Source organism: Heloderma suspectum, chromosome 4 (assembly GCF_057233095.1).
Source record: "Heloderma suspectum isolate Gila_16-S chromosome 4, 16-S_ref, whole genome shotgun sequence".
Taxonomy (NCBI): domain Eukaryota; kingdom Metazoa; phylum Chordata; class Lepidosauria; order Squamata; family Helodermatidae; genus Heloderma; species Heloderma suspectum.
Window position 1 is genome coordinate 279,456,123 of NC_139461.1, and position 128,664 is coordinate 279,584,786.

General features: G+C 42.8%; 1 protein-coding gene and 1 long non-coding RNA gene across 2 annotated transcripts; both read left to right on the plus strand.

The window, feature by feature from the left end:
* Nucleotides 1-11,487: 11,487 nt before the first annotated feature.
* LOC146348748 (uncharacterized) lies at nt 11,488-14,518 on the plus strand. The gene is made up of 3 exons (XR_014790710.1): nt 11,488-11,807; nt 13,427-13,518; nt 13,668-14,518. It is a non-coding gene; the product is annotated as an uncharacterized LOC146348748 (long non-coding RNA).
* A 5,008-nt stretch (nt 14,519-19,526) lies between these two features.
* TOP1 (DNA topoisomerase I) lies at nt 19,527-121,595 on the plus strand. Its single transcript, XM_084853972.1, has 21 exons — nt 19,527-19,697; nt 20,677-20,701; nt 61,956-62,058; nt 80,370-80,505; nt 81,239-81,297; nt 83,979-84,065; nt 85,470-85,545; nt 86,970-87,070; nt 91,547-91,662; nt 96,083-96,204; nt 98,215-98,337; nt 100,433-100,620; nt 102,788-102,932; nt 103,242-103,385; nt 104,034-104,219; nt 105,035-105,103; nt 106,427-106,541; nt 111,694-111,821; nt 115,776-115,870; nt 119,341-119,490; nt 120,871-121,595. Exons 1-21 carry the CDS (start codon nt 19,665-19,667, stop codon nt 120,971-120,973), a joined length of 2,304 nt encoding a protein of 767 aa, XP_084710098.1. The 5' UTR covers nt 19,527-19,664; the 3' UTR covers nt 120,974-121,595.
* Nucleotides 121,596-128,664: the final 7,069 nt, after the last annotated feature.

Consider the following 128,664-nt stretch of genomic DNA (forward strand, 5'->3'; position numbering starts at 1 on the left):
ATGCTCAGTCTTCATTAGGCTGCTTTGGGGTGATGTCTTCTCCTTAGGTTCCTCCCCCACGAGGCTATTTATACTTTTGCAGACCTTGGGGTTGCTTGAGTAAGCCAATACCTCCCACTTGTGCATGGGTGGTGCTGTATTGGCTACATGAGGGCCAGCACTAAGGGAATTGAGATTGCTATTAGTTAGGGCCGTGCATGGACCTCCTAATCTACCTTGGAGGCTGTGTCGGGGCTTCCAAGGTGGACCCTATTCGCTTTGGGCTGATTCAGAAGCCCCCCAGCTTACTTTGCCCTGATTTGCTTTACCCTCCCCCCCCCCAATGCACCGCCCAGCCCCAGCTATTTACCTGTGCCCTCTGGATGTGCTCTGCCAGCCGTTTTGTTCAGGGGGGGCGGAGTCGCTGCCCCCATCACCGGGGGAGCTGCTGCCGCTGGCAACTCCTGGGCCTTCTGGATGCCTGCCAGCAGCCATCTTGTTGTTCCAGGGAAGGGGGGCATTTTTAAAACAACATGACAGAACAACAAGATGGCTGCCAGCGCACATCCAGAGAATCCAGGTAATGGGCTGGGGGCTGGGGTGTGTGGCATGGCTGGGCTTCCGGATAGCACTGAATTGCTTTGGAGCAACCCGACCCACTTTGTGGCCCCAGATTCGCCTTGAAGGCAGCCTGAGGTGGCCTGAACGGCCCTGCTTTGACTTGGAGCTCAGGCTTCAGGCCGAAGCAGTGCACAGCCCTACTATTAGTATATATGAAAATGATAATCATCATCATGATGATTTATACCTCCATACTTCATAAAAGATTTGGGTCTGCTCAACCATGGAGGAAGAGCAATAACCCTCTTTATCTGACATATCCATGCTCATTGAACATTTGCATGTGGGGAAGGGAATTGAGTTACCCTCAGCCTCCACACATTCATTTGAATTTGTGCAGAGTCTATGGGCACGTAAGTAGTATGCATGTGGCCTCTGAGCTTTTCTACACAAGATTGTTAATCTGCTTACCTACTTTCAGTTTTGTTGCAGAATTGAGATCGGAACACTACACAAGGACCATTTCCTTTCCTGCTTTTCCACTACATAACATCTAGTTGGAACTGTGGTATAGTAGAATAGCGCAAATACAGAAGGGAAAAAAGTATTTTCATTCACTTTTTCAAATAAATACCACATTTTCTCTGCTCTAAAAAAACTTGTCAAAGGTGCTGGTTAGACACAGAAGCAAAACTGGAGGCTTGCGAGGTCATTTAAAGAACCTGTAAACAACTATGAGTAGAGAATGATGAGCTCAAGATAAATGCCTTGCGTAGAACAGCCCTCTGTGGACAAGGTCAGATGAATGCATGGAGGTTGGGGAAACAGGGCCAGTGTATATGATCCCACTGCCTTTCTCCACATATTCAAGGCACATGCCATGTGGGGCTAATGTAGAACTGAAACACTGGGAGAAATACATGCAATCATGGGTTGTCGTTTTCCTGACAACAGCATTGTACATAAGAAATTATTGCATACATAATAAATCAGCAGAGTGTATGACCCTTAGCTGTCACTAAAGGTGTGTTAACATTAGGGATAGCTAGCATTAATGTGAGGCATTATATTTTGAAAAACCACATGCTTTCTTCAGCAGCATGTTTATGGTATTTTTTTTCTACAGTTCATGATTGACCTGTGGCTCACAGTAACAGCCAGTCAGCGGGTACCACCCACTGATCTTTGTACATGTTGATACTACCTACAATTAGTCGCCTTGTGACGTTATATCACATAAAACTCATATATCACAGATCTGTAACGTAGGATCTACAGGCCCCTAATTCACTAGATATCTTAAAGCAAGAAATTCTGAGCATCAGACCCCACATTCGTAGCATGAGGATGATACTATTGGCCCACCTTAAAGGACTGTTGTAAGGATTACTGGGATAAAATATGTGTGCTATATATACCTAAGAGCCCACTGTCTGCCTGCACATGGAGGGATTCTCATGTCGCAGCCTTTCCCAGCCATGCTGGCTGGGAATGATGGGGGTTGTAGACCAGCACATCTGGAGGGCACCAGGTTGAGGAAAGCTGCCATATTGTTTCTCTCTCTCTCTCTCTCTCTCTCAAACACACACACACTCACGCACTCTTTCTCTCACACACACTGTACCAGATGAAACTCATTATGGAGGAACATGCAGACACAGAGCATAGCATAAGGGTGGTGGTGGTTGTTAGTAGAAACACTCTGATGCAGAATGACTGCACAAGGAGAAAAGGGACTCATCAGACTTTTTTCTAAAGATGGAAAGTAGCGGAGTTTACCATTACACACAAGCATAACTATTAAACAAAAGCATCTTCGGTCTCCTATGCCTCTTGGCATGGCATAGTAACATAGTAAATGCCATTATCAACGGTCCAGAAGTGCCGTGTCAAAGGTGTGCTCCATGCAGCAACAAGAGATGAAAATTCTAAGGAGGCAGAATAGAGGCATTCCCCTAAGTGTACCATCTTTGGCTGCATACTAAACTATCTGTTTAGCAAGCCAGAGAGAAATCACTTTTGGTTGAAGATGTGAATTGTTGCAGAATTGAAACAGATGGCTTCAGAATTTAGGAAGGAAGGAAGGACATGTGGTACCTGAAACAAGCACCAGATTAAGCCAGAGCTCTTTGCCAAGGCTGAGTCCCACAAAGTGGATCTATAAGGAAGCTAGCTGGGCTCAAATAGGGCTCACCCAAGACATTTTGCCTTGGAAGCTGGTTGGACTGGCAGCTGAATCTTACTTCAATACTGGCAATGGGACAACATCCTCCAAAGCATGTTGAGGGCAGCAGGCTAGCTTAGGGCACTTAGGGAAGGCTACGTGGCACACACATCTCTGTCCTCCAACGTCTCCCCACCTCTCCCTACCCCCTAACATCTAGGAAATGGATCCTCAAAAAAGTGGACACTGATTTGCATACACTTTGCTTGTGCTAATTTATATGTACAGATGCAAATTTAGAAACAGTTACAAGGAACTGCAACTGAAAATGTCCTCTCCCCGGACCAGTCACAACCCACCATTGGTGCCAATGGATTTCCTCCCAATGCAAATATCACAGAGCCCCCTTCTATTGTGACCTCTGGCTTGACTCACCCTTGGCTCCGCCTATTGTGAACTCTAGCTCTGCCTGCCCTTAGCTGCCCTGCACTACGCCCCATCAGCCCACATGGGCACCAGCTACCCCTGCTGGCATTTGCATTGGGAAGAAATCCATCGGCACCGAAGGCAGGTTGTGACTGGTGTGGAGAGAGGCACCTGTCCATGGAACACCCTCCTTCAGCGGAGGCTGGTAGCTTCAATGTCAGTGGGGCGGTGAATCTAGTTCCTTTGGAGTTCTGACTTGCTCTGACTGAAACCCGGCACAGATTCACCGCCCCACGGACACCAACCTGCCTTCCTTGTCCAGTACTGAGCCTGATGTCTATTTTTAAAAAAATTGGGCCAGACATTCTAGCAGAGCTTTCGCCAGCTTGGTGGCCTCCATCATCACAAGCCAGCCATGCATCAGGTTGGGGAAGGCTGTTCTAGCATATTACCTAGCTAGTTTTAATCTCTCTGGTCTTTCAATCTGCTGTGGGTTTGGTTTTTTGGGGGGGTTGCTGCTGTCTTGTTTTATTTTATTATGCTTTCGTTGTGGTTATTTAGATGCGCTTTTTTTCTTTCTACTGTTTTACAACCATTGCAAGCCACTCTGGGAGTTTTTAAGCTGAAGGGCAGCACAGAAATGCTTTAAATAAATAAAGTAAAAGAAAATAAATGTTCACAGTTGTGAATAATATTTGAAACACTGACAGATGGCTGTACATGAGGAGCAAATGGTTCTGCATACCAAATTGCAATGTGGAATTACAGGGAGAAGGATGCCTCTCTGTTTGACTGTGGCCATTGTGATTTTTTTGTCCACCTGAATGGTGCTTTCTCCTGATCGTATAAACCAGGGGTGGGGAACCTGTGGTCCTTCAGATGTACTTGGACTGCAAATCCTATCAGCCCTAGCCAGCACCCCTGATATATATTAATAGTGAACACATTCTCTGAGTGCTGACTCTTATGTAGCCAAATGGCACCCTCCATGCACAAGAGGGGCTATCAGCAGGCTACGAGGGAATCCCAAGGTGAAGCAGTCTATGCTGCAACATTTTGTTGCAGTTCCCACTTGTTGTCTTGCCAGCCCCAGCCATTGTAGTAGTGCAGCCAGAATGGACACGTTTCTGCAGCAGCTTTTGCAGTCTGCCTCCCTGTTTTCTCCTGAAGGTCTACCAGCTCTCTTAAATCACAGTTAAATCTACCGATCAGGTAGGCACCAAAAATGCTCCATTCTTTGCCACAGTCGGTCTCAGCCCTGAATACCTATAGCGGATGTACACTTCCGTACAGCCCCTACTCTACAGTTCCCTTTCATAACCATTACATACCTACACATCTGCATTTGTGCAGTTTACATTGATTAGATTTTCATCCTGCTTCCTATTTGATGTGAAATGCAAAACAAAACAAAACAAGAGAACGTAAGAAGAGCTGTGCTGGATCAGACCAAAGGCCTATCAAGTCAAGCATCCTGTTTCTCATAGGGCCAAGCATTAAGTGCCTTGGAGAAGTCCACAACCAAGACATGAGGGCAATAGCTCTCTGCTGCTGCTGTTCCCCAGAAACTGGTTTTCAGAGGCATGGGGCCTGTGATCTTGGATGAGAACACAGAGGTACTCCCAAACTCATGCTCATGATTTAATTAAAATGTCGTAGCATCTGTTATAAAAGGCCAAAAAAACCTAAAACTGTACTGAAGAAAGTATTTTTGTTGTTGTTTCTAAAGTGTGGTGTGCAGACTGATGGTCTGCTCACCAAGTAGTTGGACCTTCTGAATTGGGAGCAGGTAGAGCCTTAAGGATTGTGTAGCCAAATTGGAAATACCTTCTGTTGCAACTGATCATTACAGATGTATTTTGTTGCTATCCTGCCCTTCCTCTGAAGAGTTCAGGGTACTTGGGATAGAGCTTTCTCAGTGGTAGCCCCACACCTTTGGAACTCCCTCTGCAGGGAGAAATGTATGGCCTCATCACTGCTGGCTTAAAAAAAAAATATTCTAAAGACACATTTATTCCAGTCTCTATTTGATGCTTAAAAATCATTATCTGCTGCTGCTGTGTGTGTGTATTTAATAGCAATTTGTATATTCATGATATTGTTTTTATAATATTGTAAGTTGCCTTCTAAGGGCAGTGCATCCTGAAAGGCAGGTTAGAAATCTTTGAAATAAATAGGAACATAGGAAGCTGCCTTATACTGGATCAGACCCTTGGTCCAGCTAGCCTGGTAATGTCGACACTGACTGGCAGTGGCTCAGGATTGCCCTCAATTCAGACAGGATTCTTGCCTATCCTTACCTGGAGATGTCAGGGATCAAACCTGAGACCTTCTGCATGCAAAGCATGTGCCCTACCACTAAGACATGGCCCCTCAAAATATATAATAAATGTTGTCCCGTTTTATCTTCATAGGATAATTATGTATTTGTTATGTTATGTGTAATATATACATAATATATATTGGGCTCTTTCACACTGAGCTTTTATCCTGCGATTGAGATTGCTCCTTCACAGAAGTTTGTGGGCTTTTTACATGACACCATGATCATTCAAGGAGTCTCCTGCACTAAATGCCCTTTGTTCCATTTTTAAATAGATCCACTAAATGACCATAGTTCCATTTTTAAATAGATCGCAGATAATGAGCTATCAAATTACCCCGTTGTGTTCTGCTTCAGTTTCCTCCATGAAAAGAGTAAAAGAGGCAAGAAGAGGAACAAGATCAATGAAAGATAATGGAAGACTCAGATACAAGGAGGAGGGGGAGGAAGGGGTGGGGGAAGGGGAAGCACGTGAAAAAGGGAGTTGTGGTGATCCTGCATTTAAAACAGAAGCAGAAAGCTCCGCTTTAAATGCAGGATTTTAGGCTGGTGTAGAGATGTCAAATTTTGCATATGTGTTATATTATCGTTAATTTAACTTAACAGGCTTTTCTTTCTCTTTGTGCCCTGTATTAATTCAGGGAGAAAAAAGAAGCATGGCATATGGGTCAGAGCAATGCAGAATGTCAGAATATGGGTAACCATAGGGCTCCCATATTCCTTCCTTCCATGCTGGTAGGCCATATGCTACAGAGGGTGATTCCGGCCATTTTGAAGCATGCTCCACCTTTTTATGAACAAATGCTTTATTGCGATGAGCCTCTGTTGTAAACATTAAGAATTTGAAAACCGAATTACCAGAAATCGGAGTAGTGTGTCCTCTGCTGTGTTACAATGCTTTTGCATTAACACTGCACAGTTGACTTCAGTGATGCTGTTCTGGCATAAAATCGGGGAAATGGAGTGGGGGACACACACACCCCAGCTCAGATTATGTGTCACATTTTGGAGAAAGAGTTGTGAAAATAACACCGTACGAAGCAAGCAGTTTACAGTAGATATCGCTATTACTTATACAATGCTGTAACTGCGCCTGGGCTTTATACAAATAGAAGGGGAAGTCTATAACCCAAAGTGTTTAGAATCTGAAAAAGTCAAAGAGCAAGTTGAATGAATCCTGATACTGTTACTAACTAGACTTTTCATGAACCAGTGATCTTAGGCATATCTACATAAAAGTACGTTCACTTGAAGTCCGTAAGACTTTCCTCTGTGCATCACATTCTGCACGAAGGTGCAATCCTTACCCACTTACCTGGGAGTAAGCCCAACTGAACTCAGGAAGACTTCTCAGTAAATACATATTGGATTGCAGTGCAAATGTTTTATTTTTCCTTATGGAATTTATTCTCAGAGTTTTAACTATCCTATGGACAATTATCTTATGGACCCTGGCCAAGTCACATCTCAGAAAAGCCTCCTATCTTTTTAATATCCATTTAATATCACCCCAACTAGGGATGCTGGAGAAATTCGAGACAGACTAAAATAAGCTCGGATTTCTAAGAATCTGACCTGCAGAACCTGCTGCGGAGCACGCCCCCTGCCTCAGACCACGTGGAGTCTGTGGACTTTCGGATGATTTTTTTTACCTTCTCGAAATGTACGCATATAAATCCATAGAAAAATACATAAGTTTCTGCTGAGGAAATGTTCGGGGACAATACACTAAATGTTCCGTACTGAGGTAAATTATGTAAATACTTATATAAATATTTATGTAATTATTTGCGTATTTTTCCACATGACAAAAAAAATATTTGCATCCATCTGTGGGCAGATGACAGAACAGAAGGCGCCCGACAGTCCGCGAAACAGAGAAGGAGCAGATTTTACAGTCTGTACATCTCTAATCCCAACAGCACAAAGAATACAACTGCAAGTCCTCTTAGCTTGCTACTTCCCCAGTCCCTTGCTTACCCTGCATCCCTGCCTGCAGTAGGACAAAATGAGAGCCCCACTTGCCTTGTAACTTGGCAATGGAGGGTGGGTGTGGGATGAGAGAAGGAGAGGGGCTTGCAAAATCACAGTTACATCCCTCTTCGCGGTTCCAGGGCTATTCAAGAGGAGGCTTCCCCAGATGGCCATTTTGCATCCTAGGCCATGGAGGAAGAAACCTGTCTCTGCCTTGACAACAAAAATCCAACTGCCAATCACCACCCATTTAAAGTTCAAGCAGGCAACTTGGTAAATATAGTTTTTAAATGAGTGTTCTCTCACTTCATGGGATAGTATAGTTCTCTAGGCTTTACAACAGGAGTGGGCCACTTGTGGCCTTACAAATGTTTTGGCCTCCAACTTCCCATCATCCTTCACCATTGACTATGCTGGTTAGACAGCTTTGGTTATTGGGCAGTTTAGAAGTACGCTCAATAAATAGGGTTGATGGGAGTTGTAGGCCAAAACACTGGGTGAACCCATCCCTGCTTTATGTTTCTAAAATTTGATCTTGCCACTGGTTTGACAGCTTCTCTCACATACACATATCACATTGACTTAAATGTGATTTGAATTGATTTGAATGGTTGTGACTGTCACAGCTGGCACAGAATAGTGGTTAAGGACACAATTCTATGTATGTTTAGACAGAAAAAGTCATACAACTACCAGCATTCCCCAGCCAATATGGCTGGCTGGGGAGTACTGGGAATTGTAGGACTTTTTCAGTCTAAACATATATAGGATTGTGCCTTAAGTGCCTGAGCTGGAAATCACTGGCTCACTTTTTAGATCAGACAAGAACTCACTGGATGGCCTAAGGAAGCTAGGATTCCTCAGCCCTTATCAGTGATATGGGACAATAATACTGGGTAACCTTACAGGGCTGTTGTAAAGATTTTGTATGCAGAGCTCCAACACTTGAAATGTGCTATATAAATACAATATATCATAATCATTGGCATTAAATGTACATTTACTAGTAGAAGCATAGAATTTTAGAGTTGGAAAAGACCTTGGAGGCCATCAAGTCCAACAAAGACCCTGCTCAATGCAAGATCTGCAATGCAGGATATGACTACAATATCTCTGACAGATGGCCATAGATCCTCTGTTTAAATACCTTCAGTAAAAGAGAACCCACCACCTCCCAAGGGTGGATTCTGTTCCACTATCAAACACCATTAGGAAGTTTCCATTAATATTTAGCTGACATATTTCCCCTTCATCTTCTGTTCTCCATGCTGAACATGCCCAGCTGTTTCAACTATTTCTCATTGCACTTGGTTTCCAGAGTCTGATAGCTGCATTTTGGCATGTCTGCTCACCCTTGGCTTATGGCCTGAGCATCCCTTGCCTGAGTGAATATGTTCCATACTTGAAGGCTTTAGTTGTCCCAAAATACAGAAGAGTCTTTTTTCCAGGCAAGGTTTAATGTTTTATCTTCCATGGTATTGGAAGGTCGATTCTTAGGAATCCCCTAAGATTATTCCCCTGCAACTCTGGTGAGCCCAAAACAATGTGTTGTTGTGTTGTTTTACTGTAGTTGCTATAAAAGAGCTAGCCAATGATTGCTGTATCCGCTTCCTGGACACTCTGTTTCCTGGACACTCTGATGTATTTCTGCTTGCTTTCTATTTGGATATTTTTAATGCCAAGGTAACATTAATGGTTGCCAAGTTTTTGAACATTGCTCTTAACACCAGATCTCTAATGGTGGCAAACTAAGCAGTACTCACACTCTGAACATGGCTCTTTCTGTTCTTTTTTTTTTGTACTATAGTCGATTGACTAATAGATTTTGATGACGACTTGGTTTCCAGACCATCTTGGTCACCTTGTTCAGGACAGTTTAAGACAGTTCTTCTTAAAATGTGGTGCCCAGAACTGACCAGAGTACTCCAGATTCACAGTAAAATGATTCTTGTGTGTGGTTAAAATACTAAATACCAGAAATACTAATAAAATATATGTAGAGGGTTGAATCCAGGATCTGCCTTCTGTGGGTGGGAGGGTTCAGCTCATGGAAGGTCCTGCCACCCAGTTTTGGGGGATCCCTGTCCTCTGCAGCCCACCACATTCAGCAGGGTCCCCCCAAATGCTCTATGTAGCATTTTCAGGGGGCTGGAGGGGCTGCTGTGGAGAGGAGGGGACAGGGAAGTCTGCTTCCATCAGCCCTTTGGACACACCTAAATCTGGATCCAAGCCCAAGCTTGCAATCCTATGCATACTTACCTAGGAATACGCCATATTGCACATAATAGGAATTAACTTTCAAATAAATACACACAAGATCACACTGAATAGTAGTATGTTTTTAACACGTCTGAGTGTTCACACTTGGAATTGACAAAGCAATACACACTCCCTAATGTTACTTTTCCTGGATATGTTATGTGCCCAAATTGCTGAGAAATTTCTTTAAAAGCCTTGAACCATAAGCCATCATTTTTAATTGCCACTGTTGTTTGAATGAGAGTATAATAATAATGAAGTCTGAACTGTGAATAATAAATCAGTATAAATTTATGTTACCTTTATTTCTTGAACTACTTATGAGTCCAGGGCACTGGTATTTGGCAGGGGGGATGGCAAAAAGCAGTGTGCTCCTTGTGCATGTGATCCAATGCATGTTTCTGTGGAAGTGTGCATAAAAATTACAGCTTTTGTCTGCAAATGTTAGAAGTGTTGCTTGCTTCCTAGGCACATTTCTCTGCGAGTAAGACCTATTGAACAGAGGGAAGCTTACTTCCAGTGGAACATACATAGGATGTGACATTTCTGCTGTTTCATCCTAACATCTACACGCACACACACACACACTATATATATATATATATATATATAATCAATCAGGTACCAGCCACAGTTTTGTGGGTAAAGGCTCTGGTTAAATTGACAGGCCACAGCTCAGAGGAAGAGCCCATGCTTTGCAAGCAGAAGGCCCAGATGTTGAACCTGGCATCTCCAGTTAAAAGAATGAGGTAGCAGTGAATGGGAAAGGCCCCTGCCCAAGACCCAGGAGACCTCATGCCAGTCCAAATTGATGAGAGTGGACTGGATAGACCAATAATCGGACTCAGTATCAGCCAGCTTCATATGCTGAATTAGTTTTGCAACTTATAAAGCTTCATAACCTCTTTGGTATTGAAGCTTCATAACTGCTTCACAAGTTTATACCGATCCATAAAACAAGCAGTAAACCTGCTCCAAACATCTTAGAAGGGCTTGAGCATCTTTATACTTTCTGAGGTTACTACATTTTAGCTAACTCCCTAAGCTCTCATTGTATCCACACACCAACCCTGTGAGGTAGATTAGTCTGAGAGATAGTGACTAGCCCAAGGTTACCCATGGCTGAGCCATGGATCCAAATCCAGCTTTCTATCCAATATCAGCCTTCCCCACCTGGAACCTTCCAGATATTTTGGACTACAACTCCCAGCATCCTTGACCATCAGCCACGCTAGCTTGGGTGATAGGAGTTGGTAGAAAACATCCGGAAGGCATGAGGTTGGGGAAGGCTGTACTAGACACTAATTGAGGATGATACCCATGTCATTACATCAGTCTTTGACACAGATACCTAGATACTCGCAATTTTAAGCTATTCCCATTTTTTGGCATTAATTAAGAACTAAAACAGGAACTGACCATGGCTAAAAGAAGAAAAAATGAAACAAACCCACGTTCACAGCCTCAGAAGAAATAGGCCACCTTCACACGTTGGTTTTTTTTAGTGAAAACATTCTTCTTTACTCACAGGTTTTCCCATGTGCTTTAAACGACTGCGCTGCTCTCCTGCCGCTGTCTGACATCTTCCCCTTCTTCTTTCCATGTCATCTACGAACGGGAAAATCCAGCATTTTCTGTGCCTTCACTCGAAACCGCAATCCCCCCCCCCCCATATATTTTTCCGCCTTAGCGCTTTGTCCGGCTTTGTGTGGGTGTGTGCTGGGGGTGTTGCTGGGGGCTGTTGCATTGCATTGTCATGACAACAAATCAGTGGGAGGGCGGGGGCAGGTCACTGACCGCTTCCGGGGACCGTTTCCGCCTCTCTGGCACTTCACTTGCTGCGCTTGCATCACTGTTTCCCGCTGAAGAGCGCTCTGTCGGTACTTCGGTCTACGGGACTTGTGCTCTCCGCTCCCCTTGGCTTCGCCAATGGTGGAAACGGTGGCTGCTGCTCCTCGAAACAGCGGCAAGGGCCCTGACCTGCTGGAAATCTGGGGCGAAAGCGAAATGCAGGAGCAGCTGTGAAGGAGCCACGTGTGACCATCTCACCACCATATTGCGGGTGAGATGGTCGCACGTGGTCACAACTGCACTGCCCTGGAGTGCAGGTCCAAGACAAAGGTGATGCAGCTTGAGCACAAGGGTGTTGTAGCACACAGCGCGAGGTCTGGAAATAACAGGGCAACTTGCCCTTGCTCTGATGTGCTCCATAGGATCCTCCGAGGAGATGCTAGCGTCACCCCTAAGCGCATGGCGCAGAGTGCAAACATGATCCGCCTCCCTGCGGAAGAGCTGCAACCGCTCTCCCCGAGTCAATCCAGGCTGGTCTAGGAACCATCAATGCAGTGGGGTACCTGGACAATCGAGCGGGAGATGTGCTAGTTGGGCATTCCAGTAATTTCCATTCCCAGGATTACTTTAGCTTCTCCAAGGGTTGGCATCATTGAATGGGTATATGTATATGGGGGGTTGCACACATTTACCTGAGAGTAAGTCTCATTGAAATCAGTAGGGCTTACTTTTGAGTAGACATACACAGGCATGAGCTGTAAACTGTTAATCATCCCAAATGCTTCTCCGAGATCCACCTGAACACAGCCATGCTTACTTCTGAGTAAACTCCCTGGCTGTAAGGCTGTACTTGATTTTTAAAGGGCACAGGGATGTCTTCTGTTTCTCCACAAACCTTGTGCTTTACTGCTACAATCCTCAAACTGTTTAGAGGCCAGTGTCAGTTCTAACTGCAAGAGAAAGAAAATCTACATTGAAAGATGGAGTTTTGCTGGACTGACTTGTAGATTGCATTGTGAAGTGGAACAGAGTGTGGTTTCATAAATACACCTGAGCCTTTCCTTTCCTGGGAGTAAGTGCCATTGAAATCTGTGTGGCTTGCTTCTGAGTAGGCTTGCATAGGAGTACACTGTAAGTCTACTTAAGGTAGAACTCTTAAGGTCTCCAATCCCTTTCAGTGCATTTACTTGGGACCTCCCGCTCCCATTGACTTCACTGGAGATTTTATTTATGAGAGGAAAACCATCCTCCTTAGCCCTTGACTGCTTCTTCTCCCTTTTGCTCACCAGTTTGATGGGCTTTTTTCCTCCCAGAGTGGATGGGCGAGTCTCCCTCCTCAGCCATGCAGGAGAAAGGCTTGACAGTTAGGATTTCAATGGGTATTAAAGGTGCCTTTTCTCCTGCCCTGAATAAATTCATCATGCAGAGCTTGGAATGGTCATTTTTAATTTTTTTTTTAATGGATAATTGTTTTAGATAATGCAGTAATGCTGGGGTGGGCAAGGTGGTCTCCATTGCCTCCACATCAGAAAGAAACCTTAAAGTCAATTTACTTCCAAGAGGCTTTCCCTCCCTCCCTGAAAAGATGCAGGCACAGGCAAAGTAGAGCTCCTGGCTTTGCGAATAGAAGGGTGAATCTGAAAATGCAGACCAGATTAAACACAGTCCAAATATTCCTACAGACCACAAAACCAATGATGCCAGACAAGGCACAGAAAAGAGAAGGGCAAGAGAAGGGGCTTGGGGTGGTTAATGCCTTGCCACTGTGCAGGGGATGGGGGGATGGGATTGGCTGTAGCATAGCAAATACACTACACTGAAGGCCCATCATGGCCCGACTTTATGGCCGTGGGATGGGATCACAAGGCAGGCTCTCGGGTGGTCAAAGGGACCTGCGCATCTGCCATGCGCGAAACTCTCGCTCAGTGTCTTCTCTTTTTGTTCCACAGGATACAGCAGGGAACTCATTCCTTCCAATGATCCAGCTGTGGAGCAGTTGCTACCTCCTGATGAAAACAGCAGGAGCCTCGCCCATCAGCCAGTGAGTCCCGGCTTGTCTGCCCTGTCCCACTTCTTTTTCCAGAAGCCTGACACCAGGCTCAGAACCAGGCGGTCCACGTGATGGTGCTACAGCGATTATTCTCCAACAGAATAATCTTGGTAATGGTTGGACTTCTTCTGATTCCGCAGGTGCCGCACAAGCTGTGGAAGAATCTACTGACCCAAGTGACCCTTGCGAAAATGTCAGTAAGCATGCTCTTACTGCAGAGGAAAGACCACCAGCTGTACCCCCACCACCAAAAGGCCCTGTACCATCGCCTGGTCTGGGAGTTCTGGTTACGGCATGTGCACTGGGGCAGGGGCAGACATGCTGGGGGGGGGGGTCTAAAGCAGTCTACCAACTCCATGCAATGCTGTTAAGTCCTCTGACAATAACAGCAGCAGGATTCTTCCCTGAGCTCTTCTGCAACTGTGAATTCCTCTTGAATCGCTTATTACTGTAGTCTTTGTGCAAGGGCTACCGCAAACAGTGATACTGTCCTTCCCCCTCTATCCTCCAATCATAGGTGTGATTGTATGTGTCAGGGTGGAAACTGAGCCGATAGAACCCCAGAGCAGTTCTCATTCTGAGGAGGATCAGCAATCCGTGGGAGAGGAGCCAGCTCATCCCTCACAGGCACAGCAGCTGGCAGAGATTCCTCCTGCCAGCATTCCTGAGATAGATAGTGACCCAGGCAGTGAGAGAGTGCGCGAGGGGGGCTTGTTAGACGCTCGACGCAGATGCAGGGAGCGTCGAGTGATGGAAGGTGCGGAAAGGAGGCATAGCACCCATTTGGCGCACAAGCAACGGCCGCGTTCCGTAGACCCAAGGGAAAGAGGAAGGATCTCTCCCTAGCCCATAAGTTCAGGGTCTTCAAGTGATTCTCCTTCAAATGGGGACCAACTGCCTACCCGGAGCATAGGCTACTCCACTGTTCATTGCTTAGTCGCTGGTGATAGCATCTGAAAGAGTCATTAAGTTGTAAAAGGATTAAAGCCTTAAAAAGAATCCTTTCGTCTGTGTCTTGAGTTGGCTATTGGAGTGTACTGAAAGAGGCCACTAGGGCGCTCCTGACAGTATGGTTGTCAGATTATGGAATGGGATTAACAATTTCTGACTATACCTTGTTGGTACACAACCATTTATGGAGGTGATGACACGATGTGAAACCAACGCAGTGTGAAATTGATGTACTGACTTGAGACAGAACTGTGCACTGTCTTATTTACCATTGGTTTCCATTCCATGTTTGCCCAAAACCTGATGTGGAGGCAGTACTTCTAAGGGAAAATCAGTCGATGGAACAGTCTGTAGAATAATGCTTCCTCTCCCTCCACCGCTGTCTCTTGCTCACCTGGGTTCACTTCCAGTGCTGTTGTGCCCAACCTGTGGAAATGCACTAGTAAAACAAGGCAGGGATGGACAATGTAGGAGAAAATCATTGCTTAGGAGATGGGTTATGTGCCTTCTGCTAGTTCCACCCAGGAAATGCACGCTTGTGCAGTAGGATAGCACCATGGGTTTCCGATCCCCATGTTTTTTTCCTCATGTGTGCTTCCTCTCAACTTAGTACTGCTGCCTATCTTGCAATACGGTGCAGTCCTATACATGTCTACTCATAAGTAAGCTGCACTATAGGAGTTGCTCCCAGAGGAGCAGGGATTTGATGCAGCCTCACTCTCATAACTCCGTCATCCCACTCCATTTCTCCCTATAGAAGGGGGGGTCTACCACCTCTTAACACTGCAGCTTCCCTAATGCTCAGTCTAGTCCCATCATTCTGTCCCTATCTCCATGTAGATCCTGCCATTGAGAATCCTACAGCTACCCTGTCACCAGCAACACGACTGGGCTGACACAAGACTGGAAGTGGGGGGGGGGATGGAGCAAGGCCATACTGCAGCAAGTCCTTGAGCAGACAAAGTTCAGGAACACATAGCCAAGGAGAGGGAGGTGGCACAAAGTCTTCACTGATGGACAGAGCACAGCTCGACCACCAAGAGAGGGAAGGGGCAAGAGAAGAGGAACACGAGCGGTGGGAGGACCGGAAGCGGTTCATGGCGAACATGGAGGCCAACACACACGTGCTCCAAGGGATTCTGGCAGGGACTGGCTCTTTGGCTGAGGCGCTCCTCGCATGGCACAGTGCTGGGGTCACCACATCTGCTCCAAAAGGTGGCAAATCTATCTCTGGCAAGGCCACGTGTAGCACCAACACACAGCACTCACCATTGTTGTTGTTGTTGCTGTTATTATTAGTATTACTATTTATATCCCGCCTTTTTCCTCTTTAAGGAACCAAGGCCATACATAATCCTCCTCCTCTCCATTTTACCCTCACAATAACAACCCTGTGAGGTAGGTTGGGCTGAGAGTTTGTGACTGGCCCAAAGTCACCCAGTGAGCTTCCATGGATGAGTGGGGACTAGAACCAGGATCTCCTGGCTCCCAGTCCAACACTTTAGCCACTACACCACACTGGCTGTCCATTGTTAGTCATGTTCCACCATTGAGGAACACGACTAACATCTCTATTGGCCTGCCTTGGGGCAGTGGGAAGCACCACGCCAATCTGTTCTTCACCTGCCGAGGTGGGCTCCAACAGCGTATGCTTAGCAGCCAGCATGGAATAAGGGGCCATATGTCAAGCGGAGAATGAGAACAACCTCTGGAGTAGGAGGCACCATGGGCCACTGCTCAGCGGGAGGAAGAGTTCTGTTTGACCCTGCTCATGCCCCATGACCTCTATCCACCGCCAGTCCTTGATGCAGTCATGGCCTCCCCCATATCCAGAAACCCATCCATCATACACGACAGCAACAACTCAGAGACATTCATAGACTGGCCCATGGCGGGTCCCAGGCAATGTCAACAGAGACTGGGAGCCTTCAATTTCAGGTCTTGTGCCTTTAACACTGACTATTCCATCACTGTATCCTGCCAAGGATTACCACTGGTGTAAGGGACAGATTCAGCTTCATCCCGTGGCTCCACAGATGAAGACGTTCCACTGCCATGCTGCTGGCCGTGCCGTGGTTGGCCTGGGTAATGGTGGAGGCGTAGTCATGGCCCACAGCCAGAGACAACCAAGCACAGCGGCCGCACCGTGCGGCCCAGGGTGCGCCACAGCTTGCAGCAGTAGGCAGGTCAGTGCAAAGGTGTCTGGGTGACTTGGCTGGTCCAAGTGTTTTGAGAATGAATCCTGTTAAATAAAAGAACCTCTCCAGTGATGCTGAGCAGCGCAGTTCTTGCCCGACAGAGACTGCACCAAGCTTGTGGTGCATGCTCATGCATTTATTAGGGGTTATGGTGTGTGTATCTGTGTGTCTGTCCGTCTGTCCGTCCATCTGCCTCTTTTCTGCCTTGGTCCAGCCTTCCAATAACGGTTGGGTGCATTCAGATAAGAGTGGGTTTCCAACCCTGGCCTAGTGCTGTACAGCCCATTCGCAACTTGTCTTCTGTCACTCTTCCTAGGATTGCACTTCAGGAGCTGAAGTGCCTGGGGGGGGGGGGGCATGATTGCAGTGCTACAGCCTGTGTGTTCACCAGCTAATACCACCTTCTTCTTTGTCAGTGGTGCCAGTATGGTTACATAGCCCTACTCAGTTCATGAGTTCAATATTTCAGTACTGGTACAGTAGGATCTAGCAGAAACATTTGTGGCATGGACTGATCCCTCTGCAGGATTCAAGCCACTTCAATGTCCTTCCCCCAACTTTTCCATAGTGCTTCCTCCCACCTACAGCAAACCGCTGTAATCACTGCCAAAAGGTCTTCTGAGCAGCAACCATCCAGGAGAGAATGGAAGAAGGTGAGGCAGACAACTGCTGGGGGGAGGGGGGATATGTGCATACAGCCATTGAATGGACTTGCACTCATCTCTGTGAAAAGATCGGTAGGATTGGGAAGCCAGCCAGCCACTCTCTCTTCTCCTAGCCAACTTTACACAGTTGGGAAGACAGAAAAAGGGGGAAGAGCAACAACAGTGGTGGGGGGTGGGGAGCCAGCCACAAGTTCTTCTCCTAGCCCACCTTACAGGGTTGTTGGAAAGCCAGAATAAGGGGGGAAAGAAACAACAATGTGGTGGAGGGGAGAAAGCTGTCCACTATCTCTCCTCCTAGCCCACCTTATAGGGTCGCTGGGAAGCAGGAATAACGGGGAAGTGCAGCAACAGCGTGGGGGCAGGGAAGCCACCCACTAGCCCCCCTTACGTGGTCATTGGGAAGCCAGAATAAGGGGGAAGAGCAACAAAAATGCTGCAGGGGGAGTGGGAAGCCAGCCACTATGTCTTCTCCTAGCCCACCTTCCAGGGTCATTGTGAAGCAGGAATAAGGCGGGAAGAACAACAACAGAGCAGGCGGGGCGGTGGGGAAGCCATCCACTATCTCTTCTCCTAGCCCACCTTACAGGGCTGTTGGAAAGCCAGAATGAGGGGGAAGAGCAACAACACCGCAGGTGGAGCGGGAATCCATCCACTATCTCTTCTCTTAGCCCACCTTACAAGGCTGTTGGGAAGCCACAATTAGGGGAAAGAGCAGCAACAGCACAGGGAAGGGGTGGGGGGAAGCCAGCCACTATCTCTTCTCCTAGCTCACCATACAGGGATGCTGGAAAGCCAGAATAAGGGGGGAAAGTCATCTACTATCTGTTCTCCTAGCCCACCTTATAGGGTCGCTTGAAAGCCAGAATAAAGGGGAAGAGCAACAACAGCATGAGGGCAGGGGCCGGGGAGAGAAAGCCAGTCACTATCTGTTCTCCTAGCCCACCTTACACGGTCGTTGGGAAGATAGAATTAGAGGGAAGAAAGTGGACTGGTGGGAAAGCAAGCTGGTTGATGGTTATTCTTCCCAGAATAAGGGGAAGAGCAGGAACAGCACGGGGAGGGGGGAAGAAAGCCAGCCACCACCTCTTAGCCCACCTTCCAAGATCGTTGGTAAGCCAAAATAAGGGGGAAGAGTAGGAACAGCACAGGTGGTGGGAAGCAAGCAATGAAGAGGCTGTCCCCTTGAAGCGGTCGCCTTGGGGCGGTGGGCTGCTAGGGTTGGCTTGGTGCACTGACTGTATACAATTCCATTCATGGACTTCTGAGGGTGCAGTCCTATGCAAGTTTAGATAGAAAAAGTCCTACAACTCCAAGCATGCCCCAACCAACACGCCGGGAGTTGTAGGACTTTTTTCTGTCTGAAGTTGCATAGGATTGCACCCTTCGTTCTGTAGTTGGGAACCCGCAAATCGATATTCCGTTTCGACTCCGTAGCGCAAGCAACGTACTACATTTAATTCCATCACGCATGGACATTTTCAGCTGAGGACCACCAGCGCCAGCAACCGAGTCAGCGGCTATTGCAGCAGTCGGGATAAACCACCGAGAAGACGTAGCCTTGCTGAGAAAGACTGCAAATGCAGGCAGCGCTGAAGCGTCTGATAAGCAGACTGGCTCCAACACCAAGCCTACCTACCTGTTGACAGATATCCAGAACATTGCAGGGGGCGGGCGTGTGAATTTCTATACAGAGCCCCAAAGTGGAGGGGGGGTATGTCTGCGCATGCGTCTTGCGCCCATGCTAGTTCTTGCTGAACGTGCTGCGGGAAGTATCTTCTGGGGACAGTAGAGCGAACGCGTCCGTGTATGCAAATTTAGCAAGCCTGCCTCTTGCTGCTCATTGGTGGTGAAGGAAGGGCGTTACCGGATACGTAAGTAGAAGCCGGCGATTTGAAGCCGGGGGGGCGGGGGGCGACCGGCATTTTTCGTAAACGGCGGAGAAGGAAGAGGCGTGGCTAAACAGACACAAGTGTAGCCGGGCAGGGGAGGCGGGTCCAACCAAGGGCTGGTGGGCGTGGTGCAAATGCAAATCCTAGCCCTTGGTGGCTATTGATTGAAGGAGAGGAAGCGGATGGGTTGGGCGATGCAAATGAAGGCGTTCGCTCACCCGAATCTCTCACCCTGCCCCTGCCTCTTCGCTCAGCCCCGCCCCGCGGCTTAAAAGTCGCGGCGCCTGCGCGGTGAAGGGAAATGAGGACTTAGTCTGTTACACAACTGACTGTTGTGCTGTGTGAGGGGGCTGCGTTCTCCCTTCGGCCTCGAGACTTCCCTACACCCCCGGCTTCTCGCTAGGCTTCCCCTCCCTACACACTGCTTTATAGGCATGAGTGGGGATCAGCTGCACAGCGACTCCCAGGTAAGGGGGCCTCCCACACGCAAGGTAGTTATGGGATAGTAGAGGAAGGTCTAGGGATATCAAGGCCTACAGTTCCCTTTGAGAAACGAAACAGGGGCGTGGGAGCAGGGACCCCTTACCCTCGTAACTTAGCACCTCTCCAGGAATAGTGGGGAGATGATTCTGCCTCAGTTTCCTAAAGACCAGGTACAATTCTGTCAGGTGATATTGGGGTGGGGGTGGGTCTGCTCCCACTTTGTGTTCAGAGTTTTGGGGTGAGGGGTTCCTTGGGCTCAGAGAGAGAGAGAGAGAGAGAGGGAGACCCATTCTTTCCAGAGTTATATGATCATGGGCCTTTAGTAATATTTAGGCCCCGCGACCCATTCTTGCTTCCTCCCGCCTCTCTCAGGACCACCTCTCATCCTGCAGACCCTCACACCTTGCGTGTCTCCTAGGGCTCCCTTCAAGTTGCCTATTATGCCTATAGACACGGTCTGTAATAACCGCCGCTCCCCTTCCCCTCAGTCTCTCTAACCTGCTTAACATCTTCCCTTCTCCTTCTAGCAAAAAGGGCCCTTGCGGTGGGGGTGGACAAGTTATCCCCTCCTTTCTCGATTTCCTCCCACCTCTTAGAGGGCATGTAGGGTACATAAAAGGAAGTGGGATGGGGGGTTGAGGGAATTTCCTGGGAACATAGCAATCACGCAAGAGGAAGAAGGCAATTAAAACATGAGGGCAAAAACTTAGGTGGGGGTGGGGAAATTATATATATATATATATATATATATATGTATGTATGACAGATCAGTTTGGCCCCTCTCTTTTGATTTAGGGCTATCCCTTAGTCGTTTTAGGGCCACCGGGTTTCTTTCTCTCCTCATCTTTGCTAGTGTTTTCATTAAAATCCCCTCAACAGCCATATTTTTTGTGTGAAAACATTCCTAGATTATGGGTTTATTTTATTTTTAATGTATTTCCCCCCGTTTCCTTTCCCCCATAGATCGATCCAGATTTCCGAGCGAACGGTGAGTGTCTTATCCCTAACCCTCTGAAGTGGGGAGGATTTGCCCTGCATTCTCTCCTTTTCCTCCTTCTCTTCTATTACTGAAGATGGTAAAGGACAGACATGGCGTCCCAGAGACTAAGTCCCGTCTCCTCGCTCACCGGCCCCATTGTTCCCATCGAGCTTCCTAATACTCCGAAATCTTAGGGGGCACGGCCCATCCAACCCCATTTCTCGGCAGTGAGGACAGTGGAGACCCCAGATCTGGCCTCCCTTGGCTTTTTTGAGGCTTTCTTGGGCCCCGATTACCCCCTGGAAAGTCGCCTTGTCGACGGTCGGGACTTAGTCTCTGCGCCATTTTCTTTTTCTCTCTCTTCCCTGTGTGTGTCTCTTTCTCCTTCTCCTCCCTCGAGCTGCCCACAAGGAGCCTCCTGCAGTGAAAACATGCGAATTAACCACCTTCCGTGTTCCAAATATCGTCTCCGAAAAGGGGAAACCATAATTTGTATTCTCTTTTGCTTTTTTTAAAGGCTTGACTTAGTCGCCTACCTGCCTTTTTATTCTTACCTCGTCCTCTTTTTTTTTCCTCCCCCAGTTCTGCTTCTCTCAATCAAGCCCCTTCCCCTGTATGAAAGGTGGTTGCAACATGTTGCTCTTGAACAGATTCTCCATCCCTTTGAATACAAGCATACTTAAGATCTAGATGCAGAAACTTTAGCTGGTTGGGTGGGGTTTTATTCCCATATTTTAAAAAAGAAACACAAATAAAATAGTGTGGGCAGTTCCAGAATAAGATCAAGCATCACTTTGCTAAAGTTTGATAGTTGGGGTGCGTGTGTATGTGCAGTTTATAAAGGCAATGGGGGATGAATATCTTGTATGTATTTTTTTTTTAAAATGTGTTCTGTTATGTATGCCATCGTGTTGTATAGGGAGCTTTCCCTGGCCTTTTAAAAACATTAAATAGGATATGGGAGAAGGGGGAGGCAGAGTTGGAATATATCTGTTAAAAATAAAAAGGGGGTCAAGATTGCTTCCTCCACTTTTTAAAATGGTGATTTCACCTTAGCTTTCAACTTCCAGGGGCTTTATGATACTAGCTCTTTTGCTTTCATAAAACATTTTGGTGTTCTGTGTAACATGTTTGCATGTGACGTAACAGTGGATTCTGTATGGTTTGAATTTCTGCTCCTGTATAAGAAACTTTAAGTTATCTATGATAAAGAAGAATATGCTGATGTAATCTGTATGCTGAAATATTTCTGCTTAGTGATTTAGATTTAAAACCCTTTATAGGAATTTTAAAAAGATGTTTTAGAACCTCTGAAACCCCAAAATGAAATTCATAGAACTGCTTAAATATGAACATGGTGATTTTATTTACCACCCTCTTAAGGAAAAGGTCATCCATTGACTAATATGTATGAAATATGAATATATAATCTTTTTTGACTTCCAGGTTCAGTGCTAAGGCTATGCTTAAGATTGGTTTTGGACTTGAGTCCTAATGCACTTTCAACTATGTTAACTCTTTCAGCTTCTTTGTCGCCTTGCAACTTAAAAAAAAAAAAAAGTGTTCTGAGTTGATCCAACTCTGGTTTCTGGTTACCTAAAACGTAGTGCTGGAACTTCATCTCAGCGCTGAACTGGTACCTAAAAATCTGAATCTTGCACTTTGGAATTAGCAATATTTTCTAGCACTTCATTGGGTACTTCATTCACAAATACTATATACCAGTGAGTAAATAAACTAGGGTAATGGGTGTAGAGAGCTTTTTTCCTCCTGTTACTGAGCTGCAGGCTCTTTAATATTGTTCAAGGAGTAACAGTGCCAATAGTCACGTCCTGTTTGACCTTGCCACTAAGGCTTAACTTGCTTTCATGTCTCTGTCTTCCACCTTACTATACTATACAATAGTGCCCCTGACTTCTGAGTGGGAGTCATTGCATGCTGAGGCTAGTGTCTTAAATACCTATTTGTATTCTAGGTAAAGCAATAGGGGACCTAGAACTATTTTGATATTTTTATTTGATTGTTTAACGTTACTTATGTGCTGCTGTTATTTTAGTTTAATATTTTTGTGTACTCTTTTAATGTTTTACTGATTATTGTAAATTGCCTTAGGAGGATAACTTATTTTACAGTCCATTATTGTTATTACTACAGTAAACATTATTCTTAGTACAAAATAGCTGTGTATACTATATTTATGGAATTTGCCACTTCCCTCTCCCGATTTCCTCCCTCACATGTCTTAATACCTCATGAAATTAATTCTTTAGTTTTAAGAAAGGTGGAAAGTGTTTAAATAGAAAAGTATCGTGCTGTTTTTGTCCAGTCACGTTTTTTCAAAGGTACTGATGAAAAATAGCAGCTACTTTTTAGTTACTGATTATGTAATGCAGGGATAGGCAACCTGATACCCTTCAGATGTTTTGGACTACAACATCAGCATCCCTGACAATTGGGCATGGTGGTTGGGGCTGATGGGGGTTATAGTCCAAAACATCTGGCAGTTGCCTACCTCTGAAATGAATTAGTTATTGAGTATGTAATGACAATTTCTATACACATTTGATGAAGACAGTCAATTTAAAGTAATATACAGTTAACGTCACCTTGTATGAACTGTTTCATATTTCAAAAGCTAAGGGAAGTATAACTAGGGGTTTTCAAGTTGATTGAAGGCACCCAGTGAACACCACTGATCTACTGCATAGTATTGTTGCCTGTGAATAGAAATTCATACATTGGTATGGGCTGAGAAACAAAGTGATGTTAAAGATGTTGTCAGGCGCAAATTTGGCCTGCCATGGGCTATTAAGTATCAATACCTATCCTAACTGTATTGTCCAGGCCAGTATCTGTATGGTAGTTTGGAAGAATGTAACTGCTCTGTACTTCCATTTGGGTGCTTTATTTCATTTAAATGAAGATGCTTTATTCTCTCTGTGCTCTTAAACACTGTCTAATATTTATGCTTAGAAGGATCTCTCTCAGTGGTTTATAAAATGATTCTTTTCCACTACATAAATCATTTGAATAGGCCATATGTAAGAGCCAATTCACACATTTGGGTAAAGTACATAGGAAAGTCCTCCTATGTCTGTACTATTTCAGGATGCAGGTCAAGACTTGCATATTTGTATGGTCTCTCCACATCAAAGCAACCACCACTCTGCACATAGAAAGCTAGCACCTGAAAGGTAAGGTTAGGCTGCATCGGCTTTCTCCAACCTGGCACCCTCTAGATGTGTTGAACTATAACTCCCATCATCCCCAGCCAGCAAGGTAATTGGGCATAGCTGGGAATGATGGGACTTGTAGTCTAACACACCAGGAAGGCTGGTCTGTATGTTTCTTCTCCTTAGCACCCTAACTTTCTGTGTGCGGGGGCCACATTCAGACTGTGTCCTCGCATGGTACTGTTTAGAGAAGGCTGTCACCACATCTTTTATTCAAAATTTGAATCCACTCTAAGATGTTGGAAAATAATTTTCTTGGGCACTTACACTTTAATCATAACCAGCAATCCTATACTGTTTTATCTCTGCTTTTATGAGGATATGTTTAGTTCTTTTCTCTAAAAGTTTGCGGTCCCAATATGCACTTAAAAATCCAGTTCTTGTGGAAGGCAAACTGGCCCCAGAAGCGGCTGTTTCTCCCAGAACATGATTGTTTGAAAGACAGAGCTCACATACTGTTGTTCAGGTATTGAAATGATCGTATGGCATACAAAAACAAGCCACCCCTGGATTAATGGGAAGGAACTGTGATATGTGTTCTAACAGTTCACTGGATATGATTCAGTATGAATTTGTATGTCAGGCAGAGGAAAATTATGTATACAGTGTTTTATCTAAACTGGAGACTTAAAATCTATTTCACTGAGGCAGGTTTCCCCCAGACTAACAGCATATCTGTTAAAATCCAGGTCATCTTTCAATTCCTGTGTTGTTTGCAAAGCATGGCTGTTTTCTCATTCTACAAGTAAACTTAGTTTTCAGCAATGATGTAGAGCTGCTAAAAGGCAGTAACCCTGATGCCTTACATTAACTTTTTTGTAGTGTTAAGGACATAGGAAAAAAACACTGGCAGGCTTGCATAAAATTCCCCAGTGAATTGTTGCTTTGAGTGAGTTTTCTCTTTGGCTGATTTGACTACCTATATTGGTAATGAGAAAGATTAGAGGCCAGCATCTGTGAAACGACAGTGAAATATATTCTGTTAGCTTGAACAGATCATTTGAGCCCTCTGGCTTTTTGGAGGCTCATATTTGAGAACTTCTCCCTGAAGCACATCGCCACCATGATCCAAAACATGTTTACTTACTTGGAAGTAAGTCTCGTTGAGCTCAGCAGGATCTGGTCCATGGTAAATGTGTTTAGGATTAGCCAATTCATGGAGGATAAGGCTATCAGTGGCTATTAGTCATGATGGCTATATATTGCCTCAGATATTAGAAGCAGTGTTCCTCTGAATAACAGCTGCTGGGGAACACGAGTGGGAGGATGGCATTGCATTCATATCCTGGTGAGGGCTTCTCAAAGGCATCTGGTTGGCCACTGTGGCAAATATGATGCTGGACTAGATCAGCCTTTGGTCTGATCCGGTATGGCTCTTCTTATGTTCCTAAAGCCCACTAGCATATTTTAAAAAATTAAGATATGTGAATGAAGACCTATCCAAATCAGGCAGTTCTCTGGTAATACTACAAGAACATTTTTATGGCAGTTGTAGTACAACCCTGTATTGCCTAGTTTGCGAAAGGGGCTGACCAGAGTCGAAGAATGACTTTTTAGATATAGCTGGTATTAGACCTGAATAAATGTTAAGGTCTACTTAAGTGCATGAAATGCCCCTTTAGCTTTTAAGCTGGTTGAGGTAGGCATTATTAAAGAATAACTAAATAGAAAGGAGGAGAGTTTAAATGCTGGAAGACCATGTGGGTAATTTTAATTTATTATCCTCCAAGGTCTATGGTTCTCATAGCAAGTGTCTATCTCTGATATTCCCAGAAAACAAATGACGTTGGGAAATTCACTTTGCTCTAATTTTCCTATATTAGCCACTTATTTGGAAACCCATTCCTTTTTAACAAGACCTGTGAATTCCAGATATGTCAAACCAAATAAAGTCCATGATAATAGGGGTTGCAGTTCTGGTATCTTCAGGCGTGGCCTCCTTAGTTTACTTTTATCAGGCTTTGCAGCTGAATTAGCTTGTGACCTTTGACAAGCCGCTTAAATTCTTTGCCTCAGTTCTTCACATTTAAATTGTGGATAAGTTTAATCTGCTGTCTAAGTGAGAGTCAATTTTGAAGATCCTTCATTGTCACTGTTGGTCTCATTGGCTGAATGTCTAGCAATAATCTAAATTAGGCTGCTTGATTATTAATTCTGTCTAGTGAAGTGATTTCATCTTAAAAAATATCAGGATGATTTACAAAGGCGAGATGGAAGTTTACAGTGCTTCCTGTTGTTTGGTAGCTTTGATATAGCTCACTTGGTCTGATTTCAAGTTGTATATACTTGTCTTTTTAGCTTGTCACAATTCAGTGATGCATTGTCCACAGACTTCCTTTCATTTTCTGGAGAAAATATCTGTGTACCATGTCCAAAGAAAACCTAACCTCGCAGCTCCAGCAGCCTTTTTTGCGTAGTAACGTCACTTTCAAAATACACCATTTTGAGAATATTGGCACTTAACAGGACCACACAGAACTCGCATGTCAGACAGGAGCTTATGCAGCTGTAAGTGTTGGTTTTGAAACTGTATATCAGATATTCCTCCTTTTCTGTTTCTTAAAAGAACACTTAAAAAACCCCACCACGCTATTGATCATATGTGATTGCTTACAATAGCCTTACTGCAGTCGTTGTAATTACTACTGTGCAACGGTGATGTGGTTTTCTGGAAGATTTTCCAATTTCCATAGGAACATTTTCAGTTTGCATCAGAAAATGTTCTGATGCCCTAGAGGAAAGGTGGGCAACTTGTGCCCCATTAGATGTTTTGGCCTCCAACTCCCATCATCCCTCACCATTGACAATGCTGGCTAGTGCTGATAGGCCAAAACATCTGGAATGCCAGACATTGCCCATCTCTGCCCTAGACAGATTTAATTTAGTATGTTTATTTTACTTGTATTTCGTAAACAACAAAGCTCAAAAAGTACCCCTTGTTAATTTTGTGTCTCCCCCACACTGCGAAAGGGGAAATTAAGGGATACTGAACGTGATTTAAATGTTATATTATTTAGATTTTTTATTGGAATACTTGTAAAACTGTAAATACATTAGGTAGTATCTTTCACTGCTGCCCCACTTATGCTGCAGAGGTGGCGCTAGCTTAAGTGACTTCTAGTGCAATGCCAATAGTGTATGCTACTCTATTAGGATTGCACTAGCAGTCACTTACACTAGCACTACATCAGAGGCCTAAGTGGAGTGCCAGCATTGGATACTGCTCAATAGTATGTACTTCCGTTAACATTGTTTAAATTTAAGAAAAAAACCTAAAGGTACTGAAAACTGTTAACATACTAATTAACTTTAGCAGCCAAAAGAACAGTACATAATACTTGTCTGTTTCAACAGAATTCAACTCTCTTCCACGAAGGTTTTTGGGGCACCTTCATTTCACTCTGAGACATATATGTATTTCAATGGCATATATGTATTCTGTCACATACTTGATAGGGATAATTACCTAAAAAACATTAATTACCACTTTCAAACTGCCAAGTTTGCCTAATATTGTATTTGGCATATGTTCATTATGAAATGGAAGATTTTCTGCAGAAAAATAAAGCACTAGAAAGTATTCTTTTTTAGAAAATTTTCCTTCCCACATCACTGCTGTGCATTAGTATAGAACAGTTTTGCACCCTATGTTGCAAACAATGGCATTTCTTTAGTGAACTGGTTACACTCAAGTGTGGGTCGGAAATGTGTTCCTCATGGTCAATAAATCATTCTACTGGGTAATAGGGCTACAGCTTGCTTTCAAGGGCTTCATATGAGCTGAGTAACTGTTGGTTTGTCATATTAGCTTTGGCCAAGCAAATATCAAATTCATTTTTAAGGTATAATTTGATGCTTCTGCTGAGGGGAATATTTCTCTTCCTGGTTAACATTATGTCTGCTATGTACCAGGCAAACTATTCGGTCATCAAAGCTTCTCCCAGCCCACATTTGTAGGAACAAAGAAAATTTATAGCCATGCATAGGCAAACTTCATATAATCATTCTGCATAGGACAGCAGGATCATGCATACCCACTTTCAGGCCCATCTGGCCTTCATATACCACATGTTAATGCAGGTGTACAGAAATTATCTCACCAGCATCACCATGGTGAGATTTCTTCCCCTTCTCTGAGTGTTACATGAACAAATTCCTGCCTTTCTCACCACTGGGCAAGACCTCTTTCCAACAGGTCTTCTGGACTTGGGAGTTACTACAAACCCAGCATGTATTTCAGACCACTACTCCACCTTTGGGGGAGAGGCAGGGGCTGAGGTGAACACATTTGATTATCTGCCAAATATAAGCCAGAATTTGTGGACACACAACATACCAAAGATGTATGCACATAATCTCTCGTGTGTAGATCCCATTTCTTGCTCTCTTACCTATATCAGCAACTCTGCTTAAAACAGGGGTGAACAGTATATGGATTATGTGCAGCTTCCATGGCCATTTTTCCACTCCCCCTTGCTGCTGCCGAACCTGTGGTGATGATGGCCAAAATTGTAATGATTTTGCAAGGAAACAAGGTGTACTCACAGGGTCAATTCTATTTGCAAACCTGGCACTCTTTCAACATGGCTTGCTTCCTAGGAAAATCACTATGATTTTTACTGCATAGTGGCAAATTTGACAGTGCTGGGGGATGCCCCTGACTGGTTTCTGTCAGGGGCAGTACAGCCCCCCAACCCCCAGATGTTGATCATCTTTGGCTTAAGTTATGCTCCAGTGTTTGGTCCATTGTGGCCAGTGGTCCATTAAAATGCTAATATGCCTGCTTATCATACCTCTCAAAATCCGAGTGAATCTTAAGTACTTTGTGGAGCTTAGTAAGGAACAAATGTATTTTGCAGTGCTTGCATATACAGGTTCATGTATGCTTATATATGTCCATAATTACATTCCCACTTCTTCCTCAAAAGGAGAAAGTGTCTGTAGAGTCACATGAACAGTTCTCTGCCATTTTTTTCTGGTTCTCTTTATAAAGAGGAAGTAGCACTTCCCTTTGTGGTGGACTGAGATTATCCAAAGAGGGAAGGGAGCAAATCCTTTTAGGACAATGTTGACATGAACCAACAGTTCAAGAGTGAGGGAGATGTAATCCTAAATGGAGGTCCTGATTGAGTATATTCATATTGCATGAAACAAACTCCTTCTGGTGGCTTCCACCCCCTCCCCCCCTTTTTCCAGAGGTATGTGAAACTTCACAAAGGTGGTTGTTGGGTAAGGAAATGTATCCCAAGCAGGCTGACAGTCTCTTGCCCCAATGGAGTCATACGTAGTTGACTAATTGGGCCAGTATATAGGTAGAGATGCTCATCGCCATCCACATCCTGCTCCATATAGCAATGTGTAACTTATATGAGGCCAGGCTTGATCTTGTTATGCTGTACAATGAAACCACCAGTGAAACCACCAGCACAGCATGGCAATAAAGGATGCACCAGCCTGGTTACCGGGGCAATCTGAATGTGTTCTCCCTTTCTCTCCCACACCCTGTTTAGAGTAAATGCAATGGGATGCTTGGTTTTTCCCTCATTGAAACTGCCATGTAGCCAAATGGTTACAGCACCAAATAGTCAATGTCATGTTCACTACATGATCCCTGCTTGGCTGGTATCACAGAGTGAAAAAGCCCTTTCATTTAAAAAAAATGCCATAGGAGATCAGGGAAATAATGGACAGTATCCAATTCGATGCTACCTACCACTAAGGTAAATTACATTATGCTAGCATAAGCGACCTCTATTGCAACAGGGATAGCATTTGCTGACATAACAGATTTTCCAGGTTGCTTATGCTAGCGCAAGATAATTTGCATCAGTGTCAAATTTTGTACTGCCCATAGGTTGTAAAAAGTTATGTTTTTCCCCCCTCCGCAGACCATAAAGAAGTTTGGCACTAGTGATAATATCCTCACTTGCACGCTTTCTTTCCACTAATGACTAGTGTTTTTAGAAGATGTAAATACTGTCTCACAGTGACTCATGATTTGATGGAAACGTCAAATGACCAGCTAGTGATGTGAACAATATGCCACCTGAATCCACATTCTGTGATATCAGAACACCTAAGTATTTCTTGAACTCAAGCGTTCACTCAATAAACTCTTTGAAATGCAATAATGTAATGGGTTAATAAGGAACTAAATGAACATAAATAGCTCAGTGGCTTGAATCCCACTTATTTCACAAGTGATATGGCCTCTGAGACTGTTCAATCAGAATTTACATTGTGACTCCATTTACAAGGGCTTCCTTCAGCTCAAAGACACATACAAGTGCAAGTATTTGCATAAGAGTATACTTGTATCTTAAGGCATTTGTTGGGTAACCCACTGGATTTTATTCATTTTCTTAGTTGCATTGTCAGCAAAAAGTGTGGAAGTGTATATCAGATACTTATTGCAAAAAGTGTGGAAGTTACAGTACAGTAAGTACTTGATATGTAATTTTTCTATTTCGTTTTGGAATAATTGTGCAAGTAAGACGTGGTGAATTGTGGTATTTCTGCCATCTGGACCGCTCTCCTGCTTGTTGTTTTAATGAGAGCGTAAGCTTGGCCTAAGAGAAGGCTTATTTGTATTTCTAAAAAGGAAGTCTTACCAAAATCATTGGAGGCCTTTCACGTTACTTTTACAACTTTGGCCTGAAACTGATTTCCAGAAAAGCTTGTAGGCTTAACAGCCTTTAAAATTGCTGCCTTAGTAGGGTATCACACAGCTTGTGTCATGAGAAATGAATCTCTTAGGTTTATAGCTATATATGCCTGCCCCATTTATTCATTTATTTATTTACAATATTTGTATACTGCTCCATGTCTGAAACCGATTTTTGAGTGGTGAACATAAAAAGTAAAATAGTAAAAGGATAAAAAGATTAAAACACCATATTAAAATTATGTTTTTTAAAAACAGATGCTATACTTCTATAAAACAGAGCTTTAATTCCATGTTCAACATATACTTTGATTCTACTTGACAGGAAGAACAGCATACCTATCTTTGGGTATAATGATCAGATATCTAACTAAATAAGTGTTGCAATGTGTCTTGTCCCCATTAAGACACACACAGCCCAGTTCTACGCATGTTTATTTGGAAACAAGTCTCAGTGGACTCTGGAATAAGTGTGCGTAGCATCGCTGCCTTTGGGTGGGGTGGAGGCAGCTTTGTTTCTCCTTTTCAATGAATTTTCCGAGGACAATGAGGGACTCATACACTCTGTCAAAATCAATGATGATTAGGTTTTCCTGATATCCTTAAAAAATGTTTTGTGTTTTGTGTTAGGTGGCTAGGTGTATGTAATTATATATAAATTCTGACCAGCAAATTTCTAGATACATGGAAGGATCTGGTAGGTTCCAGTGGTGACCAAACTGCTCGAAACCATACGTAACTGATATCTGCCTAATGTATTACATTATAATGGTATTGTTGCACTATTGTGACTCATGCCTGCAAAACAGGCAATACTCTAGAAATGGCACCTCTTAGAGTTGCTATAATGTATGTGGCCTGATAGAGGGATTAAAAATATCCTGATTTCTGGTTTTGCTTATATCCTAATGTTGAAATTGCCCCCTCTTGCCTACTGGCAGCTTCTAAGTATGGCAAGATCAGAAGGCTGTGTCAGGTTTGCACTTACAACATAACAGCCTGGTTTTCACATAACGCTTAGCCTTGGTGTGGTATGTTGCAATCTGGCTTGTCGTTGTGTCCAAACCCATCCCTGCAAACAAATCATGGTTTATTAACCAACTGCAAACCACAGACAGAAGCCATTGTTTTTTTTTTGGCTTATAAAGTCTGGCTTGTTTAAACCATGGCTTGTCATTATGTCTGAACTCAGAACTGTGGCTTATCCCTGGTTTGTTTGTACTGCTGTTTGCCCTGAAAGAGCAGCCTGAAAATGAAACTGCTCTGACGGCTGCCAAAATGTACAGGAGAGAAACAAACCAGAAATAGGGAAAACAAGCCAAGGTTTCTTTGCTTGTCTGTGAGATGATTCATGACTAAGGCAACAAACCATGGTTACTATATACCATGGCTTAGTGTTATGGACAAACACAGCCATAGTCATAGCAGCAAATTGGGGCCTGATCAGAGTTTGTGAGTAAGATATGCAAACTTTCACTGCTGATTTTGTTTAGGGTCTAAACAACCAGAAATTAACTCATGGTTTGTTGTTGGAAGCATCTCACATGCAATGTGCATCCTTCTGTGACATGCAAACTTGTGTACACGCTTCAAAACATTATCATTTTAGTGGGTACACGAAGCGAGCCAGCATGCCACAGTTGGACAAAATGAGCAAGATGCCAAAGATACTTGACCAGGAAACGTTAAAAAGAATATTTACTTTCAGTATTTTTTTTTAAATAAAGTATCTACCTTCTTTGTTTCTATGGATCTTTTAGAGTGGGATAAAGGGGACGGTCTTTTCTGACTTTGATAGTCCAGAAGAAGCAAGCAAAAATTTGTGGTTTTGATAAAATGTTAGTGTCGGGTTTCCCACCAGTTCCTGATGATGAAAATGAAAGAATAAAGATAAGGTAAGGGAGGTGCACAAGAGGGGAACAGCAAAGAGGCAATGAGCAGGCTATCTGAAACTTCTAAGCGCTTTATCACAAACACACAGTGAAAATACTTTCTGTCTTCTCATAATGTACCTCAGATAAAGGCCAGGTTATTTTCTGCTGAGGAACATATACTCTGGCAGCCACCTACTTCTGTGAGTTCTTAGGCTGTAGTCTTACAGTAGCTTCACATCCCACCCCCGCACCCTTTCCTAACATAGGAATAGGTTCAGTGTTGGAAACAGTGTGTATTTCAGAATACGTGTGTGATGTTGCAAATGTCTTTTTTTTTAATTTGACCACAGATATTTGGGTTGTGAAGCCTTTATGTACATCTGCATCCCATTCTTGTATATACAGCTAAAAAGAAACTTGAGCCACATGTACAAAATTTGTATAGTAGCCAAAAGAATGTGTCAAGAGTCCCTTATTTAGCACTACTTTTGTTGCAGTTGTTTTCATGAGTCTTGATAGCCTTAAATGGAAAATTAATACATTTTTGCATAGTTTGATGAGAGGTGAATTAATTTTGTCCTGTCTGTTGCTGGCCAGCAACTTCCACCTTTTGAAAGATATGACGGTGCTGTTTACTTGTATATGTATGTGTGTGTGTATATACGTGTGTGTGTGTGTGTGTGTATTGATAGCAATGATCTCTTAACTGGAGACATGTGTGAATTGCCTATCTTAGCAATAAAGTGTTGCAGTTACCCAAAGAAAGGTCTTTCTATCCTCAAAACATTGGCTGTAATAATACTCTAAGACAGTTATCTAAATACGTAGAAATAGTTCGCTGAAAAAACCCCTGCAGTTGATTGTCAGCTCTGTTTGGAGAGAAAACAAATCTGCCTGAAATTACATGTTCTCATGAGTTCTGGGTGTTGAGAAAGGAAGCACAAGCTCAGATACAGGCAAAGAGGCCACTATTACTGATCGGTATGGCACCTGTTAAAGGAAAACCTGTTCACCTAGCTCAACTTATATAAATCCTCTTTGAGAAGTCACTGTTGCAAGTTTTTGTTAAAGCTGTGAGCCTGTCGGTCTCTGCAATATTATGGAACAGCAAGTTGTCAAGTCTTGATCAGTTGCTGTCATAAGGGTTCTGCCTCACATTCCTAGGTGTATATCCACTGCTCTCACTTTTAGCACATGGTTTTCAAGAGGGGACAAGTCGGTTCATTTCTGTAATCTGTGCCCTTGAAAACATAATCAACCTTTCCCCCCGTTTAAATAGCAATCCCTTAAGAGAGAAGTTGTTAATGGTGCCTTATTGAGGTGGGCGTATGTTTCTGTCATCATGACATTGAATGCTTGTTAAGGGTACAAAGCTGTTAAAAATTATTTGTCAGATTTGCTGTGTTGTGCAGATTTGAGCTACTAGATTACTAAATATAAACCAGTTCCTGCCTCAAGGAAAAGAGAGTGTACTTGCAGCCTCACTCAGAGCTTCTCACTTAGGTGTATCACATGGCTTTATAGATCACACCTGATCTCTCTTTCAGAGAGGTGCCTGTGTACTTGAATTGCCTTAGCTTTAAAAAATGTGTGGGTTTTTTTCTTGTGAATTGTAGGGTTAGAACACTAGTCTTCAGTCTTTTCAGATTCAGGATCCAACTTTAATCCAAGCGTGTGCCCTTAATTTTTTACCATACATTTGTATGGTGGTAGTGCTACTGTTACGACCTTCGATGAGGCTACTGCCCAGTAGTGGGTATCAATGAACCAGCTGAATACCAGTGAATTAGAGCATTTTAACTATTGGAGAATGAGCAAGCTCTTATGAAAAGTGTAGCTTTATACCAAATTTGGTTATTCCCAGCTGAATGTGCATTCCCTATATTTCTCTCCTTTTTATTAAGAGTGCATCCCTATGCCCCCTAGGCAACATTTGGGGGGCCATAGGATTTTCCAGATTCCTAGATCCAAGGCAGGAGACAGCACTCCGATCTCCAGCGCATTTAAAATCAAAGAGCTTTTACTTTTGACAGTGGTGGGTGATAGCTTTGCATTCTCCACCTCTTCTTGCTGTGTTATATTCCTCTTCTAAAGTTCTGATTCATGATGTACAGCACCTTAACTAATTTCACAGGAGCAGTTTGGGATCTTGCCTGCAGAAGAATCTGCAGGTTGAAATAATAGGTAAGAAGAAGGAGATTTTATTGTGGATGAAATAACTTAAAGCAGTTTTTCCAATACTGCTTGAAAGCTGTTCGAACTGTTACTGTTAAGTTGACTGCTACATACAAGGCCAATCAGTAAAATCTAGCTGCACTTCATGAACTCTGTGTCAACCTTTACATCTTTGAAAATGATTTGGAAACTTCAGCTAGCACAGAGTAGGGCTGCAAGATTACTGTACTACTTGAACATATGCCAGTGCTTTGTCACCTGCACTGGTTCCCAGTCTGTTTCCGGGCCCAGTTCAAAATGTTGGTCTCAATCTATGAAGGCTGTAACAGTTTGCGATCAGATCACTTGAATGATCGCCACCTCTGCAGATCCTGAGATCATCTTCAGAGGCCCTTCAGTGAGTGCCCCCTGCAAAATGAGATACTATGAGTGGCTGCTGGAGAAACAGCATTGTTGCTGGTGGTGCTTTGATTCGGGAAAAGCCTCCCCCGAGAGACTCACCTGGCACCTTCCTTATATTCTTTTGAGTGCCACATGAATGCTTTTTATTTTCCCAGGCTTTAAGAAAAGTCTGTGGATCAGAGCTGTGTATTTTTAGAAATGCTGTGTATTATTATTTTGCTTTTGGTTGCTGCCACTGACATTTTTATGTTGCTTTGTTACTGTATCGATTGCTGATTGAGAATGTATTTTAATGTTTATTGATTTAAGCCACCCAGAGAACACCATTGATATACAAATACTCCAATAAGTAATGAAGTCAAGCCCTGCTTTTTTACAAGCACTTTATTAATATGGGTACCAGGAAGGTACAACAGGAATAATCCTAAATTTTAGTAATGGATATGACTTGATGAAAATGTAGCACCAAAACCAGCATTGTAGTAGGTATGGAAGCTCCTGTGTACACAGAGCTAGAGATCATAGAATCATAGGGTTGGAAGGGGCCTACAAGACCAACGATTCCAGTCCCCTGCTCAGTGCAGGAAGCCTGATTCCCAGGCAGTCTCCCATCCAAGTACTAACCAGGGCTGATGTGAAGGCCTGGAAAAAAAACCTGTAAAAATGAATTTAAAAAACCTGTCTTTAACCTTTTTTTCAGAGGACTGTTTTTGTTTTTTCTGAAAAATTGAACAACTTTGGATTATGAAACATTTTATTTTAGAATTTAAGGCAAAGTATTTATATATTGTTACCCAGCCTTTGCTCCCCACAAAATGATTTCTAAAAACTATGTAATAAGAATACTTCTACAGAAAGACTAGAGATGTAAAATGTCTGGGAGTAATGAAGCCATGGGGGAAAATGTTTTTCTAATCCTCTTTGTAAGATTCCCAGCATAGTTATTTCTTATTAAAAATATTGATCTAAAATATATTTTACTGATAGACCTTTATGCTTATTTTTCCAACATGTGAGTAGAGTCATGATTGTGCACTCTTGACAGTTTGGGTTTTGTTCTATAGAGTCTTGTGTTTCTGATGCTGTAGCAGTCATTTAATGTAGTTCTAATCTATTCAGACAATAACACACATTTGCTAACTGAGTTTTAAAAGTTTTAAAATATAATAACTGTGAGCAAACTAAGTTATACGTAAAATAACTTTAGGATCAGAAAGGCTACTTTATGTTCCTAAAGCAGCCCTCCCCAACCTGGTGCCCTCTGGATGTTTTTGACTACAGTGCCCAGCATTCCTGACCATTGGCCATACTGCATGAAACTAGTGGGAGCTGAAGTCTAGAGGGCACCAGGTTGGGGAAGGCTGTCTTGAAGCAACAGAGTGACTTTAGATCTGTAAAGAGTGCTAAAATAAACAAGTATTGCTTATTTTTCAGTTTTGCCCAAACTTTCCATTTTTTTCCATGGCCTCAAAATTTCCAAAAATTTTACATCTCTACACAGATCTTCTGCAATTGCTTTCCTTTCCTTTCAGTAGAGTGAAATTATCCACATGCACAGTCCTTTGCAATGGCAGTAAATGTGCACATTAGAACACATGAAGAACTCATGCATGTGAAAATAAGTCAGTCATTTTGGAGCAAGTATACAAACCCTTAATACAGCCATGTTGCTAAGCCTCCAACAGTTATCACCCCCCATAAACAACTTTACTTGCCTGGTTTCTACTCATAAGAGGGTAAATGCATTTTATCTTGTATGGGTGAAATGCAAGCTAATAAAAAAGTAGGCTAGAGGTGCAGCACTCTGTTTCTCCTTTGCCAGTCTGCTGCATTGCTGTACTGGCTTTGGAAGAAGTGAAGTCCAGTTACTCCCTTGCGTGGCATTCCTAATCGCCAGTGGTCACCAGGTGAGTGATTAAATACAAGACTGCCTTAACAGTCCTTATAACATTGAATTTATCCCTGTGTTTGCCATTTACTGTTTGTGATTTTCTAACATAGAAGGAATTGCAGAGTTGAGAATGCTTCCAAGCCAGATTCCAACCATCCATGTATCTTTTGGTGGCTACTCATGTTAGGATATTACGTTGTGGGAGTGCTCCCAGTGCTCATTCTTGAGTCTAAAACACTAGCATGGAAATTTTGTGCATTGACTCCTCCAGAGGGAACAATGAAAAACAGCATCGCCAGAAAAGGGGTGGGGGATTTGTAGATCAGCCTTCCTAAACCTGGTACCCTCCACATGTTTTGGGAGTCAACTCCCATCAGCCCCAGAAAGCATGGCCAATGATTGGGAGTTCTAGTCCAAAATGTCTGGAGGGTAGCATGTTGGGGAAGGCTGCTGTAGAGAGTATTGCCCTGTTATTAGTTGGATGTTACGCAAATAGAGTGTGCAGTGTGATGTACGATGAAAATTAAAACCTATAACATTATAAAGTTAACAATTTAAAATGGCATAATGTGAATTCAGTTTGATGAACCCTTGTCAGTTTTTGATCTGCTCTGCCTAAGTGGCACCAGTTCCTGAAAGTTGTCCCTCGTTGTGTGTAAAGTTCCCTGTAGCATATCTCCCCCCCTCCCACATGGAGGAGGCACAACAACCCTCCTCAGAAATTGCTTTTCAGGTGTTCAGTGAATGTGGAAGCAGTGCCTGCTGACGTTGCCGCATGCAGCTGTGCTTTCCATCTCCACCCCTGACCTCCCTGTGTTGTGCAAATGTGTATGACCATAGGATCCACCTTCAGAACTGCTGCTGGTTATGCGGAGCTCATAACATGATCCCAAAAGTGGGATCATGTTAGGAGTGGAGCCAACAGGCATGGCCCCTCTCCATGATTGCTGACTTACTGCATGAGGGAAGAGGGCTATGAACAGCAAGCCAATCAGACATGTTATGTATATGTCATAGATGCAAGCAGACATATAATCCTGCTTATATATCCTCTGCCCTGAAAGGCAGTCAAGAATTTTAAAAAATAAATTATGTCAGGACTTTAGAGATAAAAATGGCTTGTTGGAATGCTCTCGTTGCTTTAAAACATAATGTGAGAAGTTGTCTCTTTGCTTTTATATCGCTCTACTACCTAACACTGTTTCTTTTATGGAACTCAGTATGTCCCTTTAAGCTCGCTTCTTTCTCTGACCCCTGCAAGTAATTGGCATGACTTAAACTGGGCTCTTCATTAATGGATCTCCATTCCTGGTCGGGCTTTTGTTTCAGTATTTGAACAAGAGCCAAAGCTTGTTGAAACAGCTGTTTGATTTCCTCTGAGGTCGCAGTTCCTTGTTCCAGAGAGATGCTGTTCAGAAGTGATGTACAAACCTACATTGGCTTCGAGGTTCATTTGTCCAGTAAATGTGGCTTGCATAATTCCAGTGATATTTTCCCTTGTATAGTTCGTGGGATTTTTTCATTTTGAAGTGACAGCTAAAGAAATAGGTGACTATTGCTTGTATCATTGGAGTGTTTTACTACTTGCGTGTCTAGCATTTGTTTTAGAAGTACGATGTGACAGTGCAGAACTACAGAAAATCCTGTTGCAAACTTGCTATAAATACAGATGTGGAGCAAAAAGAATTCCACTGTTAGATTCCCCCCCCCCTTAAAAAATACATTGTTTTGTACAATTAATTGGTAGCATAATGAATGGATACAATAACAATTCAACAGGGCAGTTTTGAAGCTATAATTTACTTTTCCCCCAGGTGACTAGCGATAGGAAGCTTATGTATTAATTATATATTATACACATGTGTTCTGTTTAGTGATAAACAGGGGGATCAGTTAAAATCAAAAGTACACATAATCCAAACATGATAAATCAGATCCCAATTGTTTTAGGGCATTGGAACATTTTCTGTGGCAAAACGTTCCACATCCCTAGCCTATAAGGTTGGAGGTTTGCACTAGGTCTACATAAATATAGATGCAGGCAGTAAAATAGTGTTCTTCCTTTCTACCTTCCATCACTCATCCCAAGACTGAACCCTCCCCACTTTGCATGTGATACTAAGTTAGATAACAGTTAACTGAGAACTTGCAAAACTTGGCAGGGCTACAGTCCTGTAGTTAGGTGGTTTAAATCCAATTGAAGTAAATGCGTTTTAAGCAGACAAGCTAGGAGCAGGATTGCAGCCTAGGAAGTACTTGAGAGCCATTGTAGGGGTTACATCACATAAGAATATCCTTAAATCAACCATCTTGACTGATGAACTTGAGCACACTCTGGGAGAGAGCGGAGGACAGGAAGGCCTGGCGTGCTATGGTCCATGGGTGAACAACAACATTGCTAGTGAACACTTTGGTTGGTGGTTTTGTTGCTCTTACGTGTAGAGCAATATAAGACAGTTGCTCTCTTTTTTACAGAGGAGTTCCTGGATGAGTACTAGATTTATCAAGGAAGCATCTCGCCTTCCAGTTCTCTTGTATAACTGTACCCCAGACTCCTGTGGCTCTAACATTTTCCTGTGGGGTGGGCAATTTCACTTCTGTTTGAATCCAGGTACAAGGCTTAAAATTGAGTACTAATGGCCCTCTGTTGACTTCAGAACCTAGGAACTTCATAATCCTGTCTGTTTACATACGTAGCTGGAGCTGGTGTACTGTAGTGGCTGTGTGGAATTAATTTCCTCTGGTTAATGCATCTGTAGCTGGAGCTGGTGTACTGTAGTGGCTGTGTGGAATTAATTTCCTCTGGTTAATGCATCTGCATGCTAGAGAAGTGCTTTTATCTTACAAACCTTGCAAATAAACTTCAGGGACAGCATGAATATGCACTCTCATGCGTGATACCTTTTTTAATTTGGTGTGGGCACTATCCTGTGCATGTTTAGACAGAAAAAAGTCCTACAATTCCCAGCATTCCCTAGACATGATGGCTGGCTGTGGAATGCTGGGAGTTGTAGGACTGCTTTCTATCTAAACATGCATAGATAGTGCCCTGAATGGGTTTATTCTTACCACAAGGGCAGATTCCCTGTTGTAGCATACTAATCTGCTTGAGGCTGGGTTTTATGGGATCTCAGTCAGGGCTTCAATGCTTAATCAGTATCTAACAAATTAATTGATTTTTTAAAGTTTTGTCAACTAAGCAGATGCCCTGTTTAATGAAGCAGCACACTACATTAAAAAAACAAATAGTTTTAAAAATGCCCTGTAGATGGCAAACTTAAATACTCTTAAGAGGTATTTCCCTTTGTTTCTCACACAAGAGGAGTGCCTTCTTCAAGATGATGCCTGTTATGACATATACATGCGTCATCTTAAAAAAAATGGAGGGAATACACATCTTGTTTCATAACTATTGTTTTTATGAAAGCTCATATGATTAATCAACTAACAGTGCAATCCTGTGCTTGTTTACTCAGAAATTTTATCAGGTGACAGCCCTGGAGTTAAGCAATATTGCACAGAGTTGCCAGTTTTGTGCCCTGAGATCCTAACTGTTCCTTTAAATGACTGGAGGGAGTGGAAGAGAATGCAGCCACAGCACCCCCTTGTCCCCACATCCACCCCTCCCCTGCTGCTGTAGGGCAAAACCAGGGTCCTGCCTGTGACCATATAGCAAGCAGGAGAGAAATGTAGGCAAAAGGACCTACACTAGGCGTAGGCAACACACAGGCCCCCTTTGGCCCCCTAGACTTTTTCATGGCCCTCGCTGCTTAAACGCTGCCATATTTTGATAGCGGCATTTTCAATTTTAAACAAGGAGTGTGGTGAGTGCACATCTTTTAATGAAAATTCATGCTCCCCCCAGGGTTTCTGATAGTGGGATTGTTTTAAGGTAGCAATTTCCGTGGTGGTGGTTGTAGCATGCAGTGGTTACTGGGGAGTGGAAAACTGCCCTCAGACCCTCTGAAGTTGCCCACCCCTGACCTACCCCCTTTTCCACTGCCTTGGAACTTTTAGAACAGCCTTGTAAATAACCCCACAAAAGTGACTAACCTGTGTCAAATTCCTGGTCATCTGTGCCTACCAGGTGACTTGTTCAATGTGTGGCTTGTTTTAAAGGGGTAGGATGAATCTCCAGTCAAGGACCTGGCAGCTGTAATGTTAAATGTGTTCTAAGAACTTGGCAAACTTTTCTATAGCATCTTTCTCAGTCTGTGTTGGAGGACGTGATGCTATCCAGTTTGTGAGAGTTTTCATGGTAGACATATTTGTGACCTACACAATATGTGTTAACAGCCAATCCTCTCAGCCTGCTTACTTTCTGACCATTAGCAATCAGCTCCTGGCTGTAGATAGAAAGGTTCCAAGTTAGGATGCATTGTACATCCAGTGACTTAGGATAATAACGCCACTCCTCTGCTTCCAAATTTGTGCTTGTAAGAGTGAGTGTAGAGTAGTGGAAATAGGCATATCTATGAATCACCAAGTCCTTAGTTCAAATGTTATCTCAGACATTAGAGCCCATGCTACATGGTAGAGGCAAGTGTGTGTGGTAGAGCCCCAACAGCCCTTTTGTTGAAGGAAAACCTGCTTCACATGGGGCAGTTTAGAATGGAGGAGTGATGGGGGGGAGTGACTAACCCTTGCTTCCTTCTTTCCTGTTGTACACCCCAAGTTGTGTTTTCTTCCACAGGCTTCCAGACATGTGTTTACTGTAGAAACATGGATTTGGAATGCTTTTCTGAAGTGAAGAAGTAGCTTGGGGGTAGGGACCTTATAGGGAAGGAAGGGTTAAAACACTGCTCATCCATTCCTGACTCACTTTTCCTTAGAAGAAGAGAATGTTGGCACTTTACGGCCTGGGTTTGTGGTGTTAGACCCTATGTGGACTCAGGCTAACAGGTAGCTCTGCTAAGGATCTATAACAATTTTAAAAAGCCTCATATTAACACTGCATAGTGGTGGCTGCTCATTTCAGAGGGTAGGAAAAAAACCCTGATCTTTAGAATCCTTCTTGCAGATAAAGGTTCACTGTGGCAATGGTCCCTTTATCTACTGATTTCATGCAGGGTTGCATTTACAGTGAATTTCATTGTTGTCCGCAGTCTGCTAAATACGTGTGTTTTCCCCTTCTCCCTTTGATGATGGTAATAGCAACACGATATCTGCGGGATAGAATAGGGTCAACATAAGAGCCATGCTGGATCAGACCAAGGGTCCATTTTGTCCAGTATTCTGTTCACATAGTGGCCAACCAGCTGTAGACCAGGAACCCACAAGCAGGACACAAGTGCAACAGCAGCCTCCCACAGATGTTTCCCAACAACTGGTGTACATAAGCATACTGCCTCTGGTACTGGAGGTAGCACATAGCAATCAGGACTAGTAGCCATTGATAGACTTCTCCGCCAGGAATTTGTCTAACCCCCTTTTAAAGCCATCCAAATTGATGACCATCACGACACCTTGTGCTAGCAAATTCCATGCGGTATGTGAAGTATTTTCTTTTATCTGTCCTGAATCTTGCACCAATCAGCTTCATGGGATGACCCTGGGTTCTAGTATTAAGAGAGGGACTGTGTCCCATAAGAGCTACATTCCATAATTAAATGTTCCTGGGAGTGAGAAGTATCTGTTCATAGAAGAAGCTGCCCACTGCATCTTTGTATGATAAATTGCTCTGGCCTTTCAATCTGCTTTTTCTGTATGGTGGGTAATTTGTTGCAAATCTGTGTTGGGGTGACTGGATTATTGAATCACTCCTGAAGCAGTGCTGCAACAGAATTACTCACATACACACACACCCTCCCCCAGAAGAGGCTAGCTGTTGACTCTGCTAAAGTAGTGAGACACTACTTTAGGCTTGCTTCCCTCCACTCAGGAGTCACGTTTCGATAAATGACTTACACAGCAAACCCACCTTGTAGGGGTGGTTTTTTTTAAATAGTGGATAGAAATGTAGGTAACTTCAGCCAGAAATTAATTGTAGGTGTTGCACTAGGTAAAAATGTCAATTTGAAGCCAAATTGTGTAGTATTAGTTCAGCCATTGCTTTTCTATCCCAGAATGCTAGGTGTTACCTGATACCTGCAGCACCCAACAGTGACTCCTTCAGTCTGCAGTCACAATGTATATACTGAGTCTGTATTGCGGACCTCATGGCCACAACATCTGGCCTATTTTTCAAGCTTTTCTTTTAACTTTTAATGTTTCTTCCCCCATCCCCTGCCTCTTCTATCATCTAGCCTGATTAAGAGTTCTTGAATGCAGAAGCTTGCATAATCTTTTGTGGCATTTTGGTTGGCCTAATCAAGGTTTTGCATAACTGTGGATTATGGATCTTTTCCTCTGGATTCTGGACATCTTGGTGTGTAAGTGAAATATGTCTCACTTTCATTTCTGAGAAAGTAGATGTTCCTCATCTATCAGAGGAAAATGTTGGAGGTAGTGTAAAAAATTGTGCCCATAGGAAGGATCATCGTCAATCATTAGCCAAAATTCATGGCTACTTTTTGAGGAAAAGTGCTCTTTATTTTTTGTATTGATAAAAGATCTATCTGTAGCTTTCTCTGTCTCTAATAAAAGACAAAAGAGATATGTGGGTTGTTTCTAGGTTGAGGAATAATGGAACACCTTTCTGTACTGTTAACATGACTTTGAGGGTATGAATGCGAAAATGGAAACTGTGGCTGCATTTGGACGTAATGCTAAACTATGATTTAACACGATTGGAGCAAGCCTACGCTCCTCATGAGCTCACATCCTCCTTGCCCCATCACGAAGAGTCAGAGCTTGGAAGCTTTTGCATCCACTTGTAGTTAATTGTGGTTTTTCTCATTGCAACAGGGAACTGTGGTTAACATTAACTATGATTAGGTTCAAACAAGCCAACTTCATTTACGATGCACTAAATCATAGTTCAGCATTTCATCCAAACATGGCCTATGCTAGATGTGTTTCCTCTGCTTGTTCCAGTACTAGCTCCGCATTCCACCAGACCCTTGTCTTGCACAAACCCTTTTAAAATGGATGAGATCTATACATGAGCCATTCCCTGTATTATGGGGGTAATAATATTGATAAACCATATGAGGTTGTTGTAAGAATTACTAAGATAATGTGATGTGCTTTGAACACTCAAATGTGCGAAATAAATGCATTGCCCTGTCAGTCTTTCCCCTTCTTATTCTGTCCACACATTGCCATCTCCCCTAAAATTCAGTGGATTCCAGAAAATCTCAAATGAGTTTCTCTTTGCCAGTGTAAATATTTTCACGGAGTAAGGAAGACTCCTCTTCCTTCTGTCCTGTGGAAAATAAAAACCTTCTTATAAGCAAAGGAGAAAACATTGCTTTGCATTCAGCAAAGATTCTGTGTTGAACTTAGCTGAGACGAATACATTACCCTTATTTAGAAAGCTCAAGTACTATGGCTTTGTTTAATGTCGAGCATTTTTCTTTCTGCACTTGCCTCACTGCTTGATCTTAAGAAGCCGATTAAAGTTTCACTTTCTAATGCCTCTGAAACTATTAAGTAGCTTGTTGAAATTGCTCTTAGCAAATGGTGTGATCTGCATCACAATCCACCTTGTTGCAAACTGTTGCTCAGGGTAAAACACTTTCTACTACCAGTCTTCCTCGCAATGGAATTTAAGAGCTGGGAACAAAACATCACAAGAGAACTTGTCTGTTGGCAAAGTTAAAATGGCTGCATGCATTCTGGTATGCGCTGAACCTGAATCAGTCAGTGAGCATCTAAATCAGGAGGCAGCACTTGGCAAGAATTGGCTCTTCAGGATGAAGTTTAGAATCTGTGCTGGGGGGAAAAGGAATGGCTTGTGCTTGTTGGATAAATGTGAACACATTTATTGTGTTGCCATAGCTGCATTTTTACAAGTGCTGGTTTGTGGCTTTGCCAAGCCAATCATCTGAGGATGAGTTCAATTCACAGATCAGCATTCAATACTCAAAGGCTATAACATCAAGTGATGACTTGCCTGCGTGGAATGGCTGGCCCAGTTCCAATTAGGGATGTATGGATTTTGTTAAATCTTTTCTGTCTGAGTTTCACAGATTGTCCAGTACCGTTCATTCCATTATCCGCTCATTGATGCAATTGGATTTTTTCTGTTTTCCCATATTTGCACAAATTCTCACCTGCGGAAATGTGCAAATCCCACAAAAATGTGCATTTTCCTGCTTTAGCCTGTTGGGGAAATTCACATTTTTGGCCGGTGTTTTTTATTTTATGTATTTTTTCTGTGACTTAATAAGTCTGCAGGTCTGTGGAATCTGTGCAATTTGGGAAAAACTGATCTGCTGCAGAATCCACTGGTCGGAGTCATAGAAATCTGAACTCATTTGATTCTGGGGTGGATTTCTCCGATGTCCCTAGTACAAGTACCACAGACAGAACAGCTACCACCTATAATGGAATTCACTTATTTAGCTGAGAGTTGTCAACTAATAAGACTTAGAAGTGAGAGACTTGAGTGATGGAAATGAACGTATGATTCAGCCACATGATTTAGTCTTTTCTGTTAGGGCCATGCTTATCCCCAAATAGGACTGCATGTTTTAATTAGTTTTAATCAGTTCTGGGAAAAATCCAAGGGAACCAGGATCTGATCAGACAGTACACACTTGAGGACCAATCCAAATCTTTAGCTCCCACCTCCTGTTTTGAAATCTTTGTGTGTGTGCGTAAAACTGTGAATCTGAGTTATAGGAAACAAGATGGGGAAGTAACATCTGTTGATGGCCTTACTGGAAGCTTGAGCTATAAAACCATTGATGGAATCATATGAAACTGCATTACACTGAATAAGACCACTCGTCCATCTAGCCTATTACTCTGACTGTCAGTGGTACTCCAGGATTTTGGGGAGGGATCTTTCCTATCCTTGCTACCTTGAGATCCTTTTAGTTGGAGATGCCATGGATTAAACCTGTGTCCTTCTGCATGCAAAGCATGGTAATGGCAAGTGCAGCAAGTCAGACACCAAGCAGGCACCAACATATGACAGTACTGTTTGGGTTGGAGGGAGTTTGCTTCATTCAGCTCTTTTAATGCCCCAGACAAAGCAAAGACTTAGCAACGTATTGCTGTGTTGAACAAAGTCTGTTGATGGGGAGGGAAAGGGCCATTTTACACATTGCATTTTAATACACAAAAATGTCATTTGTGAATGCAACAAATAGTGTTTCAGAAATGTTATATACAGATAAACATATCCAGGAACTGTAGACCCCTGTTGAGTGTAAACCTGGTTTTGCCTCTACATAATTTGTGGGAAACCTGAGAAACCTGTATGAGGGTCAAGAAGCAACAGTAAGAACCAGACATGGAACAACTGATTGGTTCAAAATTGGGAAAGGAGTACGACAAGGCTGCATATTGTCACCCTGCTTATTTAACTTATATGCAGAGTACATCATGAGAAATGCCGGGTTGGATGAATCAGAGGTCGGAATTAAGATTGCCGGGAGAATTATTAACAACCTCCGATATGCAGACGATACCACCCTAATGGCAGAAAGCGAAGAGGATCTAAAGAGCCTCTTGTTGAGGGTGAAAGAGGAGAGTGCAAAAGCTGGTTTGAAACTCAACATTAAAAAAACTAAGATCATGGCATCTGGCCCCATCACTTCCTGGCATATAGAAGGGGAAGAAATGGATGCAGTGACAGATTTTACTTTCTTGGGCTCCAAGATCACCGCAGACGGTGACTGTAGCCATGAAATTAAAAGACGCTTGCTCCTTGGGAGGAAAGCTATGGCCAACCTAGACAGCATAGTAAGAAGCAGAGACATCACCTTGCCGACAAAGGTCCATCTAATCAAAGCTATGGTTTTCCCAGTAGTAATGTATGGCTGTGAGAGCTGGACTATAAGGAAGGCTGAGCGCCGAAGAATTGATGCTTTCGAACTGTGGTGCTGGAGAAGACTCTTACGAGTCCCCTGGACTGCAAGGAGGTCAAATCAGTCCATCCTAAAGGAAATCAACCCTGAGTGCTCATTGGAAGGACAGATAATGAAGCTGAAGCTCCAATATTTTGGCCACCTAATGCGAAGAGAAAACTCTCTGGAAAAGACCCTGATGCTGGGAAAGACTGAAGGCAAAAGGAGAAGGGGACGGCAGAGGATGAGATGGCTAGATAGCATCACGGATGCAATGAATATGAACTTGAGCACGCTCCGGGAGAGAGCGCAGGACAGGAAGGCCTGGTGTGCTATGGTCCATGGTGTCACGAAGAGTCGGACACGACTGAACGACTGAACAACAACAACAACAAATTTGTGGGATGGCTATATCAGACAGGAAAATCGGCTATCTGTATGACAGTTGCAGCATCCCAACCTCTGGATGGCAGAAAATGCTGTCAGTTGCCAATCGCAATAATTTTAGAGCAGGAGAGGAGAAGCAGTGTGTGTGTGTGTAGAACCATTTGGCATTTTGTTTGTCACTTCGTTCTGTGGTAGCTCAGAACCCTGAAATACAGAATGAAATTTGGTACATGCATTCAGGACTCACTTCTACATTTTGGGTTTAGCTACTAACTTGACTTCTACACCTGTTTCAGTCTGTCTTGAAGGTTAAGATATTTGTATTAAAGTTGGTTCTGAACATTATTCTGGGTTTCAAGTTTAAACCCCCACCTTGATTTCAAAGGGAAAGATGCAAAAATACTGTATTGCAATATATTCCTTGAGAACTGAGATATCGGAATGAAATTTGGTATCTCTACCTTGATGATATAATTTTCAGTTTGAGATATGAACATCAGTTTGACCCAAGCAACCATTTTTAAGGCAGAATGAAAGATGCGAAAGAGTCTAACATGATATCTGAAGTGAAAGCTCTGTCAAACACTATAGTAGTAAAACTATTTACAAAAAGTTAAATCAGTATTTTGTATCCTCTTTCTCCATCTTCCCAGTATACAACTGTTTCAGGTGATGATGCAACTCACATGATTGAATTTCTTTTCTTAGAAGATGGCTAAATAATTGTGCCATAATGTTGGGCATCCCTTGCTAAAGATGTTGAGCAGTAACCTCAGGAACTGAATCTGCCTTTTTCAACATACTTGGCTTGCTGTTTCCCAGTCAAAAAGTGCTCTAATGACCCTAACTTGGAGTATTTCTCCCTCCCCCCTTCTGTAAGCCAGATAATAGACCTGTTCTTCCTCAGTTGGCTCAAATCAAACACAGAGGCTTAAGTCTCCTGCTATAGTCAGTAGTGTGGACTCCTTCCTGTGTAGAGATTTCCACAAACATCAACCAACCACTCCACTAGGGTGCAGCAGCTCATGTTAAAAATTCAGTTGCTGCTTTTCTTCAGTGATGCTTTTTCAGAAACTTGAGTTCTCTTCAGTTTCTGCCAAGCCTACTCTGTTTCTAGCAGCACAGTTCTTTTGTTGATATCTATCAGCACTGAGGCTACAAACTATAACAATATGTCCTTGTAACTGTTCTGAGAATAGAATGTGAAACTTCCAATGTGGTTGTTAGCTAGCCACTTAACCAAGCTGAGTTGGTGATTGCTAACTGGCAAAGTAGCCCGAAGGACCTGCCATTCAAACTGACCTGCAACACACAAGTATGTGCCACTGATGCATCAGATTTGAACTTATCTGTAACTAGTAGGTGCCAGCAAACTGGTGCAAATGTGCTTGGACCTGAGGCAAATTGGTTATGCCTTTCCTTTCCCCCTGATTTCTCTCTCTCTCTCTCTCTCTCTCTCTCTCTCTCTCTCTGTGTGTGTGTGTGTGTGTGTGTGTGTGTGTGTGTTTTCTTGGGATCCTTCTGTTGCCTTCCTTGCCCTCTTAATGGAACTTCTTCCCCCTCACTTTCAGTCCTCTTGAGCTGAAGTCCAGCCCTGTGACATGTTGGTAAAAGACTTATTTATTTCTATTTGTTTATTTAATTTCTAACCCACCTTTCCACAGAAAAAATGATGCTCAAGGCAGCTATTAAAAACAAAGTCTTAATTAAAGCGTAGCATAAAAACAAATAAATTTAAAGCACAATTAAAATGCAATAAAAATAAACAGATCCAACCAGTTAAAAACCCCTTCTACAAGAGACCAGCTTCTATGCCAAAGAATAAAACGTCTTTGCCTACCTCAGAAGGACAGCCTAGCCTCCCTCAGCAGGGAGCTCTAAAGTCTGGGAGGAGCCATCACTAAGGCTGCCTTCACCCTTTCAGCATGAATTATATTGATGAGATGAGTGAAGACTGGCGCAGTGGCGTCACAAAGCAGGGGAAAGCAGTGTTGGTCCTCATTGGCATTTTGCAGTTGGTGGGTGTGAAGAAAGATGTTTGGAGCGTTCTGTCCCAGGCAAAAGTTGCATGTTTCTCAAACACAGCCTGCAGCATTCTGGGGTGAATAAAAATCAATTTAAACAGAATTGAAATTTGGATTTTTAGTTTTCTTTAAAAAATAGTATATACTAGATTTCTCTTACAGAATTACTTGGATAATATTAAATAATTTGAATATAACCATGTTAGCCCTAAAGAATCTCTAAACTGAATGTTTAAATCTTTCTTGTGTTCCCTGAGTATACCAGCACAGTCCTGCAGCAGTAACGAGGTGTAAAGCAACTTGTGCTGCACTGCCAGGGAGTGAAAGTATTTGTCTTGTTCGATAACTGGCACCAATTTTGTGTTGCTGAAGTAGGGTTGCACTAGGACAGGGGGAGGCAACCTGGTGCCCTTCAGATGCTTTGGTCTACAACTCCCATAAGCCCCACCCAGCATGGCCAATGGTCAGGGATGATGGGAGTTGTTGTCCAAACTATCTGGAGAGCACCAGATTGCCTACACCTGGACTAGAGACCCTGTTCCTGTAGCACAAGAGATAATGCTCCATGCTTGTCTTGTTTCTTATGGCTTGGTAATATGGAAGAGTGAATCTGGATTAGGGCATGGCTGGGAAAACATTTTCCTCTGAAAGACCTTTGAGCCATGGGAAAAGTCAGTCAGGAGCCACAGTTCTTGGTGCACAGAGGAAGATAAATCGGTATAATCCCCTGAATATCCCATCTTCTCAGGAGTTGAGGATAAGTATGTGATAAATAAACATTCAATTTTCTTTCTCTAACTGCTGCCTGGAACTTGACTGTGTTTGAGAGGGGGATGTTAATTCTCCAGTCTCAACCCAGGCTTCCTTTGTAGTCTTTGAGAATAATTGCAGTGATTCCCTGGCCAGTTCCTTGTAGTAGTGGTGGAAAGTGGATGACTGAGAAAAATAAGTGAAACCTTGTATGCCCGACAAAAATGCTGGTTTGGAGGTGGGAAAGTCATGGGGGGAATATATATGAGGAATTCCCTAGCAGAAATAGAGCACACACATTGTCTATATGAAGAACTCATTCAAATTTGATGCTGATATGTCTTATATGTTCAGTGTTGTGGTGTAGTAGTTAGAATCCTAAACCTCTCCAGGGAGACTTGCCTTCACATCTCCTTGTAATCATGAAACTTAACTGGATAATCTTGGACCTGTAATAATTCCTCAGCGTATTTTATAAGGAAAAGATTGAGTAATCCCAATAATGCCACACTAAGGTTGTTGGAGGAAGGATGAGATATAATGTTATATATAGGTAAATAATCTTTCATATCTGTCTAACCAATAACTTTATGGTATGTATTATAAATGAGCTATATAAACATTTCTTGTACTTTTAACAGTCTGCTCAATGGTTGGTTTGTGCATTCCATCAACTTCACCAAGCTGTGTAATGTAAATATGGAGGGCCGATGACTCAGGGCAGAATCCAATGGGGTGCTTATGCCCTCGTCCATTCTCTTCTGCTCCATCAATTGCATTGTGCAAGCAGCCCCCAAAACGATTTTGCACTTTTTTTTTTTGCGATTTTGCACTTCCAGGACAACCCAAAACTAGCAGAAGCTCTCATTTCGGAGCTTCCCCTAGGATGTGCTAAACCTCCCTTGCATAAGTGGAGGGTCCTGTTTGGGCAATGCAGTTGCCAGGTCCCACTGCTCGCTGAAGGGAATTGGCGGGGTGGAAAAGAATCTGCAGGGATGTAAGCACCCTGTTGGATTCTTCCCAGAACTTCTGTGTACCTTTTCAGTGCCAGTTTGCAGACTAGATTTTAAAGAAATATTTCTAGCCTTTAACACAAATGTTCAGTAAAAAACAACACTTGCAAAATATGTGCTTAGCACAGTAAGCTGGCTGTAGAATGTCTGTGGCTAAATGATCAGTGCTCCACTGCAGAAGTCTCTCATTCTCTATGTTGCTGAGCAGGAACATGGAAAATCAGTGATGATACTACAAGGTAATGGGAAATATCAATACTGGGGTTGAGAAATGAGCTGCCCCCTTGAAGAGAGCCCATAGCCACCTTTCTAGTCTTACTGCTAAATGAGGCCTGTCCCAATGATGTAGTTTTCTGGATGTGCTTTCATGAAAGTACATTCTTTCGGGATCCAGTGAGATTTACTTACAAAATACATCCATTTAGGATTGGGTACCATCCTTCTTTTCATGCATTTGTCTTAAGTCTCCTAATCAGGGTTAAGATTTCCTGAATGTCACCATTGATAGCTCTGCCCATGTATCTAGTTTACCTGTCTGATCCTTGTTGAAGATTATCAAAATTACTGCAGTCTTAATTTAGGGTACCCTAAACCACACTACCTCAGGGAATGTACTTATTGCTAATTGGTGTTTTAATTGCATATAGTATACTTTCCTGTTTTAAAGAATTCTATTTATTTTTTATGAGATTTGAATCCATATTATTACTGATACTTATTGTTTAATTTGCCAGACTGGCATGTGAAGTGCTTTCCAATCTTTAGTGCAGTTTTCCTCTTAACAATCTTGTGACGAAGTCGTTGAGCTGGTTTGTTTGTTTGTTTATTGCATTTAATATCCCGCCTTTTTTCCTCTTGCAAGGAACCCAAGGCGGCTTACATTCTCCTCCTCCTCCTCTCCATTTTATCCTCACAACAACAACCCTGTGAGGTAGGTTGGGCTGAGAGCCTGTGACTGGCCCAAAGTCACCCAGTGAGCTGCCATGGCCGAGTGGGGACTAGAACCCGGATCTCCCAGCTACCAGTCCGTCAATCTCACCACTGCGTTACACTGGTTCGCATGACACGAGGGTGGTTAATAAACCACAGTGGCTTATTAACCACCCTTGTGTCTGCCAGCTTATATCCCTAATTACCCTTGTCGGGCATGGGTTGTTGTGACGTCTGAACCCAGTGAGGGTGTGTGGCCGGGGTAGTTAACAAACCACCCAGCATCCTTACAACAGAGTGTGCGAACCCGGTTAGAGTTACTCCCATGCTATATAGATGGGGAGCTCTGGTTGAGATAGTGAGTTTCCGAAGGACTTACAATGGCTTTGTTCAAATGCCCCATAGTTTTGAAGGATCATGAATGAGCTGTGGAATTGCACACTCCATCCACTCCTCATGTGGCTACACTCTCCCTATTTAGTGCAACCTGGAGGGGGTATCCCCTCTCCATTCAGCATCAAAATGCATGCTACTAGCCTTCTAACACGTTAGTAACTCTTATGGGTTTATTTACTGGGCTGGTTCAGTGCATTGTCATGATGTCTGAATCTGCAAACCACAATTAGTACTAGTCCTCCTAACCAGAATCAGACACAGGTTTCTTCTGATTCAGTTTTGGAGATTGACTAGCAACCATAGTTTTCCAATTTCGTTGCTGCAGGGAACTAAACTGTAATCTTATGCAGATTAGCGCTTAAGAGGAAATGGAGAGGTACGCCATGTGCCAGAGAAGAGGAGGGAGTGTGTGAATAGTCTGGCTCATTTTCAGTTTGGAGAATCATCTGAACTGAGAGTCTGCAGAATTCAGGGTTGCCATACTGAAGTCCATTATCCAAAATGAATGTTTGTGTAAAACATTTATGTTCCATATGAACATCTTGATGGAGCATATTCAACATATAACTTCTTCCCCGAATGTGCCGATTGCCAGTATCTGTTCTTTTGTGATAGACGAGTCATGAGAGCGTGCAGGCTGTTAATGCAATTTGACACAGCTCCCTAAGCTATTCTTGTCTGGTTGAGATTACTCAGCGTCACAGTCGTTGTCTTTGTCATGTTCTGTGTAGGAACCTGGAGATAATATCTGGGAGAAGTAATATGATTTACCCTTTTCTTTTACATTTATCCATTTGTTTTAAGTACTCCCACACCAGCATTTCTTGGGCATTTGTCTCCTTTATGTCAGCTGCATGGCAGAGCGGGAACACCAGTGGCTTGGGATCTAGGGACTATTAATTGGGGAAGAGCAAAGCTAATAAGTATTAGCATTGTCTTGTAGGACTCCCCAGCTGCTAATTTATTACTTCACATAATCATAGGCATCTATTGATGTGTGTGTGTGTACGGGGGCAGGGGGTGCATATTTGCCAGGACACGGAATCAGAATACTGAAAAAGGTGTCATTGGCCCAAGCCTTTCTAATACCAGACTTGTGAACTTTTGGCTTTTTTGGCGTTCCTTGTAGGGTTCCCCTTTTTGTTGGTTTTGAACTTAAAGTGCACCTGGCAGATATTCACACACGGCAGTATCCAATGCGACATGAGTACTAATGTAAATAAATTACATTGTGCTAGTGTAAGGGACCTCTAGTGCAACACCAGTAGTGTTAACTGCCACAATGCGTTTTTAGAGGATCCTGTCACACTAGCAAACACTATTGGTGCTGCACTAGAGGTGACAATTATACCTATATTCCCTGACACCAGCATTGTTAGTTGACACACACACACAGGCCTCACTTAAGTCAGCCCTTTCCACATGTGCAGCTGTTTTTTTTTCTAACCTTGGATAAGCAGCTCTCCCATAGAAGACCACAAGCTGCTTTTCAAACTTTGATAAGTGAGAACAGATGTTTAAAATAGTACACAATTTGTTGTTTGCTCAAACTATTCTTAAGGTTAGAATTTTTTTCTGGTGTGCTACCTACATATAGAGAGAGAGGTACTTAATTCCATCCTGCTAACTGCAACTCTCATTTTCCCCAGACTTGTTCTTGATGTGCATTTTTCTGCTGCTATTGCATATTTCCTTGTATTGTTTTAACTTAGTGCACTTCTTAAGTGAGGACACAAACTTCATCTTATGTTTCACTTTCTGGGACCCCACAGTTTCAGGAACTACCCTTCCCTCCTCCCCGTGCCATGCAAATTCCACCATCCCTTCCCTGATTAGTATAAACTGTGTTTTAGGGTTACATCTGAACACCGGCATAACTATAGGTAGGAAGTTTATTTAGTGTTTTGTTTTATTTAGTTGTTATATTTCTATACCGCCTAATGGCCGAAGCTTTCTGGGTGGTTCACAACAATTAGAGGTTTAGAGATTGAAGCCACAGCTAGACTCTTTAAATCAGAGATAGTTTCAATCTCTGGTTTAAAAGATAGCTATGGTTATTGATGGCTATATATATGCCAGTTCAAGCATAACACTTAATCATGGCTAACATGGAAAGGAGGATGGACATTATGTGGATGGTGCTGGGAGGGGGTGGAGTGCACGACCCTGTAGATTGCTGCAGGTCACAGCACATGGAATTTGCTACCACAAGATGTAGTGATGGCCACAATTTGCATGGCTTTGAAAGGGGATTAGACAAATTCATGGAGGATAAGGCTATCAATGGTTACTAGTCAGGATGGCTGTATATTACCTACTACACTGTATCAGAGGCAGTCAGTGATGCCGGGTGGGAAATGTTCCAAAACGGATAACTTTCCGCTGCTTTATTTTTATGTGGAAAATTTTCTGTTTCATAAGTTCATTAGTAAAAATGAATGTATGCCGATTGCAAATACAATATTAGGAAACCTTGGCAGTTTCAAAGTTGTAATTAATGTTTTTCAGGTGATTATCCCTAGCAAGTATGTGAGAGAATATTTTCCCAGGCATTTTAGCATTTTAGCTTTCTAGACTTTTAGCTTTGCTGTTTTAAATCTGTATTTTAAATCTCTTGCGTTGCTGCTATGTTTTGTTCTGGTTGTATTGTTATATTGTGGTTTTAATGTTTGTATATTTTAATGTTTGTATATTTTATATTGTTTTACTGTGTACTTTTTGGTTTTAATTTTTGTGAACCGCCCAGAGAGCTTTGGCTATTGGGCGGTATAGAAGTGGAATGAATGAATGAATGATAAAAATAGGAATACATATATGTCATTGAAATAGATGTATGCCTCAGAGTGAAATGGAACTAACCGTGACAAAGAAATTGAAGGTGCCCCAACAACTGTAGTGGAAGATAGTTGAACTCTAGCTGTGAATGCTGGCTCCAGCTTCTTAGATCAAAGGTCGGCAGCTTTTGGCTCTCCAGATGTTTTGGTCTGCAACTTCCATCATCCCTCACCATAGGCTATGGTGGCTAGGACTGATGGCTAAAACGTATGGAGGGCGACAAGTTGCTCACTCCTGCCTTAGATGCTTTGGTTGGTCAGATGTTCCAGCCACTAATTTTCTGTCCAGGAGAGCTGAGGTACATTCTTCCTACTTAAAAGAACCATGGTATTTTAATACATATTTCCTTGGGAGTTGCTGGCTTTCCTACCCCCCAGTAGTTTAAAATGGGATTTAACATGATGCTTACCATGATAGCAGCAATTCCTGCTTTTAGATTTCAGAGCAAAAGCCTCGCAAATGTGTATTTAACATCTGTAGGAAATGAAGTGTGTCCTCAGATATTGCTAGCGGCTAGCAGTTTGAAGCCTTGAAACAGTGAAGTGAAATTACAAAAGGTCAAATGCTTTCAGAATGCACTAGCAAAAATGAGTCTTCATTTGGAGAAGGAGCTATGATATTACAAAGTGCTGCAGCACAGCATGCTGTATAATTCTGGACAAATAGGTGCCCAGCTTATTTTCTGCAATAAAATAAAACGCAGTGCTTTGATCTGATGACAAAGCAACTGCCTGCAAGCCGAGGATAGCTTCTGGCCCCATAGTTCATTCTCATAATTTCATTAATCCATAAAGTGTTTTTTTAACACCTTAGAATCCATTGAGATTTCAAAGTCTAGGCAATATCCCCAATCTCAAGAGTGAAATCCTGTTTTTCTTTGTTAATGTGCATAGATTTTCCCCTTCATAGATGTTCTCATACTTTGAACTGATCCAATAAAAGGTGGCAGAAAACTATCAAAACATTTAACAAGTGTTTCTAATAACTAATGGGGCACCAGGCCAGTAAAGCAATTACAAGCAAGAGCTGGAAGAAGAAAAGGCTTGGGATCCCAATTATTGTGGGATCCCACAAAAATATTCTCTGAAAAGCATTCTCTGGTGGCATTTGAATCAGGTATTGTTTTCCCTGATGCCATCTCTACAGTACTTTTCAGCATGTTAACCTTCTCTCCCATTCCATTTTCGCATATACAATCATCTCATTACTTGCAGTTTTGTGCATCAGTATGTGCACCAGTATCTGTCATCTAAAAGATTTTAAATAAAGGTTTCCAAGGAGGTTTACTTGTTTCCACTGGATATAGGGGAAGTGCACATTCTACTTTTCTCCAGGGATAACAGGATTTGCAGAGATTGGGAGTTTGAAATGGTGGTGGGGAGGCTTTCCCGTCTGCATCTCCCCTCCCTGTTCCCTCTAGGTGTTATGTCAAATTTGGTACTCTTAAGAGAGGGGGTGGTCAACTGGTGGGCAGTAAGCAGAATCCAGTCCCTCACCTATTCTTCTAGCCTCTGGTAGTAATAAGAAATTTAATCCAGGTGTAGGAAAATGCCAGTGATTTTCCTCATAAAGACAGGTAAAAATGTTGTGAAGTTATAAGAAACTGAAATATTCCATGCTGAAGTGTGTTCTCCCTTTCAGATTTTGTATATAATATATTAAGTGGACATAGTTGAATGTCATTGTGGAGCACAAGCACAGTGTCTAACTGTGAAACTCAATACTAGATGATGTTGACTCTATAATGGAGTCTGATCAACCACAAGAGCCTCAGTTTATATGGCAAAATATGCTTGCAGTGCCACGCATCGTGTGGATAAAAGAGCATCCTTCAGAGTACAAAAGTTGGCCATCATTACTGTAAAGTATCACATTTCAAGCTGAAATCCAGACATTGCAAACTTTCACATGGCCTTTCTCTTTTTCTTCATTCGTTCTTGCTTTTTCTTTATACGATTCTGTTCTGTGATGCTTATATAGACAAATGTCCAAAGAGCTTCCAATAATAGTAATAGGAATATAGGAAGCTGCCTTATATTGGATCAGACCATTGGTCCATCCAGATGAGTATTGTCGGCACTGATTGGCAGTGGCTCTCCAGAGTTACAGGCAAGATTCTTTACTTGTCCTACCTGGAGAAGCCGGGGGTTGAACCTGGGACCTTCTGCATGCAAAGCATGTGCTCTATCACACTGAAATGTAACCCCTCCCAAATAATTTACAAGACCAATTAAACACTTTATTGCTGGCTCTACAGTTAGGCTCATAGTGGTTACCTGTGAGTGAGTGACTTTAAAGATCCTGAGTAACTTATGAGCTAAGTTCTCTTCCTTATGTAATCTGTGTTTTGTATAATTTCCTGCTGCAGTAAACCAAGTTAATATGATGCCTATTAAGGCAAAGTAGTTCTCTTGTTTTTGTCCGTAGAACTATGGCTTGTTTGAAAGGCTGCTTAGCTACAGTTGCTGCAGTAGCATACATACTCACAAGTTAAACTATAGAATTCGCTATCGCAGGATGTAGTGATGGCCACCAATTTGGATGGCTTTTAAAGAGGGTTGGACAAATTCCTGGAGGAAAAGCCTATCAATGGCTACTAGTCTTGATGGCTATGTGCTACCCCCAGTACCAGAGGCAGTGAGCTGCTGAGTTGCTGATGTATACCACTGAGTTGGTGATGTACACCAGTTGCTGAGATACATCAGTGGGAGGGTGCCATTGCACTCACGCCCTGCTTGTGGGTTCCTGGTCTACAGCTGGTTGGCCACTGTGTGAACAGAATGCTGGACTAGATGGACTCTTGGTCTATCCGGCATGGCTCTTCTTATGTTCTTAAGTAAGGACAAACTTGTCCAGTGTGCAGGTCCCTAAATTTCCATACTAAACTTCACCAACTGTCATGGCTGTTGGATGTAAGAAAGACCCTATGTGGGAATATTTTGAAGACATTCCCCCTGTAGGTAAAAAAAGAAAAGAAAAAGGAAAGCATACAAAATGTATGCAGTGCGATAAAGGGATGCAAGATCTGGTTGTAAAACAGTAAATAATCTATTTAGCTGTACATTAACATGGTTTAATGGGCAGATTTGCACCATCATTTAGGAAATATATGAGAAAGTATGAATGGGAAACTTGATTATTTATATCAGATGGGTTTTGTTTGCCAGTTTAAATCACCTTGATTTAAAGGTCCACCCTAGGCAGCGTACCACAAGAATGGAAACAAATGACAGTACAGTAACCAGATACCTCTAGAAAGCCCATAGTCAAGGCATAAAGTCAATGGCCCCACTCCCCTAATGCTATGACATTCCACTTCTGAACACCAGGCTGGGGAGCACTCTCATGAATAATAGCCACTGATCTTCCATGAATTTGTCAGATCTCCCTCTTTAAAGGCATCCAAGCTACTGGCCATTACAACATCTTGTGGCAGTGAATTCCATAAACTGATTACGTGTTGTGGGCATCAGTACTTTCTCTTTCCTGTAAGAACTCTTAAACTTTCTTCCTCTTTCCATTTACCCCAAAATCATATTATGAATGTGTTTCTCCAAAAGCTGATTTGTTGAAGATAACTGGTCTGTCGTGATGTGTGCTTTTGACTAAGTTTGTTCCCCATTGCTGCACCGGGCATATGCAGACATAATGTGGTTCTTCCCTCATCCTTTTATGCATGGCTAAGGGAGCAGCTGTGGGATTGCTCACTCCCTTTCCCCAGGTCATCCCCTCTCATATGCAAATGCTCACTTTGCCTTTCAGATTTTATTAGCACAAACCCTGAACTGTGGTTAACTCTAACCAGGCTTCCATCAGGATTTGAATTTAGTGTTTGAAGCTGTTTTCGAGGGTTTGACTAAGCTGGGACTCTGATGTTGCAGGTAACTCTGGAATATAAATAAAATGTTCTCAACCATACACCATGGGTACACAAGACTGATATGTTCCATTGAATTGCATTGCTCCAAATCCAGATCTGTTTATTACAGTCCATGACCAGCTGAAAAATACAAGGCGTACAGAATGTATACACATATAAAACAACAAATATATATTGGCAGAGATAAACCTTCTATTTTGGCTATTGTTGCTCATAAACCAAATTGCAGTGACACTACATTTTTTTTGTTTGGAGGCTTCTGGGATATAGGTGTCCAGTGGGATATTACTTCAGATTTTGAAACATAAAAGACATCAGTGGTTTGTTAAACCTTAAAATGTTGGCAACTACTGGTTCTACAGGAGAAGGGTGGCGCTTGACTGGTCACTATCACCATGGTCCCCAGGTCTGTAGGTGGGTGACATGTACACCCTCTGCTCTTTTAAAACCATTTCCAAATGGCAAACTGTGTAGTATTGCGAACTTCTGTATGCAGTCATCAAAGTTTGAAAAGCAGCTTGTGAACTTCTGTGGGTGAGCTACTTTATTGAAGGTTAGAAAGAAACCAGCTGCATGTGTGAAATGGGCTGATTTAAGTGAGGCCTGTGTGTCAACTAATAATGCTGGCGTCAGGGAATATAGGTACAATTGTCACACGCCGGTATTATCAAACTGCATTGTTACATGGGCCTGGCACAATATCAATCATCACAGTAAGCTGATCATAAAGTACCTTTTCCTTAGGACAGTATTTTTCAACAAGGGTTCTATGGAACCCATGGGAGCCAGAAGCATTTCCCAGAGTTCCTGCGAGATTTTACAATCTCCCACTTATAGATCCTTGGCCAAGCTGAAGTTTTACATTAAAAAGTTAGTAACCTTTCAGAATTACATTTCTGAACATTCTTAATTTCTATCTGTCTTGAATAACTTTCCAAGTTATAGTGATTGCTTGGTATATATTTTTGCATTTTGTAATTGTTAAATTAATTATTACCACTTTTTAAACTCTGCTTAAACTTGGGTTGTGGGGAGGAGAAAGGGTTGAGGCTTCATAGGATGCCACAGCATATCACAGAGGTTCCTCAATGAAAAAAGGGTTGAAAATGAAAACCACTGCCTTAACTTAACCTGCTTCTTGCAAGCTTAGTGTTGAATCTCTCACACTGTAAAAACACTCGTGCAGATGTAGATCTGCGGTAGTGAGTGAAAGTGCAAGATAGCTTATTTCTAGAATTAAATGTTACAGAGCAAATTGTCTGTGGCATTAACTGCCAACAGTAACTATGAACAAGACCATAAGTGTCTGATAGTGCTTTATTATCACTGCTTATTTGAACTGATACATGTCACTTCAGAATCAGGTAAAGAGAGATGCAAAGCAAGCTACTTGGCATGTAAGTGTGTGTTTGGTTGTATGAGGAATTGACTGTTGTAATGTAGAGTGCTCATTTCCTTTTCCTGTATTTGCCATGCTTGGCTAATACTGGCACTGAGCGTGGTGGCTTAATTCTGAATTAAATCTAGATGTTTATTACCAAGTAAGTTCATCTTTTTTATTTTGGCAAAGGAACTTGTGAAATTCGGAAGTTTAAAAAAAAAAATCCAGATTTAGCACAGACGGTAAGTAAGCCCTCAGTAGTAGTAAGAATAGGACACGGACTCTCTGAATGCTCAGAAGATCCAGTAAAGAGAGATGCTTCTTAAACTGCTATGGAGGCAACATATATTTGTTAAGAGAAATGAAGCTGTGCCTGCATATAGCAAGTTGCTTATTGGAGAAGGTCTCTGATGTAAGTTGACCTGCCCTTTCTTGAGATTTCTAGGGAATTCGTATCAGATGTTGCTGCAGAAATCTCTTCTAAGCTATGTGTTGGTTTGCAATTCAGCATTCAGTGTATAAAAGACACGTTGCTCTGTATTTTACCAAAGAATTGGTTAGGTCAGTAGACTAACTTGCAGAATAGAATGCTTGAATTCTATAGACATTTTTCCTTTGCACTGGTATTTTAAGTAGTGCCTTTTGCTCTTCTGTAGTAAAACATGCTTCTTTCCAGTATATTCTTACAAAATATTTTCTCTATCATGAGACTGACCAGAGACCAGTGTCTTACCTGGGATGCTGTGCTAGTGTCTTTCTTTCCTTATTTGATCATGCTTGCAGTTACCTTTATCTGTCTGATCTAACAGAAAGGAAGATTTTTCTTGTGCAGAAAGCAGAAAAGGGGGTATTGTGTTGTTCAGTGCTTCTTTCAGTTTTGTGTGTGTGTGTGAGAGAGAGCCAATTATTCTCAACTGCATGTGGAGGAGGAGGCATTAGAATGCCTTTAACATTTGCAAGGGTATACAGCTGGGGGCAGTGTGGTCTATCTACTTGAAAGAGGAAATCCAGAATTTGCCAATTTTGCTATAGATTGGCATTTACACCTGTGTGCTTTTTATTTTTACTCCTTTTCTGTACCTTTTGGTCACCCCCTGCTTAACAGAAATGTAACAGTTCCAGGGAGAGCAGACCATCTGTGAAACATAATTTTTAAAAATTGGGCTTTTCTGGAGAGAAGCACACAATAATACTGTTTGCTATCTCTGCAAACACCTAGCCATCCAGCAGATGGTTGGTCAGTTAGATTTGTTAGATTTGATTAGACTCGGGGAAGGGGTGGAGGGGAATTGAGTGTAGGCTCCCTCTCCACCCTGATGGAGATTCATTTTCCTAGTATGGGAGTGTGTATGGGTTTGCCTGACAAAAATGTCATGCGTAAATACTGTTGCAGTGAAGTGATTTGTAGCGTTTGTACTGGGATATTTAGGGCATGTATTTGTAGCATCCAATACAAAGCTGCTTGTGGGAAATTGCCATAGTTTCTCCAGTTTATTTGCTAATTCCTTTCTCTGTTCTTCTCTCTGCAGATTCTCACAAACATAAAGATAAACACAAAGACAGAGAACACCGACACAAAGAGCACAAGAAGGACAAAGAGAAAGACAGAGAAAAATCCAAGCACAGTAACAGGTAAAACCAGACCATTTTGTCATTTGGCCCTGCAAAAAGGTGAATGGGTTTATTGAGGCCACAAAATTACGTTAGCTGGATTGGCAGTCAAATAGAAAATAGTTTAGAGAATCTGGCCACCAATGGAAAACTGCTGAGTTCAACTTCCATTTGCCTCTGGGCATCCTAAATGCCTCCTGAATATACCAAGGCCTACCATGTTGTTCGCTCAGCCTCATTAGAATGCGTGCTCTCAGGCAAGTTCTGTTTAAATCCTATAGGTTGCTATGAGGAAGGCAAAACTCTTTGTGTGTTGTGCATCATAAGAGCTCTGCTGGATCATTCCAGCATCCTGTTTCCCACAGTGGCCAACCAGATAATTCCAGGATGCCCACAAGCAGGGCACAAAAGCAATAGCAGTCTTTGAAACCAGTGCAGTCAGTCAGGAAACTTTCTGAACCTGACCTAATGGCAACCAGCAGAGCCTACTGCAAGTCACAGTGAAGCAGCTTGGATCCAATTTTAGAGACAGACAAGGGATGGCAAGAGTGCCTGAAATATGCCAGAACAAAAGCAGTGAGATTTGGGGTTAAATTTGGCTAGTTAGCCCCAAGTTTTGAGCAGAGGTTGACCGGCCCAGCCAGTCTGTCATTGGTCAGATTGTTGGCTCCCCAGTCTCAGTGAGCACACAGACCAACACAACTGTTGTGGAAGATGGGGAAATCCAGGTGAAGAGACCACTATGGTCATTTTTACTTGCATACACTTTTTTATTGTGTGGGATTCTGGGAATTAGTAGAGCACAAATTGAAGCCAGTTGTGCCTGCTGTCCACTGCCCTCTAATGGTCTGGCAGTGCTCTGGTAGGTGTAGTGGTAGTCTTCCTCTTTTTCCAAGGTTTTTGTATAAATCGGTGACCATTTTAATTTGCACTTATGTTTAATCTTGTCACGTCATAAAATGGTACTTGAAATGATAAACAATTTTAAGACTCCTATGCTTTTTTAAGCTAAGAAAGTTAGATAATGCTATTGTGATTAAAACCTGTTAATAGAATTCAGAAATCAAATTGTGGGCATCCCATTCTATGGTATATATGAGCATACAAGGGCTCCCCCCCCATTTAATTCACATTAGTTTATTTTGTACCAACGGAGTTAAGTAAATCTAAAGTTTGGACAGATTTAACATCTTGATATCTTTTGTTCTGCTGCCCAAACTTGAATACATTTTAATGAACTATTTTTATTTTATTTCCCTAATTTGTGGTTTATGGGAGATATTTCTGAGCCAACATAGCTCCAGAGCTTGCAACTTCCATAGACCTCAGAGGCAGAGATTGTAAATGTCTTGGCTAAGCTATTGCATACTTCATTAGTTGCTCAGATCTTGGCAATATTTTTCTTTTAAGTATGCAGCATGCTGGTTTAGCTCACTTTGGTGGGTTATTATTTTTGCCTCACGTTTCCAAATGTTCTTAAATCCATGTGAAATTCAGTGTTTTCAAGCTGTAGTGTTTATAGCCCCTTCAGAAAGGGGCTTCTTGTGTGGCATGATCCAAAACTTGGTGGACTTTCTGCTTATTCCTCTGATATTTCTAATTTACAGATGCTATTATCTAAATAACATCACACTCTCAACCTTCCAAACAATACTTCACATACTTGTGAAAAGAAAAAAAAGTTTTATCTCTGAGAATGTGGTAGATAACGAGTGGATGCTGCTACAAGTGAGGGGTATTTTTTCACAACCTGGAAATTTGTACTTGTGTCCAGTCAGATTTCAGTGTCTTGCTTTTAGTAATGCTTCTGACAAAGTGAGGAACTGTTCATTAATGTTTATATGCAATCAAATTTATTGTATCTAGAATTTTCTGAGCATCGATAAGTCTGCTTTACATTTGATGGGATCCAAAATGCTGGAAGCAATTTAAAGGAACACATTTATTTACCAATCATGTTTTGAAAATGAAGTTGCTTATCTAGCTTACATTCTCATGACTGGCTGGGCTGATAAACAGTCCTAGTAAACACAGACACTCAAACTTCCATTGTCAATACTTCAGTGAAAATATAACCTTACAGTATGAAGCATTTAAGGCCCAGACCTCATAGCATATACCCAGATCTCAACCCTACGCATGGTGTGGAATGAGAGTTTGCCTAGGCTCAGGATACTTTACTCAGATTATGCATAGTAGATTTTATTTGGCAGATTGACCCTGTAATCTGGGCCCACATGAATTGCAGTTGAAATGCACTATTTGAGTGTTGTACCCATATGTGGAGGTCAGCTGGTGTCAGAGGTGGGACAAGGGTGTTTGGTGGGGAGAGGAAGGTGCACATGCAGGAGTGAGGGAGGCAAATGCTGAGTCACACTTATGTGGTTTAGGAAGTTGATATGGCCCTACATTCTCCCTGGAAGAAGCAGCCAGAGCTAGAAATCTAAACCTATAAAATGTGGAAGAAGTGTGGGGGAAGATCAGAGCAGCAGTATTCTCTGGGCAGCAATATTGAGGGGGGTGGGTTTTGCTGCTACTGCTATTTCTATAACTATATAGCTCTTCCAATAAGGTTGTTTGGATTTCTGAATTAATCTGGGTGGTTTTACATCAGCACAAGTGTATGCATTCCTTCATAGAACAGCTTTGGAAACAGGCTGATGAAAATTCAAATGAAGTGAAAAAAGTTACAATGACTACTTAGGGGAGGAGTATGAAGAAGCTGAACATAATATTTTGAAATTCAGCTGACTCTGGTGATGCTTGGAGAAGGAACAATTTGAGCCAGTAGTTTAAGTTGGGCCTAGTTATAATTTTTGATATTTTGGAGAGTCATAATGGATCTATATGATTCTGTGATTCTTGACCACTCCTTTCAGTGGTTTTCTTTTGTTGGGGGAGGTGGGAAGAGTTGTATGACAGGATATAGTTGGCTAAACATCCTGTGCTGCTTCCACACAATGAGAGGCGCAGATCAAGTGAATTTATTTGATTCAGTAAAATATGTAAATGTCAACACGTTTTTCTTTTTTACAGGCTTTCAGACCCCAAAGGTTGTCATTGACTCTTTTTTGTCCTTAGGATAAAACACCCGTTAAGCATGCCAGAAAACCTGTTTTTGGTCTCTAGACGTGGTTAAAAATTGTGTGGGGTTTCAAAGCTTGCAATGATGTCAGAAGTGTAGTTGGACCAATACAAGCACGCCATCTCAACAGTCCTATATTAGCAACCCTTACATATGTAAGAATCAGACAGTGAGGCTGGCCTATCTGTATACAGTTTGGTGCTTTGCTTTTCTGTTATAGTTTTGTGCTAGGCAAAGAAGGAAGATCTGAACAGTGTTGGAAGTTGCCAGGATGATAGATAAGATAAATCTTGAAGGCAAGAAATGTTGGCTTGCTATGTAATACTTAACTTACTTTCCTGTTTTAATTCATCTCTCAACAAGACAATACATCTTAACTCTAGTAATACCACTAATGTAGTCAGTTGTTCTTGCTGCAATCTTCCAAAAAGTACAACAAAGCCCATTTGAAGCAAACACTGTCTGGAGGAATAGCTATGCACCAACCTATTCATAAGGTAAAGGGCATTTTGCAGTGCTTTTTTCAGGAGTAAATCTCTGAGAATAGATCTTCAAAATACTTGGCTTCCTGTGAATCAAATCAAAAAGTTTTTGTAAAAACAGTGTGCCTTTCTGAGCAGAAATGTGGAGAATGCAAGCACTTGTAACACTTTATGGGAGCTTTGCACTTCAACCTGGCATCCTCCAGGTGTGTTGGACTACAGCCCCCACCATCTCCAGCTGAGGTGGTGGCTGTACTGACTACAGATGATGGGGGTTGTAGTCTAACACATCTGGATGAGGCCAGGTTGAAGAAAGCTAAGCAGGGTCAGCCCTGGTTAGTACATGGATGGAAGGCTGCCTGGGAATCAGGCTTCCTGCATTGAGCAGGGGTTGGACTCGATGGTCTTGTAGGCCCCTTCCACCCCTATGATTCTGTGAGATCTATGAAATCTAAGAAGGCTGCTGTATGGTAAACAAGAATATCCTTTGTCATATGTTGGATGCTTTTGCACACAACATGAATATAAAACCCCCTGAACGGACTACTCTACAGGGCAGCTTTACAAAGAATTTGGAATTATAGCACTAACAGATTAAAACACTAGAAAAGAAAGAGTACAAAGGAATAGCATAAAAGCAGCCAGCAGAAATAAAACAAATATGAAGCAGCAGCATAGAATTTGCTGAGATAAAACAAGTCAGAGTTTAAAAGCTGGGTATTACCTGGTTCCAGAAAGATACCAAGGCAGGCAACAGGTAAGTCTCTCAGGGGAGAGCATTGCTAAGTTGGGATGTCACCACTGAGTAGACCCTTCCCCCTGCAGTACCTGCCACACCTAGAGAACCCAAAGAAGGGCCTCTGTTGAAGTACAGGCAGGTACATGTGGAGATAAGTGGCCCTTCAAAGTCTGACAGACCTTCACATAGTGTTAGATCAGTTCAGTCAGGGAAACTACCCTTCTTTTGAATGTGTGATGGCTTAAACTGGGGAGCACAGTGGAGGCTCACATGCAAGCCCCACACCTTATGTCCCTACAAGCACTGGCTCCACTTCATACTTGCAAAGGTCTGAAGAGAGCTTCTAAGCATGTTTTATTTTATTTATTTATTTACAATATTGATATACCGCTCCATATCTAGAACAGATATCAGAGCGGTGAACACAAAGGATAAAACAGTAAGACCATAAAAAGATTAAAACACCACATTAAAATTACACTTGTTTAAAAACTCAATGCCAATAAAAACCATAACTGATCAATTAAGGAATGCCTCCTGGAAGAGTGGTGTTTTCAAGAGGCGCCAGAAACAACAGTGTTCGTGCCTGCCTGACATCCAGGGGCAGGGAATTCCAAAGAAAGGAGGCCGCTGCACTGAAGACTCTTCAGCGTTTGGCTGAATACACTCAAAAGGCCACTCATAATTGGAAATTCTGTGCTATCAGGGTTCCTGATTGCAGGGAGGATTCTAAGCACATTCAGCTGAATGCACTTAGAATCCCTCTTCAGACCTTTGGGCTGACCATATGAAGTTCTAAAGTGGAGCCGGTGTGCGGGGCGCTGGGTTCGCTGCTTGAGTGTGTACTTTGCCACCGCTCCCCCCCCCCCCCATGGTTATGGCCTCACGTGTTCAGCAGCATACTTAAGTAGGGTTGTTGGGCCTACAAAAGCGAATTGTTTCATTTGAAGGGATGGAAGCTTTTTGAATCTTGGTTCATTTTTGATTTGTCATTTGGAGTTGTAAAAAGTGTTGGAACATGCAATAGAATGCTTCACATAAATTATGGATATTGTCTTTTCTACACTAGCTCTTTCCCTGGTGCACTATCTAAACCAGGGGTTGGGAACCTCTTTTAGCCTGAGGGCCAAATTGACATTTCAGAGAAGCTCTCAGGGGCCACATCCTAGTGGTGGGCAGAGCCGAAGGCAAAGGGGGTAGGGCCAAAACTACAAAAAGTACCAGCATATTATAGCTTACAGCTCTTACTTCCAGTAACTAAGCCTTAGGAGAACCATATCAATCTTTTAGAACGTGGAATAAACTGTATGAAAGCTGGCAAAATAGGAAACAGTCAGTGGCTGGGGAAAAGGGAGTGGGGCCAGAGGAAGGGGCATGGCCATCTAGATTTGGCCCTCGGGCCTGAGGTTTAAAAATCATAGCTACCTGATATTGAAGCTCCTTCACAAGGAAGGGATACCAAGATCGCCTTTACACTTAGCTGCCATGATTAGTAGTAGAAAATTCCTTGGCTACTGGCTAATTGTGACTGAAAAATGGGGGAGGCTTGCAGAAGATGGCATTTATTTATTTATTTATAGTCTTTTTATCCCACTGCTCAGCCAAAAAAGGCTCCTGGAGTGGCTTACAATCAATGCACAAAGAAGACAGTCCCTGCCCCCAGGCTTACAACCTAAAAAAAGGCATGGCACACAAGGAAAAGGTGATGGGGGAGGGAAGAGGAAAAATATTTTTTAAATAAAAGTATGGCTCAGTGCTTATGATGATGGACTATGAAGGGCATTGAAGGAGAAGGGAAGGCTGAGCTAAACTATCCCAGAGCCACAGTGGTGTAAAGAAAGAAGCTACTTAGTGCACCTGCTGCCCTTCTGGAACTACTCTTTGTTTTATCCATGTGGTCATAGTGTGACTAGTGACAGCTCCATACCTTTTTCAGCATCTGCTTGGTTTCTCTTCTATAAAATAAAAACAGGTTCTTGGACCTCTGAGTGGGCTAGCTATGAAGACATCTTAGAATTAGCTCTCCCTGGAATTTCAACCCAGCCATTATAGTCAAATAAGTCCGGTGTGGGCTGTAGAGCTGGGAGACACAGGTTATACTCCCAGTTAAGTCACGAATTGGGGTTTGTTCGTGTGACTCTTTTAGTCATATGCTTGTGCTTAAACTGAATCCCATCCCTGCACATGGCAGAGGTAACATAGTATAGTGCACCTTTTGGTTGCAAGCTATGAGCTAATGCGCGTACTATTCTCACCACTTGTATGTGAGTTCTTTCTTTGGGGAATTCTGTGCAAGGGAGCAGAGGTCCTTCTGCCAGGACAAGCAGAAGAAGAGGCTTGCAGGGAATGGCTAACCATTCTTAATCATCTTGCCCGAAGCTGAGGAGGAAAAGCAGCTCTGCACGCAGTGGATCAGCCATGCCAACAGCAGTGGGGGTGTTGATTTCTTAGACACCTTTCTCAAAAAAGACTCAAGGCAACTTACCATAAAATTAAAACATACAAAATTTAAAGTGGCTAAAAACAATTATCCACTAAAATCACCCCATAAACAACTAAACTAAACCCTGAACAATTCAACTGATGCATTAAAAAGCTCAACAAATGCCTGGGAATAGAGGAAAGTCTGGAAATAAAGGATAAGTAGTATAAGATGGTGTATTCTGGGCATAACTGTTTCCTTAGAAGTTAAAAGTGGCTGGTCTCTGAGTAAGCAAGCAGGTCTCTGTTGCATTCCAAAAAAAGGTAGTCTCTGGCCGTTGGCCAGGAGGAAGATTAAGTGATGAATGCAGCAGTAGGAGCTTCTTCTCAACACATGGCATGGCAATTAAGTATGTTAGCCATTCGCTGCAAGCTTCCCTGCTTATTCTGAACCATGGCGGAAGAAGCTCGGCTCCCTTCCAGAGAATTCCAGAACACACACAGGAAGACTCCGAAGGATGTGATGAAATGACATGTGTATCACTGAGTGTGAGGCAAACTTTTGTCAGTGCAAGCAGGGGACCGTTGAATGACCTCTTTAACAAGGGCCGAAGGGCAGTGAAAAATTGAGTCGACCCTCATGTATGATCCCTAGCTGGCTTCTGTCCAAGTTCCTATCTCCCATCATCTATTACCCACCTGTAAAATGGGAATACTTATGTCCTGTCTCGTTAGGGTCACAATTTTTATAAAAATGGATGGATTAATGCCATGCAAGAAGTACAGTGAAATGCCTTGTGTTTCTGCAGTGTAATACATGCTAGGTGTGTTTTCTTTAAACTGAGAAAAGTCTTGCATCTGTGTCAGTTTATTAATCTTGTTCTTCACAAGTGGGCATTATTTTAAATGGGGGTTAATTCTATCTTGTTAGTGACACACCAAATTATTGTCTCACTCAAAAGGCACATTTCTTCAACATGCATTTATTAGAGGTTTGGCTAGTTCAGGGGTGGCCAGACGGTGGCTTGGGAGTGGCATGCATCTCTTGAGCCAACAAAGGAGCCCACACATTTTGTGGGTCCTGGCATCTTCTCAGAGATGCTGACAGACTGGGCAATCCGTGCCTTCTGTAGCCACTTTGGCTGCCAGCTCTGCTGAAGGCAAAGGGGAAGCATCTGGTATGCAGGAGAAAAAAAGTAGTAATGGCAGAGGAATGGCCAACATGCAGGAGAGAGGAAGAGGAGACTGCTGAAGAAACATGGAGGGGGAGGAGACAAGCAGTTGCCTAAGAGGTATGGATGATACTGAAAAAAGGAGAGAATTGTTGGCTGCCAAGAACTGCAAAGAGGGGTGAACAGTACGAAGAGAGACCAGGCTCAGCCAAACTGGAACAAATACAAGCCCAGCGCGGAAAGAGAAAAGAGGAAGTTACCAAGGCCTGGATAAGGGTGAGAGGTCAGTCAGTGTTTTCCCCTTTTGGGTACCCATGACTACCCTGCAGGAGTTAGGTACAGAGTTTGGGGGCTTCCCCTCTTCCACCCATGCTCTTGAGGCTTCACTTAGGTAGGGGGAATTAATCTGCTTCCTCCAAGGCCTCTTCCCTTTGCACAAGGCATTGGACCAGCAGAGAGAATTAATCTGTACCTTTTTCAGGCCTTTCCCTACCACCCATGCTTTGCAGGCTTTGCCTAGATGGCGGCTGGGAATGGGGGGTAGTCTGCCCCTTTCAAGTCAGATATTGTCAGGCAGTGGTAATTTGTAGTGTTCAAAAAGGGTCTTGTGTGATAATTTTTTGCAGGCAGTCAGCCAGTTTACATGATCAAATAAGCTATGGTGGCTTATTTAAGCCACAGTGGGCTGTGATGTGTTCTGCCATGGGTGGTGGCCATTCTGAATATTCAAGCTGCAGCTTATCATATCGTCTGAATCTGGGTGGTGGGGGTTGTGCAAGGGTTGCACAACCCTTGCAATAACCCATGGCCTATTATATGGTTAGAACCCCCAGCGCCTGGGTTCAGACGACACAACAAGCCATGGCTTGAACATTCACGGGGGGTGCGTTGATTATGAGAACTGGGTTGTAGAATAAGATGTCTCACTTCGTAATGAGATGCTGGGAGTTCATTATGGCATCTAATTCTACATCTAATTCATGGAAGCGTTCTGCAAAAGCATGACATCTTCAAGTTATACGAAGAGAAAATAGAAGGTTTCTCCAGAATGGCAATGCAAGCAGACAATAAGAGATGCCCCCCCCCAAAAAAAGAAGCATTTTGAAGCATATATCACTAACAACATCAAGACCAACAATAAATAATTTTTTAAATATATCAGAAGGAGAAAACCAGCTAGGGAGGCAGTTGGACCATTGGATGACAATGGAGCTAAAGGAGTACTGAAGAAGGACAAAGAGATTGCAGAGAAGCTGAATGAATTCTTTTAATCTATCTTCACTGCAGAAGATATAGGACAGATAATTGTGCCTGAACTGAGGTTTTTCATGAAGGGAGTCTGAGGAACTGAGGGAAATAGTGATGACAAAAGATGAAGTTCTCAACCTTATTGATAACGTGAAAGCAAATAAATTACCGGGCCTCGATGGTATCCATCCTTGTGTTCTCAAAGAACTCAAATCTGAAACTGCTGATCTTCTAATCAAAATATGCAACGTGTCCCTAAGATCAACATCTATACCAGAGGACCGGAAGATGGTCAATGTAACACCAATTTTTAAAAAAGGGATCCGGGGGGATCCAGGAAATTACAGGCCAGTTAGCTTAACATCTGTTCCGGGTAAATTGATTGAAGACATTATTAAAGATAAAATTAGTACGCATATAGAAGGACAAGCCCTGCTGAAACGCAATCAACATGGCTTCCGCAAAGGTAAGTCATAGAATCATAGAATAGTAGGGTTGGAAGGGGCCTACAAGACCATCATGTCCAACCCCCTGTGTCACTAACCTTTTAGAGTTATTTGAGAGTGTCAGTAAACATGTAGACAGGGGTGATCTGGTAGACATTGTTTACTTAGACTTCCAAAAGGCTTTGACAAAGCCCCTCACCAAAGACTCCTGAGCAACAAACTAGCAGTCATGGAATAAGAGGACACGTCTTCTTATGGATCAGTAACTGGTTAAAGAACAGAAAGCAGAGAGTAGGGATAAATGGTGAATTCTTCCAGTGAAGGGAAGCCGGTAGTGGGGTCCCACAGGGATCTGTATTAGGACCAATGCTTTTCAACCTGTTCATAAATGATCTGGAATTAGGAGCGAGCAGTGAAGTGGCCAATTGCGGATGACATGAAATTATTTATGGTGGTTAAAACAAAAGGAAACTGTGAAGAGTTCCAAAAGGATCTTTCCAAACTGGGAGAACAGGCATCGAAATGGCAAATGCAGTTCAATGTAAGGAAGTGTAATGTGGTACACGTTGGGGCAAAAATATCCCAGCTTCAAGTATAGCCTGATGGGATCTGAGCTAGCAGTGACCAATCAGGAAAGAGATCTTGAGGTTGTGGACAGCTCAATGACGATGTCAACCCTGTGTGTGGCCACTTTAAAAAAGGCAAACTCCATGTTAGTCATAATTAGAAAAGGGATTGAGAATAAAACTGCCAATATCATACTGCCCCTTTACAAATCCATGGTGCAACCACACTTGGAATATGTGTACAGTTCTGGTTGCCACACCTAAAAAAGATATTGTAGAGCTGGAGAAGGTGCAGAAGAGGGCAACTAAAATGATCAAGGGGCTGGAGCATCTCCCCTATGAGGGACGGTTACAACAGCTGGGATTGTATAGCTTGGGGAAAAGGAGGGTAAGGGGAGACATGATAGAGGTCTACAAATTTATGCATGGTGTGAAGAATGTGGATAGGGAGACACATTTCTCCCTCTCTCAAAATACTAGAACCCAGGGTCATCCTATGAAGCTGATTGGTGGGAGATTCAGGACAGATAAAAGGAAATACTTCTTCACAGCACAAAGTTAAACTATGGAATTTGCTGCCACAAGATGTAGTGATGCCCACCAATTTGGATCATTTTAAAAGTGGGTTGGACAAATTCCTGGAGGAAAAGGCTTTCAGTGGCTACTAGTCCTGATGGCTATGTGCTACCTCCAGTACCAGAGGCAGTGAGCCTATGTACACTAGTTGCTGTGGAACATGCGTGGGAAGGTGCTGTTGCATTCATGCCCTGCTTGTGGGTTCCCAGGCTGGTTGGCGACTGTGAACAGAATGCTGGACTAGGTGGACCCTTGGTCTGATCTAGCAGGGCTCTTCTTATGGGAGGAAGATTTTTGTATTCACTGTCAAAGTTATCTATTTTATTGATTTATTATATTTCTCTACCGTCCAATAGCCAAAGCTCTCTTGCCTTCTCTGCAGTGCATTGCTCAGTCACCACAAATCAAGCACCTTGAAACACTACTATAAAACAAATAATAAAAACTTCATCTCAATATCCTTCTAGATCAGAATTAAGGGAGAAAAAATAGGCCAACCACATTAATATTTAATGTGTGTGTAAAGATTGTGGGCATCTTGTGGCTCTTGAACCTTTGAAGGTTGTAGCTGTGGTTTGGAGGATCTGAAACTGTGGCCACCCTTGGGCTAGCTTATGTAATGTTCATTTTTCACAGGAGATGCATCCCATTTGTCTGAATGCTTTTCCTATTTTCTGCTATCTTGCAAATTAAACCTTTTTAAAAGCATTTTTCTGTTGAGATGTTTGTCTGAGGTGACATTTCATTGTGTGTGTTCTCTAAGTAGGTATTTGTCATCAAGGACATTCCTTGTGCGTCTGCCTTTGAGCTGCCAATCCTTTTAGCTGTGGGGATGCATGCATTTTGTGACTGAAGTAGACAAACAGAGATTGAGGTGCTGCAGATGATGGGGAATTCAAGCCAGTTGTGTTCATAGCTCTGGGGACAAGGAAGCAAGAAATGTGTAAAATCAGAGGGTTTTGCACCAGAAAAATATGGAACCCCCATACATGCTGTGATTAAAAGCCAGTTTAAAATATTACATTCTTGCAAGTCAAAACTGTTACTTAGGAAGCACTTACCAGAGTACTTCTGTGTCTGCCAGGGCATGCTATAGTAGTAGCAATGTGCAAACTGTCACGTACAACCCAGAACCAATCTTTAGCCCAATCACAGTGATCGCGTTCAGATGATTTGTTGGTGGCTTCATAAGCCATGTTTAGTGCTGTGGCCACACACTCCTCCCTTGCCTCTCCCGTCCCACTGTCTCTCCCATCATATACCAGCAAAACCAGGATAATGGGTCAGGCCTGTATCTATCCACTTTTAATTCTCTCCTGCGTATGTTCATGTTTTTCCTTCCCCTCCCCTTCTCTGTTGAAATGATAGTGATTGGTACCTATAAAATGTGCAGGTGCCTAGACAAATATGGAAACCAACAAATGTCCGAAGGGACAAGTATATTCTCCTTCCTCCGAGCAAGTAGCAGATACTATTCAGCCATTCATAGTTCAGCATCTGTTTGCTTTATGACAGGCAAAGGGAAGACAGAAATCAGACCTGATTATTAGCGATACAGTTTTGCATCTTAAACTTTTCAGCATCACGTGCATTGAAAAGATGCAGCACCCCTCTCCCCTGCAAACATACCAACTCTTTATTTAAACAAAGATTTATTTAAAAAGAAATACTTTTAGCCAGTCATAAGTGAAGTTTGCTAGGTATTGCAATAATAACTGGGTTTTACATTTTGTAATGGATAGGTTCTTGAGATAAAACATGAAATGTATTGTTTAAGAGAGTTGAGTGTATAGCAACTAAAGTAGATAAGTCAAAGCTAATGATGGATCTAAGGATATGCCTTAGTGATACGGGTGTTTGGAGAGGCATAGATACTTAAGAAATGGATGCAAGTTTCAGATATTAGGTACTCTGAAAAGTAGTTGGTAGTCTTAAAAAGACCAGAACATGGAAGTTTTTAGTAATGCAATTCTGTACATGTCTACTCAGAAGTAGAGCCTCGTGTGGCGCAGAATGGTAGGTGGCTGTATAGCAGCCAAAGCTCTCCCCACGACCTGAGTTCGATTCCAGCGAAAGCTGGGTCCCAGGTAGCCAGCTCAGGTTGACTCAGCCTTCCATCCTTCTGAGGTCGGTAAAATGAGTACCCAGCTTGCTGGGGGGAAAGGTAGTCACGACTGGGGAAGGCAATGGCAAACCACCCCACTATAGTCTGCCACAAAAACGCTAGCGCAAGCGGCGTCCCTCTAGGGGTCAGTAATGACCCGGTGCTTGCACAGGAGGAACCTTTCCTTTAAGGGGCCGCAGTGGCTTAGTGGTTAAGATGCTGAACTGCAGACCGGAAGGTCGGCAGGTCAGCACTTCGAGACCCGAGTGCTGCGTGACAGAGTGAGCTCCCGTCTTCAGTCCCAGCTCCTGCCAGCCTTGCAGTTTGAAAGCAAGAAATTGCAAGTAGATAAATAGGTACCGCTTCAGCGGGAAAGGTAACAGCGTTCCGTGCACCTCGGTGTTCAGTCATGCCGGCCACATGACCACGGAAGCGTCTTTGGACAGCGCTGGCTCTTCGGCTTAGAAATGGAGATGAGCACCACACCCTAGAGTCGGACACGACTGGTTGGGGACACCTTTACCTTTTTAAGTGGGTATAGCCTTGCTGCATTAAAGTTGGCTTTTATAGTGCAAAATCACCCTTCCCAACCTGGTGTCCTCCAGATGTTGTGGACTACAGCTTCTATCAGCCCTAGCCAGCATGGCCAATGGTAAGAGGTGATGGGAATTGTAGGCCAAATCATCTGGAGAGACCCACGTCGGAGAAGACTGGGCTAAATGAAAGGCCTGGAAACTCTAGTGAGTTTCATAAACAAACTGCTACATATGATATCTGCTGCTATTCGGCCTCTAAACAAGTATAGCTAAGGTTTTGCAAAAGCATTAAAAATTAATATCCTCCCTTATTTGTAGGTTGAGCTGCCTTCTAACATAAGAATTAATACTATAATTAGAAGTTTAAAATTAAAGTCTGCCATGAAAAACCTGACCTAATAAACACCTTCCAGCCTGCCCACACTTGCACTAAATGGTCCTAGGTATCTATCATAGCCTTCCTTTAATGTACTGGTAGAAATGGTGAGCTAATTTTAAAAGAAAGCATTTCTGGCAACCCATCCTATTTTGTCTCCTACCCAGTGCACACCTCACACTGTGTGTTTGTGGCCATAAAAGGATTAGAGGTTTCTGTCTCTGAATACACCGCAAGTGCCATCCCAGTTATTCACAAATCATTAACTGGGTGGCAAGCAATGACAACATTCGATTAAAATGATTTCAGTTTTGAAAAGTGGTAATCATGTGCTTGTACTTCTGAGTTTGAGCCCAGTCTCTGCATGTCAGTCAACATTTTAAACACTTCAAGACTGACAACATAGGTTTTAGAATGATAGTTTTACAACTATAGACATACAGCAAACCCCCATTAATTAAAGATTAAAATGAGAGTCCACAATCCAGCTGAAATCCAGCTCTCTTGTGGTGAAGATGGATGTGTAGACATAAATCCTGCTGTTAGGACTTCAGCAACTGAGTTTGTTTATTATTCCAGATTAGCCATACTGTTCGGGACCTCCATGTATCAAAACTATAATGGGAACACTGAGTCTTTGTCCACACATTCCACAGAATTTGAAGCACCTTAAATCCTTGTGTGTGTGTCCCCCACCCCACCCATAATATTCTTGTCTACCAGGGGAAATCGAATATACACTGTGTGGAGAACTGTATTCATGAACAGTGAAGACATCCAGAAGATAGTTATTCATTCTCCCCCCACCTTTCACACACATACCACGGAAGATGCTACTTAGGCAAACATTACTTGGATATACCTAGAGAAGCTGCTACCTAACTATGTCTTTCTAGCTTCAAAAGCACCTTCTAAAGTATACCATCCATCAAGTTCAAGTATTACTGCAGGGAAAAAAATAATCATTGACTTCTGTTTTCGTCCTGAAATATATGGCAAAGAGTAACACTGAGTAGCTTTTGGAGGCAATGCAGGTTCTGTTTTTATTAGGGCAATTTGTTGACAAGGATAAGTAATCCTTTGTTTTAGTACTATATTTATGTACACTATATAAAATTTCATCTTTTTGTATTTGGTAAGTATGATTTATTTATATGGATATGGTTTGTGTTTACATGGGGTTCTTATTGTCCTGAATACTTGATGATGAAATGGGTTATAAGTCAAAATTACATTCAGTTGTTCTACATGTTTTATGGTGGTACAGTCTCTTTATCTTTATCTGTAACAAAAGGAATATCACACAGAAAGCTAGCATGTTAAAAGTATTGGACTAGGTGTGTGAAAGCCCAGGTTCAGATCGTCATGACCATGAAGCTCATTGGGTGACCTTGGGCCAGTCATGAAGTCTTAATCTAATGTGCCTCACACGATTGTTGTAAGGTAAAAAAAATCAATGGGAGGTATGTACCCTGTCCTGAGCTCCTTAGAGGAGGCGCAGGATAAAAAGCCATATTATTTAGGCCATAACAAGCCATGTTGCCCACAGGCACCATCCTAAATATTCAACTCCCAACCGTGGTTTGTCATGTCATGGGAACCCCACCACCCAGGTTCACATGATGCAACAACCCACGGTTGGGGTTGAATATTTAGGATGGCATTCACGGACGCCTCAGCTTGTAGTGGCTTAAATAAGCCACTGTGTGTTGTGTGTATCAGCAGTAGAGATTGAGAATCCTCCAGATGCACAAAGCAGAGAACCATCTTAAAAGGATTTGTGGAAGTTTATTTATTTATTTATTTATTTATTTATTAAATTTCTTAATTGCCCATCTGGCTGGTCACCCGGCCACTCTGGGCGATGTACAGCAATACAAACAGTTTTGAAACAATAAAATTCTGCTTTAAAACATCATATTTCTAAAAATACCCTAACCTACCCCAAATGCCTGCCTGAACAACCACGTTTTTAATGCGTGGCGGAAGCTCATTAAAGAGGGGGCATGGCGGAGTTCCCTAGGGAAGGAGTTTCACAGAGTGGGGGCCACCACAGAGAAGGCCCTCCCTCGTCCTCACCAGCCTAGCTGTCCTGGCTGATGGAACAGAAAGAAGGCCATCCGAGGCTGATCTTGTTAAGCGGCCTGTCTGGTGCTGCTGGAGGCGCTCCTTAAGATGGGCTGGGCCAGAACCATATAGGGTTTTAAAGGTCAAAACCAACACCTTGAATTTGGCCTGGAAAACAACTGGTAACTAGTGCAACTGTTTCAGCACTGGAATGATGTGATCATGCCAGCGGTAATCAGGCAAGCAGCATTCTGTACCAACTGCAGCTTCTGAACCGTCTTCAAGGGTAACCCCACGTAGCGCGCATTACAGTAGTCTAGATGAGAGGAGACCAAGGCATGTACCACCGATGGGAGCAGATGGTTGGGAAGGAAGGGGCGCAGCCGCTGTATCAGATGGAGTTGGTACAGTGCTGTCTGGCTCACAGCTGACACCTGAGCCTCCATGGACAGCTGGGAGTCTAAAATGACCCCCAGGCTGCAGACCTGGTCTTTCAAGGGTAGCTATACCCCATTCAACACCAGATCAACATCCCCCAACCTCCTCTTGTCTCCACCAAAAGTACCTCGGTCTTGTCAGGGTTCAGCTTCAGCTTATTCCTCCCCATCCAGCCACTCACCGTCTCCAGACATTTGGACAAGGATTCTATGGCCAACCTTGGTGAAGGTTTGAACGAGAGGTAGAGCTGCGTGTCATCCGCATATTGATGCCACTGCACCCCAAACCTCCTGATGATAGCCCCCAGCAGCCTCACATAGATGTTAAATATTTACGTAGGCTAGAACGGCAAAAAATAGTGAACGCAAATGCGTACGCGTTTTTTTACTTTGCCGTGATAGGCTATGTAAATATTTACATAGCCTATCACGGTTAAGTACAGGGATGCAAAGGGCGGCAGCTATAGCTGCCGCCATTGTGTCCCTGCTGCCCAGCGGCTGGATGTCCGGCTGTGGGCGGAGCTGGCTGGCGGCTCCGCAGAATCCCCGCGGAGCGCAGCCGGCTGGGCAGGACTCCAGGGGGAGGGACGGAGCGCCTCCCCCCCGTCAAGGATTCTGCGGGGAGGGGCGAAGCGCCTACCCCCCCACCGCGAAGCAGATCCACGAAATGGTAAGTGATTTTCATATATCCCTAGTTAAGAATCAAAACATAATAAATAGAATGGCACCTGCTAGTGGCAGGAATGAAAAGGGAATTTGGAGTCCTTGAACTTGCAGAGTCTGTGAGGGGAAAGAGGATCAGGATAATAAGGTAAGAAAACCTAATGAGTGTAACACTAGCAGGCTGCAGTTGACTTTTCAAAATCCAGTCTCTTAAGTTCTCCATGTGCTGTTTTATCATGTGCCTGGATATAATGTAATCCTCTGCATATGAACCACACATGGACTTTTAAATCTTTCCTTAGCAGGCAGTCTTGGATACATCATGTTGTCAAGGGTTTCTCAAGCATTCATCTGTATAATCTATAAACAGACTTCTGCTCATGATCTAATGTTAACTGGGAAATGTCCTTGTCTCCAAAGACCGGGGGGGGGGGGGGGGGATGTGCATGGAATTATTGAAATGTTATTTTCTTTCTGATGTAATGAAAACCTGTTCTTTTTACCAACCCTAAAAAATATTTCTTCCTTCTTATACCTCCCTTCCCTTCAATCATATTCCCAGAGCAGTATACAAAAAGGATAAAACCAATTAATTATAAATACAAAAATACAGAATAAGCTGAAAGCCACAACTTTATAAAAGCAGTGTAAAACTGCAAGCAAAATTAAAATTGCATCTAAAAAAAATTCAGGAGAATAAAAAGGTTGTTTCGCTGATGCTGAAAGGACAACAACAGCCTTGGAGAAAGCATTCTCCATCTGGCATGCCACCACCAAGAAGGCCATCTCTCTGATAGCTACCAGCCTCACTTCATACGCCATGCTGATCTTTGGTTCCAAAAACACCCTGAGAAGTGGGAGTATGTGTTAGGAAGATCATGAAACTAGACATGCTCAGGGAACGTCTGAGCTCAGTTTCTGACTTGACTAGTGACTGATTCGGGTAAACAAAGGCTCATCTGTTTCTCTTTAAAAAAAAAAAAAATTAAAGCAGCTGTATGTCATAAAGATGGTAGTTGGTCTTCTAACTACATCGTTTTCTTTAAATTTCCACCTGCCTCAGTTTGTGTGGGTGGGGAACCACTGCGGATTCCAATGAGTGGCTGCTGTCAGAAGTATATGAACCAAGAAGTTGGGTATCAGCTGAAGGCATGTTGAGCAATGCACACACATTATTGAAATTTCTTAAGTGCATGTAGTTTGTGAATTCTGTTGGGAGTCCTTGAGGCAACCTGACTTCACTACTATATTTTTCCCTCTCAAAAAATAGATAAAAATAATCTGTGGTAACTATTTGTGGGGGTATTTTTTTAATATGATCAGTGCATTGTCTATTCTAGAGTGTGACACTTGGTCATTAATACGAGTCATATCCCAGCTGTCTCTTCTCTGAAATGACTCTTGTATCTTACAGTGAGCACAAAGATTCCTTGGAGAAGAAACACAAAGAGAAGGAGAAAACCAAACACAAAGATGGCAGTTCAGAAAAACATGACAAACATAAAGACAAACACAAAGACAGAGACAAGGAGAAACGAAAGGAAGAAAAGGTACATGATGGTGGTTTGGGGATGTTACTATTTGGACTGTACTCCTGTTGTGGATAAAGACACAAGAGCAGCTTCACTTTTTGAAGTTTTACTCTGTTAGCTACTTTCAGATGCCCAGTTTCAACAAAAACTCAAGGCCATGAAAATAAGAGCCATGGCATTAGGCATGTCAGATGACATCACCATGCATCTGTTTGAATAGCTGTCATAAACTTGTGCCAATAAATGTCGTGCTAAACTTCATAGCAGTGACAGACAAAAGCTTGTTTCTGCATGAGGAATTCTGTAGGCAACATGATGCAGGATGTTGTGTATGTTGCACTCATGCAGGTTTACACCTTAACCAGCCTGACTCAAGATGGAGAGACAGTAACTTCATAATTTGCTTATCCCATCTGTTACTGTCTGGGCAAGCTGAATAATTACATAGTTTAATAGTACAAAAAGGAGCCTTGAATACACAAGCTAAGGAGTTGGTAGCATATAGCCTGCAGTTGTGACCAGACAGGAGGAAAAATTTAACGAGCACATCTAGATAGGGAAGGAGGTGGATGATGCACATGTTTAGGATTGGCATGGTACATCAAGTAATGCTGAAAAGCATTTCTAGGGAATAGCTGGAGGTGCAGTTGCTCCTGGTTCAGTGTCCTTTGTCAATTGCATTTGGATGCACAGGGAAGATCTGAGATTGCTTTTTATAGCATACTGACCAGCTCTCACTTCTGTCTTTCAGAGTAAATCATCTTCTGGTGAAGTGAAAATAAAGAAGGAAAAGGAAAATGGTTTCTCCAGGTATGCAAGTGGGAGCATTGCGTGGAGAAGATGCATTTGTTGGATTCGTAGTCTTTATTGTTTTATTACTTTGCAGAAGAGGAATGTAATCTTATCTCAGTGGGAGGCCCAATAATTTTTAGGGCCCTGTTCTGTGTTTTAAGTAGGCTGGCATGCATGGCTGCCTGAAGAGATGCTAAAATCAAAGGTGGAGAACTTGTGTTTAAGAGAACATGCCCAGATATACAAACACGATTAGTGTTGCAAAACATCCTGTGATACCTTGTTGTTTTTAACTCAGTGTAGATGTAAACACCCTCTTGGCTCTGATGTTAAATGTGGACTGCAAAATAACACTAAAGCCAGTTCACCAGCAATATCAGACTCTTAATATAAAATCAGGGAATTAGAGTCACACTAGATTTGTTCTTCCAGTGAGGAGAAAGAATATACTCTATGCTGTACCATTTGAAAGGGTTATTTTCTGCTAAGTGCAGTTCTGCTAAGTGCATGGACGAGAATGAAGTGGTGGGTGGGTGATCTGACAAGGAGCCTGTATTTTTCATCCTGATTCATCATAATACTTCTGGGTCCTGTTGCATTAATATGTAGACCATGCGCTTTTCATTTCTCGAAGACCTTTAAAACTATTCAAACAACAAAATGCCTCAGTTCTTCGTAGAGGTTAGGTAGGACCCCTCTAGCTATGTCTTGGAACTACAGTCTTAAGAATGTTTTCATATCAAAAAGGTGAGTAGCAGTGATGCTAATCATAAATACCTGGTGAAAGGGTTACCCTTACTTTAGCTGGGCTGTATCTAACAGTGTCCATTCACCAGTGGAACAGACACTGCTTGTGGAACAGATCCCCCCTCTCCCCTGTAGATCTCCCACTGCCCTCAGATCTGCTCCAGAGGGTTGGGGGACCTTCCAGAGTTGATAGGGGGGCTGCAGGGGACAAGGGATGGGAAGCCCCATTGTGCAATTGGAAGTCTGCTCATGCCACATTGGATGTTGACCCCTGTCTCCAGTGTTCTCTTGCATTCTGGGGCATGGTCCTGCATAAATTAAGAACACAGCCTTCTATGAATCACATGTCTTGAAGCTGCTTAACAGAGAATTGTGATATGTAGTGTTTTTACATACTGCCATCCTTGCATCCTTCAATGCATTCTTGCTCAATTTTTTCATTTTCGGATAATGAGGTGAGAACTGAAGAGAAAGGGAATCTTATAGATGTTTGGAATAGAAAGCAGAGCAAGCTACATGTTTTCAAAGAGAGATGTTAGAGCAGAAGCAGGTGACTTCAGCACTTGCAGTGTTTTGGCTTTTGTGGGGTTTTGCCCATCACTGAAACATCCAAGCAGGCTGCAGCTCTAAGATGTTAGTATTCCATAGAAAGCAATATACTGCAAAGTAGTTGCAAAAGTTTAGCCTTTGGAGAGAATGTGTTTGTTGGAGGTAAGTGTGGGAAATTAGCTTTCAGTGGCTAAAATGTAGTCTCATGAGTGGCTTTATAGTGATTTCCATCAAAATGGCTCTTGTAGCATCATGTATTTATTCCGAGTAACCCTCAAAGTGTACATGCCATTGCTGCTGAGGCATTCCTGCTGTGAGAAAGCTAACTACGTCCTGTTTTGCTTCATCCACACAGTCACCACTCAATTTCAGATTCTAGAACATCTCTTCCTAGGTCTGGTGCACAAAGCAAAAAATGCTACTTCCTCTCCATCAAGTTATAAAATCTGACTGTTAAACTTATTTGTAACTGACACATATGGAAGCCCAGAGACTCTGGATTGTTTCTACTAAGACAGCTAAATAACATAGTCTTCCCAAGTATTTTATTCCAAGTATCCAAACAGTAGGAATAGGTGAATCAAACTTAGGTTTGCTCTTACTATCTTTCTCGTATGTCTTCTAGCCAGCCATGGACTCATAATGATAATTTTACTCTCTCGCTTGCACAATTCTTTTTGCTTTGTTTTATTGTGTGATGAATTGTTTTATATGCTATGAGACACTTTGAGCACTGCAGTTTTCAATGGAAGGGCAGGAATATAAACACAATATAAACTCTGTTATATAAATAAAATAGAGTTTTAACTATTTTGCTGTAAACAAGGTTATACAAATGCAATGCAGGCCTTTATGTAAAAAAGAGTTAATAATTATATAATGCATTGTCCCAATACCTAGTGTATGAATATTTTAAGGGGAGTGGATTTATTAGAATAATGTAAAATTTGAACTGCTATTGTTAATGAAAAGCAGTCAAGGATTTCGAATTGGATATATCTTTAATATCTAATCCTTGCAAGCATCTGCAGGCTTATGTTTATGATTTGTAATCCATTATCCCATTGTTATCAGATTTCATTCTCCTTTACTGCTATCTAGCTTTAATTTTAATCAGAGCTTTCCAACATGGAACAGCTGGGGGGATGTGGACGCCTAATGGGGTAAAGGGTATCCATGAGGGAGAGTTCAAAGAAAATTGCTGCAGGAAGACTAAGGCATTACATTTCAACTTTAGGTGAATCTACTTGAATTTTGCACATCCTATTCCAATCTAGCTAGGGATGGCAGGAATAATGAGGGAGTCTTAGTTGCATGTGTTGAAGTGGTGGGTGGGGACAGGCTTCAAATTGAAATACAGTATTCATGTTTTTTAAATTACTCTTACTTCCCCCTCCTTTTAGTCCACCATGTATTAAGGAAGAAATGGATAATGATGGCTACTACAAAGAAGACTACAAGCCCCTAAAGAGACCACGAGAGGATGATGAGTGAGTAGCTTGTGTAGCTTTCCCGCAGTGAAAAATGGCAATAATTCAGAATTCGAATCTCTGTTCATAGAAAGCAGCTTGGCACACAAATTATTTGTGATTGTATGTATTATTTATCTACACTTTTTGTTCAGTGTTTAAATTTTTTTCTGCTGACATAAAATTCCTGATTTATCCTAACTGTCTTCTATGGACAGTTGCTCTGATCCAGCAAAGAAGATGCTAATATAGATGCAGATATGTACACTATCTGCATCACAGTGCTCATCTGGGTCCCATTGAACTGGCTGGATTAATCTCTTTTGATGAAGATTGGAATGTACATCTTCAGCTGGGGCCACTACTGACCCATAACTCAAACTTGATCAGGGGCAGTATCAACTGTCACAGCAGTGTCAACACTTTTATGTTGTAGAGGGATTTGAAACTCTCCTCCCTACCCTTCATCCCACAGAAATGGGGCTACAGGTTGCATCAAATACTTAAACAACAGGTTAAGAGGCTTCCTAATGTTACTTGATGTCATTGGCCATCTACATTTTATAATTTTCTGTTGCATGTAAAATATTATTAGTGAATGTAGTACAGAACATTTGCATTTAGCAACACACTGGGAAATAGTGGTAGTTTCTATACTCTTGGAAGAGCCTTCAAGAAACATAACGAATTCTTCATGTCACATTTTAGGTTTTATGAGAAGTGTTTTCATTACATATACAAACATTTGGGGCAATGGTTTTGGAATGGAGGCATGCTAACACTTTCAAGCATGTGCAAGTGTGATAGATTGATAAATACGTTTTTTAAAAGAACTGGAAAGATCACATGTACACACACTCTTTTTATACAGACCCAATTCACATGTCACAACAATTCCTGGTTTTGTTTAACCAAGGAATTGTCAGAGCTGAGCTGTCATAATTGAGCGCGCTGCCTCCCATGTGCTCTCTGCTTCCGCTTTCGATCAACAACTCAGGAACACCCCATTCCTGGGTTGTTATCGTGACATCCTAACCTGGAACTTGTTTAGAGGTTAAAGTTAACCGAACAACTATGCATGGTTTGTTGTTAACTCTGGCTTGTTTAACCCCTAAAAAAACTAGAGTTCCGGGTTTGGACATCATGGTAACCAGAAATAGGGCATTCTTGAGTTGTTGATTGAAAGCAGAAATGACGAGTGCGCAAGAGGCAGCACACTCTTTCCTTTGCCTGCAGCCCCAACAACCCATGGGTTGTCGTTACTTGTGAACTGGGCCACAGTGTGGTGGCTTTGGAATGGAGGCATGCTACCATTTTCAAGCAGATAAGTAGCTAAAGTGTGTGTATAGAAATACAGTTTAAAATATATATATTTTTAAGAATTGGAAAGATATGATTAATTTGCAATTGTTTGGTCTGTTTCAGTGTTGACTACAAACCTAAGAAGATCAAAACTGAAGATATCAAAAAATCAAAGAAGCGGAAACAGCAAGAGGAAGAGGTGTTGTTGAATTTATATTTTATAGAACTATGGGGTGGTAATAGGTTATGGCAGCAGATATGGCCAAGGAATCCTTTATTTTGCTTAGGGAATCCAATTTGGTGATCATCTGAAACCTTGAACATAAAAATCAGATGATGGCACTAGTTTAGAAGAGCACTTGGGAAGACTAATATAGAGAGAGTCTGATTTGTAGCTGGACCTACATGGATAATGTCGAGTGGTAACCATACTGGTATTTATTCCCCACAAGGTTGAAATTCCTCCTCTATCCTTAGGGCTGTGTGGTGGGGGTTGCCCCTCACTCTCATCTCATACACCTTCCTGCACTTGTATCCTCTCCATGTTTCTCATATGTACCTTTACACATTTGTACAAAACTATACCTTCTATTTTGATTTGTGTGTGGCATGTCCCTTTCTGCTACCCTTATCAATGGGTAAAAGTACATCCAGGTCAGCTTCTGGATGTGTTGCATTTTAGAGGAGTTTATTTATTTGCAACACTTGTATACTGCTCCACATCTAAACAGATTTTGGAGTGGTGAACAATAAAAGATAAAAAGAATAAAGCACCATATTAAAAGTTCTTAAAAACAGAATACCAATAAAACGGTGGCTGGTTAATCAAGAAAGGCTTCTTGAAATAAAGATGTCTTCAGCGGGTGCCAAAAAAACAACGATGTTGATTTTTACCTGACCTCCGGAGGCAGAGAGTTCCACAGAAAGTGATCCACCACACTGAAGTTCCGCATGGCCATAGGTCCATGTGGAACCACCAGGAACATCCCATCTGATGACCTCAGTGACCCTGCAGGTTGATAAGGGAGAGGTGCTCTTTCAAGGACCCATGTTGGCTTAAAGTCCATTTCCAAGCCCAATTCAAAGTGTTGGTGTTGACCTTTGAAGCCCTAAATGGCTTGGGACCAGAGTATCTAAAGGAATGGCTCCTGCCATATGTACCTTTTCAGACCCTTCGGTCATCCTCGGAGGCCCTTCTCTGGGTGCCCCCGCCAGAGGAAGTTGGGCAGGTGGCTGCAAGAGGGAAGGCCTTCCCAGTTGTGGCACCCTGCTTATGGAATGCCCTCCCTCAAGAAAGTTTGCCTGGCACCACATAATAAAGAAATGGTAGTGTTGGGCTACAACTATCATGCAGTCAGTGAAAATATTCAGATTATTCTGTCTTGTTTGAAAAGGAGATTATTTTACACCATGATAAACTGTACATTCTAATTGATTCTGAAAACACCCACACCCATCTCTACAGATTCAAAACTGATGAAATACTTTGATTTGGACTGAGGACCCTTCTTGTGTGAGGTGCATTTCAAATGGCTCTCCCATAATTTATTTGTTTTTAACTGCAAGGGTATTTTGTATAACTGCAAGGGTATTTTGTATAAATTGTCTATTTTCTCTTTGCAGGACAGCAAACCCAAAAAAATAAAGAGCAAAGATAAGAAACCTTCTGATGGGGACATGAAAAAGAAGAAAACAAAAAAAGAGGAGGAGCAGAAATGGAAATGGTAACATCCGCACTTTTGATATTTCAGCCAGTGATTGGCTGTCTCTGCTTACATCTGAGAAACACCAAAGTCTACCTTCCATGAACAGAAGGACTCCTTCCATTCACTGAAGGGACCAAGTTCCATTGTAGGCACCAGCTGGTGGAAGGGGGGGGGGGGAGTGATTTTCACCAATTCCCCCCCTGCAGCCCCGCTGTCCCACCTTCTGCACTGTTATGAACTTAATACCAACACTCCAGAGCAGCTTTTCAGGAGGATGAAGAGGGAAGGAGGGTCAGTGAAAATCCCCCCCCCCGCGCGCACACACACACACACACACACACACACACACAGTGGGAGTGTCCCATGAGCAAAGTTCTACTCATGGGAACTCTGGATCCAACCCATAGACTTCTTTTGAGTTGTGCTTTCAAACTGCAATTGGAGTTCTCATCCTTTTAAACCTAAGGGTTGGAATAGCCCTTAGTTTGATACAGCAAAGCCTTCAAGCAAATTATGCAGCTGCCAGAGTTAGGCACATTGCGCCCACCCCATCTGAGTGAAGCCAAGTCTGCTGGCACCAATAGGCATGCCTCCTGCCATGGTGCATCTCTGAGGGAGGGGTCTATCCATTCCCCTGATGGGGGCACCCCACAACAGTGGGAAGGGGCAGCTGTATAACCCTGTCCCTTGGACTGTTCCCCACTGACTGCAAAGCTATGCACTGGTTAGGCAAGTCACCCACCTAGTGACTGAAGATGGTACTGCAGGCTTCACACACACACACACACACACACACACACACACACCCCTAAATTAATTAATGCATTTTAAAAACCAAATTGTACCAAAGTGCCCACCCCTACAGTCCCTTGAGTATGCATCCAAAGTTTCAGGTGTCTAGATTTTATGATCTTGAACCTATGACAGACAGACAGACACACAGTCTCTGATTATTATAGATTGCAGCAACACACGAGAATCAAAATAACCTTACAAAAAATGAGTGTTCCTTTAGCTTGCAGTCTCACTGTGCTGAATTTTATGAGGTTTCTTGCTATGCTGAATTTGTAGCCATTGTTCTTCCAATTAACTTCTGTTTAATGTGAGGGAAGAGGGAACCATTCCCTGTTTCTGAGGCAGCCAGACCAATGCTCCCTTGCATTGAGATGTGCATGCCAATGTGAGAAAGTGTCCCCTGTTGTTGTTGTTTAAATCCCTTTTGTTTTTGTTGATCAAGTCTCCCCTTCCATTTCAGTTCAGCATTTATTTAAACTTCGTCTCTGTTAATCAGCTAAAACTTTAGTTGATTGATCTAACAATTGAAAACTTGCAGAACCATATACATAGTTGTGCTTTTTCATAGTTTTAATTATTCTCTCCACTTTCTTCCCCTTCCATTCTAGTATACCTCTTAGAAGGGAATCAACTGTCACACTTTATAGCAATTCTTGATTTTGTATTAAGAGCTTGTGACTTAGGCCTCCTCCATAACTCTGTCAGACAGTGGAGCAACCCTTTTAGGCATATGCAAAGATGTGAAGCTAATCTTTTCACTTAACATTTCTGTGCCATTAGTCTACCCCATGCCACATTCCAAGTTGTGTGTTAAACGCAGGGGAGTTTAAAAACAAATTTGTGATCGGATAGTTGCTCTCTAGGACTAGTTGTTCACTGCTTGCACACTGCATCCCTCTATGTTTCTCTGGATCCAGGCCAATGTGATCTTGGGTGTTTCTTTAATGGCACATCAGAAACAACCATGTCGTAATGGTGTGTTGCATTGTAATCTTAATAGTAGGGCTTTATTTTATAGAGTGGTGTGTTTGAGTAGCTTTGTTTTTTTGTTCTTTAGTTCTGCAGCTAACCATCTCTCAGTGTTGGAGATACACTCCTTGGAGAGAGGATGTATCAACAAACGCTGATCAAGTGATAACATTCCAGTGGATATTGAAACATACTTTAGAACATAAGAATCTTGGGATGGTTTCCATTGAGAATGTCTCCACTGTTTTAATAGGCTGTGTTGCTGAGAAATCTAACAAGAAATATGTTAGTATTCCCTTAGATTCTTTCCTCGCTTTCTTTTCTTTATACCTTGTTCTTCTTTCATCCTGAAACATATTGTCAGTGCAGAAAACAAGGAATGCCCCTATCATGACTTCTGAGGCCATTTCACTCCAAATATATGTGTAATTAAAATTTTAAATGTGAATGTGATGAAAAAAAACCATGTATTGTACAAGTACACATGTCAGGGAAATATGTCTCGTTGGGGCTTCATCTTGAATCTACTCAGTTTACTGTTGTACCATAATGTGTGAAGTGGCCATTTTAACATAGGTCCTTTTATTATTGTGTTTTGAAATGGGGGCTTCCCTCTTGTTTCTCTTTTAAACCGGGCTTTATATAGAATAGCGTTGAATGTGTTTCTATTTAATTGGTCTTTGGGATTTAAAAGTTGGTAGATAGGAAGACATCTGAGCCTTATGTTACTTTGGCCACCTTTCCTAGATCTGTGTCATTTTCTAGAATTCCATTACCATGATATCCTTGTCATAACTGTTTTGCTTCGTTATCCAACCTTTACTAGAATGCTCTAGCAGTGTCTCTCTGGTTCCCCGACTTCTCTTTCCTGGGTTTGGCAGTGAAGCTCCAATTAGCTGTGCCAGATCCCTAAAAGCCATGCTGACTAGCTGATAAAGCTGAACATTCAGAAGCGTGTTATGTTCAGCACAGCAATTGTTTAGATTGCCGGCCTACTAATGTTTCCTGGGCTGATCTGGAGTTGATGTCAATGCAAATTGCTTGTTCCTGGCTCACCTTTCAAGGCTGGGCTTCACACGTTGCAGTTTTTACATTCTTTAATGAGCTTCCGCCATGCATTAAAAACGTGGTTGTTCAGGCAGGCATTTGGGGTGGGTTAGGATTTTTTAGAAAATGTTTTTATTGTAGAATTTTATTGTTTTAAACTGTTTTATTATATGCTGTACATCGTCCAGGGTGGCTGGGTGAGCAGCCAGATGGGCGATTAATAAATTTAATAATAATAATAATTTACATGTAAAAACATAAGGGCAATTAGCCCAATTAAGCACTTTTATGTCCCCTAGATTTCAGAGGGAGAGAGTTAAGCAGGTGCTTAACTTTCCCATTAAAAGCAATGGGGGACATATGGCTGGAGCATGCCTTATGTGTACATGCAACAAATGTCCCTTCTCATTGTGTTTACCCCTCAGGTCACATGCCAGGGAGCCGGGATCAAACATGGCTCTCCACCACGTGTACTTCCTTTGTTGTGTGCCACTATGTAATGTGTGAAGTGGCCTTCAGAATCTATTTCTGCATAGAATTATGAGGCAGGAGAGATCTGAAGCCCATTTAGCCCAACTCTCTGTCCTAAGACAGGCTCTTGATATAGTAACATCCAGTGGTTTCAGCAGTTGCTCTGGTGAATGTATTCACAATTCGAAGATTGTGATCTGAACTGTAGGGCTGGTTGGATCTGAAGGTAGACGGGAATTTACTGGAGATCTCTGAAAAAGATACGTTTTTTAAAAATGTGCATGTACCTGCTTTTACCCAGCATGTACCTGCATCTGTTGTAACAAATGAAGTTTCACTCTTGAAATACAGACTCAGAAAAACATGCAAGCCAAGTGTTGGATGGAAATGATATGAAATAGTCATGGCTTCTTAGTCATATGTTGAGAATACCTGTACTCTGTATCTTACTGTCTTATGAATGGTTGTAAACTGCCCAGAGAGCTTCAGCTATTGGGTGGAATAGAAATTAATAATAATAATACTAAGGGTATAGAGGGTTTTTTAATGAAAAATACCTGAGAAATTTAGCTTTTATGATATGTTAGAAAAGTACCATTATAGCCGTTTAGGAATTTCAGGCCTTTTAAAAAATTTGGCTCATTAATTATAAGCGGGAATGAGTTTGGTTTGTCATTCCTGTGTATCAAGCAGTACTATCTTCTCCCTGTTGTCCATCTTCCTCTAGGAGAATCAATTGACTTACTGCAAATTACTTTTGGGATTTCTTTACAAAACATATTAACTGCTTTAAATAATGCTCCAAGTGGGTATACAAAAATAAGAAAACAACAGTATTGACATAAACACAAAACTAGTTTTACGTAGAAACAACAATGGTGAAACTGGTAAAAAGTTGTCTGACTTTGACAGGAGAGGCTGTCAGAAGTACTATTAAGGCATACATATGTAATTTAACACAACAGGTTGGCTCTCTAGATTAAAATATAGCAGGAATGGATGTTGAATAGCTTTAACTGTTGTACATGTGTGTGTGTCTGTGTATATACAGTGTGTGTGTATTTAAATTTATTTTGTGTGTTTTGGAGTTTGCTGAGTTGAGTAATGTTGACATTCAGAAGATAGTAACATAACGCTGCTTTGTAGGTCTTGTATCCACGTGACAATGTCTGAACGGACACTTGTTTTCATTTTTCTCTCTCTTTTTTAAAGGTGGGAAGAAGAACGCCTTCCTGAAGGTATTAAGTGGAAGTTCTTGGAACACAAGGGCCCTGTGTTTGCACCTCCATATGAACCTTTGCCTGAAAATGTCAAATTCTACTATGATGGTAAGCTATTAAAATTGATGCTTGGTGGAAGATTATGGCCCAGTTTGCACAACTGACAGGCAGTTAACAAGCCACTGTGGCTTATTATCTACACCGCGTGTGCTGGTCTCATGCTGGGGGGATTTGCATAATTACCCTTGGCAATGAGAGTTGTCATGTGCGAACCCGGCCAAGGTGGCTTGTTGCCATGAGTAACAAGCCACCCAGGGCCCTACAATACCCCATAGGTTCTAAGTGGCTTGTTATTCACAGCAACAAGCCATCCTGGCCAGGTTCGCACGACACGACAAGCCATGCTACTGAGGGTGATTATCCAAATCCCCCCAGCATGCGACAGGCATGTGCAATGTAGTTAATAAGCTACTGTGGCGTGTTAACTGCCTACCAATCATGCAGACCCGGTCTGTGTGTCTTTATAATGAGAAGAAACAGCAAAGATGTTTGTAGTAGCTTAAAGATGAACACATTCAGCGTGGCATGAGCTTTCATAGGCAAGAGCTCTTTGTCATTTTGCCTGAAACAGTCCAAAACAGCTACTCATTTAGATTTTATTATGGGTTTTTTTTTGGTGGGGGGGAGCAAATACAGAGGTTGTTGATAAGAGGTTGTGTGCTGTTAGGATTTCTTCCACATTATATAAACACTGTACAGAAAAAACATGGGTGGTGGAATTGCGAGCACCATGGTACTCAAAAGTGTGAGACAGGCCTCTGTAAAGTCATTACACAAATCAGCATATTACATAGACATTAATATATTTTATATCGGGGAACCAAGGTCAGGGATGCCAGAGAGAAGGGCAAGCTGGATAACCTGTTCATGTTTCCCATACTTCTTAGTCCTTTTTACTGTAACTTCTGATGTTTACTCCAGCTTCTGAAATTACCAAGCAAGTCTACCTGCACATTTGTCAGCACTTCAGCTAATATTCAGAATTGCTCATTGGTTACTATTTAGGCATCAGCCTTTTGTGATGTGGCCTTGCTGCACTATAAGTCTTCCAATCCAGATTGCTCCCTCCTACAGCCCAGCTATGCTAGGTGCATTCATGCAAAGTAATAGCATAGCAGTGGAAGCTTCCCCCGCCCCCCCTCCCAAAAGTTGGCCATTCAGTACCATAGACTGACCCTTTGTGTGCTGGTTACTCCTACTGAGGTAGGTTGAAGACTGAGGTAATTTGCCTGGTGGTTGGGTTTGGGAGTGTTTACAGGTAGTGGAAAGCCCATACCGGAGGCCCTCTTAAGGAAGGGGTAGAGGGCTTATAGCTTATCTGGAGGTGGTTGCATTGCCAGGACCAGTGATGGATATATCAACTGGACAGTGGTCCCCCTAGGTCAAGCCAGCCATGCAGTCGATGCTGCATCCAGAAGGCTGCTGTTTGCCCAACCCCTTTTTCTGCAGCTTTCAAAGCTTGTGATGTGAGAATCCCTATTAAAGGCTGAAAATCTTATTTCCTACTCCAGTGTGGGCTTTATGTCCCAGGGGCTGGAACTGGTGCAGAGACATAGTGCAGTTGTCCACCTGTGTTCCCTGAGGCTTGCGTGGAAGGGCTGGCTCATGCCCAAACCTCTTTCCCTTCAGAGTTTGGTATCAGTAGCAGGGTACACTAAAGGAAGAATCATTCCTGTGTTGGTAATCTTTTAAAGTTGATTTGAAAGATACTTTGGGAGCATTGCCAAAATATAAAGCATGAGATCCTCTGGTATAACATATGGATGAACTCTTCTCAGCTGTATTCTATAGTATGACTAGGGAGCAATCCTATGGCCGCTAGTCAGCGGCTAGATGGCAGTAGGATACGTTGGTTTCCGGGAAACGACCTCGGAGCCCACGCTCCAAGGTCGGTTCCCAGAGAACTGACCTTCCCCCCTTCTGCGCTGCCTCGCAGGCAGCTTGGAACGGCCCCACACTCGGAGGAGGAGCATGGAGTGGTGAAAACGGGGCGTTCTGGGGCGGGGAAGGCGGAAGTGCTGGCACGACACATCTTATGTGTCGTCCAGCAGCTGCTTCCCGTGCTCTGCCTTCCTGTGGCTAGACAGCCGAAATCGGCTGTCTATCTGCAAATGCAGGGCGGCTGAAGTGCGGAGGGGACGACCCCCTCTACGCATCTCCTGCCCTGCATTGGATAGGCAGTCTCCTCTGAGTTCAGAGGCAGCTGCCTATCCCAGTAGGAATGCTTCCTAATTTTCTTAAAGCTAGACAAGGAAATTCCTTCCACCACACACACATCCTAGGCATCAAGAGGACTCAACATTTTACTTCCTCTGCCTGCCTTAACTTATACCAGTACAAGTAGTGGCTGGATTGGATTTCACTAGAGTTTGTTCTTCTAAAATGCCAACCCTAGGCTGCTGGCAAGTAAAAGATTTCTTCCTGTTTGTTGCTGCTGTGAAAAGCTGGCAAACCCCTTCCCTGGGTGTGCTGAAAACTGGTGTGATGTTAGCACAGTCTGGGCCTGCATTAGGTACATTGGGTAGGAATGGGAGGTGTCGAGTCTGCAGAGCATTGAAGCAGCAATTGCTTCCCCCTTTGAGCTATGGGAAAAGCTGCCTTTCCACACAGCTAGTTATTTCCTGCTGAGCCTCTATTACAGTTCTTCAGGCAAGGGGAAATAGGACAGTCACGAATCACTGAAATATCAAGCAGGCAGCCTTTTAACAATAACTCTTTGAGTCACTGGAGTTAGAAATAATGTTCACGTGAACAAAACCAGACCAACATGAAGGATTCTGGTGCCAGTTGTATGATGCTCAAGAACAGTGCAGTGAAAAAAAGAGGAAGTTGGTGTGCCAGTGGGCATGGTCATGCCAATTCTTTCTGGAGTGAGCACAACCATCCACTACCTAATCAGTGCTTACTTCTTTTGGAATCAGCACCACACAGTCTTACACCAAGCCAGTCCTGTGATGTGCGAGTGTGCTCCTGAACTGCCCTGATGTTCTTCATCCCCAAGAGCTCTTTTCATTGCCTCTCCTCTTCAGAAGGGTAGAAGTGAATTGGCTGCACTTGGTGTGACATTGTGAGGAGTTGCCTTAGAAGGGTTTTCGCTGTACATCTGCAGAGGAAAAGTGTAGAGGTGTAAAATGTACATGAAGAGAGAACCAAAAGCTCATGTATACCCTGCTTAGTAATACTATTTGGGGTATACGGATGAAGCCTTTTCACAGTAAATTAGCAATTGTTCTTGCCCATTAAATACTGGCATCCCACAGGATGGCAAAAGGACATCTCTTTTTCATGTGGTCGCCTTCCTCTTTTTTAACACTTTTTTTCTCCACATATCAAGTAGCAGTTACAGTAAAAACCTTCCCCTATAACACAAAAAAATAATGAAGGTCAGATTCCAGAAGTTGTAATTAATTTCTGATCATGTTGTAAAGAATATTATGACGCTTGTTTAATCAATAATCTCCCTAGCCTGCCCCACCCAACACACACACACATACACACACACACACACACACACACACACACACACAATGTGTGGTGAAATTAGGAGTGGATGGCAGGCTCTGAACTGCCATGTCAGGGAGATTCCATCATTCCTGCTATTTCCAAAGCTCAGGGGTGAGTGTGGATCTTTATGTAGCCAAAATGACACCATCCATGTACAAGAGAGAGGTATCGGCAGCCTTGGGGAGAATCTCGGGTTTGCAGAATTACAAAAAATATTGAAATCTTTAGTAAAAACAACCCTAAGCAGGGAGGAGTCCCAAAACCCCCCAGTGAGGACTGAGCATGCTCACTGGGCCTTGAATGCTGACTGGCTGATAGAAAAAGAAGGAAAACAGGTGGGGAATGGAACGGCGTGGCTGGAAATCTAGACAAAAGTACACCAGTCTGACATTTTGTTGGAGGTCCCACTTGTGCTTGAAAAAAAGCCAGTTCAGTGGGATGGAAGGAGATCAATGAGCCAGAGACCCATTTCCAATCTGACATTTGCAGGTTCCTGGAGGTGAAGTTTGTCTGTGCAGACCCAGAGTCTCTCTCCCCAAAGGAGTGAAAAATCTGTGTTCTCCTCTCAAACCAAAATCCCAAAATTGGAATACCCAAATTCAGCTGCTCCTGAAAAAATGTTTTAAGCAGATGCAACACCATTTTTATGCTGTCTACTTTGTTACTTAATGTACAGACAAAATTTCACTGTCCATATCAGAACTTGGAACAAAGTTAATGACTTTTATTATGGTACTGCTTTGGGCCCTAGCTTACCCTGAAATCAAGGATGTGCAATAACCTGTTTGTAGGGTTATTATTCTGGCTGTGCATTGTATATCCACAGAGGGCCAACGCTGGGTAGGGATGTTCCTGGATCCTTTCTCTCTGAGGTAAGAGGAGTAGACTGGTTGAGGGGTTGAACGTCTATAGGACACCACCTCATTATTTTCCATTTCCTCATAGATAGCTTTGTCTTTTGCAGGTAAAGTCATGAAGCTCAGTCCCAAAGCTGAAGAAGTTGCTACATTCTTTGCAAAAATGCTTGATCATGAATACACTACTAAGGACATCTTCAGGAAAAACTTCTTTAAAGACTGGAGAAAGGTATGGATGGCATCATGGAAGCGTAGTGTGCTTGGTTCCCCCAGAGAGCTAAAACAGGCATCGCAATTTGCCACTTGCCTGGTCACCTACGTAACAGTTGCTTTCTAGAGGAATAGCAGATGGCTCATTCTTTTTTTGCTTTCTTATTGAATGCTTGGGGTTCTGCACTACGGATTCTGCTTGTCAAAGGTCTCTGCACATATCAGAGCAAGGGATTGCTTCTGGTTGCCTCTGTCTTCCCAACAGCCAATCACCCATTTAGTCTGTCCCATTCCCACCCCCCCACTTCCCAGCCAATTACTGACCACTGTTACAGCATGTGCAGGCTTGAACGTTTAAGGAAGAAGAAGTGATCTAGGGAGGAAGAAAGCAAAAACTTTACAGGGTACAGGAGAGGAGAGAATAGGAAGTCTGGGCAAGGGAGGTGAAACGTGGTGTTTGGGGGGAGTGTACTTTGTATGACATTCCCTCTTTCATTTTGTGAATAAAGAATCCCTTTTCAGTGCTTAAGCTGAAGAGTTGATTATGCTTACACATGCTCACAGTTGCCAAGATTTAAGCTGTTCGGCCTTAAAGCGTATGTTGGAGACATCTTGTGTGGCATCCATTGTTGCTGCTCATATCCTGAAGTTGAAAGGTATGACAAGTGCTGCTGGCCATGTGAAGGAGAGTCTGCTTTTTTGCTGAATTAATTGGTGATATCAGTGCTGCCTAATGCTTTGGTTAAGACAAAATGGTCTATCTCTTTTGACCCTAGCTTGGGCATGGCTCTTGTCTGTGATGTACTCTCTGGGAGTGACAACCAATTGTCAAGGTTATCTCTGTCAGAGGCATGCTATACTCAAACGCTGCAGACTCAGAACCTCTTATTCATTATCCTTTCTGAAATCAATATGTGGAGTGACAAAGTACATTGACTTGGCTGGCACAGGCTTCCAAGATAACGAGGGATTGGCAAGCTGGCTGTGCATTCTCTTCTGTTCATGCAGTGTGGAAAAGTATAATCAAAATGGTGTGTAGTGTAGTGGTTAGACTATGATCTGGAAGACTTGGGCTCAGATTTCCACTAGCCATGAAGCTCATAGGGTGAGGGCCAGTCATGAGCTCTTTGTAGGTTGTTGTGAAAGTAAATGGGTGACTGCGAGCCATATGCTGCCCTGAGCTTCTTGGAGGACATCATTGCTCAGCCTAACTCAGGGGTGGGCAGAAAGTAGATCTCCAAGTGTTTTGGATTTCAACTCCCAGCATTCCTGACTATTGGCCATGCTGGCAGGGGCCTCTAGGAGTTGAAGTCCAAAACATATGGAAATCTACCTTCTGCCCACCCCTGACATAACCTACCTCACAGGTTTGTTAGGATAAAATGAGAAGCCTGTGTATGTCACCCTGAATTCCTAGGAGATGGAATGCAAGTGTAAAAAAGCCTGCAGGATCATTACACAGATGTAAGACTGGCAAACTGAGAACCTTAGCTTCAAAATAAATAAATCCAGTCCACTGTGGGCAATGCCTGGTGAAAAGTTTAATAATTAGTGGAGAGCTATGAAGGTCTTCCAGAGTCTAGGCACATGACTTTTTATCAGCAATCTGGATTTTTCCTTCCAAACAAGCCCTCCTTCCTTCTCTGCTGCCACCCCATTTCTTGCTAGAAAGGAGTCCAAATTCAGAGTTGCAAAGCATTTTGGAAATAGCCTTAAACGTTAGTATATTTGATATGCAGAACTCTTGACTTCAGCGTTTGCAACTCTTTGGTGTGGAATGTAGCTGAGGTTTCGTCTCTCAGCACTGTGTAATGCAATGACGCATACCCTCTTACATTGGTAACGATCAAAGATCCATCCACAACACTCTTCCTTCATTTTCCATGTGGCTTCTTCTAGGTTTAGGCTGTATATCAACCTGACTGTTCTTATTTATGATAGTGTTGTTGTTTTTAACAGAGAATGAGTGTCAAATGTTGTTTCTTCTTCTAACTAACAATGCTGCAAAGATCTAATTTTATTCTTGCAGGAAATGACCTCAGAAGAAAAGAGTACCATCACCAGCCTCAGCAAGTGTGACTTCAACCATATGAGTCAGTATTTCAAAGCTCAGTCAGAAGCCAGAAAACAGATGACCAAGGAGGAGAAACAGGTATCTTGACTTAGAATTTGTTTTTAAAAGGCTTTCAAACTGAAAACCAAGGTTATGATTGGAACACTATCTGGCTATACCACCTATTCTCATTCCAGTGGATCATGCAATCATCTTTACTGCCATTTTACTGGATCTATTACTGTGGTGCCAAATTAAGGTAAAGGGATTGCATCTGAACCAAGTCTGTGTACAGTCAGAAGGAGTCCACAGAATCAGTCTACCCAATCTCAACTCTAAAAGTACATTTCATACTGGTATGCTCACTGGACACCTCTTTGGCAGATCACGTTTTACAATTTTGTGTCTACATTTTAAAAAATCTCAAGTGAGTACCTAAAGTAATAATAATGTGTGAGGAGGCCTTGCTGTATTAATGTGTGAGGAGGCCTTGCTGTATTGCTAATTTCATTTCACTTTTGCATCTATGTGTGACTTTGTTACTTGTAATTATTCTCCCCTCTATTTAAGGTTATAGGGTTGGCAGAGCAGTACTTAAGTTATTTTCAAGGGATCAAAACATTGACCAGGCTTGCACATTGAAAACAAGCTACCATAGCTTGAACAAGCCACCATGGCTTATTGTGAACCGCGGCACATGCTGGGCGCAACTTGCATAATCAGTGCCTGGCTGCAGCTTATCGTGTCATCCAAACCTGGGCAGCATAGCTTGTTGGAGGGATAAACAATTCTCAGATAACTCCACAACAGTTATTTGACTGTTATTTGAGGGTTATTTGAGCGCTGTTTAACCCTCCAACAAGCCATGTTGTCTGGATTTGGACAACATAGCAAGTCGCAGGTGGGCAGTGCTTATGCATATTGCACCCAGCATGCACCACGGCTCACAACAAGCCATGATTATTTTGATTACGCAAACTGTCCCAATATCTCACAATAGGTGATGGGTGGGGACAGTCATTTCAGCAAACTGTAGTGGGTGTAACAATAAGCCATGGTTTATCATTATGGGAATGAGCTGCCATGAGTCTCATGCGCTTCCCCCTCCCCTGTTGCAGCTAGGAAGAAGGAGTTTAGAACTTCTTTTCTATCTGTTATTTTCAAGCCTAGATGAACTGTGATTAGTCTTAACTACAATTAGTTGAAAAAGCCAACTTCAAGGTATAGTTCATGAAGCTGGCTTGTCTCAACTAACTACAGTTGATGTTAATCACAGTTTGAGGTCCACATGCAACACTAAACTGGCTAATTAAAATTGGAAGCAAAAACTTCTGATCTCCTTGTGGTCTTGGTATAGGAAGAGAAAGGAGCAGGGAGTACACAAGACTGAGGTTTGTATGCATAAACGTAAACCATTGTTCATTGTTACATCTGAACGGGGCCTGTGTCTCTTTCCATGTGTTCCTATTTATCCTTTGTTCCCCTCTTCTTTTTGGTTGTTTTATAAAGTTGTACTGTAAGTTAAAGATTTGATAAGCCCTACCCAGAGAGTTACAATATTTTTTTAAATACTTGTTGGGGAAGAAAGGGAAAGGAGGAGGGAAGTTAAGGAGGGTCATTCAAGGTAAAAAGTTGGGTCATCAGGAGTACTATGCGCGCGTGTGCGCACGCATGCATACATCTTGTTCATGACCAAGAAAACCTCAGCTTTAGCAGGGGAGATGTTAGTTTACATTGTGTTGAGTCTGATTCTTTGTATGCTTACTTGGAAATAAGTCCCACTGTGTCCAGTTGGACATAGTCCTAGGTAAGTGTGTAAGGCTGTAATCCTATACCTACTTACCTGGGAATAAACTTAACTGAACTCAGTGAGAATTACTTCTGCATAAATGTGTATAGGATTGCACCATTAGTCTCCAAATGTGGATGTACATGTTATGGCTAGGGAAGGCACAAATAATCACGCTGAGGGTGTTTTGAGCCCAATGAGTAGGACCAGGCCTAAGACTCTTGGGATCACAGCTGCTTTCTTGCAATGTACTTGCAGTACTTGTAAAATCCCTCTTGCTGCAGAGGTCTCTGAGCACAACTTGAATAGAGCTAATTAATTTTATTGTAATTTTGACCCTGAATAATTTATATAGCGGCTTTAGTCACGTTGTAATTTTTCCTTTGTGTGTGTGTGTCCTTCTAGAAAATAAAAGAGGAGAATGAGCGGTTATTAAAAGAATATGGTTTTTGCATCATGGATAATCACAAGGAAAGAATTGCCAACTTTAAAATTGAGCCTCCAGGTCTCTTCAGAGGGCGTGGAAACCATCCCAAAATGGGCATGCTGAAGAGACGGATAATGCCAGAAGACATCATCATCAATTGTAGCAAGTGAGCATGGAAGGTTTCACACATACACACCAGCTAGGAGAGAGTTCTGCTGATAATGCATAGCAACTGTGTTTAGGCTGTTCACACCAGATAACCTCTCAGTCAAGTAGAGTCTGTCATTTTTGTCCAGGGCCTCTGCTAGTGGACATTCCTTCAACATGAGTGCAGTGTAGGAATTTGAAAGCCAGTGTATACTCCTTTGTGCCAAAGGTGAATGTCTGGTTGAAGTTCACAAAATCCTGTCACATCATTAGTTTGTCACTTTTGTTTAATACACTGTGAGGTAGCAAAACACAAATGTCTGGATCAACTTTTAATCTGTAAATAGTAATAAATAGCTGTTATATTTTACACCCTCCTCTTCCTTTAGGAAGCTCAAAGCAGACCATCCCCCTCGTCCAGACTAAGATTTTGTTTGCTTTAACAATGAAAATAATACATCACCTCAGACCATTTTCTTGGTGTATAGATGCCATCGTAGCCACCGTGAGTGCCATGTTTGTGTAGAAGGGTGGGGTACAAATCAAATGAATAAATGGTAGTTCTTGAACCTTAAAACGACTGTGGCAATACAGAGTAGAGCCTCAGCCCAATTGGGGTCCCTAGTAATAGTATACTGTAATATTATGAGATCCCTCTTGTCCAGGATACTTACTGTCATGGATTTGTTGACAATTCCCTGCAGTCCAGGACACTGTGGCGTGCATTATAAGGCAGGGTCACTGCATGCCCAATTGCAGAAAATGTGGGAATATTGGTAGCCTGGTCTACCTGATATTCTCTCTAAGAAGGTTCAGGGAAGATAGGGTTGGATGGTGGTATACATGGAGCAAGGTAAGAGGTGGGCTGTGCAGGAAGATGAAATTTCTTAAAAATATATTTTTAAAAGTGTCATTGGGCCCAGGGTAAAGGTTGGGAACATGGCTTGCTGACGTACGTTGACCACGCTGTTTCCAAAAACCAGAGTGCCCAATTTACATATTGAGGTTTTGACATGCCAGCTCAGTCTTGAACCATTTCGCTGGCCACAAGTGGTGACCAGGAATTCTACCTGGGCAAGTGCATGGAATTCCCTCCAGGAGATTAGTGAGTGGGCTGGCAAAGGAGGGACAGAGCAGTCTGACCGTCCTTTTCCATTTCATTGGGTTTCATTGAAGGAGTGAAGCCCCTTTCTCCACACCCAGTACAGAAGCTGACCCAACTGGCAAAGCAGGGGTACTGTCTCTGCTTCACTGGCCCAGTCAGTTTCTGTACTGGGTTTAGAAGAAGGGCGTCGGCTCCTTTTCATTCAGTACAGAAGCCAAAAAGGCTGATACAGCAGGGATGGCGTCTCTGCTGCACCCGCCTGATCAATTTCTATGCCTGGCAGAGGAGGCAGGGAGTGATGCTTGCCTCCCTAACCAGTTCACCCTGTTTCTATGGTTTCTAAAGCCCCCACACAAGAAGGAGCTTTGCCTCCTGGACAATCCAGTACAGAAATGCAGAGGGCAGGCAGACTCCCTGCCTCTTCCACCAGCTCATTCAGCTCCTGCACTGGCTGGACAGGAAATGAAGCCCTTTCCTCCTCCCCAGCCAGGTAGGAGCCTGTTTCTGTCAGCTCACTCGTCTTCCATGATGACCACGTAGGAAGGAGTTTCACTTCATCTGCAGTCAGCATGGAAACAGAGCAAGCTGGTAGAGAAGGCAAGGAGTGACCCATGGCTCATCCAGCCCTGCTTTATTACTAGCCTCAACTTTTTACAAGCCTGCTTTTTACTTTTAAAAGAGGTCCCTCTTATGCGTAAAAAAGAACTGTGGGCTAGTAATTTTTTGGGTTTAGGAACAAGGCTGCTATTCTAATTTACCTAAAATTGTAATTTTCGTTGTATTGTTTGCAAGTGCTGCTTAGAATAATGTGGGCTTGCTTGGCTTTCAGACTTGACATTTACATAAACCTAACCAGAAACTTAGAAAAAGCAAAGATGTACACTTTCCGACTGAATGTTTGCCAGGCTTAAGGCCTAGAAATACCTGGTAGTTCATTTTGGTTTATGGCGCCGGCTTGCATCGCCTGAACCAAACTGAATAAATGATTTGTTGTTTGTGCTTTGCTGGTATTTTACCATTTTTTCTGTAGTTTTTCAGTTTTGAAACATTTTCTGTGTTCTTGTTTTTTCTCTGCACCCAGAGATTCTAAAGTCCCTCCACCTCCTGCTGGACATAGATGGAAAGAAGTCCGGCATGATAACAAGGTGACCTGGTTGGTGTCATGGACAGAGAACATCCAAGGATCTATTAAGTACATCATGTTGAACCCCAGCTCTAGAATCAAGGTTATTATTTGTGTGAAAACACAGAAGCTACTTCTGTCATGTCCGGTGTTGATTAGAGAAGAATGTATTGCCTAATAGAAGATCCAAAGAGTACTGTGTTCTTTTTATGACTCTGCTGCAAGCTTGGTGTATCTTAAACACCATTCTTTAACTGTGCATTTCTGAAATAGGGAATGGTAATTGAGAATCAAATAATATTTTTACAGTGGCAATGAGGGAAAAATACTCTAAATGGTGCCCCGACTCCAAACTGGAGCCCTGATACTCCAGAGCAAGCCATCATGTTGCTCCTTGTGATTGCCTCTGCAGGGTGAAAAGGACTGGCAGAAATATGAGACGGCTCGAAGATTGAAGAAATGTGTAGATAGGATTCGAAATCAATATCGAGAAGACTGGAAGTCCAAAGAGATGAAAGTGCGGCAGAGGGCTGTTGCATTGTACTTCATTGACAAAGTGAGGATCTTTGTTTTTCTAGTTTTTTCCTTTTTGAGTAAATAGGCAGAGCTGCCAAGTGTAACCCTGATGAAACCCTTGCACGGTCATTAAGATGTGTCACCGAAAGTTGGCAGAATATTTCACAGTATTCTTCTCAAACCTGGTGCCCTCTAGATGTATTGGACTAAACTCCCACTATCACCCAGTCAATATTGGACATGGTGACAAGATGGTGGGTGTTGTAGTCTGACACATCTGGAGAGCATTAGGTTGGGGAAGGCTGTTCTACAGCAACTTTTCTGGAGTCAAAGAATGAGAAGTGGAGCTGAGCTAGCAGCAGCAGCAGTCCTAGGCTGCGCTAGCCTCACCTGTGAGCTGTGTTCCATGTTAGTTCATGAAGGCACCTGGAGGGCAGACAGATGGGCCCAAGTCAGCTAAACAAACTGAGAACATGGCTTTCGATAGAGACAAAGCTTAGTATAATCCTTTTCTTGACTTTGAGGACATCTCGAATCTCAGCTTTGGAATTTAAATATATCGTTTATTGTTCAAGCATCCCCAAAGGAGCTTCTTGCTAGTGAACAAGTATGTTTAGAAATGCTTCTGGGTGTTTATATTGCTGTTTGTGATGCCTCTCTGCTCTCCCTCACTGTTTCATATTTGTAGCTCGCTCTGAGAGCTGGTAATGAGAAAGAGGAAGGGGAGACGGCTGACACAGTGGGCTGCTGCTCTCTCCGTGTGGAGCATATTAATTTGCATCCAGAATTGGATGGCCAGGAATACGTTGTAGAGTTTGACTTCCTTGGAAAAGACTCCATACGATACTATAACAAAGTCCCTGTCGAGAAAAGGGTAAGGATATTTTGTGCTGTATCATTTAAAGGAGGTGGGGGCAGGGAGTTTGAGAAGTCTCCAGATTTGGATTGCTTTATTCTGTGAACTTCCTCCACATGGTGGTGGTTCTTTAGATGGGATCTGTGGGTATATAAAGAGCTCAATTAAACATATGAATTACCCTGTTTGATCGGACCAATGGTCCATCTAGTCCAACATACAGGTTCCAGCAGTGACCAGCAATTTGCCTCTGGGAAACCCACAAGCAGTTGTGAAGTCAGCAGCCATACCCCTGTTCTTTGTTCTTGGCATCTAGTAGTCAAAAGCATGTTGCCGCTGAGTGTGGAGGTTCCATTTAATGTTAATGTATAATAGGTTTATCAGCAGTTATCTTCAGTTCTCTCACCCTTCACTCTATTTGCAGAAGTTGTGGTTTTATTACCATGGTTCTTCTCCCCATCACCAACCTCTATTTTTTTTCTTCTTCTAAGCTAAAAAGCCCCAGCTACTTTAACCTATTCCCATAAGATAGGCACTCAAACCTTTTGAGGAGCTTCCGCTATTGGGTGGTATGGAAATGTAATAAATAAATAAATAAATAGCCTCTTGAATTCCATTGTGAATCTGGGAAATGTGTTCCCTTTTTCACCAGCAATGAATAGTGGCCAGTATACTTCTTTGCACCAACACACATCTGGAAGGGCCAGTAGAGCACATGAGTTCACGAGGGATCATGTGAATGAGTGAGGAGCACTTTGGGCCTCTGTCAAGCCAGTATATCATCCAGTTTCCATGTTTCATGCTTGTTTCTCTCCCATATACTTCCTGTGCAGGTTTTTAAGAATCTGCAGTTATTCATGGAGAACAAGCAGCCTGAAGATGACCTCTTTGACCGGCTCAATGTAAGTGTATTCATACCTCATGTCGGCATCGTGTACTGCCATCATCTTGAGGGGACACAGAAATTCTTGCTGTGAAAGCGTTGCCTACCATTTACTCCAGCTTGAGAAAAGGCCAGTTTTTTCATGCATTGCTTTCAGTCAGGGTGGTTTTGTATTTAACAGTGAGTAGAAATCTACTCTGGTAGAAACTGTCACGCAACAGTATCGGGGGTGGAAGTGTCTGTTGCTGTGTGTTTGATCCTGTTTTTGATCTTAATTTGGAATTTGCTTTAATGCTGCATCACATTTAATTTTACAGCTTCTATCTTTTTATTTTTAACTTGTTTGTTTTTATTCTGCACGCCGCCCTGAGAACCTTTTGTCAGAGTGGGTAGCCTATAAATATTGCCAATAAATATAAATAAATAAAGACAAAAACTCCATTGCATACCACTCCACTAAAGCCTCTTCCAAGCATTCATTCTGGGGAGAGGGGGGCAGGTCCCACTTGATCTACTGCATATGAAGAAAAGGTTTGAATGAACCCACATAGATTGTGGCCAAGATTCTCCCCCACGCCCCCAATTCATTATCCTATAAATCTGAGTGGGCAGCTTTCAGCCTAATTTCATGTGGCCCTCAACCAGTGATCTGTAACTCCCCTGAAAACTGGGGGGAACAGAGAAGGCCCCATCCACTTTTTGTTCTGGCTCCATCCAGCACCAGTATGCAGCCCCTAACAGATTATCCCTGAGAAAATGTGGCTTTTGACAAAATGTTTCCCCACATCTGCCCTAAATGAATGCCTAAAAGGGACTTAACACCAGTTTCAGTGGGATGGGTTTGTCCCTCTTGGCATTTAATGGGAATATCTGTGTCACATGAAGGATAAATGTAGGCCTTTGTTGTACACGACACCTCAAACTCGCTAGCAGCTGGCTCTCTTTACCTTTACTTGAGAATGTAGTAATGTCTTCTACTTCCATTCTATGCCCCTCCACCAGTGTTCCCCAGTTAAATCTGTTTGTGTACCTGCAACCTTGCTGAAGTGGTATATATTTTACAAAGCTCTGGAGGTGGGTTGAGTAGCTTCATAGGTTCACACCCTCTTCCAAAAGTAGAAGTCCACACACAAACTTCCACCATCCCACATTGTGAGAATACTCTGACTTGGATCCCTGCATTGAGCAGGGGGTTGGACTCGATGGTCTTATAGGCCCCTTCCAACCCTACTATTCTATGATTCTATGAATAGGAGGGATTCAAATGCTTAGATTGAAGAAGCATTGTAATTTAGTAAATTAGGAGTTAATAAATCCCACCCCTTTCTCTCCCCCACCCCAGACTAGCATCTTAAATAAACATCTTCAAGACCTTATGGAAGGGCTGACAGCCAAGGTATTCCGAACATATAATGCCTCTATTACTCTACAGCAGCAGCTGAAGGAGCTCACGACCCGTAAGTGCCTTTGGACTAGCATATCTCATTCTTTGTTCTTCTGGAGTTGATCGTGCACTTGACATAGATGCAGGTCTCAGAGCCTGGGCTGGAAAGTACCTTAGGGTGCAATCCTATGCATGTTTAGACATAAGTAAGTCCTACAACTCCCAGCATCCCCCAGCTAGCAGTTTGTGCTATACCCAAGGCTATATTTGTTTCATCTGCAGCAAACAAATGCAAAAATGGAATCCATCAGAATCTGTGTGGTCTTGCTTATTAAAGTGAAAATTAGGTCCTGGCCCTCATGATAATGGAGAACACACATCATATGTACTCGCCATTTTAAAGCACCACCCATATACTCAAAGCCCTTTATAACTCCTTTTCAAATGCTAGAAGCTGCTTCTTTTTTTAACGGAGGGAGATGGTAGAGTACAGGGTTACTTCAGAGTTGTGACAGCAAAGTATGAAGATGAATTTATAGAATTTTACCATGGTCTAAGAAATCCCACAATTTGGCAACTTTCCCCAAACAGGTGCCGTCCAGATGTGTTTGACTACAACTCTCATAATCCCAAGCTAGTATGGCCATGCTGTCTGGGAATGTTGGGAGTTATAGTCAAACACATCTGGAGAGCACTAGGTTGGGGAAGACTGTTCTTTACAAACAGAATAAGCCGTAGACGTCCCCACAGAGCAAAACAGACACAACCACGCAAAAATCTTCTTTCAGAAGAAGAATTTCAAATAACTGTATCTCTAGTTTACCATGTTGGGGGCACATTCATAAAAATGGGTACCAAGGAAGAGTTAAGGGAATCTGGCAGCTTGTGATGGCACTTCCCTGTAATATTAATCATGTAAACTCATCCTTGGAACCAGCAGGTTTGCATCACTCTCCATGAATCGTCTATCATGCTTCCCCTCAATTGATGAAAGTATATTTGGCTAAAATTATTATTCTTATTTTACTTCTAAAATACTCTTCGGTTTACATCCTCAAAGCATTGTCCAACAGCTCCCCCACCCCCCAATATTTTACAAACAGGAGAAATACCATAAATCAACAGGGAAGTAGTTAGCTGCTCCTTAATGTCCCCAGGAACAGCCTGTCAAACAACTTAAGTTTTTACAAGGTAGTAGAAACAATATCAAGATATGGTTAGGTAAGCCTCCCTAAACAAGGATTTTTAAAGTTGCTATAACTAAGAGAGCCCTTTTTCCACATCTTCATCATCTTGACTTTCTGAAAAGGAAGGAATCTGCCTTCCCAGTCAACAGAGAAGACTATACAGTTGGAGTGGGCAACTTGAGGGATGGGCCCTCCAGATGTTCTGGCCTACAACTCCCATCAGCCCTGACCATTGGCTATGCTGGCTGATGGCCAAAACATCTGGAGGGTCAGAAGTTGCCCACCCCTGCTGTACAGGAAAAAGCACTTCTTCAGATACAGGCTGTGTCCATTTACTGTTTCGACAGTGATATACAGTACTTCGAACTGGGTCCAGAAGCTATCTGTTGGCCAGTGCCCAGATGGGCAAGAATAGGTGTAATGTGCTCTCTGCAACTCATCCTAACCAAAAGACAGGCCACAGAATTCTGAAACAGCTGCAGCTTCCAAGTCATCCTCAAGGACAGCCCCCTGTAGAGGCATTCAGTGGGAAATTACCAGCACTTGTGTATGGCCCGAGATAACTGTATATACCATAAATCAAGGTTGAACAACCTGTGTCCCTAGGGCCACATGCAGCCCTTGGTTAAATTTCAAAAGCCCCTCTGCCAATGCTTAGTTTAGATATCTAGAGCGTGGTCTCTCCCTTCTTCATCAGTCTGCTGGCTGGTGAGGGGGAGAAAGGGGGGTGGCCCTACTCACTTTTGGCTCTAGACCCACCTATCATTTGCATGTAGTCCCCAACAGACTAGCCTAAGGGAAGACAGCCCTTGACAGAAAGATTGCCCATCCCTGCCCTAAATCAACCAGGCCACCAGACCAAAGAGAGTACAGTTGAATGAATTGCCCAGAGCCTTCTAGAATCCATTAGGCTCTGAGGGAAGACCATTATAATCTGTTCCCCACACCAATGGAGGTCTCGTGCTTCTGTTATCTGCATTGATCAAATAATGTGATGATGATTTGTACCTTGTGTTTACATAGCAAAATTGGGTGTTAAGTCACTTCACATACAGTCAGGGCCAGAAATACTGGAACAAGGAAACTGTTTTGGAAGTTGGCCTCTGTACACCACCACATTGAAGTTGAAAGGAAACACACCCAGATGGGAGCAAAGTCAGGACTTTCAGCTGTAATTCAAGGGGTTTGACAAAAGTGGGGCACTAACCATTCAGGAAGGACAGCCAGTGGCATACACACACCCCTATCGTTGGTGGCTCATAAGTAATGGAACGAATGGCTGGCAAGCAGCTGCATGGCCAGGTGTGGCCTGTTTCCTGGGTACCCCATGACCAATCAAGCAGATAAAAGGCCTGGAGGTGGTTCTGAGTGTTACATTTGCATTTAGTAGCTGTTCACTGGAACTCCCAACATGAGGTCCACAGAGGTGCCCATGTGAGTGAAGGAGGCCATGATTAGGCTGAGGAAATGAAATAAACCCATCAGAGAGATAGCAAAAACAGTGGGAGTGGCCAATACAACAGTTTGGAACATCCTAAAGAAGAAGGAATTAATTTGCAAGCTCAGCAACAGCAAAAGGCCTGGAAGACCACGGGAGACAACTAAAGTGGATGACCACAGAGTTCTAATCAGGGTGAAGAGGAACCATTTCACAACATCTAGCCCGGTCAAGAATGCTCTTGCGGAGGTAGGCATGTCATTGTCAACATCTATAGTCAAGAGACGGCTTTATGAATGTAAATACAGAGGCTTCACAACAAGGTGCAAACTACTGGTAACGCTCAAGAACAGACAGGCCAGATTAGCCTTTGCCAGGAAACACCTAAAAAAGCCTACCCAGTTCTGGAATAAGATTATGTGGACTGATGAAACCAAGATTAACTTGTAGCAGAATGATGGGAAGAGAAAAGTATGGAGAAGGAAAGGAACAGCTCATGATCCAAAGCAGACCACATCATCTGTCAAACATGGTGGAGGCAGTGTTATGGCATGGGCATGTATGGCTGCCAGTGGAACTGGGTCACTGCTGTTTATTGATGACTTGACTGCTGATAAAAGCAGCAGGATGAATTCTGAAGTGTATAGGGCTATACTTTCTGCTCAGACTCAGCTGAATGCTGCCAAACTGATAGGACACTGCTTCATATTGCAGATGGATGATGACCTAAAACGTACAGCAAAAGCTACCCAAGAGTTTCTCCAGGCAAAGAAGTGGGATGTTCTTCAATGGCCAAGTCAGTCACCTGATCTCAACCCAATAGAGCATGCTTTTCACTTACTGAAGACAAGACTGAAGGCAGAAAGACCCACAAACAAGCAGCAGCTGAAGGCAGCTGCAGTAAAGGCCTGGCAAAGCATCTCGAGGGAGGAAACTCAGCATTGGGTCATGTCCATGGGTTCCAGACTTCAGGCAGTCATTGACTGCAAAGGATTTTCATCCAGGTATTAAAGGCGATCCTTCAGTTTGAAATGATGTTGGTTTGTTCCATTACTTATGAGCCACCAACGATGGGTGTGTGTGCATGCCACTGGCTGTACTTCCTGAATGGTTAGTGCCCCACTTTTGCAAAACCCCTTGAATTAGGGCTGAAAGTCCTGGCTTTGCTCCCATCTGGGTGTGTTTCCTTTCAACTTCAATGTGGTGGTGTACAGAGGCCAACTGCCAAAACAGTTATCCTTGTTCCAATATTTCTGGCCCTGACAGTACATTTAGAGAACATAAGAAGCTGACTTTATACCAGGTCAGGTTCCTGTTCATTTAGCCTAGTATACTCTGACTGGCAGTGGCTCTCCAGGGAGCCACCACCTTTTCACTAGTGATGCCAGGGACTGAACCTGGGCCCTCTATGACTTTCAACACATGCTCTATCCAGAGCTATAGTCCCTCCCTTAAAGAGTGATGTTGAGTATTGAACCTTATACCTTATGCTTGCACAGCACGTGCTTCAACATTAAGCTCCTTTCCATTTATGTTTTAATACTTTACAACCCCCCTGTAAAGTTGGATGGTGTTGCTGCTCCCATATTGCAAATGTGGGGCTGAGGCTAAGAGAGTGGCTTGCCGAAGGCCTCCTAGCAAGTCCATGGTTCAAGTCAGTGATTTGCGTTTTCCGGAACATTTTGTGGAAAAATTTCCAATGCAAATCAGCTTGATTTGCACAGGGTCATTTGCATAGGAAAATTTTCAGTTTGCATCTGAAAATGTCATGCCCTGATTTAATTTAGCGTGTTTATTATACTTATATTTGGTAAACAACACCCCCCCCCAAAGTACCCCATGTTAATTTTTCTCAATACACCACAAATATTTGACCTGAAATATTTTGGGGGTGGGGTGGGGATTAAAGCACACTTAATGTGATATAAATGTTAAGAGTATGTAGATATTTTATTGGAATTTGTAAACATTTAAAAACAATAGCATGCACTTCCCTTAAATTGTTTAAATTTAAGGGAAAAAAACCCCAAAGATGCTGAAAACTGTTGACACACTAATTTTAGCAATCCAAAAAACTGTGTATGATATGCTGACAACCACTCATCTATTTCAACGGAGTTCAACTCTCTTCCACTAAGGTTGGGACACCATCAGTTTTGCTTTCACTGTTTATTAGTTCAATTACATTCTGAGATATATATGTATTTGAATTACATATATGTATTGTTTCCCACACTTGCCAAGGATAATCACCTGGAAACATTAATTACAATTTTGAAACTGTCAACGTTGGCTAATACTGTATTTGCGATCGGCGTACATTCGTTTTTACTAATGAACATATGAAACAGAAGATTTTCACTGGAAAATTAAGTACTGGAAAATTTTCTGCCCCACATCACTGGTTCAAAGTAGGAACTTGCTGATTTGCGACTCAAGTCTCCTAACCACTGCACTACACTAGCCCTTTTCAGCTTTAGCTGACTGAGAGCTAAGCTGCTAATCTCTCCTTTCCCTATGAAAAAGTGAAATCATCTATGGGAGCTAGGCCTTGCCCAGCCAGAGTGCAAATTTCACTTGTTCACTTTGAATTCTTCCAGCGGATGATAACGTCCCGGCAAAGATCCTGTCTTATAACCGTGCCAATAGAGCTGTTGCTATTCTCTGCAACCACCAGAGGGCGCCTCCAAAGACCTTTGAGAAATCCATGATGAATTTACAGAGCAAGGTAACTGACTGCATCACCCTCAGTTAAAAGCCAAACTAATACCACGTGACTTCAGTTACCCCTGTTCCATATGTGGCCTGTATCCGGCTCTCCCCTAAAAGTACTTCACTAGGGAAACTTCTTTCTCTGATATTTGTAACAAACATTTTGTCTGGTGTTATCCTGGAAAATCCTTCATCATATCCTTTCTCTTCACACTAGGCTACTTTAAAACCTGTCTTTCCCACTTCTGGCTGAATTGCACATCTGACAAGTTAGCTTTAGACTTGAAGATATAGCTATAAAGTATCTGTGGCGGGGACAGAAAAACTGCTGGCAAAGGGATGCTTTCTGATGTTCTGCTATGGTTTTCTATCCCAATTTACTGTCGGGACATTAGGTGAGGTCCAGAGAACCTCATGCAGGAGTAGAAGGCACTTTGGCTTATTGTGAGGGTTTTCACTAATGCCATCCAGCCGCACCCCCTTGCCACATATCCGATGCCATTCCAGAGGGGCCTCCACACTTCGGGAGCAGCTTCTAGGGGGTCACAAGGGGCTGCAGCTGGAAGAGGGAGGTGGAAAATCCCCACTGTGTGATCAGAATTCTGCTCTTGCTTCTCTAGATCCTGCCAAGACACCTTTGAGGAGATGAGGAACTTGATTTAAAGGAGACAGGCTGGTGATAATAAATGCTTGGGAGCTTCTCTGAGGTTTGCTTGGGACATCATAAAGATCAGTTTCCCCAGAAAAGCTTAACAGTTGTGTGAACAACTGTGTTCAAACAGTCAAGACTTACTGTTTGAACACATCTTGACTAACGGACCTTAGCCAAGACTTACTGTTTGTTCAGGCAAACGGCAAATCATATGGCAAAACTGTACTTGGACTATACCACTTGAGATTGCAGGTGGGATATGATATGACAGAATCCTGCCAAATGACAAAGGCTCCCTGCATGTCAAAAAAAAAAAAATGAAATGAAATGGCAGGGAGAAAGGCTCTAGCCTAGCCATTTTCTGTGTGCAGGGTTTGCTTTTGTTTTTACAGAAAAGCATTTAAACATGCAACCCACAATTCTGCAGTCTGAAGTAATAAAATCCAAAAACAGATTTACTGCTCATTGAATTGTTTATGTAGACCAAGTATTCCTTTTTTGAAGTGTTTGGGGTAGTTTTCCTTAAAGGCTATGGCTTCTCATCTGTCCCACACCCATGGCTAGAGAATGTTGTTGAGGCATAACCTACAAGCTGTAACAGAGGCGCATGAGAAAACTGAATTAGTCACCTCCTCCCCCGCCCGCCCAACAAAATTGCAAGCCTCTTATAAATTCAGCACATGTTGGTGTTTCGTTGCTCTAATTCGTCCTTTTCCTTTTCAGGTTATTTCTGGCCAAACTTCTGAGGTCAATTTGGTTAGGTCGGTTTACAGCCTGAATCTGAAATAACCCTCTCTCAATAAGGCATTCTGTTTTATTAATCACTGGGGTGTTCTTTTTGGCTTTCATAATACCTAACCTGGCTGCTTCAGTTGTTAGGACTGCCAGCTTTGATGAAATGATAACTACTTGGCTGCCTTCTCTTTCCTCCCCCAACTTATTTGTACCATTATTTTCAGAGGAGCGGAACAGTCTTGTCAGTCACAACTTAGATGAATGGAGCTGTGACCCTTCAGCTTCAGATCCCTGCTTTCACTCTTCATTGTTTTATGATGGCCTTCACCAACCTGGTGCCCTCCAGATGTTTTGGATTACCGCTCCCATCAGCCCCAGCCAGCATCACCAATGGTCAGGGATTAAGAGAGATGTAGTTCAAAACATCTGTATAGTATCAGGTTGAGCAAGGCTGCTTTAGAGTAAAATCATTGCTGGATAGGCACAGGGAATTTCCTAATGTGACCTAGCACAGTACATCTGATCCTTTAAAGCAAGAGTAGGCAACCTGGCACCTTTCAGATGGTTTGGACTACAATTCCCATCAGCCCTGTCCATTGGCCATGCTGGCTGGGTTTATGGGAGTTGTAGTCAAAAAGTCTGGTGGGCATTAGGTTGTCAACCCTTTCTTTTAAAGGTACCAGCTACCTGGCTACAGAGATTCCTTACCCAGTTGCCCTCATTGCCAACTCGTATTGCACAGTTGGTTAACTGAATTCCACTAGCCATATGAAGGGTAACTGGCCTTGGTTTGCACAGTTGTATATTTGAATTGTTGCATAGGTCTTCCAGAGTCCTGGATCTAGTTAAACTGCAGCCTGTAGCTTTCCTAGATTTTCTGCCTATTGGTTTGAAGTTGTTCTGTCCAGATTGCTGATGCCAATGTTTTCTCTTAGAAAGGCAATCTCTGTGCATTTTCCTGAAATAGCTGTCAGAGCACCTAAATCTGAAATCCCACTAACTGACAAAATAGAAGAGTAATTCTGGGGGAAAGTTGCTAAGTTAGTCCTAAAAATGGCAGATCATACCTTCATTGAACAAGTTGTGTAGGCCTGGTAGGATGTGGTTGAGTTGTGCGGGACTAAATCCTCCTAAAAGGGGGTTCTGAGCATCTGAAACTTGTCTTCCCAACACATCTGGTGTTACTTTAAAAGGTAGTATTTTAAGATTTCTCAATCTGGCAGTTTACAGTTGGATTTGTGATATATAAGGTGGGTGCTGGTTAAGTTCTTGGCTCTGAGATCATGAGAAGCAAGAACACATATGGGATCTGTGCCTGTGCAGAGCTGCATTTGGAAACTTTTAGAGCTCTGCAGAGCCTGTGACCTCTTCCCCTGAGCACAGAAATACTGTGCCCCTATGGAGATTCTTTCTGACTACTGCCCGAGTGGCACAATAGGGAACTCTATTCAGAAATATTTCTCATCATAACTACCCCTTGAAAGTGATTTTACCTCAGATTTCGTTTGGTTTCATCTCTGTCACTTTTTTAACTTCGTTGTACAAAAAAAAAAGGGGGCGGGAAGGGAAAGAGAAAAGAAATATCAGGTGGGCTGAGTTGGGGAGGGTGCTGGTTAAGTCCTTGCTGAGAAACTGGAGTGTGCCCAGAGGATGGTGAAGAGGTCTGGAAACCAAGCCTTGTGAGGAACATTTGAAGGAGCTAGGTTTGAGTCTGGAGAAGAGAACATTAAAAGAAAACATGATAGCTGTCTTCAGCTATCTGAAAGGCTGTCATAAAAGATGGAGCACTTTTTCCTCATTGCTCCAGAGGGCAGGACTAGAATTAATGGGTTGAAATGCAAGGAAGCATATTTTGCCCAAACATTAGGAGAAGCTTCCTAATGGTAAGAGCTGTTCAACAGTGAAACAATCATCCTTAGGAGGTGGTGGTATTTCTTAGCTAGAAATATTTAAGCAGAGGCTTGGACAGTCAACTGTCAGGAAAGCTGTAGTTGCAGCCTGCATTGTAGATCCTTCATTAAGCATGTGCTTAGACTAGATGACCACGGAAGTCCCTTTCAACTCTAAAATTCTGTAATTCTATGGTAGGTGTCTTAGGTTTGGTATACATTATTTATTTTATTTGTTATATTTATATCCTGTCTTTCCTTCAGGGAACACACAAAAAAAGCATACATGATCCTCCTCCATTTTATTTTCACAACAACCCTGTGAGGTAGGTTAGGCTGAGAGTCAGTGACTGGCACTAAGTCACCCATGGCTGAATGGGGGCTAGAACCCGAGTCTCCCTGGTCTCATCCAGTACTCTAACCACTATACCACACTGGATCTCTAGAATCCTCGCAGTCATTTTTGCAAGCTTGAGTCTTGCATGCTTGTCTAAAAATCAAAATCCCAGCCAGTCCTTCTGTGAAATTTCAGTGATAAGGTCGAAAAGGGTTTCTTGGACATGAAGTGCAGTGTTTTCTTTTGGGCAAAGACTCTACCACTGTACCCAGGAGGCCTTAAAAGAAACACCCCTCTTGATCAGCTGTTTGCAGATTGTCAGCTTCACTCCTTTCCACTTTTTTTTGCCTTCTCTAGATTGATGCCAAGAAGGATCAGTTGATTGATGCCAAGAGGGAACTGAAAAGCGCCAAAGCTGATGCCAAGGTCCGGAGGGATGAGAAGTCTAAAAAGTAAGTCTGGCTGTTGTGACAGATGTGTGCACCCAATCACTTCAGTGTGGCACATGGTGCAACCTTTGGCTCCAAATGAGATATCTGTTAAAATGGCTCTCCCTTGAATAATTGCTCTCCTCTGAACAGTCTCCTCTAGGTCAGTGACTCATCCTGTACCCGCTTACCTGGAACTAAGTCCCATTGACCTCAATGGGGCTTGCTTATGAGTAGACACGTATAGGATTGCAAAGTCAAGTGCTTTCCCATGCTTTTCCTTGATTAGCCAGTTAATGGGTAAAATTCACTGAGGATTCACAAGGGAGGACTCACAAGGGAATTACATCATGAAGTAGAGGAGGACTGTGGCAAACTCTCATGTTTTACTTGCATGCATTAACCTTGTAGAGCCCCCTAACTACAGTGGTTGCCTGGTCACACTGCACTTATTCTGGTATCATTGTCCTCTAATGTGAAACTGTTCAGCCCTTGCAATTGTAGGTATACACTTAAGTTTCCTTAAATTACTCTTCCCTTTCCTGAGGTTCTTCCTCATGTACTCTGTGCAGCCACCTTTATCGGGATTGTGCCTACACTAGCTGGAAACCTGTGGAAAGTTTAAAATTCCCTAAGTATTGTGGTCCCTTCCTGGTTTGCTTTTTGTTTTCCCCCTACATTTCTGAACGTGAACATTTTTGCCTTTTCATTGCTAACCATGGGGGGTAGACTCATTTACTCTATATGGGCATTCCCACCCAGTCCCCATAATTAAATGCTAGGGGAGCGCTCACTGACCCCATGCACATTTAGAGCCCTGATCACACAGGGTCCTAAATCATGGTATGATAAAAGCATAGAAGAGAAGGCAAAAGAAGAGAGGGCTCCTCCTGTACCTTTTAACAGTTGCGTGCCAAGTTACATCTGCTGAAATTCTCTCTCCTACACAGCTGTTAAAGGGGCAGAAGCCCTGTCCTCTTCTGCATCTAGTCACGCTAAATCATGCAGAGAGCCCATCTACTCCAGGCCTTCCCCCTCCATGTGGATGGTGGTGGAGGTAAGCACCAGGGGCACAGTGCAGCAGGCAGGCCAGTGGGCACAGCCCGTTCGTCCCTTCTGCTATTCTGATGTGTGGGGGTTGAGCGCCCACCCAGGGATGCCTAAATGAATGCTTGGATATACACGAGCCCATAAAATGTACATCGAATGTGCATATGGTCCTGGAACTGTCCTGTGTGCTGCTTCTGAGCCAGTAGCACTTCATCCTCCTTCGGTACAGAACCGAGAGGCCCAGATACCTCTGCTATCATGTGGAGGCATCTCTCCATTGAGAAACCTAAGGTGCAGTTGGCTCAGTCAGCAGCACATGTCTTGCTCTTGGCGTGGGCAGCGCTGTCTTGGATTCAGTCCTGTGCAGCAGGGCTGCCCAGGCCGACAGCAGCAAACAAAGCACCGCTTCAAACCTGGGAGGTCCCAGAAGCCAGGTGGCATCAGCTGGTGTGCCAGACGTTGCCACGATCCATCAGTTGGCTAACCCTGCTCTACAGTTGTCTTATATTTGGGTCTGACCTGGGCATGCATAACTCCCCAGCAGAGAACTGTACAATAGACATTTGAAGAACAAGTTAAAGGTCAACAACTCTGCTCCCTCTAGTCTGGACCATTCAGTTTAAGCATCTTGTGAAACCATTAAGAATTTTGGCAGGATGGCTGATGTGTTGGAATGGAGCCAAGAAATCCTTGGTTCAGATTCCTACTCAGGCAGAGGGCCTGTTCATACATCAGGCTAGCCTATGATGGGCAACTAGCCATGCACGGTGGGTTGTTCTGCCAAGAACCCATCCTGTGTGGTTAGCACACACCCCTCCCCAAAACAACAATTGGGCAAACAAGCCACCATGCATAGCTTGTTCGCCCCCACATCCCCCCTCAGTCCTCAACCTAGCATCCTAGGGGATCTGGTGGCAGACTCTTTTTGCCTGCTGCCAAGTCCCCCTTCCTGGCTTTTATTGTGGTCAGAGGCCTTTTTTTATTTTCCAGGTCACAATTTTGTGCAAAAATGGGACTGGGAGATTTTTTTTTGCACTTCCCTGTGCCTGGGGAATGTGTGGAAATTTTAAAAAAATCTTTGGTTTTCCACAGGTACGCAACAGCAGGACACTGAAGGGTACCAGCTTGCCCCTCCCGCACCCCTGTATGTTGCACTTGGAAAACATACAGGGGTGCAGGACAGCTAAGCCTGTATAAAGTTCCCTTTCCTAGGCCAGGGGAAAGGTCTTTCTCACAGTTTGACTGTCAAAAGTCAAGCCACAAGAAAGATCTTTCCTCCAACCTGGTGACAAACCTGTTTTTTATCGGAAGGAGGGGGAGGGGGGCCCATGTGAGGGAACCCCCGAAGGGGACGCTCACCATGGCACGACAGGAAAACCCTCAGGTAAGTGGATAATTTTAACCCTTCTTTCTCCCACCATGCAGGGTGGTGGGAAAAGGGTTAAAATCACCCGCTTTCCTGCGGGTTTCCCAGCCATACCAAGGTGGAGCAACACCTGAGGGGGGCTCCCACCATTCTTCCCATAAAAAAATAGGTTTGCCCCTGTTTAACTCCAAAGATCTTTCTCGCAGCTTGGTTTTGACAGCCTGGCTGCAAAAAATATTTCCCCCCAAAGAGGGGAGAAACCTGTTTTTTTAATGGGAAGAAGGGGGGATGGATCCCTCCATTCCCACCCTCGCCCCACCCTCCTTCCCATTAATTTTTCTTCATAGAGACCTTTCTTCATAGAGTCCTTGTGGAAGATCTCCATGAAGAAATAATTTTCAATAAGATTTAAAGGTGCCCTTTGCTGAAAATCGGGGTGGGGGCAAATCCAAGCCCCACCCTCCCAGACTGTGTTGCCCTTACAGACCTTGGAGAGGGCTTGGATTTCAACCCTCCCCACCCCCAATTTTCAGGGATGGGGTGCTTTAAATCCCAATGGAAGACTGTGGAGGTCACCTTCTCCAGGTTGTAGGGTGGTCAAGAAGCCATCCCCACTGCGTGCTGGGTTTGCACGGCATGCCAACTTGTGCTGCGGTGCAGGCAATTACATAAATAATGGGCTGGCACATGTAAGGGCAGGGGGAGAAGCCACGATGGCTTCCTTTCCCCCTGCAATCGTTCGAACACCCCCTTTGTGTGCCACTTTGGGCAAGTCGCTGTGCCTGCCAGTATAAAGGGCACAGTAATGACAAACAGTCGTTATGAAGCCAAAGAAAATGAACACTATAGAGCATTTTGCACTTTTAACAGAAGAACATTGTCATCATCCCTTTTTAGTTCAACACTGGAGGGTTTTTTTTTTATAGAATTCCCTATATGCTTAGCAATCTACTTCAAGGTACTTTTTTTTTTTTTTTTTTTTTGCTGTACTGACTTCTAATTCCCATAGGCAAAATATATTCTGAGAATCCATTTACAGTTCTCATCTGTGCTTTTTCTTTCTCCTTGCCCATCTTAGGACTGTGGAAAGTAAGAAGAAAGCCGTACAAAGGGTTGAGGAGCAGCTGATGAAGTTGGAGGTCCAGGCTACAGACCGAGAGGAAAACAAACAAATTGCCTTGGGAACCTCCAAACTAAATTACCTGGATCCTAGAATTTCTGTTGCCTGGTAAGTTCTTGTCTGGGGAAGGTGGGGAAGAAATTGCAGCCCTCCTCCCTTTGTTTCCCTTTAAAAGGAAAATCGATACTGGTCCTACTGGGATGTGTTTTTTTGAGTTGCTTGACTGGCTGGCAGTAAGTGGGCCCTTGCATGCTTTTGAGTCACATTCTGAATTCCAAGTCAGTTTTTTAAAAACTAGGTACTTTTTACATCTCTTGATTTCACATAGCCCATTCCAAAGACTGGTGCAGACGTGGCTCAGTCTGTGTCCATCCTGCATGTAGTGAGGGGAATAAGATTGTGCCCATCTGCTTCTTGTGGAGATAGAAATCAGGCAGAGTGGCTCTTGTGTTCCAGCTAGATAGCTGATCTGTAGATATCAGATAGGTGTGATCCCTTTCTCCCACCATGCATCAGCTTTGTGCAGACTGAGCCACAGCTGCAGGTAGGGCTCAAAAGTTCAGCTGTCCAAGGTTGTGAAGAGAGAGGAGGTGCAAGTAAGGGGGGAAAGGCTTTGGAACAGAACAGAGAATGGTATCTGTGGGTGTGTGAAACTCACTGAAGCCCTACCCAGTGCTGCCTCTTAGTTACTCACCATTTTATCACACATCTGCACTTGATGTATAGTAAAATCCTCTTTGGAAAGAGGTTACAGATGATCAAGCTATTCTGAAGTGAAGGAGTTCCTTGTTTGGTCATCTGTAAGGGCTCAAACTCTAAGCTGCAGTCTGAAGGGCTAGAAACATAAGAAGAGCCATGCTGGATCAGACCAAGGGTCCATCTAGTCCAGCATTCTGCTCATGCAATGGCCAACCAGCCGCCCACGGGAAACCTACAAGCAGGATGTGAGTGCAACAGCACCCCCCCCCACCCATGTTCTCCAGCAACTGGTGTACACTGCCTCTGGTACTGGAGGTAGCATTAAAATACATTAAATTTATCTGCCAAATTCTTTCACAAAAGCTGCAGTATTGAAGGGGTGTGTGTTTATTCATACAAGATATAGGCAATGGATACTGGAGTTACTGCTGAGTTTTGTCAGGACATCACGTGGAAAATTGCTCTCCAACTTAAGGGTGTTTGGACTTACTTGGTTCTTCCCTTATTTGTCCACTGTGTATATACCATGTGAGTGGGAAGCTGCTCCTGCTGGCTCCACTCTTGGCATTCTGAGTGCATGAACATCAGGGGGCTGGACTGGAAAGCACACAGACCAGGGTGGTGGGCAGATGAGTGGGGTCCTGCTATGTCTAGTAGCATGGATGGTGGATGAAAGAACAGTCCTGCTGTGTTGAGCAGGCCCTGGACTTCAGGGCCTTCAGAGAAACCATGCATTGCTGTTAACTAATTCTGATTTCTCTCTCCCCCCCCCCCCCATTCCCCCTTCAGGTGCAAGAAATTTGGAATACCTATAGAGAAGATATATAATAAAACCCAACGGGAGAAATTTGCCTGGGCAATTGATATGGCAGATGAAGACTATGAGTTTTAACCTGATTTTAATGGGCTGGATTTTATGGGAGAGAAGGGGAGTAGCCTGGTTTTAGGAAGATTGATAAACTGTGAGCCTTACTTGTCCTTTATATCCGGGGGAGGGGTGGGGGGTGTCAGGCAGGAAAAGCAAGTATCTGATAAAATACCCAATATCTTTGAGAAAAGATAACGCCTGGAAATATTACAGAGGAGCTGAGCCAGTTGTCCTATGGACAACTTATTTAAATCTGTTTCAGAGACCCAAATTCTAGCTGTATGGTTTGTGTTTTATCTCTGGAGGGAGGACAAGTGGATGGGGGAATTTGTTACCTTTGTGCCAGGTAAATTCACCATTACACTGAAGAGCTTGGAAATCATTAGCTACTGTATACAGAATCCAATGAGATATTGGTGTGTTTTTACAGTTAGGGTTTTTGCAATAACTTCTATATTTTAATAGAAAATGGACTCCTTAATTTCCTGCCCCCCTCCCCCTCTCATTAATTTAACACAACTGAAGCTCTCAGCGCACTGGCTCTGGCCACAACGGTCATCATGAAAACACACAGTTGTTTTCATTTTTACTTGCCGCCATCATGGTATTGAAAACCTATAATAAAAACTCAACATCTCTTCAAAGCAAAGCATGATGGGAAGATCCTTCCTGACTTGAGTGTTATTTTTTTGTTGTTAATGTGAATTTTTACTATTTTTAATTATTTTAAAATATTTAAACTTTTTTTTTCTTGATCTTAAAGATCATGTAGATTTGCTGAGGGTAGGAAGGAAAGGGCTAGGGGAGGGTTAATGGATTATGAGTACAAATAAATTGATGACAAAAAGTTTCCCATCATACTTTGTTCTGAGTACATAATATATATATATGTATAGATATATATATATATATATCAGAAATATCCACATTTGTGGGTTTTGTTTTGCTTTTTTTGGGCAGGTTTTTTTCTCTCCCCTTTTTAAAAACCCTCCTCCCTCCCCTCTTTTACTTGAAAGATTTTATTGTGTAAAAAGAACTTTCACAGGTCAATAAAATTTTGAGGGAAGTGAGCTTTGGTCCAAAAAAAAAAGGAAAAATAATCAAGATTTTAGGGCTTTTATTTTTTTTCTTTTGTAATTGTGTACAAAAAATTAAAAAAAATTAAAGCAGAATTTTAATGTGAACCCTTTTTTGCTATAATCCGTTAGTTTTAGAGGCATTGTTAGCTTAGTGTGGTGCAAAGAAAGTTTCCCGCAGTCTTTCCTCAACAAGTATCTTCTATTTTTATCATGAATTCCCTTTTAATCAACTGTAGGTTATTTAAAATAAATTCCTACAACTTAACGCAATGCCAGCATCTGTGTGTTCTTGTACCCAGAGGGGCTAAGTGGCTGGCTGTAGGCCAATAGCTGTCAAATGAGGTGTCAGGAATGCTTGCTGGGTGGTGGGTGGGGGGATGAACCGCAAGTGGAGGCACAGTTGAGTTCCCATGTGACCTAAGCCATAGGCGTTGACAGCGGAATTGAAGATTGCCAGTTCAATGGGCATTTTGTACAGTGCTTTGTAGATTGGATCCTACATAAATCTCAATGTGCCCATGGACAACCTGTGTCCCCAGGTTTCCCTCTAGGTTCCTATCCACAGCTAGAGCAATTTTTTATGGCTGGCTTCTCTCACTTCCCTTCTAGAAGCAAACAACCAAGGATAATTGTTTAAGGAGGAAGCAGTGGGCAGTATCCAATGGGACAAGAGCACTAACGTGAATCATGTTGCACTAGCATAAGGGACCTCTGGCATAGCCAATAGTGTTAGCTAATGCTGTTGGCATTGTGCTAGAGATCCCTTATGCTAGCGCTACATTTATGTTGGCACTCAGGTTGCATGGGATGTAATGCAGTGTACTGTATTCTTCAAGATGACTTAGCTACACTTTTTCAGAAAATCAAACCATTTGCTTTCTTGACTTAAAGATCTACCAAAGTTCAAAACTTAAGTAACAAAGTTTAAAACTTATTTGCTTGTGTTGCTCTTGCTTCCAAGTCAGCTGTGTTTTGAAAGCTATGGTTTTTCTGGTATGTCATATCAGATGGTGTGAAATCACACTAGCAAGCATGTTACAGTAGGGGTGAACTTTAGTTTCTTATCTTCCATATGAGTGGAAAACCAGTACAATACAAACATAGGAGCCAGGCTGGATCAGACCAGAAGCCTGTCTAGTCCAGCACTGTTTGTACATGGGAAGCCTAACAGCGGGACATGACTGCAACAGCACCATCCCACTCATGTTCCCAGTAACTGGCATGCAGAAGCATACTGCCCATGATACTGGAGGTAATATACTAGTAGCCATTCATGACTAGTATGATTTCATCACTAGTAGCCATTAATAAATAGCCTTATCCTCCATGAAAAGACTGACAATGTATCTAACCATACGTAGCTGTCAAATCTTGGGTAACTCTCAATTTGCCATGTTATAGATTCTAAACAGCTTTTACCTCTGCATACTAGAGGCAATGACCATGTTGCTGTTGACACTGACTTACTAAAATGAATCGGGCGTGATAGCAGCCCCAAGCTATCTAGACTAGGCTCATGTACCTCTGTTTCAACTTGATTCATCTTAAACTTGCACAAACCAGAGACTGAAGTTGATTTTTCAGTATTACTCATTCTGTGAAAAAATCCTGGGGAGGAAACAATTATAAAAACAGGCATGCAAAGTTAGGAGACTTGTATGTATTCTGTGTTTCTGGCTCCCCCCCCACCCCCCTGATCCCATTTATACTGCAAGGTAATAAATACAGATCCTGTTGCAGAAATAAATTCTTACACAAACACTCCATAAATATATGTATGCTTGCTTAGTTTGATCACTCTGCCTGGGAGAGTCAGAATCTCTTGAAAGGTATAGAACCACCTATATTCGACAGGTAGAAGAGATATGAGAAGAAACTAGCAAGTATACACAGAGGAGGAAATCTGCACCTCTTCTCCACTGGAACTCTTTGCTCTTCTTTGATACATCTCATAATAAAGATCAATACAGTGTTTATATGATGAATTTCAAGTATTCAGTGCACTCACCTTATCTCATTAACCTATGCAACAGTCCTGTAAGGTAGGTCAGTATTAGTCTCACATTGCAGATAAAGAACTAATACAGTAACTTGTCTAAAGCTACCTACCTAGTGAGTTTATAGCCAAGACGGCTTTTGAACCAGCGACTTCACAGCTCACACACTTAGCGAGTGTTTCAGTGGTTAGGAGTCTCCTTTGCATAGCATGCAGAACGTATTCAGTCATGGTGGTAAACAGCACACTGAACTAGCAAGTGGCATTATATTCTCCTCCTACAATGGAAGAAACAATTTCTTCCATTGGCCCTTCACCCTGACTCATAGCAGGTTCACATAGCAGTTGGTCTTATTTTGAATGGCGGTGTCTGCCTCAAGACATCAAAATGTGTGGGGTCAATTGGTGGCAAACGCACACCTGGAGAAGTTGTGTTGCTTTTTAGCTCACAGCTTTTCCTGTGGGCTGTGGAGCATGATTGTCTAGAGAGCTATATGGACACACACAAAAAGGTTTAAATTAAGCTCCAATGAATCTCTGAATTGACTCCTAGATTTCACTGAGTTACTGATTTTTAGCGTTTTACTCAAAAAGCAAAGGTTACCATGTTGGCCATAAGAAAAAAAACCAACATTCATATTACTATAATACCTGTCCATATTAATATAATATAGGAGTCCATATTACTATATTAATATAATAATATGAGGCCAACTCAAACATAATAAAAAATGTGATCTGGACATATTGAAAGTTTGCACATTTTTTTGTCACGTTTGAGTTGGCCTAATAAAGATACTACACTAATATGGATTTTAGCTTTCTACTGTGTCCAAGAGTTGGAGAAGTGCTTATCAACTCTGTTTTTAAGAAAAATGAAAATTCTGTACCATGGTAATCCAAATTCTGTGCCTAACAAGCTCTTGTTTTGCAAAATTTATTTTGGTTCTGCTAGTCATAGAGTGGGGAGGAACTATGTGAGGCCCCTGGAAAACCTGTTCAGCTACCCATCTACCTTAAGATAATTTGGCAGGCTTTGGAGCCATAAGGATTAGAAAGTTGCTCTTCAGATGAAAGCTGAAGTTCCCAGGAAGCCTGAGTTGCTTGCCCAATGCTATGTATGTCCTGTGCTTTGCATGGATTTGCATCATGCGCATAGCTCTGCTTGTCAAACACTATTCAAACAAAGTACAACCCAATACAGACAATGGATGTGTGTACATCCATTGAAAACCCATGGGTTTAAGCCTGCCAAATAACACTGGATTGTGGCCTAAGTATTTTATGGCATGCTTCTATTTAGGACTGTAGTTAATCTAGTTAAAGAGCATGTTCAGTTTACTCTGTGGTACCTTTTGAACTTAATCCACAGCTTTAAAATTGCACTAGTAGTAATAATGATTATTCATGGTGTCTTTGCAGTCCCAGTGAGGGATCTGCAGAGCTTTAGCTAATGGCTGGCGCCTACCCAGGTCCCTAAAGAGGGCTTATTTTCCCATTCAGTTTGTTTCTAATCACTATTAGAAGAATCTAGTGGGGCATTCTCTGTGTCTCTTCCACAATATCAGCTCACTAAAGCTCACCTTCAGGTGATGCAAGAGGAAAAAACCCTTTGGTTTTTTCTCTTGCATTTAATTTTACCAGGGGTGATGAAGATTGATGATAGCTGCAAATAGTAAAAGTTGCCTGCAAGCAGCCTTATATTTCTCTCAAAACAGGAACAATGTAGCCTGGTCAAAACAAGGTTCCTATTTATACATCTTCCTCCACCCACTCCAGCTTCATCCTTTCGTAATCAGATGTGCTAGATTATTCTTCTATGCATACAGTTACTGACAGGAAGCTCTAGAACAATCTTCTTGTCCCAAGGGAGAGTGTTTCCCACCAGGGGTTTACTCTTCCTTTTGTCTGCTTTTAAAGCAAGTAGGAAATCCACAGTTCCAAGGTGTCTCGGCATAGTGATGTATGGCCCTTGGTAGGAACAATGCTGTCAAATGATAGATGGCAATATGCTTGGAAAAACTATCCAGAAAACAGTGTTAACACCACCAGCACCTTGTTTAGCATCAGATCTCATAAACTATCAAGTTCTTGCCCCATCATTAGAAGCATCAAAGTCTACTCTAGTCAATTTCATAGCAGCAGAGTGAATGAATCTCAAATGACAAGAAAATAAAATTTTATCTAAAATACTGTCAATCACTCTACTATGAAATTGACCAGCATACAAGAGATGCATTTTGACACTTCAGATGATGGGGAAAGAACTCAGATTGAACCATTGCCCAAACTGGGCCCTCCTAGGGTCCTACTTGAGTTTGCCAGATGGCCATGCCTCCCCCTGGCCCCATTCCTTTTCCTCTGTACGACGGAGGTTTCCTGGCTTTTCCATTGTTTTTCCTCTCATTCTAAAAGGTTGAAATGCCTCCCCTATGACTTAGTTACTGGCGGTAAAAGCTTTAAGCTACAATATGCTGGTATTTTTTGGTCCTGCCCCTTTTACTGTCAGCCATGGCCATCGCTGGAACGTGGCCCCTGAGAGCTTCTCCAAAACTGGAATTTGGTCCGTGGGCTGAAAGAGGTTTGGCATCCTTGCTTGAAATATTTTCTGATCCCACCCCAGGGCTGGGGGCGGGGGGGAAGGGTCTTGCCCACTTAACATTTGGCAAAAATCCTGACTATCATTTTCTGTTTTTCGCTGTGATATTTGCTTCGGTGATTGTGTTTTGGTGAGAGCTTGAATTGTGTCATTTTAAATGTGAACACTGATACACATACATACACATTTCCCTGCCCAGTTCTAACTACAAACCAACAACCATTAAAAACACTAGGGTCTTGTACAAAAGTATGAAACCTGACAAACTGATATTTTTGTGACATTTATCTGGAAATCAGTTTGCTACAACACAGCGAAACACCCTAGACTTATACTAGTTGAGATCCAATAGAGCTGCAGTGCATTGAGTGTTTGATTTGGCCAGGGTCTGTTCAAATCTCAGCCTGGACATGGAGTTTACTGTCACTTATATTTCAATGTAGCCTACCTCAAGGGGGGGTGGGTTCAAGGCTGAGGAGGAAAAATTGGTAAAACTCATGTATGCTGCCCTAAGTCACAGGGCTAAATTGCTCAGATGGAGAGACTAGCCTGGAGCTGGCTCTTACAAAAAGCCAGGGAAGAACGTGGGTGACCTGAACCTTTTGGTCTAAAAACTGCAGTAAACTCTCTGGCCATCAGCAGTGGTGCTAACATGAGCCTCAAACACAAGTGGAAAGAGGTTTGCATTTAACTTTGAGTTAGGACGTTTTCTCTCCCATCTACCCATAACCACTGATAACATGTGTATGATGGTGCTGATAAAAACTGTGGTAACTATTTCCCTTCACATGAACAACCAATGTTTATGTAAAGACACCACAGGATATACATAAGTTTCTAATATCACATTTGTAAGATGATACCATAATGCCTAATATTAATCTCATGTAACTCCCTTGTTTGGGTTCTGTACTGTTTCATGCACATGCACGCACACATCACTGAGAGGGTGAAGAAGAATAAGAAATAATACTTAATCGCCTTTTTTACGAATGTGATGATCTTCACAGTGTATTAGGATTAAGTAATCTGTAAATGCAAAGTAAGAGACATTGGGACAAAAAAAATCCTTTTGCACATGCTATGTGCAAAGCACACAGTGGGGCACGACAGGCACTTTATATATGCTTAATGGGGTCGTATTCTGTATTAATCACATTTCAGAGCTGAGCCCTGCCTTCGCTAAGAGTTCTGGGGCTAAACCCTTATGAGCCCTGGTTTAAATTAGGGACTGGGGCCAACAATGCCCTGTGCTGAACAGCTGAGCAGGCTTGCATTTCTCTGTGCTTGGCATTTGGGCTGCCAGTGTCCTGATCCTGCCCTAATTTCCCATAGCTGGAGTGGTGAGGTTCAGCAGTGCTGGGATGCTTGCAATAGTTGTCTAAAGGGTAGAATGGCAATAGGAGTGGAAGGACTTCTCCCTTCTGTGCAACTATTACAGTCATTTGAACCCTTCTACAATTGAACCTTGAAATCTGATACAAAGCACAACCCAGCCAGTAAGACCCAAAGTTAAAGCAACTAACATGAGCCTCACAAGTAAAGGCCCAGCTTTCCAAACTCGCAATTCACCAAGTGTTTGGGCTTCTGCATCCATGAATGAAATTTCTCAAAAGCTGTCCCAGCAATTTCAAGAAAGGGGCCTTGACAAGAGCTCCCTGGACTTGCTCCTCCTCTTCGCCACTGTACTTGTCTTGTTCACCTACCTCTTGTTCTGGCCCAAACAATGGTGGTGGTGAGAAGGAGGAGCACTAGATTGTCAGGGTTGGATCTGAGCCCATAGAGTCCCAAAGCAGCTCTGATTCTGAGGAGGAGATACAATCCGTGGGAGAGGAACCCTCTTAGGTTTCAGAGGTGCAGCTGGGGGGGGGGGGAGAACCCCGCTCACATTCCTGGGAGTGACAGTGACCCTGGCATGGAAAGGGAGGGACAACTTGAGCTTTTAGACACCAGGCGCAGGCACAAGCAAGAGGTTGCAGGAGCCAAGCTGAGGTGCTCAGCCTGGTTGGCTCGACATCAGCAGCTGCACCCCAAGACCTCA

Coding starts and splice junctions, on each gene's coding strand:
- TOP1 (XM_084853972.1), top strand. CDS start 19,665: ATGAGTGGGGATCAGCTGCACAGCGACTCCCAG. Junction 85,546..86,969: donor GGAAACAGCAAGAGGAAGAG/GTGTTGTTGAAT, acceptor TTCTCTTTGCAG/GACAGCAAACCCAAAAAAAT. Junction 96,205..98,214: donor TCTTTAAAGACTGGAGAAAG/GTATGGATGGCA, acceptor TTATTCTTGCAG/GAAATGACCTCAGAAGAAAA.